The 107,855-nt window shown below is 38.9% G+C and overlaps 1 protein-coding gene and 1 long non-coding RNA gene across 9 annotated transcripts; one reads left to right on the plus strand and one right to left on the minus strand.

Moving 5' to 3' along the window:
- Nucleotides 1-5,075: 5,075 nt before the first annotated feature.
- On the minus strand, nt 5,076-106,887 carry FGD4 (FYVE, RhoGEF and PH domain containing 4). 8 transcript variants are annotated; one of them, XM_085568985.1, is made up of 17 exons: nt 106,670-106,887; nt 46,360-46,524; nt 38,132-38,303; nt 34,285-34,771; nt 28,790-28,879; nt 26,667-26,812; nt 23,570-23,726; nt 22,381-22,519; nt 21,399-21,457; nt 20,631-20,777; nt 19,195-19,367; nt 16,992-17,022; nt 16,725-16,820; nt 16,197-16,322; nt 13,396-13,536; nt 12,128-12,268; nt 5,076-11,948 (listed from the first exon to the last, which is right to left on the minus strand). In XM_085568985.1, exons 1-17 carry the CDS (start codon nt 106,875-106,877, stop codon nt 11,691-11,693), a joined length of 2,736 nt encoding a protein of 911 aa, XP_085425111.1. In that variant the 5' UTR covers nt 106,878-106,887; the 3' UTR covers nt 5,076-11,690. The 8 variants fall into 8 exon arrangements, with proteins under 8 accessions (XP_085425111.1, XP_085425112.1, XP_085425114.1 ...); XM_085568986.1 differs by lacking the exon at nt 106,670-106,887 and adding an exon at nt 93,553-106,569; XM_085568988.1 differs by lacking the exon at nt 106,670-106,887 and adding an exon at nt 87,751-93,537.
- On the plus strand, nt 60,358-62,276 carry LOC144246315 (uncharacterized). Its single transcript, XR_013339999.2, has 2 exons — nt 60,358-60,495; nt 62,075-62,276. It is a non-coding gene; the product is annotated as an uncharacterized LOC144246315 (long non-coding RNA).
- Nucleotides 106,888-107,855: the final 968 nt, after the last annotated feature.

Raw genomic sequence — 107,855 nt, forward strand, 5'->3', positions numbered from 1 at the left:
GAAGCACTGCATGTCCTCGCCCGCTAGCCTGCCCCACTATGGCTATTCTTAGAATTTTATCAGTGTAATATTTCAAGGAGAACACAGAAGAAATACCAGCTGCTGAACCAATCTGAGACAAGCCAGCTTGCCCAGCAGAGATGTTGAAAGGTCTGTCAAGGGCTGGATGCACCAATGGAGAAACACAGTGGAGATGGAGGAAGTGAATTAAGGAAGAAATGCAAGATGGAAATACTAAAGAAGATAAAAAGCTAAGAAGCATCAGAATGATGATACATTTAACATATTTTAAATTTCTGGCTAAAAATTGAGAGCCAGAAATACCTCTGCTATGAAGTTTCATGGCCTGCACCAACAGTTACCTCAGCCTTGCTGAGGACTGTGACAAAGCAATAAATATTTTAACACTCAATGATTGTCTGTAGCTTTAACTCTAAATTTCCATGGCTGACTTACATTGTACTGAGCAAGAAACTCAAAGATCTGATAAAGAAAATAGTAGTCAGACTGGTTATTGAAGTTAATAGGCATGAGGACACAGGAAGTGCCACACCAAATGTGACCTGATATCCATCTACTTCAGGACCTCATCTAAGACCTTCCAGCATCAGCCTTCTGGGGAAAATATAAAAATGCAGTAATAAGATCATTCAAAAACTGTATGTTAAATTATCCTGATAGTGCTGCAAGATCTGAAGTAGACAGTTCAATATTTCTTCCATGTTTCTGCAAACTAGGTTGCTTTATTGAATATATAGTAGGAGTTTGTCTCATCACACTAAATTCTTGGCTCCAATGACAACCTCTGGTGGTAAATTTCATTATCTAGTTATATATAATGCAAAAATTCAATTTGATATGAGTTTTGTATTTGTCATCTTCCAATTTCCATATAAGCCTCCTTGGTTTTATGTTTGACATCAGGAGTACATTTCCAGACTTTTTTCTCCATGATATGAATTCCTTTTTAGTTTTGCATCATCATTTGCTTCCATTTTTCTTAGACAGCTGAGTCTTTTTTATTGGCACACTGACAGTAATGACAAGTCACTTGCCATTTAGCCCATTAATGCCAGACAATGAAACCACAAATGAGCACCTCAGCAAAGCATTTTTCCTGACATCCTCTTTTGTCTAGAGAATTATTACTGAAATATATCAAGTATGTAATGTAGCAGTTGTGCCTCATACATTCATACTGCTTTATGCTGCAAAAACACTATTAGCAAAATATTTATATAAATTATTCCTTACTAATATCACCTTTTGGAACCACGCAGTGCAGAAATTATATGGGTCTGGCAGAGATCAGATTTTATGTGAAGTCAAATTGAATGGTGTTTCTGTATTCTCCAGAGCAACCTTGTCACAGATGTAACTGTAACAGTTTCTTACACCAGGCACCATTGGAAGATGAGATAAATAAATTCCTGAAATCCCTTGACAGAATGACACTTCGTTTGGCTACTCTACACAGATTTCCCAGTCTGAGAGATTCTAAATCTTGTTCTTTTTTTTCTTTTCCAGAAGCAACAGAAGTCAGAGTGAGAAATCCATATTTAAGGAATTCTGTTGACTTGGCAAAGCAAGCTCTCTTATGTGCTTCAGCTGGATGTAAGAAACCATAGTGCTGATAGGAATTCCTGAGTGTGGGGAACATGTTACCTGTGCTGACACCCAGCGTCTGACAAAACAAAGTTATCCTGGGGCAGGGATGCAACTTTGCTGGACATTATGAACTAAAAAACAGAGAGTTCCTTTTATTTTCTTAATCTGAATACTGGTAAATTATTTATTAAATTCCTCTGGTATTTGGGGTATAAGACAACTTCTGGTAAAACTTGCTCGTGAAACTTAAAGCAGGTTTCAAGTTGAGGGAGAGGAGAACAGAGGTCAAGAGCCACAAGGAAAGCACAACATTTGAACCTCATAAATCAGTAACAAAGCCCAAGAACTTTGGTATTTGGAAGACATTAGCTTTTCCCATGGGGCCAATAGAGATAAAAACTTAGGTTGGAGATGAAAGTAATCTCTGTATCCTTGTGGATTCCTGTACAGCAGTGCTCTCTCCTTGCTGCAACTGGGGTGGTCACTTGAAATTACAAACACAATACTGAAACAATTGCTTCAGTAAAATATTTTCAGCACCCCAATGGTTTGCAGTTCAATTTTCAGGTAAAGACTCTTTATGTTAAAAGACCGAGGTTTTGGGAATAAAGGCAATAACCTCCTATCTACTATCCAGTAAGTAACTTTAATTGCTAAACAAAATGCACACATAGCATTCAAGTGAAGCAACAAAAACAGAAAAGAAAAGATCTTATCCCAACCAAACCTTACCTCAACCAAAACTTGCTGGTGTTCAGAGGAACTGAGCTTGTATCTTCTACTTCTGGATCTAGTAAAGAAGATAATCTCCTGTAGTCTTTTTAAGGTAAAATAGTATGCCAAGAGGAGCATTTTTTATTTTTATGATACACATTTTCTTGTGCATACTGCTTATGATTGGCAAAATTTTAAGTTGGCAATGTAACAATTGAGCATATGTGGCTTACAACATCACACCCTGTCCATAAGAGTAATGATAGCAGATACTTCATGTCTCACCTGCCATGCTTTGCTTTGTGCTGCAGATTGGTCTTGAGGCATAGGGATGCAGGTCTTTCCATGTGAAACATAACCGTAGGATGTACTTCAGCAACTAAACGGCATTCAGTTCATAGGGCAAACTTAGTGCTAGTTGGAGATCAACTTCCTAAATACAACACAGATAAGGTGGCAGGCCTTTTGCAAATCTGTGTCCCAGAACCTCGGGCTGTAAGATTTAGACTTACTTTGCAAGAAATACTCAAGCAAGACACAACAGGTAAGGCAGGAAATTCTACATGCCAGGCAACACATCAAAACAGAAGTACAATGAAATCCTGTCTTCTTCCATCACAGGGTCATTAATTTAATTTCACACTGAGAGATGGATCCCCTATTCAGTAGCAGTTAGAATCTAAAACCCATTTCCCCAAAGCAGGAATTTCCCCTTACTTAGAGTTTGGAAAAGTGAGTCAGGCATACGAAGTTTAAACATTCAAACACAAACCTCCAGTCTTGTTTCCAAACACAAGCTCACAGAATCAAGGTACAAATTCAGTGTCCAGTGAACCCAAGAGAAAGTTCATTTCCACATTCTCCACGCAAGGGTGCTGTGACTGCCTGGCTCCCAGACAGGAGATGGAAGGGGCAAAAGAGAACAGGAGGCAACCAGAGGCCAAAGAGAGAGTAATCCCAGATTCTGCTCCTAAGACAACTCCACTTCTTCAGGCACATGTTATTTTAATGTTACGAAGCATAAATCAAATCCAGAAATCTGGAAACTGTAAGTTAAATACGGTAGTAAAATTAGTATGAAGATGTTTTAGGATCTGGAAATTCACCTTTAGACTGGATTCCAAGTTAAGGATCTGTTCCATAAGAAAATGCTTCAGACAGCAGTAATTTCCTTCATTTAGCAAACAAAAAAATATTCAAATTTGACAGTAGAAAGTATTAATGAATTTTCTTGGTAAGATCCTGATGGTTGGAGGCCATGTCAACTCTGGGGCAGGCAGCACATCCTGCTCATGACACAAGAGCTTTGTGTTTTGAGACAGAAACAACACCATGCAGCATAGACAAGGTGTTCCTCAAGGAACCAAACACAAGACCTGGGTCTGGTGAGCTAAATATTGCCATGGGTGCCTGGTGCACAGGGCCAAGAAGGCAGGGAGTGAGCAGCTCCCAAGCAAAATGGTCACAATCATGAGGATCCCTCTGCTTATCCATTAGGGACACCACAGGACCCTCCAGAGCAATTTATTTAGAGCAAACCAGCTCCAAATACTGTGTTTGCCAAAGGCTGGTCTGCCACTTCTCTCATGTCATGAAGCTCCTTCAATGCCAAGAACAATTTTGTGATAATGAGGCAGTGTTAGTCAGGCTCTTTGGGAAAGCCAGGGAGGCAACACCTACCACTTCCTCACCAACTTGATGGGCTCTGGACAATTAGGTGCCACTTAGAAATATCAGTGCTTATTAATCCTGCTGATTTAAAATAATTAAGTAGGACCTGTGGTGCCCCATTTCTGGTAGTTTGAGTTTTATAATTGTGTTCTCTTATTAAAGCACATTTTAAGGGTAAATGCTATTATTTTTGTCTCCATGCAGAAGGCACTGCATTGTGCTTAATGGGGAAATGAGGTTTGGAACAGAGTTAACCACAGTACAAAAAAAAAAAAAAATCAGAAAAATCAGTAAGTTAGATAAACAGAAAGGGAAGCGTTAGTCTCTGTGGTTAATCAGAGACTTATTTCAAATACTGATTTGTTTACAGTGTGTGCAAAGAGAAGAAGATGTAGAAATGAAACAAAAATTCTTGTATGCAATTCTTTCCAATCAGGAACTACCAAGTACTATGGTAACTTTTCCTCTGTTTTGTGTTTCTGTGTTTTCTGCAACACTGTGGCCATCTGCAGAAGAATACCAAGAATAAATCAGATACAATCAAAACGGGTTTAATGTGTGCAGACGATGGAAATCAGAGGCAACTGCAACCAGTTTTGGTCTGTTATGGTCTGCTAAAAGACACATCCAGCTAATTACCTGATCATTTTTTGCTTTGTAGCACCACTTCAGTTCATGAGATCATGTTGATCATTTAGTATTGAGTAATATTAAGAAAGATTTGGGGCTCTGCTGAACAATTTCCTTTATTTCTGCACTTTTCTATGGGGATGGCACTACAGAAATCCATAAAGCACTCATATAACATACCAGTCACATTGCCATTACAAAAATTTGGATTAAACTGTGCATACATTGTTTATCTTTTCCACCTAGGATGCCATAGCATTAAATACACACTTTATAAACTCAGAATACATATTTCACCAACTTCGCAGTACTTGTGAGTAACCAGCATTACAGCAAATTAGACACCAGTCCTCTAAAACTGGTCCTCACCATCACACAAAACAAGAAATACAGCTTAAAGATTTTATCATTAAAATTGGTAGGTGGACAAAAAAAAGAGTCAACCAGCAATACTTATTTAATGATGCTTTTATTTTACAGGATACAAATTTCTGTTCTTTTTACGTACTCAACATGAATTAAAGTGCTTAATTTTTACAATTCTCAACTCACCTTAGGATCAAATATACATATATTACAGAAAATATGTACAATATCTTAAACTTTATTACATTCATATATTTCTTAATCATAAAAATGATGACTTAGATTTGCACAACTTACAACGGCATTTGTATTTCACCTTTTTAATATTATTCACTTTATTGCAAAACCAAAACAAATTTACAATTCTTCCAATTACTATTTTTTTAAGAAATCTTTTTGTAATTAAAATCAGAAATGCTTCCATAATGAAGGGATATTAACATGTATAGCCTGTAATTCTGATGTCAAACATTACAGCTGGTACAGCTCCCATTAAAATTACTGTATTAATTTGCCTTAAGGGTTGCAGAATAGAAAAGACGCTGATAGAAAAAAATAATATTTCTATTGGAAACTGTTCTCTACATGCAACAAATTTGGCTTAAAAATACCAGGGCACATAGATGCAAAAATGCTTTGATATAGCTCCCTCTTTTCTGAATGTTTCCACCATAAATGGTTAATGACTCTATGACTCTAGAGTCTTAATGACTCTACTATCTATAAACAGAAGTAGGTTGGTATTATGCAGTGGCTGAAAACATGTTTTATTCAAAGAAATTTGCTTGAGGATTTTGAAAAAAAAAAACACATTCTACATTCACTTGTGCTAGGAAGAGGAAGGGGTGAAACAAAATGCCATAGTTTATTCTGGGAAGAAATTTAATCACAGGGTTTCAAAGGAAGCTGATTGAAATCCTCACTGGAATTAGCATGTTCATGGGGGCTTCTGTGTTTGTTTTTATAGGCTGAAATAGTAAACATGCCACAACAGCAGATCTACCTCCATCTTTTTCTGGAAAGCATACTCAACACAGTTATTATACATTCTATTTTGAATGCAGCACAGTGTATTTTTTTTTTCATTGTAAAATACTGCTTGAAAACAAGTAATCTGAATAATAGTCTCAAATATATAAATACACATATATACATATACACACATACATATGCAGATGTGTATATACACACACATATGTAATCATTAAATAATGTTATCATTTGTTAAAGGAAAAGGATTTAGGAAACAATCTGGCTAGCAGATTAAAACTCCTATCTGAGGAACATCCTACAGTCCCATGGGTCAGAACCAGCTAGCTAAATTGCTCACACCAAAAGGGTCACGCACTAGAGCAAAAAACATTTACCCCATGTATTTAATTTCAGATTTCAAATAACAGTACACCACAGAGACTAAGAATGACGCTCATTTCACCAATAGATTTACCTAAAGGGTAGTCAGTTCTGCCACAAAATTGCTTCTCTCTAGTCATTTACTTCTGGATTTATATTTCCAGTTTACATTCACCCCTACATCCATTACCTCCATCGGAAGTTCACCTGAGCTCTGTGACTCCAGGTGAGACCTGGTATCTTATCAGCTCCCTAACTGGTGGAAGTTTCATCTTCCTCAAGAGTCCTTATATAATGTAAGGCAGATTCTATGTGAATATAAATCATTGAAGGTATAATAGCTCCAGCAGGCCCATGCTCGTTTATACCAGCTTTATGGAGAAAGACCTTTTGTTATTGCTTAGGATTATTTCTACATGGAATGTTTATTTCTTTCCAGAAAGGCTTTCTTGAGTATAAGAAATAACTACCCTCTTTTAAATCTTTCCTTGAAATGAAAAGCTGATTTTTTTTATACTAGCTATGTGGTGAGGAACCCAAACAACCTGTCAAGTGTTTCCACATCTTTCCCACTTGTTTTAATATATGTGTTCTTTTTCCTTCCAAATCCACTTGGAAGTCTGAGGAGCATACTTATATAAACTCACCTAAATTTTACTTAGGTGGTAGTGTATTTACTCTATATTTAATCAGTGCCTTGCCTTCATCTATAACTTAAAAACATGAGTAATAAAGATCTTCTTTTCTATGAAAGACAGAATCTTTGAGGATATTTATAAAGCACTTTGAGATGGTTTTGCATAAAAAGGTGCTACTTTATATACATGCAATTACAGTGGTTTAATATTCTACTCCAAATAGAGAATGTTTTGTACTGTCAATAACTATTTTGCACATATAAGTTAAATACATTTTGAAATAAACAAAACTACTTGGCATAAAGGGATTTGAAAATACTACATAATACAGGTTTTATAGCAGCTCTTCAACCAAGCAAGAGTACCTGATACCAAAAAAGAATTTTTAGAGGGTCTGGAGGAATGGTGCAGACATGCAGATATCATGACACACTATTTTCCCCTTGTAGGGAGAAAAAATAAGTAATTAGAAAAAATATATTGCTATGATCCAAAAATATGAATGATAAATTTATGTCTTGTTCTGGTTGAACACAGATAAAACTGCAAAAATAACTTTTGGTCTGCTTTAAATCGCACAAAAGAGTGATCCCTTTCAAAGTGAGAAACAAGCATTACTTGAACACAAGAGTTTGCAAAACTTAAATAATTCAGAAGAGCCATTCACATGCCTTCATGCATTAGGAATGAGTGCTTAGTTACAGTTTATTCCTTGCACACAGAGCTTTATGCTCACAAATTTAATGCATTTTTTCTTTTCCTTGAAGAATTTAAGAATGTGTTTCAAATGGGAATAGCTTCTACCTTGTTAGAATGATGGTTTTAATTTCACTGCTTTCGTCATAGATCTTAAGCCACAGCAGCTACAACTTTGGATTTGTTCCTCTGCAGCCATAATTTACAATTTAAAGTTAAACTTTGGGATGCTGTTAGGAGAGCTTGTCTGTGGAGAATGAAGACAACAGGGTGGTTAAATTTAGAAGCAATTTCTCCATCTCCTGATGTCCTTTAATATTTGTAATACGTACTTTCCCCACAAAATACACACAGAACCATGTATTTGGGTGCCAAGGCATTCTGACTCAGAAGAGAACAATTCTGACCAAGCAATTGATTATGAGAATATGAAAGGGGTTTCACTAGGGTAAATAAAATATCCTGTGTTATATAAAATTTAATGTTGAGAGCAAACGTGAAGCAGTGTGATCCAAACAACTCCCAGTGCTAGCTTAATTTCAAACTGCTTCAAGTACAAGGCTTCATCTGGGAGATGCTGCCATTCAAGTAGCTCCAACTGCTCAATACCACTATAACAATAAGGCAGCACAGAAACTGCTACTTCTAATCACTCAGCTGGAATGGACTTCCTACCTGGCTTAAAATGAGATTTGCAGGAGGAAACAGAATGCACTACACAGCACCAAGCTGGGTAGGATGCTGGCCTGCTGGAGGGCAGGAAGGCTCTGCAGTGAGATCCAGACAGGCTGGATCAATGGGTCAAGCCAGCTCTAAGAGGTTCAACAAGGCCAAGTGCTGGGTCCTGCACCTGGGTCACAACAACCCCTGCAGCACTACAGGCTTGGGAAAGAAAGGCTGGAGAGCTGCCTGGTGGAAAAGGACCTGGGGGTGCTGGTTTGGCAGCAGCTGAACAAGAGCCAGCATGTGCCCAGGAGGGCAAGAAGGCCAAGAGTGTCCTGGCCTGTACCAGCAGGACCAGGGCAGGGATTGTCCCCTGTATGCACAGGCAAGGCTGTGCCTCAAACCCCATGTCCAATTCTGGGACATGAAAGATAGGATAAGAAGCACATGGAAGTGCTGGACTGGGTCCAGAGAAAGGCAAAGAGCTGGTGAAGGGTCTGGAGCACAAGTCCTGTGAGAGGTGGCTAAGGGAGCTGGGGGTGTTCAGCCTGGAGAAAAGAAGGCTTAGAAGGGACCTTATCACTCCCTACAACTCCCTGAAAGGAGATGATGACAAGGAGGGGATTGGTCTCTTCTCCCAAGAAACAAGCAATAGCACAAGAGGAAATGTCCTCAAGTTGCACCAGTGGAGTTTTAGATTGGATTTTAGAAAATATTTTGTCACCAACACAGAGCATTGGAACAGGCTGCCTAGGGGAAGGGTTGAGTCGCCATCCCTGAAGGTATTTAAAAGGTGTGTAGATGTGGCACTTAGGGACATGGTTTAGTGGTGGACTTGGCAGTGCTGGGAAATGGTTGGGCTCATTGATCTTAGAGGGCTTTTCCAACCTAATTGACTCTACATTCATATCATCATATTTTCACTATAGCTCAGTCCTTCCTATCTGAGAACTCCTTTAAAGCAACTTCCTTTACACTCAACACCTTGACCATGGGAAACTGTTTTTATACATTGGGATGTGGGAAGACAACTCCCCATATCCCACAATTGCACTTGAGGCTCTTGTAGAAGATACCCACTTCTTGGGAGATGGCTGTGAAGGAAAGATAGCCACCAAGAGATCTGCTTGCTTACCTGAATGCTCCCCATCCCTTGCCAAGGTATATGTAAGATTACATGTATTAACACTAGGGAGATTTTGTATTACCTTGGCAAAAATCTGATGGTATTCACCAATGTGAATCAAAACAGGCTTGATCTGCCCATTGCTAAAGGTAAACACAGCTGCCAGTAGAAATAACTTAAAATCTCTAAGAGAATTACAGAAGAGCTTGCACATTGGGTAAAAGCAATACTAGGGTTATTTCCAGGACAATCTGGACACAGGGAGCACCCAAGGAAGAGAATTCAGAACGGATATGCACCAAGTCACCTGGAGAGTTAGTACTCTACCATTCCGTGTCCTGATCATTATTAACACTGGTGTAAAGCTGTGGAATCTAAAGGATATGGTAGATCCTGGATCCCTGCAGGTGAGAGCAAAATCCATCCCACTAACATTAAGTTACATGACATTCTTGTGAAGGAACGATGGTCACTGCACGCTCATCACGCTCATGTGTGCTTGATGCTACAAACAGATATTAATCCCTTGCTAAATGCAAAATAAGTTGGGGTTTTTTTTCCCTACAGTGTTTCAGAAAGAGTAAAGCAGGAGTAGGAGTTCAGTGGCTACTCTGGCAAACTCGTGATAAAAACCCAAAAATTTAAATCTGTTACGTTGCTGACAAAATTTAATCTGAACTCTTCAGCTTGACATGATTTAGAATACAGATTGCAGATTTATTGAGAAGTAAGACTTCCGAATATTCTTATGACAAGCTGATAGTAGAAGTTACGTATTTTCCTTCCTTAATGGTTTCAAAAAGAAAAGACAGTGATGATTTTAATTGATAGTCAATCACTACCTCTGAGTTTGCCATATTTCATTCAAGGATATTACAGTAAAAATGTTATGGAGATCATTTGCCTCTATGTATAAAAACTCTAATAAGAATGGAAGTTCATAAGGACTTAATGTTGTAAAGCCAGCGAGTTCTTATACTCAGAAGCAGAAAACAAGTAATGTTAGTTCATAAAACTTGAGATTTGCAAGCTCAGACTTCATACTAAATTTTTATAAACCAGGTTCCACTTTAAAACAAGAATCCTTGGAGATTGTTGTCATAAATAAGCATTACAATACCTAATCTTCTACACAAATTAAAAAACTTAAGTTCAAAATGGTTTTTTTGCTCCAATAACCATAATAGCAAAAATACACGTTCCCAGAAGGTTACTAGAATCTGTTGCTTTTCTCAAACCACATACTGCATATGAGCAACAAACTACTGCACTCTTAAAAGCTAACAGTGATAGGACACTGAAGAAAAGAGACTACTTGTTTAAACACAACTGGAATTCATTTGTCCATTGCATGCCACTTACATTGCTGCTAATTTTTTGATGCATAAAAATATCAAAATCATTAAGTGTCAGCTATTAAAACAAATCACTGAACAGTATTTTTCAATTTAGGACTGTGTTTAATTTCAAATAGAAAACATGCTTTTTTAAAAATAAATTATTCACTAATAAGAACCCAGTATCATGAAATCAAAGCAATAATCAAGTATTGTACATTTTTAATACTATACATATATTATATATAGTTTTCTCATATTTAAGGTATTTATTTCTACATTGAAAATCATTAGATTGTTTCCTTGATAAATTGAAATCTTAAAAGCCAATATACCTGTGAAAGCAATTTGCATTACTTTAATTAAAAAGATACAAGTGAATACAACATATATACAGAACTGTGGAAATCAATCTATAAACTACATACATTAAACTAATCTGTCCCTGCATATTTAAGTACAGATCTATTTTGGCAATGTGGAGGTATATCTTTTATCCTGTTGCAAGTCCTAACATGTAAGGAGGAAGCTTCAAATATTTGCATTCTTAATGAAAGTAGCAAGTGTTAACTGAAGAGCAACTGGATTTAAAAAAAATTGCATTAAAACAAATGAGCAGTACAGTAAAGTTAGTATTTTTAATAGCATTCACATTTTTTAAAAAGGTCTCTGAAATGGACCTGTACATCACTTTTATTGACAAAACATAAATATAAGAAAAAGATCCCTAAAAAGACCAGAATTCTTTCCCAAACATAAAGTGCCAAGATATGTATGGTAGTAAAAAGTTTCTTTTTTTCTTTTTTTTTTTCCTTGATTTAAAGGTTAACACAAAGGTTAACCACAATTTCAAATGAAATCTTCAAAAATGCCATGTGTTCTTAAGCTTCAGCATTCAGATTTTTTAGAAGATTCAGGTTGCTCTTCTAAATTCACTTGCAGTTCATTTTGACATTCTGGCGTCTCACCTTTGACAGCTAAATGGATAACTTTCAGCCACTTCTGTTTCAGTTCCTCATTGTCTGCAGCAAAACTGTGCACAGACTTGGACTGGGTCAGTTTGAAGCTATGGGGGAGGTCAGCACTTTTTGGAGTGTCATCCACTGTGTAGCCCAGAAGAGGAATTGTAGCCAGAGCTTTCACATCCTAAGAAGGAGAAGTTCTTTATTAAGAACAGACAACTAATCTACCCATTACTTCTCATTTACTGGACAGTTTGGTGAAAACACTTGAATCTTTCCTCCATTCCCAAGCTATTTGTTGTCTCTTCCTCAAATACCAGTGACAATAATTACTAAACTCTTTCCAATTTCCCCTGTACCTACCTGTGGAGCACCATACATGTAGAGCACAAGAGCCTCCTGTTTGGGTATGACACACCATGCCTTCTGCCAGGGCTTGGACTTCTCCATGTACTGAAGAAAGCTACATATGACACTATTTCCAGAGACTTCTGCAGATTCAATCTAGGAGATAGTAGAAAGCATAAAAAGGAAATTAAACTTTCCTTCAATAAAGACCAAAACCAGAAAAATCAGGAAATTTATCACCATTCACATCAACTCTTGGATAGTATTTGCAAAAAGGCTTCAGGAAATACCCAAGAAAGATCAAGAAGGTCTGGATTTATGGAGAATATGGAGAATATATGTATATGTAGAATATATGTATAATAAACACATACAATCACAACACATATTCCCTTATCATGTGTAATCTGCTCCTTTTTTCATCAGTAACTTTGGATTATAGACTCCTATATCACTCCAATTTTTATTTTATCCACCACAGCAGCCTTTCTCTGTATTTGAGCATCTACAACATCTGATTTCCAAAACAACACCATGTTAGGCACTGAAATGCCACTAACTATCCAACATGACAACTTATCTACTTTGACAGTCAAAATATTATGACATAATCAAGTTCAAACACATTTCTAAGAATAATATAAGCATTCAAGCACTAATCCCAGAGAAAAGATTAGATTAATTGCTTAAAATGCTACTCAAGCTAAATAGTGAACTTGAGATAATAAGAAAGAACACAAAATTATTCTGTGTTAAAATTTCCATTGACCTTGACTTTTCAGATGCCAAAAGCTGAGGGCAACCTGGCAACTTAAAGGTCCATTTCCTACATTAATCAAAACATTATCTTGCTACTCAGACTCTGAAGGAAAAGCAAAATTCTCCCCCATTGTCCTCATTTCCATCCCCAGTTCTTTCAGTCCGGGTATACATTTTCAAAAACCAACTGGTAGCAGTGGGGTTTGTTAAAATGAAAGCTTAAGTGCAGAAGAAGAAAACTGAAAACTTATAAGGGAAGGTTAAATTTTGTCAAAGGAGCTGATGTAACTGAAAGAAGCAAACAAGTTCTAAGTTTTACAATTCCCTTAAAAATTGCAAAGTTGCAAGAACAAAGCTATTTTGCAAAGGTGTGTGCTGGAAACCAAAATCTATGGAATGAGATGAAATTGCTCCACATACTTTTTAGCTCTCAAAGAGAAAATAAATTCTACAAGAATGCTACCATTTTTCACCTACTGATGAACCAAAATGATTGCAGATATATAGTATTTTGAATGACATACCTCCAAGATGCCCTTCCTCTTCTTTTCTTCGCTGTCTGTACAACCAATTATAACATGATAGCAATCCTTGCAGACTTTGTTCAATTTATTCCCATCATATTCGAGATGTGCTTTGTAATCAGAACATTTCCAGCAAACCACCTTAGAAAAGTAAAATACATATAATATTTAAGTATTTCTAGAAGTTTACTAAACTATAAATAAAAATTAGTATTATGCTATTTTGTAGTATATATTTTATTATACAGAACAAGAAAGATGTGTTTATAATATCTCAATAATAACTTACTTGAAACGAATGGCTTTCCAAATTTGTGCCACTACTTCTTAACTAGAAGTGTTTCTTCCTATTTACCTGGTGGAAATTTTGTACTTTGCATAAAATCACATTCAGTTTTTAATTATATCTGTAGTTTCAAGTTAGGTGTAGAATCAGAATATAGCACAAGCCATGCTGGCAGTTTCTTTGTATGACAATCTGAAAAGGTACATTTACCACCTTGTTTTCTATGTAACAAGAATGAGGTTATGTGAATGAATAAAACCTACAAATTAAGATGAACTTTTAATGATAAAAGTCTAATAAAATCAGAAATGGCTACTTCTTTAACTTGCTAAGAAATACTAGCATGTTTAAATGCATATATACCTATACATATAAAATGTACAATTTTAAAATCAAATAATAAATGCACAGAATAAATAAGCCAATATCCACTGATTTTTCATTATTTTTCTTTTCAGTATATATGTAACTGAAATGCAAGAGAGATATCAGAGTTGTTTCATCGGAAATGTTTTTCCACAGAATTCTTCTTCCACATGAAAAAAGATGCCCTGAATAAAAAATATGAGTGAAGTAATTCAAGAAAGAAAAGTAAATAAATGGACTTGAACCATTAACACATCTGAACAAAACTTTGTTATGGACCATGGCTTTGCAGTGCTAATCTACATCACCACCTTCAGCTTGTAGGTCTAAACAATACTAGTTAAGTATTCCAAATTAGTAACTTCTGGAAAACCACCATTGCTAGCCCAAATTAATTCCCATGAAAAAAATATTTTGAAATTAAAGCACAAGGAGATGTGACAGAACTATAATAGAGGGAAGTATTTAGGAGTCTAAACAAAAAGGGACATTAAAAGGGAGGGTGTGCTTTTAACATTAACAGAATTTTAAGATGGAAAGATCTGGCAAAAAACCCTCTATGACAACTGTAAAACCAATAATTCAGAGCTTCTGAAAATGTCTCTAGTGTCCTGCAAAGCACAAAAGCAGTGTTATGATGCAGCAAGCCTTCATACCACCTAAAAACATTAGAAAGAAATCAGACAAGACACCCTGTACCATAAATATTAAATCTGAGCTTGTACTACCATCTGGTGGAGACAGGCAGAGCTGCTGGGTGGCAAGAGAAGAAAGCACAGTATGTTTGCTATTCTGTTAACTTCTGGAAACTCACAAATCATACTACCATTGTCTAATGATTGCTTTCAAGCTGGATATATTACTGTAGCATCCTGCATGGAAAGCAGCAGCCATACACTCTCCCCACCCTCACATTCTTTCCTTCCCTGATGCTTTGCACATGTTCACACACCAGCTGGGAGCAGCTCCAAGTTAACTTAATGAAGAACTGCAGGGTTTTACAGTGTTTTGATGGAGTCAGCCAGTGCTGCCTGAAATAATGCTGGATTATACCATCTTAATATGGTCTTGAAACTCTTCATGTTAGTAGGGTCTCCCAAAACTATCAATATACTGTGTGCAGGGCCTTGGGACATTGTACACAAATGTAAGCTGCTCCTAATGACCTCCAAATTCACCATGCCAGCTAAAGCAGGCAGAGGGTCCTTGGTGGCATGCAGAGCTACTTCTTTCAGCTACAAGTGCAGCAGCAGACTCCACAGCACTGGAACAGGCTGCCCAGGGAAGCTGTGGATGCCCCATTCCTGGAGGGGTTCAAGGCCAGGCTGGATGCGACTCTGAGCAGCCTGGTCTGGTGGAAGGTCCCTGCCCACAGCAGTGAGGTTGGGACTGGATGATGTTTAAAGTCCCTTCCAGCCCAAGCCATTCTAAAATTCTGTGAATGCAAGGAGCCATGAGAAATCAAGCAGGTGCCTGGACCTCGGGGTCTGTGGATCGAGGTGACCCCAAGAATGTAAAAGTCTTTGTTTCCCAGCTCACGCAGCCAAAGAAGGAGTCTGAATGTGTAGGTCAGTTTCTCAAGTTTGTTTATTTTTCCTTATCTGTAACATTCTTTCTCTGACCTGCTGAGCTCTGTCTAGCAAGTCAGCCATGGTATCCTGTCTACCTTTTAGGGCGGTGTCTACATTTTATACTAAAAACTATGTGTACTATGTTTACAATAATGTGCCAATATCTATCATTTATGTTAGACAGTGTGTCTCTACCTTAAACCAATAGAAAAGTGTCACCAGCACAGCAAGACATGGAGGGCAAGAAGAAGGAGAAGGTCAGGACATGCCCAAATCCCTCCATCTCGGTCCCTTGAACCCCATTCTAAAAAACCCCAAAATTCTACTTTTCACCCTGTGTTAATTCAACAATCACACTACTCAAACCCTTATGGTTTGTAATTCCTCATACAAAGTTGGCAGCTTTTTCCATGGGCTAAAATCGAAGCCACGGTGTTTATGACTTTGTGCCAAGGTCTCCAAGCCCCTTGCCAGGGTCTCAAGACAGCCAGGGCAGCCAGAGGGATGTGCTGGGTTCCAACACCTGGAGACCCTGCCAGGCCTGCTGAGCAGCTGCAGGCAGGGGGGTTTGCACTTACGTGTCCACACGCTCGGCAGTGGTGCCTCCTCCTCGTCAGTGCATTGAAGGGCTCCTTGCACTTCATGCACATGGTGACCTCGTTGTCCCGGATCCACCTCGGCGCTCTCTTCCCAAGCTCAGCGTTCTAAAGGAGGGCCAGGAGGAGAATAAAAGAAATTTAAACATTAACAAAAAACTGCACAGACTTGAAATAGGGAAAAATAGTTATTCTCATCCTCTGGAAAGGAAATTACAAAACATAGCTCAAGATGCATCTTGAAATCTATAAAAGGAATAACAATGAGCCCAGTCAAAAATCATGGTGCATCACTGAAAGGGTTCTCTGTTACACTTTTTAAGAAAGAAAGAGGCTTGTTTACAAGATTTGGCATTATGAAGAAAAACAATTACCAATAAGATGACTGCTTTGTGATTACTCTGCTTTAAGAATGATGAACTTGAAAACAAAGATTCTGCCAAACTTTTTCCACTTATTGAAGAACACAATGGGTATTAAGAAGGTTACAAAGCAATAAGAGCAGCTTACAGAGACTTCAACAGGCATGTCTTCATATTCTTTAGCAATAGCATTTCTGAAAGTTTCATTCCTCTGCTGAAAAGCTTCAATAGTACTCTGAAGTGCCTAAAGAAACAGTGGAGAAATTCCTCAGACATGGTAAAATTTAAAACAGACTCTGCATTCTGACCAGTTATGGATCAGCAGAGAGAAGATAGAGACAGACAACATGAATATTACTTTTCTGATTGCTTCAGTGACAAAATGTTTGGAAAATAAAAATGTAGACGAATTTACCTTTATCCATTCTTCTTTATCCTGTTCAGAACTAAAAGAAATATTTGACACATTAGTTTGAGACTAATTTAGGAAACATTATCCCACTATCAACAACTTCTTGCAAAAGCCAAGTAACTGCAGCAATTCTCAAGAATTTAAACAATACTAATTGTTAACTGTCCAAATTAAAAAATAAAAATGAACAAACAAACAAAAAAACCCAACCAAAAAAACCCCAAAACAAACCACACCAGGAGACAAAAGTTAGAAACATGAGAATTAACACTTCAGTGTATCTGGCCTCCTCCTTGGATAATAGGAAAAAACCCTGCTGCACCAGGTAATACCAGTCATATAAAAAATAATTTTTCTATGGATTGCTCTGAAGGATGCAAAAGAGAACCTTTACAACATATCAGAACAGCTCCCCACCTGTTGTTTTGCAGTATTAGCAGAACTTTTAAGCTGGCAGAATTCTGAACTACTATTTGCCCTTCCCACCTACCATCTGCATATGAGGAAGAAGAAATCTGGCCAAGCAGCCAAAATCATTCTTCCTACCTGCTTACAGTAAAAACAAAAAGCTGAGCTATTAGGCATAGTACCTGACCAGCCACCTTCCAAAGAAATAACCTACCAGCTGTTTAAAAACAGTAATTGAAAATGTACTCCAATAGTACTTTGAAAAATAAATATAATCCCCCTACTAAAAAACATGCCAATAATAAATTAAAAATTATTAGTATTAATACAAGCTCATAAATTAAGGACATTAAGGCATAGGGTATATACACTGCTCATACATAAATAAAGATTTTTCTAATATAATTGAGTAAGAGCTTCATGGCACTTATTCCTTCACAGTTTTGTATAGCCTTAATGTATTCTAACAATGATCACAAAGCAAAAGATAAAAATCTGTGCTTCTCTCACCTAAAATAAACTAATGGAATGAACATTCTCATACTGGTAATGTAGGAAAGCTAACAAAGCAAACTTTGCTGTAACAATTTTCTTCCAATTAAAACATGCTTCAGAAATGGTATAGCAAGATGCAACCTTTCACCGCTGAAACAGGTATATGGCATAACAATTTACAAAATATTTAGCAAGATATCACATAGCAATTTACAGTAGGTATGACTGATAGCCAAAAACCTGTCCCAGAAATTTTGCAGATCTTAGTGGGAAGAGTTTTTTGTGTCGTTTTCCAAAGTACATATTTAATTTGAAATTAAATGAAAGTGTAGGTAAATACCTATATGCTGTAATCTTTGCACATACTGTGCTGTAACTCTCATTAAATATTACAGGTTTTCCATAAAGGAAAGTAGCTTGCAAGTTCATTGACTAGCAAGCTATGGTTTGTCCCCAGATACATGGTGCCAACACAAAACTGTTCCCACCATGGACATTCTCCTGTTTATTTAATCCTGGCCTCGCTGCAATGAAACCCTGACTGCTAAGATCAGGATTTTTAAGCAAGCCTAAAAGGAGAGGAGGAGCATCTCACTTTGAGTCTAGACAGGGCTGATTTAGCCTAAACAAAAGGGTAAGGGGAAGGCAACTGAGCAAAAGGAGGATACAAGGACTAATAAATTGCAAAGCAGAAGAAGTGGCAGTCAGAAGACTGCACCTGGAGGAAAAGGACACAAGAACTAAAAGGAGAGTTTGCCTTCCAGGAGGAGGTTGGTACTTAGGACTGGAAGAAAACAAGTAGATGGGAAATGGGCCTGAGGAACAGAGGAAAGCAGATGCCCACCTACTGCTGCAGAAAACTCTGTTCTGTGGAGATGAATCCACTGGGAGGGACACCTTTGCTTGTTGGACCTGCCTTAGGGTGAACAGACTTGGTACCAAGGCAGCTCAGATCCCAGAGGCATCAGTGATTAACACACCCAGTGTCCTAAAACACTTCAGTCTAAAACACTTCCAGTCTAGTGACCATATAGGCTGCCTTGGCACTGCTCTTGAATCCCCAGCCAGCCCATTCACAGCTATTGTGGGCATTTCTGCAAAGTTAGCCAATGTGCTATGCATCCTAGACACATCTACTCAGAAAGATTCTAGGACTGACAGTTCATGATTTTTTGGCAGCCTAGGCTATTTTCAATACACCAATATTAAGATGAAATCTGCTGCCTCATTCTTTAAATCTGTTAATCCACTCTTCTGTATGTATATATTTGATCTCAAGAAACTGGCTAAAAAGACTGCTTACCTGGCCTGCAACTCCAGTGTCCTCTCTTTTCCAGACACTTGGAAAGTGTGTGGATATTCTTCATTATGGGTTTCTATAATCTTCATGCCATCTATGCCAACTCTGGTTCGAACTGAGAACTTGGATCCTACCAGGCTGAATTTGGGGACGCAGTAGAGCAACATATTGTTAAACTGGGGGGAAAAATAAACACGTGGTTTTGCACTATGAAAAACACAGGTAAAGCCATAGTTTGTCCACTGAGAGCTGGACAATATTACAAAGCCAGACTTGGTGCATGGAAAAGTAGGTTCTTTCCTGATCAGCTGATACATGAGAAGACCAAAGCCCTAATGCAAGACAACTTCTCTTTCTTATTTCTTTAGGAATAGGATTCAAGGACAGCTTCAGTGAATGTAAGAATAGTTGTTCTGCATATGCAGCATTCTTCACAGTATTTATTACCAAACTATACTCAGACCAGATATTTTATGCCAATATAAAGCTTTTCTGACTAAAACCTTACACCCCAGTTCTGCAAAACCTACTGTAAACTGTAGAAGGATTTTTCCCTTCAGTGTATATATATTTATCCTGTACCAAAATAATTTTGTTTTGTGCAAGTTGTAACTAATGTTATTTGAATGAATATATATATATATATATATATATATATATTTGTCTTTTTTCCTTTTTCCAAGACAAAAAAACATTTCTTAAAGTTTTTATTCCCTGAAATCCTCCATATCACAGGAGGCAAAAATAGCACATGAGCAGGACAAAGATCTATTCCTTTATTAAAGTAGAACTTTAAATAGTGTTTAAATGTCTAAAGCCCCAGCCTGGAAGCACAGTTATTAAATCAGATATAAAGTATTCAGTTTTCTCACTCCCCCTACCCCCCCTAATTTTTCTCAAAATTAATTATTAAAAAGAAAAACTCACTTCAGTTGAATCCTATTTCATAGAAATCCTGACTAGAATATTGCCTAGTGTGTATCACAGACACAGCACATTTGAGCTTGTCACCTCTCATATGAAGGGAACATAATTTGAGTCAGCTGTCTGGCCCCAGCCAAAGTCTTACTATTCTATGATTTCTCCTTTGGTTTGAAGCACAGGTAAGGAGGAACTGTGCCTCAACATCCTGTCACTACCTCTTATTAACCAGAAGAGGGGCCATGCCAGAGAACCCTGAGCAAAAATGTATTGGCAATTTTCAATGCATAGAAAGCAACAAACTCCACCAAACCTTTTCCAAGAGAATTGTAAGGGAGCATGGCTGTACTTTTCTAATTCATCTGAGAGGATGACCTGCCACAATAAAGAGCTCCCACAGACCCAGGAGACACACTTACTGGGACCTCAAAACTCAATCTATCAGGGCAAAGATCCTAAAGTTTTACATTTCAGTTTAATGAGAATTTCAAAGTTCTCATCAGCAGCAGCCACCTTACCAGGAAAAGATAGCGCTCTTGGGCAGATGTGTTGCGAGCAGCCAGTTTAAGGATCTGTCCTTCTTTTATCAGCTCATTTGAAGGGTTCACAATGTCTTCCTCTTCTCCCAGCATCTCATATATCTCCAACAACTTCTTTAGATTCTCCTTTATGGTGAAAATAGTTATAAAACTTGCTAGTTGAAAGCACACATCTTTATGCAGTTTAAATTAAATGATGGGAGCTGGCATAAATCTGGAGACTGTTTTAGCTTTGGAAAAAGTATTTACACCCAGCATGTGTGGTCTGACTGATTAATTTAGTAGATAAAGCTAGAAGTACTTTTAGAAATGTTATATCCTTGGTAATTTTAAAAATGCAGTTGTTTATACAGTCTGCATTATTTCTTGCCCAAAACATCTCACATTTCAATTAAGATCCTATCATCCCAGTCCAATCAGGCAGAGAAACAGTAAGTGCTCTTTACAAACATTGCCCTGCACTCACAGAAACAGATGAAACCAGGTTAAGAGTTCAGTGCAGTATCAGTGATTTGAGCCAGGAGAACTAAGTCTGTCCCATTTTCCACTTGAGAGAATTTGTTGCAATGAGAGATTTTGTCTATAATTTCCAGGAGCTGTATAAATACATTAAGAAGGAACAATCACTTTGACCCAAGAAACCAATTCTTGCTATTTTAGGGAAGATTTGCAATTCACTCTCCTAGCTTGACCAAATACTGAAATGCAATATATTAAAAAATGATCAGGAAAACAAGGATCATTTACCATCTTTCTTATTGCACTATTTGAGTGACTTGCTGCAGTGGATATAATTTCCAGGGATTCTAGACAGAAGAAAAAGAAAATAAGTAAAACAAAAGAGCTGCACTTTTACTTATGTACTACATAGGGGGAAAAAAGGGGGAGGCACAGTGGTAATTCTACAAAAATATTTGTTGTTTTAATGTAAATTACAAAGCACAAGAAATTTCTTCAGTTAGCAATAAAAAGAAAACAAGGTAGAGTGGAAGGCTTAAAAAAGTCAGGTACCAAATAGAAATTATATGGAAAGACCAGAAGATAATTATTGCAGATTACTGTAGCATTTCAGCACTTAGAATCACATTTTTCTGTGACAAGAACAGTCATGGTAATTTCCTTCCTTTTCTCAAAGTACTTCAGAAAGTCAAACTATATTTTTTCAGTTGAAACAGCTCAACTTATAAGTGTTTACAGTAATGGTATTAAAAATGAAATATTTAAAAGAATTATCTGGGAAGTGATTTTGAACACTCTATGCAAATACCTTGAACTGTTCTCATGTAAATACAGAGAGGAAGAAATTTTAAAGCGGTCTGTGCTTTTTCCCTGCACAAGCTTAAAAATAGAATGAGCCTAACTCCACTTTTTAACAAATAGCAGTCACACATTCCAAATGTGCATAAAGCAAGCCAAAATGCCAACAAAAACAAATTAAAAAGCCACCACAAGCCTTGATCATCTGCAAAGAAAACAAATCAAAACCTGTGTGCTATTCCATAACCAAAGTAAAACTTATGTGCTCCAGGAGAATACTAAAGGCTTTATGTTTTTTACATTAACTTCAAGAAAATTTTTTTTCAATGAATGCTATGATTCCACTAAAGAAATTCTATCATTCTTTTAATGGGTAATTCTTCACTTGATCTTTCCTGAAAATATCTTTAATTTACAGTATCCTCTTACTAATTTCTTATTATAACTCCTTTAATGGCCTGAAGATATTTACTTTCAGCATCTTTCCAGTCTAGGGAATCCTGAGGCAATTTCCTTAGGTAGTCCTTTAGAAGCATCTCGTAGCGTGGAATGCGTTGGACTGGTTCTAGCATGTGATGTTGCAATGTCAAATTTCCACACACTTTTTCCTTCTAAAAAATTGTAAACATATTTCAATGAAGCAGGCAAAAATGTCATTACAATACCGTAAATAAAAGTTATGGTTGATGAAACATAAACAATGTATTTTGAGACATGCATGATAGATCTTCTGAAAGAATACAGGACTATTTTATTAAACCAGATAATCAGGAAATCTTCTCAAAAAATAACTGTAAAAACTTTTCTAAGTATTTGACAGTCTTACCAAAAAGTCTTACCAAAAGAAAATATTTTAAACTCCAGTGTATTTTAATATAGGCTTGTAGTAACAGGAAAGAGAAATGCTTCTAAATTAATAAGGATAGCTCATGACCACATATTATAAACAATCACTTTAATGGGCTACAAAGGTACATTTTACCTATCTGAGGAGGGAATGCTTTCTTTGAGTTTCATTTACAATGTCTACTCTATCATAAGATGCATATTCATTTCCATAATATTAGATGCAATTAGATTATAAAAACAAAAATTACATTAAGCCCTACATTGTTTTCTTCCCTGGCTTACAACCAAAAGACCCTACAGAGCAGTAAAATTTAAACAGAAACATTCCATCCTATTTCTAAGTGCTCAGACTGCAGCAGGACACACATCTGCCAATTCCCAGAGACACCCCCAGGGAGCACCAGAGGGTGTGAAAGGAGCCTTTGGAAAAGCTCTTCAGCTGCCTGTGCTCAGCACTACTAATATTGTGTTGAACAAACACAATATTGCTGGATGCAGTGCGGGCATCTAGAGTTGCCTTTTTGCTTTATCCTAAAATGGTATTTACAACAAAATGCACGATTTATAATCTTCAGATGTTTTAGCCTTTACAATTTGCTCCTCTATTTTGCAGGAGAAAAATCTGGATTTTTGTGGGTGGGTTGTGCACATATGCAGGAAGGCGAAGGGAAAAACACAGTGTGAAGTGGATAAAAACAACAATCTTAATTCTAAGGAATTTGGTATTTAATTTCCTCTTTGAGCCTTTTTTCATCCACAAACCTATGTATTTTTATGTATTACTTGAGGTTCTACATTATTCTCCCCATTACCTGAATGTCTTGAATAATGAATTTGAACTGAGGAGACCGTTCAGTCCACGTTTTCACCAGTTCCATTGCATTATCGAAATTCTTCACATACTCGCCGTACATCTTGAGGAAAGGAGCCAACTTCTGCAGAATATCTCCAATCCTAGGCGTGGTAGTCCTGCAAAGTAAGAGGGTGGAATCTCAGAGCAAAATGGAAAGAAAAAAAGTCACACAAGGTTATAAAAGGTTTCAAGTGTTTAACAGAGAATCCTTCTGTTTGGGATCGCCTCATATGAAGTTCCAATACAAGCATTAAATCTGAATTCACATAGAAAGAGTGTTTGTATGCCCTTTGATGATGTATAAGCACCACAGGTCATGTAGAGTACTAAAATAAGAACATCTAGAAAGAGTGTTTCTATCCCCTTTGATGATATATAAGCACCACAGGTCATGTAGAGGACTAAAATAAATAAAGCTAGAAATTGAAGACATGAAAGATTTTATTTACAAAACATGGCCTAACTGGAAAATATTTAACCTGTGGTTTGGTTTGAGGGCTAAACCCATTCTGTACAGCTACCACTCTGTGCCTTGTATAAACATAGATATTTTGGTTTTAATTACTTTTTATCTAAGGAAACCTATGGAGGAAAGATAATCCCTTGGATTCCAGTCTTTTGTGAGAACTTTGCCACATTTTTCCCAATTCCTGATGGCATTTTCAGATAAAACAGAATAGTAAAGTTTTACTATTGGAGAGGCTGAGAGAAGGTGCACTCCCAAAGCACATAAAAAATGTGGAGCAGCACACAGACATCTCCAAGAACTACTATAGGAAGCACATTTCATGTCTCATTTTCAGGGACAGACTCAGAAACTCAGTATCTCGGTATGGATTTCTAAAAGTCTGAAATCAATGTTGTCATAGTAGTCTAAAGTGAAAAATTCTACAGCCTGCTCCAGCTCACCACTTCTCTGAAAGAAAAGCTGTATAGAACATACAAGTTCTCCTTGAACACTGATTATTGCAGGACTGTCAAAAGCTGTTCCAGCTCCAGCTGCCTCTGGAGGGCAGAGAGTTCCTGAGTAACACCTGGCAGAGGACTGGGCTGCTGCTGGGGCTGGCAATGAGGGGACAAGACAGGGTGGGAAGTTGGTCTCTGAAATCATGCAGAGTTCTTATGTTATTCCCAAGTATCTTTGGGTTATCCTTGGGTACAGAAGACTCAGGATATTGTATCTAATTTTTTTGTTTGATAGTCTAGTGGAAGGTATCCCTGCCCATGGAAGGGGAGTTGGAATTAGATGATCTTTAAGGTCTGTTCCAAGCCAAACCATTCAATGATTCTATAGCATGGGATCACTGTTATGCTCTGTTACACACTTTTCATGGGAAAAATATTGCAAGAATGTTGTTTCCAGTGTTTTCAAGCCATATGTTGTAAGAAATATTCAGCTCCAGCTGTTGCTCAACTCATTCAAAATGCAGCTACCATAGAATTTCACTTTCACTTGGTAAGTTTAGATTCACATTGCCTTTTCTTAAAAAAAAAAAAAAAGAATTTACTTTTGATCTGCTTTCCCAGTTATAAAATCAGATATTTTTACTCTAAGTTTTCAATTTAAAACACAACTCAAGGAATGGGTCAGCAATTTTTATCCAGCTTTTTTACAGGAAGATAAAGAATAACAGAAGAACATAAAGCTACCCCTAGATCATACTTAATTTCTTGTGTCTAATGAGAGGAACTGCTGAGAAGACTGTATCTGGCAGAAGCTATTATGCCAGACAATTTCAGAAACCAGTGATGGGGAGAGAAAATTACCCCAGATTTTACTTTCAGCAATGATCAGAAAAAGCTGTCTTCAACTGCACCCTTTTTGCTAACTCCTCCCAAAAGCACAATGCTTCAAGGACATTTAAACAGGCTGTCTCAGGTACAGCACAAAGGTCGTTTTCACACAACATGGAAAAGATAATATCCTTGTGATGCAATTGATTAGCTCTGCACCCGGAGTCAAAGCTTATTTGCAAAAGCACTTTTCAACCTTTGAAGCTATATTATTATAAACACAATAGAAGTGAGCAGTTTAGCATTTTGCAAATATGTAAAGTAAGGCAACCCATATTTCTGTGCTTCATAAAGTATCTAGAGCAGAATTTTAAGATTACACTGTGAATCTCATTTCAAATTACACAGCACTGACATAATGTGGTGTGAGCTGTTTTTTAAACATCCAAACTCTTCTCATGAACATGCACTCTAGTGTAATCCAGGCACTCATATTTCCTATCAGAATTTTTCAACTTCTGTTAAAAGAAATGGGTAGTTTTTACTTACTCAAGTCATTCTGCGGGGAACTTCTTATATTTCACATTGCTTACATTTTAATTACTTCCTTGCATTATAGACTACACAGAGGTACCACATGTTTGTGCATGGTAAGTATTCTATTTTAAGGAATCATCATTTAAAAGGAAATCATCTTACAGAGTCAGAAGACGTACAGCTGCTGTTTAAAGCACCTCTATGGTCTAAGATTTTCATCTATATCACAAAAAACATTTTTCCCTATTACACAGTATATTTACATCTGTTCTATCTTTGCTGGCTCCAAATAGAGGTCAAGAAAAGCTGAGGGGGAAATGGCCCTGGAATATATCTGACATGGATTTTAGTTGCAAACAGAAAACTAAAACATGGAAGAAAAAGAACATACTGCCCCACCTTATTAAAAAAGGCAGTAACAACAGAGTTTAATGTACTTCAGCATTATCATAAACCACATACATGTTATTTACCTCAACTTTGTATTCTATACAATAAATTCACCAGGCAGCATATAATTTGAGTCTGAACCCTTAATTTAGCAAGATCATGAGTAATCTCACTGGCTTCAGTGAGATCCATGTCCTTTATTTTGAGCAAATGATGCAAATCCTCTGCTGAGTCAGATCCTGAGGAAGAGTGGAAGAGCAGATGAGCAGATGTTCTTACTCACAGTAGTTCCTGGGCCTGTAGAGCTTAATTTGAAGATACTTTCCCTACATCAACCTGCAAGAGAGTTTCTACAGACACAGTGTTAGGAATGTAACCAGTGAATTGCTTCTTACCATTCTTGCATTCTTTTTTCAAGCTCCGGAAGTAAGAATTTACTGTGGAAGGCATTTATTGATGAAATGTTAGAAAATATTTTATTAATCACTTCAGGTGGAAATGAACCTCTGTTGGCTTCCTCAAGGAGTCTGGAATAGAATACCTGCAATACAGAAAAGGAACCACAAACTTATCAGCCGATTATATTTAAGCAATGGAAGACCACATATCCACCCCTCCTGCTCCAGCTGAGGCAAGATTAATATTTCAATAATATAGATAGTAGTGATGAACTCATTGCCTTTCCCTCACTGGAAGTGAAAGGCTTCTCCTCCCCTTACACCCCACTTTTGTTCTTGTGAGCCAGGAGAGCACTGCAGACAGGGCTGACATAAGGAGAGCCAAGCTGAAGCAGTGCCATTTTGGATCAGCTCCAGACATCCTGTCTGTTTTAACAGCTAGACCATCTCAGCTTTCCCAGTCTTCTAGCAGTATTTTCCACTCTTCCGATCTTTGCAATTAGCATGATGTCTGATCACCATTAGCCCCACCACTTTCCTTGAATGCTGTATCCCCATATCCTTTCGAAATCAAAGTAAATAGCAGACTATGAGTAGTCCCCACATATTTAAAATATAGAAGAGACCCAGTTCTGAGTGGACTATAGTCTCTTTTAAAAATCAATATATTCTTTCTCCTTCAGTGGGCTCAACCTGACTAGATGCAGCTACAAAATGTGCATCTGTTAATATGCACATCACCAAAAAAAAAGTGCTTTTGGAGAGCTGTTGTCCTTCTGCCACCCTCTCCCATTCTTGAACAGATTGCATGTCCCTAGAAAGAGCTCCAAAAGTCTGGGTAAGGACTTGCAAAAGAAGAAAAGAGTCTGAAGACAGAAACTTTGATCACCCCAACTGAGACAGCAGCAGTGTCTTAAAAGGAAAAAAACCATATACTAACACGTACACTCTAAAACATGCCCAGTTTGCTGCATTGCCAATAGGACAGTTAGTTACTTTGAAGACCATAAAGATTACACAACTTTTTAACCAAGTTCAGAAATATAACAGTCCCTTCCCAGTCTTCTGCTTTCCTCTCATTAGCAGCAGTTGAGCAGCTGTGTTCAAAACTCATTTTTCAAAATTCTCTTCAGTTAATATTTGAAAAACAGACTAGCCGCAATGCACTTATGAAGCCACCAAGGAAAATAATTGTACATTACCCATCAGAAAAATCTATGAAGGAGGTAAATATATATATTTTTTTATTTTTAAACTTCTCTAAATAGCTTTTTTTTTCTGCAATATTTTGGCTTTTAAAAGTCACCATATATCCATCACAATGTGGGTCTGCTGTGCAAATCCACTTCCATGAGAACAGTTACTTAGATCCTCAAGCAGCCTGACCAATTAGTCTCAGTTGAGACTTACTTTTCATCAACTGTTTGTACAAAACTTCTGCACTGGACCTGAGAAATTTAAACTGTAGAGTCCGAGAAAAATATCCTATAGTAAGGCAATGCAAAGCTAGGGGCATCCAGGTAAAGTGTGTATGTGTTATGTGGAAAGAAAACAAGACTTAGGAAGGAAAATTCTCAAGTACAAACTTTTACAGAAGAGATATCAGCTAGATTGTACAAAGCATGAGAGCCCAACCCTTTCCTTGCAGGAACACTAATTTCTGTTTCTAAGTACATAATGGGAAAATAGAAGATATACTTTTTGGAATGGGCAACTTCTAGGGTTTTTGGGACTAAAGAAAAATTCTGATTGGGTGGATCAAATTAGAAGGATTTAATACTTTTCTAATGAGTGAGTGATTGCAACATTCACTCCAATTCACTGGAAGCCAAGACGTGGCTAACCATCCTCCTTGTTAGCTACCAGCATGACTGCTTATAGTGACATCTCCACACAGAACATATTGCATTAATAGTCACAAAATTCTAATACTTATTAAGAATATAGCACTCTTAAAATAGAAGCATAGGCAAAACCGTGTGGCAAATGAAAATAACTGACTGGAAAACCAACAAATTGTGAAAAACATGACACATCTCATGTAATTTATACCCACACATATATAGCCATTTGAATGAATTGAAGGCAACAAAATAAAAGCAAATTTGAGAAAAATGTACCCCATCTAGGAGGTCAAGTCGGCTAACATAGGCCTTTTCTGTTTGCAGAAGTTCATTGGCAATTTTGTGACGTTTCTGCTCGTCTGTCTCCTGGAGGAAAATAAGAGCAGCTCTTAGGATACTGATAAACACATAATTTAATAACAATAATAAAAAAATTTTGAAAATACTCCAAAAACTGAAATACAAGTTTAACATTTAGCAATAAACACCAACTTTGAAAAACACATAATTTCCCGCAGTTTAATCAACACATACAAAAGTCAGAGAATGCTAAGAATTAACTGAATTGCAGAGCAAAATCAAAGCCTAAAAGATTTTGTATTTTCCAGTCTGTATAGGGATTTTTGCCAAAGCACCAACTCCCTACTCAACAGATCAGCTCAGATCCTGGTAACTGAGTACCAGTGACCTTTCAGAGCTGGAAGAACTGATTTGCAGACTAAGAGGGAACAGATGGGAGCACTCAGTGTTCACCCTCGCCCCATTTCAGAAATTATTTGAACTGCATGTTCTTTGCACAACAAAATTATTGAAAAATGTGCTACAAAATGTTTTATGTTCACCAATACATTCATTGTTGAATAATTGTTGACTGCAATTAGAGGACCCCTTCATTAAGTCTTTATGGAAGTAATTTTGGCATATTAAGGGCAGTTTTCATTTTAAAATCTTTTTTTTCCACAAAATGTATTTCTAATTCTTCTGCTGAACAGAAAATTCAGTCAATTTTCAGTATTAAACTAAACATGTTAGAATATGTTGCTGGGTAGAATTACTCCAAAACAATGAAAGGACAGCCTTCTACAATGTCAAAACATTAGGGAAATGCCTTAGGCTTGCAAGTGTCAGGCTCAACAAACTGACACTTCCATTACAAGATTCTTTATCCAGATCTAGTGATAGTCTGTTCACATCTAATGACATCAGAATCTTCCTGAAATAAATGGCAGTATTATCACAGTGCTTATGGGAAACTGGTGATTGCCAGACAAACCATGAAAATTCTTCATTAAAAAAAAAATAAAGAGGAGAGCTTGAGAGAGTAGCTTCTGATTTCAAACTGCACACTGCTTCCCACAAGAGTATGATAAACATTTGCAAGCACCTTTACAAAAATTGTGTGAATATCAAACATTAAAGTACAATCTTATATATAAGGGAGTTCAGTTCATTTCCCCCCGATTTTGGTATTCAATAAGTATTCCAAATTTCAACATATTTCAGTTTTAATCTGCAGTGTTCACAGTTGCACTGCTACATGGCAAACCTCCCCCCTAAAAACAGGCTTCCAATAGTGACTTCAAAGCTGTTCATTAAATCTGTTTAAATCAGCATAGCAACCACAGTAACCTGCAGAACACTGTTTTAAGTGCTGTCAAGAGACATTGCAGGGAGCTGGAGAATTAGCTATTACAGGTACAGCTTGCTGCTAATGCAGCCATTTACAAAAGATCTCACATGTGGACTTAAAGCACAAAACCACGGAGGTTACTGGTTCTTCAGTAATTTTATTTTTTTTTCTCAGCCCAGAACCCCATTTTTTCCCTGAAGCACTGCTATAAAAGCAATCTGTATTTTTTAGAAGACTTCTTGAACTAATTAAGAGAGGGAAAATCATGCATAACAAACACACACAAAAAAAACCCACATAAAATGAGCTGAGCCCAGATTTCCAATCCTCTCAGTATCAACCTTACACATCATCTTAATTCTTGAACCTGCCTCTCCTTTCTACATCAATTGCATGACCTGACAGAGAGATCTTCTATGTGGGGGAAAAATGCACATCACGGATAAGTTCTATTTTAACCACTGCGGCATGCTCTTATTCCAGCAAAAGAACACCCACCTACAAGGTCAGATAAGTGCAAAAATAACAGAAAACTCTACTAATGCTTTTCTTTCAGCATGTCCTCAGTGGGGAAGCAGAGGTTGTTGTTGAGGGGAGGGGAAGCTAACTTCAGGGAACAATTATTTCAAGGAACATTTTAAACTTCTGTGACAATCCATAACACATGGCAACTCAACCTATAAAACCAAGCAGAAATGGTTAGTGTGCTATATAGAGAACATGTACATTACACAGGTACTTTATTTCATCTGTGGACCAAAATATCAGCAGTGTGAGAGACCAAGAGTTGCATCAGCAGGGACTGCAAACCTGAATCTCTATTCCAATGCTTACAGTAAATGTGTCAGCTGGGTCTAGTTCTTTACTACAAATCTGCTCATCCTTAGAATAATTATAAGAAATTAAAGAAGATGCTTAAGAAATTAAAATAATTCATTTTGAACTCACTCTGAAATTAAGAAGAGGTTTGAAAAATGCTGGTGAAAGTACGAAATTTTTTATTTTCCAAACCAAACAGGAGCCATCTCCTGTCAAGAAAACTCTACCTGCCAACATGACAGTGATGTATATGATTCACCCTTACTCAGGCATAGCCCTTGCCCCAAGAGCTTTGAAGGAATATATTAAACAACACAGACAGGCTGAGAGAAGTAAAGTATGAACAAATATAATTTAAATTACACTCTGCTTGTTTCTTGCACAGCAACCAAGAAAGGAGGACTGGCATCCCTAAAGAAGTGACTGTTCACAAGAAGATTTATACATTTATATTGGTTGCTGAAGGTACACAGCTTTGATCCCGTTACTGTTCCTAAAGAAGACCAAAAATGTAGAATCGAGAAGCTGGTAGAACCTCTCAAGACTTTCAACAGTAAAACATTTCTTGGCAGACTTAACTTTGCAAAACCAAAAATTTTCCCCTGGTTAAACTGAAACATCACACTACAATTATAAATCCAGTATCTACACCAGGTTTTTTACATCTGAAACATCAGTGCCCCCAACATTATCATTAAAAGAAGACATCATATAAGGACTATTAAAAATGCTCAGTGGATTCTTCCCCATCTGTGGCGTACAGGCAGTCTATATCCCTATTTCCTACCAGTCTCACAACAAACACTGACACATTTGTCCTCTTCAGTTAGCTGTGGCAGCAGATTCCCCACAAGATGTTATTCAGGAAATTAATTGAGATGTTCTTGTACTAGTCAGCCTCCGCAGTTTAGACAAACCACTTTTTATGACAGGAGGTGTTTCTGTTGAAAGGGAAGAAACTTTTCACTTTTGTCCTTTTGGTTTTTATGATTGTGTTTCATTACCTTCAAACTAATTCAGTAAATAAGAGAAATAAAGTATACTCTGATTGTTTGGGAAAATTGTTTCAGATCTCTGCCAAATTTAATAAGTTTTGCTCAACTTTTTCCAGAACCTGCAATAATCTGTCTTTAGTCAGATCTACAGTGACTGGAGGGAGAGGGAGGGGAGTAATTGTATGAGCAACACTATTTCAAAACAAGCCTTCTTTTCCAAGTCCAAAATGTAATTTCTGCACCAGTTTTGCACCAGTTGCCAATTTAATTCACCCCTTCCAGCTGTGGATTTAGGATTACTTATACTGTACATGCACACATTTACAAAGAGAGAGAGCACCACTTTCTGCTCTTTCCTGAACTAAGAAACATGGCACACAAGAGACAAGATACTTTGCATCAGCATCAGAATAAATATATCAGACTCTAAGTTTGACTATGACTCACATGCATCTGCTCCTTTTGCTTTTGTTCAATTGTATTTACATTTTTAATCAAAAGGGCAGGAGAGCGTTGCTATCCTGTGCAGTGCAACTTCAACTGGACTGCATCCCAGTTTCAATATTCTGTAATGACTAAGTAGGCATTTAGCAAAATCACAGATTGTCTAATGCTCTTATTTCTTACCTGTGTGTGCTTGAACACAGAAACAGCTTAAAGCTCTACCAGAACTCTCCTGTCACTCATCATCCTTCTCCTAATCCAGACAGCATGGCAGCAGCTACTTAGACCACCACAGGGCTGATTTCCACCTCCAGGTTGCATTAATCCAAACTAAATCAGTGTTTGATTCTGTAAAGGGTGGCAGACACACTTCTTAACCTCACTAGACTAAAGGGGAAGTCTTTGCTGCACAAGGTATCTCAGGAAGGGCTGTTGTGACCCAGCTCAGTTTTACAGATTCAGTTCTGCACCAGTGCAAGCTTAAAAGTCATCCTGCATGGGTATGTCTTGGTTTTGTACTTTTCAAGCACCAGTGAACAATATACACCTAGTTACAGTCACATTACACCTCACAAGCTTAGTGCAAATACAAGACAGATCACACATGCTGGTCCCAGCAGCTCAAAGACAGATTTTAATGAGATTGCTGCCATTAGCACTTGCCCAGTTCCTTCCTGAACTTTAAAACAGAACTGCTTCCCTTTTCAGCTTTTTTCCTGGAAATGCTGCCAGCACCTTACTGCGTGATTTGGATTCAAGCTTAACATCATTGCCCACTGGGAGTTCAGCACTTTATAGGCATAGAGAAGGGAAACGGGCATTACCCAACAGGAGACAAACATTACAACAGGTGTGGCAGGCCAAAAGTGCCTTGGACTGTGCCCAGGCTTATGCTTAGCGGGGGATCATAACATTCATTTATTACTGGAAAAAAAAAACTAAACTAAAAAAAGGAAGAAAACCCACACAACCCATCACTTTCTTATCACTGTCCATGATATTTCCCACCTTTCCCACTCACAGAATTTACCTCCAGGCATATATGTATGTGACCCCGAACTATCCAAAGGGCTGCAGTCAACTGCTGCAGGTGTACACCCGACCAGCAGTGAGGAGCTCTTCCAGCATCAGCTGTTTGGCTCTGTGGTGAAGAGGAAGGCTAGGCAAGCTCCTCCTGCCAAACGGGGGATGGCTGGACCAGAACTGTTAATCACATTTACTGCTTTGGTACAAGGAGGCAAACTGTATAAGTCAATTTTCTCAAGTGAAAAATATGCACCATTTTTCAGCAATTAATTTCCCAAGACAGATTTCCTTCCACCCACATACTACACTTAAGCCTTTAAAACTTTCCTTACAAGGGAGCTCAAATTCATCATGGTATAAGTTCTTGCTAAAAAGTCATATATTTAGTATACCCTGAACATTAGATCTATCTGATCACTAGCAGACTGCCATTGCCTTTCCAGCTTTGACTTGACAACTACATCCAAGTTAAGGATTCACACAACACTTCTGCCTGAAGCTCTGTCTTTACAGTTTACTGCACATGGCATTTTATTTCATATACACCACTAACATGTGTCCCTTGTAGGCTGGCACAGCTGAAGCATGGTGCTAAACAGGCACACAGATTTGAGTTTCACTTTTTTTAAACCTCAGATAACTAATAGGGAAGAAGCCAAGTGGACGTGAAGAAGAGCAAAGGAGAGGAGAGGGTGGGAAAAGGCAAGCAAAATTCTTTCCCATCTTTTTTCAGAGGGAAAATAACGAAAATATCTTCAATTCTGACCTGCTCCTGGAAGCCTACTTTTGTAAATAAAAACCTAGAGAAAATACAAAAAGTAGTGATACATCAGGAATGAAACCATTTCTCTCTTTACCTTTGTTTCTACAGGTTGATCTTGTTTACAGCATTCCTCAGCTGGCTCTTCCTTGACATCAGTATCAATTCCTAGAGTTTCATTTTCGGGTGGGAGCAGCATGTCACTGCTCGGAGTCCTGTGGCAGCTGTTGAGCATCTGCTCCTCACAGGCAGCCACACTTTGCAAGGACTCCCTGCGAGAGCTTTCCCCTTCCCCATTTATCAAGCTGCTGTCCATGGCATCATCCGGGACGGGGGTGGACACGGCCGAGCCGCGCTCCGGCCACCTCCGCTCCTCCTCTTCCCGCTGCTCTTGCACTACCACGCCGTTGGCCATGGGCAGCTGTGCAACCTGAGTTCTGTCAGTGGTACTGTTTCCCTGTTTCTGCAGTGAGTGCTGGGAGGGGAGTTTTGGCTGAGGTGATGGTGTGGACCCATATCTTCCTTGAGATTTAGTAATGTGGAGAACAGAGGAATCTTTCTTGAAATCGCCAGGATTCAGTGAGCTAAAAACACCAAGCAAACAAAACATCGATGAGAGAAGAGTTAAATATGGACTTATAGAAAATCCTGGTATGGGAAATAGGAGAGTTGCACCATATGACCAATTCCTCCCAAAAAATCTTTTCTTTTCCTGTATTAAGATTAGGAAGTTTGAGACCTGAAATGCATTAAAACACTTACAAACAAACTTCTCTTACTAGAAACCCAGAGCTCTGTCCATTTTGAGCCATTACCTCCCTATGTGTCTTGAATCCCATGGTAATGGGAGATTTAACTTGGATATTAGGGAAAAAAATTCTCCACTGAAAGGGTCATCAGGCACTGGAACAGGGTGCACAGGAAAGATTTTGAGCCACCATCCCTGGAGGTATTTAAAAGATGCAAAGATGCGGTTCTTGAGGATGTGGCTTAGTGGTAGATTTGGCAGTGCTGGGTTAACAGCTGGATTCAGTCATCTTTTGCAACATAAAATTTCTGTTCTTAGCTCCATGAAATAGAGCAGGAAACCAAGAAACTGATAGAGGAAGCAACTTGCCCAAAGTGTCCCAGAAGATTATTGGGAGAAGTGGAGCAAGACTCGTGGTTTTCCAAGTCCTAGTCCACTGCTTAAACAAGCAGCCCATTCCCTAACAGCTCTTTAATTATTAAAGTTAGTCAAACAATCAATCAAGAACATTTAGCATCCCTTTCCTTAGTTCAGAATATGACATGAGGACCTTTACATTTTTATCTAATTTCTTTCCCAGTTTCCTTAATTAGCAATGTCCTTTTTTCATGCTGCATCTTTTATGAAGATCTTTTTCCTCCAAAATTTGTCTCTGCTTTAAAAACATTATCTCTTGTTCCTGACTATCCTCTAACTATTCCTGGTATGGACTTCCATCTTCTGGAAGGATAAAAACTGCTTACAAACTGTACTTTTACTCCTTATTTATAGGATTCTTTACACAAATGTTGCAAATATATTCTGCACTTTTGTGCACACAGATCAAAAATAACTTACACTAATTTTATCTTCTTCCATCAAATAACAAAAAAAGTTTTAATCACTTTTTCTTTAGACATGTAAAAACTATGTTTTTTTACTAAAAAAGTTAACTCCAGGATAAAATTAAAATATACATTTTTTAATTGCCTGCACAAAGAGGTTTAAATAACTTTCTGACATGCCTACATGCTTGTGGGCTGTCCAGACTAATGAAAATAAGTTATTATAGTTGACAATAACAGTTTGCAGTTCATTAACATGCTACGTAGCCATTTCAAGATCCTTAATTAAATTGAAGTTCAGCTTCATAGAAAACACTTTTTGTGAGTTGAGCTCATTCAAAAAATCAGGAATTACTTCCACTGCCAAAGCAGGATAATCCAGAATTCCAGCATTCTAATCATGAACATTTCCCATATGCAGAGATCATAGACTTGGGTAGTATTTAGTTATTGGACAGATACTACTACTGGTGTACCTAATAAATGATGCTGCCCAAAACCAACTCAGCTTCCCATAGTCCACAAAATGTCCCTATTTGTAAATGGCAATCAACAATAAAGTTTTCTTTCTAGTTTCCTTTGATTACATAATATGGAAGAAGCTCCAGCACAACACAGATCTAGGAGGAAGAAATGTAGGGCTCAGTGGTACAGAGCACAATGAACCTGAAGAATTTTCTTTCAGAAAATATAATTTTTTTTTTTTTTCCCTACAGATACTGCACTGTTTAAAAGCCAGGTGATGCTTTGGGGGAAGACTAGGAAACAGTGACAGCAGGATTAGAGACTGGTGCTAAAAGAATTCACAGGACCTCCAGTGCTGCAGCAATTTCTTTTTCCCATCTCTGAGCACCTGTTATCACCAAGTGCAATTAAGTCCCTGCCTAATGACAGACGTTTTTTGCAGATGAAGCTCTGACATTATTTCTATTCCAATGGACAAACATACTTTTGTAATCCTCAGCTGCTTCTATATAAAGGATTACATTTCACCCATCTTGAGGGGAAATTCAATGAAAGCCCTTTTACACTGGCTCCACAGCAGGTACTGTGTTATGCATCATGCATTCACTCCCACAGGGGCCAGCCCTTCTGAGATCCAAGCACTTTCATATCCCAAGGGAACATGAAAAAACCACATCCAAAACTTGCAATGCACAACTGTCACTGGACTGTTTTTTGAGCTGTTTCTAGAGCTGTTTCCTCTGTCACAGGCTTTCTGGAAAGTCGCTCTCTTTGTACACAGAAGATACATTTGAGACTTCTGTTTCAGAGCTTATAATGCAACTACGTAGAGATGCATTATGTGTATCTAATTAAAGACACCCAAGAAACACCATTTTGTGAAAGAAGTGTTCACTGTGGTTCTTTTTTCCCAAAGTTCCAAATGTTTCCCATAAACCACTGAACTGAAACTCAATGACACTGAGCTTTTCCACCAAAAGCACCAAGTACTACAAAGCAAACAATTTAGGGAATGTATGCCATGCCACTACAAATAATTTGTAGAGTTCACCCTTTTCACATGAATGATTGAAAAAGACAGTATGAAATTAAAAACAGCATTTCAGGTTTTTCTATTTGCTCAAAAAAATGTTTTTTTTCTTCTTCAAGAAAAAAAGTATTTAATATTAGCTTCAATATTAAACATTTCAAATTGCTGACATTTTTCAGGTTGTTTTTAAAATGCTGCAAATTTCTTTCTTACTTTTAAAGGAAAATTAGGACTAATGCCTAATGAAAAAGCACACCTTGTGAATCCAAATATACAACTGGCTCCCACTATTTCAAAACACATGGAATTTTGCCATCAAGTCCTTTAGCAGGACCCTACCATAGTACTAATGTTCTTCCTCACAGTGATGCCTCAGGTTTTTGCTTTTATATTTTTTCAGATTCTGCATTGCTTTGGTGTGTAGTTCTGAGCTTCATATTAGGGGATAATAAGCTCTCTTCACAGAGCAGGGAGACAAAAAAATTTGTTCTCTAGCTGGAGACCAAGGACAAATGATCCAAATTTCAGGCCCAAGAGAATAAACAACAATGGACTGAAGAGAGGAAAACAAGGATGGGACTTCATAACCTGCAATTGGACAATTAACTCCAATATGCTGATGGACCAGAACTCATAAAAGTGAGAGACCAGTTGTCCATTTTGTGACAATTTTGGGTCCATTTTGGGTGTAGCCCTGGCTGGGCTCTTGTGCTGCCCAAGGTGTATCCATTGAGGCCTCCTAATAAACACCTACTTAATTCTTTAACCCATCTAGCCTCTGTTCTAGGTCAGCTTTCACAAGGCATCAACAGCTTCAAGTTCAACAATCCCCACACAACAAACAGAGTTACAAACCAATTCAAATTCTATTACATACCTGCCTCCCTCAAAACGGTTGATGAGATCTGACACTTTACTGGACTTTTCCTTTGTGACACTAGAAACAGCAGCAGGCGTCTCTTCCTCCATTCTTGGTTTCTGATTTGTTAAAGCTTTATGCCTAGGGGTTTGGTATGTTGCCTTCTGCAGATGAATTGGCTTTGGAGGCACTGCAAAGAACAACAACAATAAAAATCAATCACTTGTATTTCTTTGAGCTTCTAGAATACAGAATCATAAAATGGTTTATCTTAAAGATCACCTAGTTCCAAACCTCCTGCCATGGGCAGGGACACTTTCTGCAACACCAGGTTACTCTCACAAATGAGATTTTTGCATAAAGAACTCGTTGCAGCAATGAAAAAGATACACTCTTGGCTTTAATGAACCTTAAAGCTGCTTTACAAATACAGGTACTTTATATAATTCTTCATGCACTGTTTGGTTTAGGGATCCTGTTATATTTTTTGACTAAAAGATGAACCATATGCTACTTTAGCAAGCTGGAAAATTAGGGAGTTATCTTGTTTTCTTTCTGTGTGTTTGTTTTCATAGTGTACTGTAGGAAATACATATGAGAAGTTTATGGTTGCAGGTTTTGTATTAAAAAAGGATTAAGCACAAAGGAAAGAGCAATATTGTGGAGCTCAAGAAAGAGATTTAAATTGCTGCCCCAAAACTCTGGTGCTCTCATTCTTTACCTTATCCCTTGAGACCTCAATAAAAATCATCAGTAAAAAAGGTATTTGCCTTTAGCTTTAAAATTCCCTTACTCACTGAACCTTTGTCTAATTATACTGCTGAAAACCTTCCCTCCTGAAAATGTTTTTTTTATTCTTGCTTTTTCCCCATCCTTACCATATGTCCTTCTAATTAGACTGTTAATGATCAGCCACTGCTTAATACAGCAGTGACTGGAACACAAAAGACAAGGTGACACATAAAGCAATTAAAGTCACAGCACTAAAATCTTTAAATTAACTTCAAGCAACCATACAACATTTGTGAGTAACAAAAGCACATCACAGACTGGGCCCAAATGCATTCCACATTGGAGCGATGAATGTCCAGCTCATCAAAAGGAGAGACTTGATGCAAAAGGACCTTAATTCCCCAAGAGCACCTGCTCATTCCCACACACATCCCAAAACACACTGTGGGGGCAGTGGAAGCATTTGTATGAAATTGGAAACAATTATTGAAAGGCAGGCATAAATTGACAGACAATACCCTGCCAGTGGAATCAGTGGCCCAGGGGTTCAGGCACTGCTCCAGAGGCACCACATTGCAGTGGGGCACAGGCACTGCCTCTCCAGCAACTATGAAGACCTGCCAGTGAGCAAGGGAAGGGAAGGAGGACTTAAACTGGCTTTTTTTACCACTCTTGTGGTAGGGACAAAAGCTCTAGTACAGAATACACAATAGATGGATGTGGAAGAGCCATGTTCTTTGCATTGCTGACACTAGAATATCTTCTTAACTTACCCTGGAAAACCTATGCACCAGAGGAATGATCTTAAATCCCATCAACTGACATTTAAAATGTATGTTGAAAAAATTCTTTCAAATATACTAACCATAGACGGTGATAAACTTGAAGAAACACTTGATTAAGGGCAATTTTTCTTTTCTTCCCTTTATTTAATTCATAGATAACACAGGAGGTAATATTTGTCTGTTTCCAACAATGTAATTGCAGTTAAGTGGGATTGCAGTGATCGCTGCAGTCTGAAAAGTACCATTAGAGACTCTATGCAGAAATGAAGTCGCCATAAAAAGATTTAGAGTTCAACCATATCAACTGCAAAGACTGACAGATGAAATAATCAGAGGGAGAAGGAAGACAATTACTGAAAGTCAGATGCTTTTACTGTGCATATGTGCACCTTCAGTCCTCAAAAGCAAGTTTGGGGAAGGATGCAGTACAGAAAGATGACTCAGAATTCTGCTCTTTTGAAATAGTTATTTGCAACCCTGAAACAAGCGGATTATTAAATTGTGTAACTGCTTCAGCTGCAGCGACTGCAGTCCCTCCTGAGAAGCCCTGTGCAGCTGCTGGGCTGCAGCTGCAGTGCAGTGGAATGGCTTTCCCCAAATTCCCTCTTCCCAGGGAGCTCAGGCAAGGGCTGGCAGAATTAGGCCAGTGAGCATCCGATAATTGTCCAAGCACTGAATGGCTCACTGTGCTGACAAAGGCCATGGGACAGCTGAAAAAAGGAGACACAAGCAGGCTGGGGAAAAGCAGGACACATCATTGATCATAAGCACTGCCATCCCCTCGGGGAGGAGGCGGACAGCAAAGGGGACAAGGCGGTGTGGATTTGCTGACCAGCACCACAGTAATTTGTAGGAACATTTCTTGCTCTGGCAATGGACTCTGTGCAACCCCCAGCCCTGTGAGCTTTTATGGAATGGACTTGTACATCTCCTCAATTCTTCTGTACATCTCATGAAATGTTAATATCCTCACAAGGATATATTAAAACTACTAAACTCGAGGGAATTCATGTCTACTAGTAAAGCAGAAGGAATTAGTTTAGTAGCTATTTTTATACTGGATCCACTAGGACAAAAATCAAATTCGAGGACATTTTGTGGAAGTGGAAGTCACAAACTTTTGCAGCTGAAAAACCACAGCTAAGCAGCATTTATGTATGGCAAGCAATGAGGAACATTTTGTGAAATTGGACAATCCCCATATACTGAAAATCACTGTAATATCTTCAGAAGAGAACCACAAGCCAAACAGCCAATTCACTTAGGCAAAATATTTTATTCCTTACTCCCTATCAGCACTTAGTACACAGCATTTCCCCTACCAGCTACTGCTGTAGCTACTCTATGGTTCAGAAATAGTGCAGTGGAGAAAGAATAGTCACAAGATCAATGGAAAAAAAAAAAAAAAAAAGAATCAGTAGTATAAAAAAAACCAACCCACAACCCTCAAACCTTCCTGTAAGGTCAGCCTTGTTAACAGGGATTACGGAAAGCAAATTCCATTAATTCTCTCCTCAATGTACTTCTGTAGTGTTTTGTTTTAATCAGATTATTTTTCAATGTGTGCAGAGCAAGGATCCTAAGGGGAAAAAAAAAGAGAAAAGACTGCCCTATTGTAGTAACCTGCATAATACAAAGCTCTGTTTGAGTCTATAAATACTCTTGCCTCTGTGCTGTAGAATTTTGAGCTCATTAGGAGATATGAACAGCTTATTCTGCCCAAAGAAAACCCTTACATGTACTGAGGTAGCAGATACTGTACACCACTAGCCAAAATCAAGATTTATGCTGCAGTGCCTATTTGTGCATTTAACTTTGCATATATACATAAGGAAATGTCAGGTAATGCTATATAAATGGCTCAAAAGGTACAACCACCTTTGCAGACTGCAAAGCATATCAGCAAAGGTCATTTATCTTGTCTTAGAAAGTATAATGTGTTCAATGATTAAAAATGCTGCTATGCCTTGACTCAATGAAAATGAAGTTAGAAGTTCCTGTGGTAAGCAACTACAGCTCTCCTGGCTGAGTCATCCATCATCACCTCCCTGCATGCTCCATTGCCTTTGGGAATATAAAATGAGCACTACTGAAGAGATGCCAAAGATTTATACTCTTAAGAGCAATATGAAATAACCAGTAACCTAAACACAGGAGAAAGAGAGCAAAAAATCATCTTCTCTTTGAGATGTGCATTTCCATGTTTTTAGTTCACACCACAAGAATCTTTCAATAGTATATCAAGAGAGAAGATCAATAATAACCAGGTGTGGTTTGTTCTCTTATTTCTCTTCTTCACAGAGATAATTTGGGGATTTGTCAGTTTTGTTGATAAAAGAGACATTGTAGCAGGTTTCTTCAAGGACCACCAAGACTGGAGAAGCCTACCTAGGAAGAGCTGTCAGTTTTAGTTCAATTCACCTTTAACTGTACAAGTTTCATTTGCCAGGGAGGTGCAGTCTATATCTCAGACCTTAAAGAGGTCTCTCAGTTTTTTAAACCCAGGCCACTGAAAACTTTTAACACAGATTACATAATAACTGAGAAAGGAAGACAGGGTTAATGCTACACAGCAGATAGGTAGGTAAAATTGACTGCCAAAGTTTAAATGTTGAATCTGTTTCATCCTTATAATTTCACAGTAGTACAAACCAAGCCATCTTTTGGAGTGGAAATTCACCTCCAACCCAAACAAAAATGCCTCTTCAGCCTCAGCAGGAGATTCATAAGTACTCCTAGGCTCTCATTAGAAAAATTTAAATGAGCAACTGATGCACAGTCTTGAACTGACAAGACACTTCACTGCTTTGAAGAAGTGTTGGCATTTCCACATATTTTGCATCCTACAATAAAACTGCCTGGTACAGACAGCAGTTTCAGTGCCCAGTATTTAGCAATTTGACATCATAAAATAACTGATGCAAGAGGATCAAAGAGCAAGGAATAGAAGAAACTAGGGGGAAAAAAGGCCAATGTTCTCATGTCAATCTACATGAACCCTGCTATTGCAAGGTTCAGATCACCACCTAAATATTTTTGTAGCATAAATTTCAAATTATTTAACAATTTGCTTTCTCTCTTGTGCATTCATATGTGGTAGCATATTATTCTATTTCCACTGACTGCCTCCAAAGCACCACATCTCACAGCTGGTACAGACACACAGACTGTGACTGCTTTGCTCCATGGCCCCGATCCCTTTGCTCAACTCCCTCATCATCTTTCAGCCCTTTTCAGGCTTCGTTCCAACTTTGTTCCAATGATTTTCCTGAATCAAACACTCCTCCAGACAGAAATCTGACACATGAATTGCTGAGTTGTTGATGGAAGGAATTATTTGGGAACAAAAATTGATGGAAAGAATAATTGGAGAACAAAAACACTGACAGTGTATCAGACAGGTTTTTTTACTCCTTGAAATGCCAGGGGGGAAGAATTAAAATGAAAATAAAGAATTTTATATTGGATTGCATGTAGGAATTTATTCGCTTGACCCAGCTACCCTGAGTGAACTATTCCAAATACTTAAACTACTTCTCAGAGACCAAGTATAGATAAAAGTACAGGGTTCACTTAAAGTGCAAGATTTTGAACATTTTTCCTCAATATTAAAGTTTTATTTACCTTAATAAAGCAAATTTCTACTGAAAATGGCTGTACCACACTTGCAACACAACCTCAGAATCATGTTTATAGCTCTCATTTTAATTATTTTGGTAGGTTAGATGAAGGTCATTTTGTAATTAGTTTCTCCACAACCAAATACATTGGCATTACAATTCAGGTCTGTCATCTTGCTTCCTTTCACTATGAAAGGCCACTTAGTATTTGCATGACTGATTGATTGGTTTCCATCATATGGAAAAATGTTTCCTGCTGCTATAGACCAAAAACATTTCTGTAACTCCACATAAAAGCTCTTTTAAAAAATAGTGGCCACTTTTAAACCAATAAACCAGAGCAGCCTAGTTTGCCTAGAACATTCAAGTCTCCCAAATGCCTCTCATTAATTGTGGTTTCTTTTGCTTCAATTCAATAAAAAGCCAAACAAAAGATATACTATGAAAATTCCATCTGATGCACATATTTAATATTAATAAATGGAGAGCAACCCATGAACAAAGGAGATACAAAATACTACTTACAACAGTATTATTGAATTTCATCCACACAGCTGCATTTCTTAAGACTACCACACTATTCCTGGCTGTGGCACATTTTGGAGTACATAATATTGACAAACAAAAGGAAACATGGCTAGGAAAAAGCAACAACAGCTGTGTAACTTGAATGAATGGGATCCAATAATATACAACTCCTAATTTATCTAATAGCTAAAATTTTATAATAAGTGTGTTGGCTTGTTTTTGAAAGGCTTAATCTTTTTATTGATAGCACATTTCTATTTATCCATTAATTACTTCTAAAATATTTTTCTTAGGAAGAACACATTATCTCTTTGCTGTAGAGAATTCAGTCTAGAGATCTAGGAAATGGTGCAGAAAGGTTCCTCAGATAAGTAATGTTTACACATGACTGGCAAAACCATCTTTGTTTAGTTAATACTGGCAAATGCTCTGTAAAAACAAATTACACAAAAAAATACAGTTTTGTTTTGCTCTCATTCTCCTGAAGTAAACAAAACTTTCTTGACACCTCAAAAATTTCTTCACACCCTTAACTCCAAGATGAAATCAGGATTGATGCAAAATTCTTGAAGGTGCATTTTCCCATTGAGTGATAGAGGGATTTTTGACTCCACTACATGATGACTCTAGTGTGATTCTAATTTCTGTACTTGATTTAGATGTGCTCTACTACTGGGTTTGTGTGACCAGATTTTGGTATCTGGGGGGACTACAGGAGTGGCTTCTGTGAAAAGCTGCCAGAAGCTTCCTCCACATCCAACAGAGTCAATACCAGCTGGCTCCAGGATGGACCCACCACTGGCCAGGACTGAGCCATCAGAGAAGGGAGTAACACCTCAATGATAATACAGTTGAGAGGCGAAAAGAAGTTTTTGTACAGATGTGATTGTGCTCAGAGAAGACAGAAGTGACGATATGTGAGAGGAACAACTCTGCAGACACCAAAGTCAGTGCAGAAGGAGGGGCAGGAGGTGCTCCAGGTGCTGGAGCTGGGAATCCCCCACAGCCCATGGCGCAGCCCATGGTGAGGCAGCTGAGCCCCAGCAGCCCATGGAGGTCCATGGGGATGCACAGATACACCTGCAGCTCGTGGAGGAGACCTGTGGTGGAGCATGTGGATGCCTGAGAGGAAGCTGTGACCCCATGGGAAGCCCACACTGGAGCAGGCTTCAGGCAGGACCTGCAGAGAGAGCAGCCCACTCTGGAGCAGGTTTGCTGGCTGGGTTTGTGACCCTGTGTAGGACCCATGCCGGAGCAGGCTGTGCCTGAAGGACTGAACCTTCCACTCATGCTGGAGCAGCTCATGAAGAACTGTAGCATACAGAAGGACACACGCTGGAGAAGCTCATGGAGAACTTTCTCCCATGGGAGGCACCCTGAGCTGGAGCAGGGGAAGGACCCCTCTGCCTGAGCAGTGGCAGAAACAATCTGTGCTGAGCTGACCGTAAACCCCCCCCTCCCCATTCCCATCTCCCTCTGACACTGGGGAAAGGACTCAGAGCCTGAAAATGAGGTTGGGGTGCAGGGAAGATGTTTTTAAGATTTGTTTCACTTACCATTATCCTGTTCTGATTTTGGTTAATAATAAAATCAACACTTTTCCCATGACAGTAATCAGTTTGTGATCTCCCCATGTCCTTATGTCAACTCAGGAGCCTTTTGTTATATTTTCTCTCCCCTGTCCATTTGAAGAGGGGAGTGAGAGAACAGCTTTTGGTGAGTACAGCTTTTGGCAGCACTCAGCCAGGGTCAGCCCTCCACATCTACTTTTCTGTAAGTAATTGTCATTTCTGTCTTATCAGCAAGGTGTCTCAGAATTCAATACACTGAGCAGCATTGTGATTTATGTCTTCTAAACTCACTCTTTTTTTAACTTTTAAAATAATCAAAGCTCCTCTTGCATGCCACCACTAAAAGGTATCAGTCCAGATTTGATCCGAATTCAAGACTTCTGGAATGTAGTGACTCTTAGCTGTGATTAGCCACAGCAGAATCCACAATATTACTGAGAAGACCACATAAAAAGATGGTTTGAGTAAATATAAATAGTGATTTTATATATGTATGATTATACATAGATATTTATATACACACTTTATATGCATATATATAAAGTGTATAATATACAGGTTGATCTATTTAACTTTTAAAAGTAAAGATATTTATGAACACAAAGAGACAAAGGAGATTTAATTGTAGTCTTTGTACATTACTGTCAGCTTTTGGTGCACAAACATGAAATTCCCATCCTTCCACATACTCCTGCAGGAAGGCTCCTCTCAATCTCTGCTAGGACTCCAATGACCCTGAATATCTTCCCACTACCCCTGCCTTGAAGTCAGACTGTCAAACACTCCAGTTAAAAATAGTGTCCAAACCTCCCAGCTCAAATACAGCAATACTTTTAAAAAATAAGTAAGAAACTACGCAATCACAAGGCATTTAAGAGAACATTTGTATTTCACTAGCAAGCTTATGCTCCATGGTTTCTCTCTTTCAAATACGATTCTCAAGGTGCTCTGTTGCTCTCAGAAGTCTGAGAGAATGACTTCCCTAACAAAAAAAATTTGAGAGTACTTACCTTGTGGCTTTGGACTTGCAGCTGAACGTGGGGACTGTTTGAGTGCCACACTTCCATTTATTCCCTGAGCCGCGTCATAGCGTACATTCTGCTCCACAAGCCTGGCTGTGGCACCCCCTGCACAAGCTCTAGACAATATTAAGGGCTTTGGACAGATGCTGCTGCCTGGAAAATAAATACACACAAAATTAAGAAACAGGATTGAGTACAATGGCTACAAGAACATTTATTAGAGTGCTAACAATTCTCTACAGAGAATATTAAAATACTTAAGAGTGTCTCATCCTAAAAACACTCTTTGCCTTTCACTGAAATTTGTTATGTTGTTTAAACCTTGAAGGATTGGATATGAAGAATATTCTTCCACCATGACTAGCCTAAGCTTTTCTATAGGAACATGACAATATCCAACAGACGTTTTTCCCATTTGAATTGTTGCTTGTTCAAATAGTCAGCATCTTTGTTCACCTATTCTATTTCTGTATTTAAAGTGTGTACAAAATGCTATATATTCAAAACATTTATTTCATTACTGATGGAAGGATCCAACAGTCAGCTAAATTAATTGCACTTTTTTTTTTTTGTAGGAAAGAGCCCTATTATAAGTATTGGGGGAAAAAAGAGCACAGCACAAAGCCAGCTGACTCATTCTGAGCAGAATGGAATTTATTCTCCTTCATAGGGTCATTATGGTGTTATTGATAAGAAATGTGAAAGAAAATATAAAGTAAAACATATGAAAACAACAGAAACTATAATAAAAGCACTTATTAGAATGTGATTGCAGAAGCCAAAACCATGCTCTCTAGTTTTGGGGCTTAAAAGGAATTGTTTCTCTAAACACAATCAAAAACCTGAAAGAGTAGTATGAAGGACTTTAAGATGTCACTTAGATCAATATTCATTTACCTCTGAATCAAAAAAACTCCACAACATTTTTGTGGGAGGAGCAAGGAAAAGGAGGAAAGCCCATTTATCATTTGCTGCCGTGTTGTCATAATTATTTTCATTTAAAAAAATATTAGGGTAGAGGTTCTATACCTCTATTTACTGTTGTTGTTTGTCACCCTTTCCATTTGCTTGCCTTTGCTGGGTTTTTCTTTGCATGTTTCCATAAAAAGCAAATCCAAACCCCACTCAATTCTTTCATAAGGTGATCTTCCTATATCTTCTAAACAACTGGTCTGCAGAGTTTGTACCTTCTGGTCTGATCCAACTCCCTCTCCCACTGCAAAGTCCACCATCCCTAGCTACAGCCAAGCCTGCTCTTAGAACAAGCAATGGAAATAGATGCTACAACTAATGCTCTGTGCTGCTTAATGATTCTTCAGCATTTTCTGGATTCCAACAATACTACCAAGAATTTATTCTTTATTTCCTTGAAGCCTATTCCTCCTGTTGAACACTGAGGCAGCCTTACACCCAGAGTACGCCTCTACCAACACAGATTCCTGCAGAGGTCCACGGTGAGATCAACAATCCGTGCTACCAAAGCCCCAGTACACGGTGATAACAGATGCACAACACCCAGCAGCACAGCATCTTTCCCTCTTCTAGTTCATCCAAGTAGCAAGAGATCTCAGGAACATAAAGGTGGCTGTTCCAGAGTGATGAGAATAATCTAACAAGCCCCCCGCTCTACAGAAGTGTCTCGGATGCCTGTGATTGCAGGCAGAGATTGCTTGACTCTGTTTCCTTTGGTGTCACTCCCATCCACAAAAAGTTGTGTTGTACTACAGCAGTGAGAGCTCTGTCCTACAGCATTCCCCAAAGCCCAGCAAGGTACTTTAAGTGCCATATCTGTCTCTCCTGGAGGTGGGAGCAGTGAAAGCTCTTAGAAAGACCAAGCTGATGGTACAGAGAGTTGCAACAGCAAGTTTTTCTTGTCTCCACCTAAGAGCTGACAGGCTGGATTTCCCTTTCCTACAGAATCCTATACAAATACTGCTACAAATGTAGCAGTTTGCACTCTAAATGGGCAATTCTAAATTCAGAAACAAATTTAAGAAGAGTAACGCCTGTGGGATCAGTAGGTCACACAAATTGGGAAGGCAATTGCACACAATTTATAAATCTATATTCAGATCATTATAAGTTTGCAGTGAGGGTCAAAGTGCGAAGGCTTAGACTTTTCTGAAAACTAATTGGTTTGCAGATTTGTCAGCCAGCATGCTGCAAAATCCACAGCTCCCAGAGTGCAGCTCAGTAAGGGCCATTGCTGTGTCAACTCCTCAGGCCAAGGCTAAAAATCTTTATCAAAATGGCATCTTATTTATTAAAACGATTTCCTAAGACAATGAAGTTCTGCTGTGGCCAGAATAGGAACTTATTTTGCACACACAGCTTTATCAAGGCATTCACACCTGTTGAAGGTTATCGCTCACCATCACATCACGCCCAGCCAAATACAGAACTGCTGCTGAGAATAGAGCTGCTCTGTGGTCAGCCACCATCCCCCTCCTTGTCACCTTCTGCTCCAGCTTCTGCTTCTGGCTACTCCTTCCCCTGGGCCAGCACCAGCCCTTGTTGCAGGGCACTGTGAGATGAGCAGCAGAAATGTGGTAGGTGGAAGCTGGAGTGCATTTTGGATGGGTTTGACCTCACAGCTGTCCCAGCACTGCTGCTTGCACAAGGGAACAGCTGGGAATATGACTGGAAGGGGACAGGACAGCTCCTCTCAGCAGCAGCAGCCCTTCCTTAGACCTGCCTGATGAGACCATTTCAGCACAACCCCAGTTCCTCAAGCAGCTATTCAGGTTTTCATTCTACTTGGTTTACACAGGCGCATACACAGCCTTAATACAAAGTCCAGCAAAACCAGCAACAGCTGAAAACAAATCTTTAGTGCAAAAATATTGTGTGGCCTTAAGAATCAATTTTGTTGTCAACATCACACGGTGCCCACTAGATTGGCAAATATTAGTTGCATTCAGTGGGCAAAAGCCATTTTGTAAAGCTCCTCCACTGTAAGACAGAATATTAACACAAGCAACAGAAAAGAGTGCTTCTCTAGAATGGGATTTTTGCAACAGCTTACAGGAAACAAAAGCTCCAATAGGTGTTCTGATTCAAGATGTGCTCTGGCTTCCAACAGCTCAGCACATGGGGTGTGGGGAAAGAGAACTTCAAATTTGTTATTGTTGTACAAGCCATGAAACAAATTCTCCTTCCTCTCTCGGAGCCATGCTTGCTCGAGATGGACATTCTGCAGACATTTAACCCATATTTCAAACTAGTGATTTTGATAACCATGTCACATCCTCAAGCCACGTAAAGCTGGAATGGTAAAAGGTAACAGAAATCTAGCCACAAAACTAGCAGTCAAATTCTCTGGGCAAAGTGCATCCTTTAACATCCTTGGAAATCTGAGCCCTAGTTTCTAGGCAATGAACAATACCACCTTCCAGGTGATGCAGACAATAAAACTGTGGCAGAAACACAACTTGTGGTGAAAATTCCTGTATCTAGTGTATTGCATTCAAGTGTATTGTAACACAATAATACATTGTGTTATAACAAAAGCCCAAAACATGCAATATTCAGCCCAAATACTTGCTCCACAATCAGCAGCATGCATTTCAGTAAGGCTGCTCAATTCCTGAGGTCTAAGTAAGCAGTACACAGTCTGCCTTTCAAAATACAATTGTTGTCCTGTAAATACAACATAAAATCCCATTAGATATGCAAAAATGCAGACATGTTGCAAAACCCTGCACCTTTCACTGGGTTGAAGTAGAACCCCATCATGATTATTTTTAACCTGATTAAAGAAACACTTGTACACTTCTGCTATCCTATGAATTATTAAAAATTGTAATAATTATAATTATAATAAAAATTATAAGAAATTTTACCTGAAGTCAGAAATGTCATGCACAACAAAATGCTACCAGCCACTTGCTGTGCTGACTGGTACGTGATTAATACCCCCCTCTTATAATCAGGAATAATTACCTACACTGAAGAGGCGAGAAAGGTGGGGAAAGATTTAAGAGGAGTAAGGGAGAAAGAGGTAATAATAGCTAATAGAAAAGAGAAGGAAACAGTGCAAATTTGATAAGCACTTAATTACTTTGCTTATCATCTGCAAGGAAATGAGAAGCTAGAATGCTTGCAAACACGTATCTGCAAGTATGTTTGAATCTAGGAGATGCATTATATTTTTTTTCAGGGTGTTTTAATTAGAAGTAACTTGGATTCATGAACATTTAGACAAAAAAAACCCAAAACAGCCAGCTTGAAGTGCCAGTAAGATTAAAAAATGGCTTATTTATATTCATGAAGATTACACTCACGTCTTAGCATTTGATATGTCCTCCATCAGCAGTTCCATAAGCCAATCTCAACACCATTAACTCTTCTGTTGTATTTCTTTTTATTCTCTCAAGCACATAGTGCTTTTCTACTGCTTCAGCACTGTCTCATTTTTACTGCCACTGCGATCCCACTCTTGTTCATACATTCTGAATGAAAGAAATGCAGTGTTTCTGGATGTAAACAAAACCTATGGGGGAAGTATTAGTCTCGTACGACAAGAGGCAAAATTAAAGGATCAAAATTACTTCTCTTAAATTACATAGCTATGCATGCCCCTTGTGTTAAGTCCCAAGAGCAGCTACCTCAGTGGCTGTGGTCTTGCTGTTCTACTGCTGGGTCTTTTCATGTAACACCAGTGCAAAGCCTCACACTTCCTGCCAGCCCTGGACAGAAATGGGTGTTCAGCAAACAGAGCCTGCCAAGCACTGGCTCAGGCACAGCAACCAAAGCAGACATTCTCCTGACCAGCTCAGAGGAGCGCCAAGTGACACTGCCACTACAGAGACCAACCCACCAAACACCAAAGGAGCTGTGGCAAGGGCAGAGCAAGAGTGAGCAGCAGCTTCCTGATCACAAACAAGGAGGCAGAAAGCAGCATCTTGGCTACAGCACCACATGCTGAGGTTGAGCCAGACATCCAGTATGTGAGGTCATAGATTTTGCACACAGTTGTGTCCAAACCTGCCCTCAAACCTAAGTCTCAAGTAACCTGGTACTTCCCCTTCACAGATTTATCCTTTCTGTGAGGGGAGCAGACATGTGCCTGAGAGGCATTATACTGCTGAAGCATAGCCAATGTCAATAACAACTGGACTAAGCTCAAATTATCTGAGAATTAGGAGTGTGAAGGAGGAGAGTAGGAATTCTGGAAGTCAACATTTCTCTCATGGAAAAAAAATAATCTTTATTCCTCTAATTTCTATTAAAAGCTATCATTCCAAGTTAATTACACAGTGGTGCTTTGATACATCCTCACATCTCCCACTGCAGTGGTGATAGAATTGTGAATGCTTCCAGCTGCAGAATAGTGCAGAAACTCCACACTGATATTCTGTTCTGTGCAGATGAGCTATAAAGGTTAAACATCAGGCCAGCCTTTACTGTGGTGAGCCACTGCTGAAATACTATAAATAGCTGACAACCAAATATTGCAAAAAGAGAAAAAAAATAGCTTTTGCTGAAGTCGGGAGGGCTGTCTCATCAAATAAATTAGTTTTCTTTCTGCAAGAAGGTGCTGGCCAGAAAAATAAAGAGCCAATAACATACAGTTTAGAATTATCTTTGAAAAATGGAATCTTGGCAAAGCATAGGGGACAGATCGGGTTCTTTTAAAGGATTAGTTCAGATACCTATGCTGACAAAATGCAAAAATGTAGAGTTTTTTTTCTTGCAGAGCTATTCCCCAGACACGGGTAAAAATATTCTAGGCTTAACAGAAGAAGGTAGACCATTTTCAGTGAGTAAAAAAATATGTAAACCATATAAAACTATTATTTCTCACTGCATACAAACATTAATAGAACCAGTATTACCTGCATTTCATAGCATTTTATGCATGTAGTAAAGAAATCTTCAAGTGAATATGGTAGATATAAATTGGAGATTGCAAAAAGTATATAAATACTGCTCTTTTAGTTTAATGACCCCTGTGAATGCACGCAGAACATGTGATGGTGCAGTTAAACAGGAAACCTTACTGAATTTCAAACTGTCAGATCAAACACTTGCCATATGATACTTGCCAAGAACCAGAAAATATTTAACTTCTTGGTAGATATGGTACCTTACTTAGTAACAGAGAGCAAAGGTTTCCAGACTGTGGTATGCACAACAGTTGTGAACCACTGGTGGCAAATACACAGAGCAATACAGAAGGAAAACCGAAAGAAACTTCAGCAAGTTTAACTGTGCACAACACCCAAATTATTTTAGAGTAAGAAATTACTTCTGAAATAGTCTCATTTTTAATAAATTGAGGTGGGTTATACAGACCATCAGTGACCGAACTCAATACCAAATGTTCCCAAATCTGGTTGGTCTAAGGTGAGACATTACTGCATTGATTTGATTTGCAAGTATTTATGAGGTTTGGGCATTCCATGCTGCTTTTCCCATGTTTTGCCAAGCATTACAATTGTTTTGGTTGGAAGAAATCATGTACCTTTCTGATGGTAACTTTTATTTCTAGACTGAAACAGAGCTTTCAGTAATTTCTACTTAAAAAATGGAGTTGCTATGGATGCCACCACTTTTAAGTAGGATACATATTTAAGGCAAAAAATTCAAGATTATAAAGTCCAAGCTTTAACAAGAAGCACCAAAATATTAACTAAATAAGAATTATCAGTAATCCCCTGATCTCAGTCTTGGCATACAGTGAATCACACAAAGCAAGGAACTGAATGGTGAATTCCAGTCACTACAAATGTCCTGCCAATGCTGGCTACAGGAGGCAGACTCAGTGTGCTTCACTCTGTTGTCCTGTCTGGCTGCAATCTTTGTTCTTTTGGCTCTGATAATCTTTTCCTTGCAGGCAAATCTGTGCATCTGCTGTGACTCTTAGTAAAATGAGTTGACAATTAATGGGATTATCTTTCTATAAAAAGCAGCATTGTACAGAACTTCAAATGATTGTAGTTTGAAAGTAGAAACTTATGACTGAGGTCCTCGCCAAACCACACCATTTCTTCACTGAGGTTTTTATTACTCACCTACACTTGTACACACTGTGACAATAGTTTTGCTGATGGTGGAATAGTTCATCAGCTATTTAATGAATAATGAGGGTTTCGTAAATATACAGAGAAAAGAAATGTTCAAACCACATCTCCAGAAACACATGACTGAAGGGAGAGCTCTGAGTGCGAGCAGTTCTGTTCACAGAAATTGCTCCTCTTCCACATACTTAGTTCCTCTATTGCAATATGTTCCCTCAAAGCCTTGTTTTCACTTTAGTATTTAAACACATATTATCAAGCACAAAGTCTAGAGAGAAAATATGCAATAGTATTCTTTTACTTGTAGAGACATTTCATGGCTTGTGTTTCATGAAATAATTTCAAAATCTTCCATCAGATTTGGACAATATTTTTTTCTTTGCTTTTATTACAACTACAAGATTTACATGTGAATACAGCTCCTGACCCTACATGTACCATGAACTTCATGTAGCTAAGAACCATAGGATCCAAAGCCACAAAAAAAAAAAAAAAAAAAAAAAAAAAAAAAAAAAAAAAAAATGGGTACAATGAGAAGCATCACTCCAGGAATAGGCAGGGCAAGTTGACCCTGTAGCCCAAGTCAGCTGCCCTGCTGTTACTGTCTCATTTCTGTGCCAGGTAACTTCAGGTAATTCCTCCCTCCTTGCCAGCACTGCCTTTTGCCAGTGCCATAACTCACAATGGCAACTTTCAGCTCGAGAGCTGCTTCTCACATCACTGCATTTCACAAAGTTGCAGTAGCATCCCAACTACATCTGTCAACCTCTTCCCCCATTGTGGTAATGGGAGCACTGGTGAGTTCTGTATTGGAGGGGCACTTCCTCCCCTCCCTGTCCCATGCTCTCTTTACAGCTTCCCTCATGTTTGATGAAGGAAGGGCTTGAGCAAGTTTTGTGTAGCTTTCTTGAGTTCCTACTGCATTAATAGTAATTTTGATTATGAACCCTACCACAAGAAAAGACTGACAAGTTACGCCTCCTCCACATTTTCCCAGAATTATTTTTTCATTTTAGTTTTCTCCACAGAGATGCATGAGGTGAGCAATGTCCCCTCAACTATTATTTTATGCAAGAATGAAAATTTTCACTAAGTTTTTAATTGTCACCAGCATATTCTGCATAGATGGCAATCATCATTTACTAAGTGCCCCAAGCTCCTATTTACTAAACAAGACACCCCACTTGTAAAAACTGATTTACTGATCACAGAAGAATCACTTTTCAGGGTAAGGATTATTGCACTGAGTCTGGTAGTTTTTTCACTTTATTTGTTGAGTTTTAGGATTATTTCTTTTCTTCTTTCTTTTATCATATATCAGATAGACAGTATGACACCATGTTGGGCAACCCAATTTAACTTCATATTAAGGAAAGCACCTGCAATACTGGGGTCAACTGAGGGGAGAATGCAGCTGACTATTTCCTAAAAATCACTGGAATAATTCAAGAGGATTAATTAGCATATACTTACCAAGCAAGTGCAGGGATTACTCAGACAATGACAGAAAGACCTCCCCTTCTATAATTCATAAGCCATTATAAAATAACAGTGTGCTTAGAGAAATTTGAGCTACCTACAAATTTCATCATTTTGCATGTATTCATTGCTTCTGAACTTCTCTAACAAGTCACTGACACTTCAGTCTTGTTCTCTGTCTGCCCAGTTATCTGAGAAGTTATTTCATCTCCACTCAGAGCTATTTTGGAAACTATCCATATGCTTTGAGACATGAAATCAGCTATTTCTGTAGATAAAAGCACTAAAAGAAAGCATTTTTAGAAACAGGATGCTAAACAACCAAAAGCAAAAAGGCCCCACAGAACCAAAGGGGAAAAAAAATAAATTATCTAATTACAGAAGGTTGAAACTGTAACTGATGTGTTATTTCAGAAGATCTGGGCAGAAGCTGTAAAATACATAAATAATAATAATTTAAAGAAATAAATACATAATATAGTATATCCAAAATGCAGAAGAGCCAAAGATGCAGAAAGAAGTCAATTACTCAATACAAGTCAATAAAATGATCACTGATAGATGGAAACTGTTTCCCTGATCCAGCTGCTGAGGCAGTCCATGTGTCCTGCCAGCATTTGACGACCCAAGCAGCAGCCAGCTGTCATGGACACAAATTGCTCCATCCATTCCCCTCCCTCCTCCTGGCTGCCCGCTCCCACCACTTTCTGTGCACCCATCTAGCCTCAGGATGCGGTCTGGGAAAGTTAAACCATCAGAAATGTAACCCTGCCCAAAAAATAAAGCAGCCAGTTACATGCATTCATGCACCTCAGATGCACTGGAGCCTGGGCAAAGATGCACATTTATTGATAGGGAAAGGAAGACAAGAGTCACTTTCAAGAAGCAAGTAGCCACTAAATAATACTGATTTTATTGAATCATATCTCAGCGTGGTTGGAGAAAACATTAGGGACAGAAAGGAGAAAAAACAAATAAAAATAAACATTATCTAAAAACGGATGGCTTGAAATATGCTCTATTTATAGAACAGGCAGCAGGGTATTAACTGCACAACAGCATTACAACGGGCTACCAGGCACTGCTTCCTGTTACATGAAAGGTTACAAGTAAATGTAAACTCATGAACTTTATGATAAAGAGGAAGGTGGGGATGGAGAGAAGACCCAGTGGTGCAGCTGCTCCATGGCCTCTGCCTCCCTCCCCAAGCCCGGCTCTCTCAGCTCCCCAGGAGCTCCAGCCTCCCTGCCAAGTCATTAACAACCATCAGCTCCGAAACAAGCAGCTCCCTGGGAATGCTCACTGCACCAAACCAGAAATATAAAGAACCCAAAGCTGGACACTTCACAAGAATTCAAGTGCTTCCTGCTTTTGACCTGGTTGAGGAAAAAAAAGTGAAGAATAGCCACAAAAAGCCTCGTTTAAGCGCATTTAGAGCCTTCCTGTGTAATCATTCAGGAAGAACCTTCCTTGTCCAGTCTCTTGAAAGCCTACCACAATTATGCCAGCTTTTACATTGCTCCTTTCCGTAAGGAACAAGAAACCAATCACCATTTCACATTAACCAACTGGCTCATAATCATCCTTATGTAAGGAAGCCAAATACAAGTTGCCTGGAATCCAAATGGGGGAAAAAATCCCTTAGCCCTTAATTGCCAGAGATGACCACTCTTTTTATTTTCCACAGAATTCACACCAGGTTAACAGACCTGGACGTGAATGCATTTGCCTCTTGAATATTATACAGATTGAAACAGCTTTATGCTTCATGCCCTGAACAGGCTGAGAGATTAAAAATCAAAAGTATTCTATTGTTGAGTTCTCTCTCCTCTCTTTTCTAGACCTCCATTTAAAACTTAAATGTTAAAAAAAAATAAAAACAGCAACTGTATGATGAATTTTGAATGTAATTTCTTAAAACTTATAAAAAGCTGTAGAATTCAAATATCTTGTTTCTATGCAAAGTTGAAAATTTATCATACTGCTCCAAAAAGCTTTTTATTCCTATGAATATTTATCTTTGAGCATGCAAATGGATAGAAAATGCTATTTAAAAAAATTAGTAATGTAATGTAAAAAATACATTAAGTATAACTAGATTTCAAGAAGAGAATTAATTTTGAAATGGCTGAAGTTTTGTCCAAAACACCTCAAGAATGCGCAACCTTTCACTTTGCAAATATTTCAAAATGCAAATGTTTGAAGGCCCCAGGACAGACCAAAAAAAGGCTGTTCCCACCCAAACTGCAGCTAGACCAGAGTGGGACAGTCTCCACCAAGATGAGAAATCCCATCCTTTCCATCCCTCCACATCCCTGTAATTCCCACTGCTCACTTCTTACCTGCCCCAGGGTTTTTCTCCAGGTCAGTGTGACCCCGCACAGCTCCCGGGAGAGTGGACACAGCTTTTAGCACCAGAGTTTTGTACAGGGGGATCAAGCTCAGCTGGCTCTGGGTGAGCCCAAGAGCCCCAGGAAGGGACCTGGCAGCCTCCTGGCAGCAAATGCCCACTGGATCACTTGAGCTGCTGCAAAACTGCAGCCCAACATAATGTTGCTGACTCCTATGTAATATTTAGCACTCTCCTTAGAGCCTCAGCTCTTGGCATCAGAAAAAAGAGTATTGTAATAGTCACTAAAAAAAGTGGATGGCTTGCATGATGGGGAATAAAGTTTTCCAAAACAGAGAGCAAATAAACTCTACGAAATTGCTCGTAAAAATAACATTTGTTTAAGGTTAAGCATTTAATTTCTTTTCTAATACAAGGTTTGGCAATACTCCAAGCCCTCTCTACCTCACATGACGTAAACCAGCTGTTGCCTTTCCTTCTTTTTGTTTTCTTTTTTATAGTGACTGGTCATGACTGCAGGGGTTTTTTCACAGGCAAGCAAGAGCAATCATCATGTATTAAATATCTTATGGCAATGTAAAGGAAATACTGTGTTTCCTAACTACCTGTCCTTCTCAACATCAAGCATTGCCTGTAAAACTGTAAGGAATACACAGGCACTAAAGTTCCAAACTCTTAACACTAAAGAAATTTAATCCTTTGTTTTATAATAATTATAAACCCAGGGCAGAAGGGGAGAGATAGAGAAGAATTACATAAATATTTTGAATTTTTAGTAAAGACTCAACAAATACACTGGGTTTACAAGCATTGGTGTAAACCAACAGACATTCTGTTTATACAGCATGTAAAAGATTAACATAAGACTCAAAGAAAAGCATAATGATGGCATTAATGAAAAAAACTCACTCCAGCATCAACTCCCCATTGACTTCTGAGTCATGGCATCAATGACCCTTTGAAAAGGTATTGTTGAAATCTGTTTTTTCCCTTATAGCGAATGCTACTACTAAAAGAATATAAATCTATAAAGTTCGAGTCTTCATAAACATCAACGCTCCAGGGAAGGTATATTGTACATATTTGTTGTGGCCTTTAGTGCTTGCAAAAACTGCTTTGTCTAGGTACCTGCAGACACTCTACTGCCCAAACTGCCCATGCTGATAACAATGAATGAACCACTATGTGAATTTATACTTTCTGTAGGTAGTGTCCCTCCTTTTGCCTTCTCAGTCCCAGCAGTCAGCACTGGAAGGATTTCTTCGTGTTTCAATGCTTCACCAAGAGACTCGCTGCTTCTCTGACACTGTTTAGGGGAATCCATTTTATTTAAAATGCACACAGACTGGAATTATTTGTTTTCTCTGTGCACTGGCTATATCCATGGGTCTCCTACACCTCATAGTATAATTTATGTCACCTTAAAGCATGTGCAAATGTATTTGTGCATCACATAGTTAATCTCAAAAAAAACCCCAAATATCACAGCTTCACCACTCTATTTGACCTTCAGACTGCCACTGTGACATGTTAGAATTCTGTAGGCCTAGGCTTCTGCAGACTGAAAGTAAGCCAAAGGGAAAGAGGAAATAGTGGTTATAACACCACATTATACTTCCTGAAAGATCCGTAAGGGCTCCCGTCACATTTACAGGAAAAGGATACACATTCGGAAACAGCTCTTAAGAGACAGATCAGAGAATGATCACAGAAAGAAAGTTTCCTACATCCACATGTAAATTCTTCTCAGGATACAACAAAATGGTATTTAAGGAGTGGGAGAAAAGGTGTGATTCCCCTCCTTTTTGTTGATTATTAAATGCTAAAGGGAAAAGGGCAGTTTTCAGCTTGTTCATAAAGCAGATAAGGAGCCAATAGATTTTTTTTAAAACAAGTATTCTTTGTACCCCCCCTAAAAAATCAGATGCCCACAAGTACTGAAATCAGGAGAACTGGGTAGAGCTTCTTGCATACATCTACTCCAAGCTTCTGTAGCAAATATCAAACTCACTCTGCCAGTAACTTCCTTCCCCCTCTTTAGCCTCAGAAGGCTTTCCAGAGAGGGAGACTGGCATGCTAAACCCAAACCTTCCACACATCATCTTCACCCATCTCTCTGCGAAAAACCTAATTCAGAATATTTGCTATTTTATATTATGTGTTAGGGTTTGATATGCCTTTTGACTGAATTTATCCCAAGCTCAATTTTTCTCAGAACTGAAAAATGCACTCAGAAGTAAAGCAGTATCTTCAATAGTATTCTTTAAAACTAATTTACAAGCATACAATGGAAAAATCCAAGCCTTTCACTGGATGGTGCAATAAAAGGCTGATTTTTTTTTATTATTATTCCGGAAGCCAATTCTGTACCTTATGTGTAGCATAAGCATCAGTTAAATGGATTATTGCAATATTATACATGAAAAGCTGGGTATAAGTCACAAGCGTACACCTACTTCCTAAAACAATGATATAAATCTCATGCAGGATATAAATCTCAGAGTCAATGCTTTCTCACAGATATGTCCTATAGAAGCCCTACAGCTATGAACAGAGCTCAGTGAATCTGGCAAACAAACCAGGAACTGAAACCACTTAAAAACATCGGAAAACTGATTTGCTTTTAAGAAAGTCCTGAGCTGGTGAAAGCAGCAGCAAAACAAGCCAAAATTATCGGGGTTGTTGGTGTGGCAGATGTATCAGGCAATCAGTTCAGGCAACTTCAAGCTCATTTACTGCAAATAGGAGAAAGAAGCCACCAGAGCATTCCAGTTGTATTGCATCACAAGGCAGCTGATGTTCACCAGTTTATTTGCCTCAGACTAGAAACTTTAACTCTTGGTGTCTCTGGACACAAACACACCCCAAGTCTTGCAAAGATTAAAGTTTGCCAGAAGCATCTCAATCAGCCTTACCTGGTTCAGAAGACATTGTTTGCAAATGTAATCCAGTACCACTGCACGAGGAACTGATTTTGCAATGGTAATAACACTATGAGAGGCTCACATTTATCCCATTTACAAGCCCTACAAGTTGCCAGAAAGAACTTCTCCCCAGATGCTCGGTTTGTTTACATGCTGGGTCCCACTCACACGATGCTCCTCCTCTCAGAGGGCAAGCCTCTGCTGAGAGGAGAGGCGTCAGCAATGCAAACCAGTCTGCTTAGAGAAAACAGTGAAGTCTGTTCATGAGGAAAGAGGAAAAACAAAGAAATCAGCTTATGTAACGTGCAAACTGCTGGAGAAAGAAGGAGGAGGAGAAGGAGGGACTACTGTAAGTTATTTCATCTAATACCTCAGCCACTATGAAAGTTTTGTCATTATTCATTGTGTTGAAATTAAAGCATCAAGGTTAAGGACAAGTTAGTATATTTTTCTGTTTGGTGCTTTGTTCTTCCTTTATATTGCATGGTGCTTATTTCAACTCATCTTCTGCATTTCCTAATCTCTCTTTAAATTTATGCCTAGAATTAAGTATATAGGACACACAGGATACCACTGACCAAAGAATCTACATTAAGGAATTGTTATGCAAACATTTGTTTATTTGGCATTGATTAAAAATGATTAGAATAATTTTAAATCAATTTTTAAATTACCTAAACTACATATCATGCTCCAGGGCACAATACAAAGATATTAGAGTGAATTATTAACCGAGGAAATACAGTTTCAAAAAGCAAAAGGATTAACTGGAAAGGCAAATTACGCAGAGTAACTTTCTTTTATGGTTCAGAGCTCCCACACCATGTGATCTCCAGCTGGAACACATTCATCTCAGCAGGAGAAAAAAACTGGGATTTAAATCCTGTCAATTCTGATAATATGAATCAGAATATAGCAGCCAGCTGAGGTAATTTTCAACCTCTGCACTGGTCCAAACCGCAGCTCCCTGCAGCCCCTTCCATTCTCCAGCTGCTCACAATCCCCACACTCGCACCACCGCAGAGCTGCTTGGAGGGGTGAGCACCAAGGGTTACAGGGAACACACTTGCAAAACAATCCATGAGAATCTGTTTGTCACTGAGGGGACAGCCCTCTGAGCAGCTAATTGTTTCCTTTCTAGTACAGATGTTGTACAGCAGAGGGATATTGCCAAAACAGTGAGAAAACAACTTTCCTCCAGTTACTTCAACATTTTGGTGCCTTATTCATCTTGAGATGAGCAGATGCAAGCCCCACACATATGGATTTGAAACCTAAATGGAATACATTTTTAGCACCTTGGCCAAGATTTACCAGTTTTCTCTCTGTTTTGAGTATTTAAACTGCTGAGCTAGGAAGTTGCATTTCCTCATCCCTGATCCTACTAGCAAGTAATCCCAAGGCTTCTTAAAGACACATACAAATTTTATTCACCTGGGTCATCAGTGTACCATTAAAATAAAAAATAGCATTAGCTTAGTTTCATAATCTGACCAAGAAAACTCCAATGAAAAAGTTATATTTGTATTTTGAAAGTTCACCTCCAGGAGTTCAAAGCTTGCCCCTGTTGCTTGGGCTTGCACATGAAGTGCCTTTATAACAGAACACCTTATTGCTCCACAAAAGCCTTGGTTGAGAAGATAAATTTTCTGCTCAGTTTCTCACATTTGGAACAAATCACTTTTCCCAGGAGTCTGGGTTGTCCATCTGCTGCTGGTGAGTGAGGGCTTTGCCAGCCTTTCTTCAGCCAGGTCTACTCTCCCCAACCCTGGGAAATCACTGATCATGCCTGTCATACAAGTACATGCTAGATTTTAAATTCAGATTGGGTCAGCAATATTGGTTTCAATATTGACACAAACAATGTAGTAGGTTAGAAAACTATAAGACAAATGGCTGCAAAAGAAGTAATTATTTTATATTAACAGCTACATAAATTGTTACTGACCGCTGCAAGCAAAGAGAATGAAGGGGTCACACAAGGAAAAGCAGGAGCCAGACAAGGAGAGTCACTGCAGCTCTGCTAGCACTGGGAAAGAAGAAATTTTGCAAACATGAAGGAAACCAAGGATCCTATTTCACTTCTAGAAGTAGCAGCATTTGAACAGGTATAAAGAAGTCACCACTGCCCATTTTGGAATTATGTATTTAACGCCTCAAATTTTTTTAAAAAGTAATATATTAATTGTTCCATATCTATTTGATTAGCTAGCAGGTAAGGGGATTTGGAAGAGCTTAAACTGCTAGAAGGGGAATATCTCATTAACTTACTACCCTGGTTTCACAAGTGTTCTACGCCCAACTTTGCTTTCTCTAAATGCAGAAACATGTACATTGCACAATGTAAGTATTAGTTGCACACTCATCAACAAAAGGTGCAGCTGTGTCTTTCCTGTCACCACAACATGCCTATGAACTTTAAAGAAAAGTTAATTTAAAAATAAGGTTATTTTTATTCTTTTTCTCTAAAAGGCAGATAAAGAGGGACAGAGAATAACTAGTTAAATAAAACAAACATTCTCATTAATGTATCATAAAAGTCATACTACTAAGATAAGAAGTTGTCATCATTTAGTATATCCAGTATAACTACACAGACTAAACACAGCATGCCTTTAGTCCTTGCACAGCAGACTAGTTCTATGAAACTGTGTTACCCCAAATCAAAATTATTGGCTCATATGACTTCCTCACTCCAATAATTGAAAGTTTTCACAAACATCTCACAATAAATATATAGCACTTACTTTTTTTCCACCTCCAAGCACTTGGAACACAACTAAAGGAATACCAGCTAAACTGTGTACATAACTCCTTTGAATATTCTTAATGTGATGACGTTGAGAAGGAAATCACATTACTGTTAAGAAACCTGGAAAGCTGAACTAAGTCCTAAAGAGCTATATGAGCAGTGTGTCACTGTGACACACAACCCCCAAAACCAAATTGCTCATGTGACAGTGAATCACAGTCCAGCACTCAAGTGTGGTTGTCTCCTGCTCCTCTCCTCCTTCCTGCAGACTCACTTCAGGCACAAATTATTCGAAAAGGTTTGCTGCAGACCACGCATCAGAACGTGGTGCACAGTTTGTGTAAGCCAGTGATGGAGAGGGATTTTTGTCCCAGCCAAAGAATCAGTAACCCACCTGCACCCTGACACAGAACTCAAAAGGAGAACTTCTGAATTTCAATATGGAAACACCTCCCAACTTTCTTTTTCCATGTGAGAGATCTACAGACATCTCAGTGAGTCCAAGAGAGGAGGGCCCCTTTCACAGGGTTCCCATAAAGCAGTTCTGGTTGACTCACACTGATCTCTCTCTTCTCCATGACACCCCAGTACTTGAAAATCACAGGATTTTGGGCATGGGCAGAAACGAAAGCATATTTTGTCCTCATCCCCAAAGAGTTCCTGAGGTGCTGTTAAAAGCCCCATAACGAGCTGGGCATTTTCTGCAGAAGGATTTGACTTGTGTCCTAGCTATTCTTAGGGAAATGGGATCGGCTACAGGATACCACACAGCCGTGTCCCAAAGTGACCCTCACTTATGTCAGACCTTCCACATACTGTCCTTTTTATGACTCATGGCATAGGCTAAAACCAGTAACAAGTGATTTTGTGCAGAAGCCTGGATGGCTTAAACAAATACATAAAAAAAACCCCAAATCACACAACTAATCTAAAACTGCTGTCTTGTTAAAGTGCACCCTTCAAGTAGCATGTAGGGAAAGAAGAAACAGCCATATCACAACTCGAGATTTGCAGGCATATAATGAATCAAAGGATGGGGGGAAATTTTATATTAAGGAAGTGAGCTACAGAGATTAGTGATCCTCAGGAAAACGAAGAGGTAAAGTCCACACAAGTGGGCTAGGCAAGGAGGATGTTTAGGAATGGGTATTCAAGACTACTGCAACAAAGAAGAGCAATAGCTTTAAAAAGATGGGCAGCTGGGCAGCTAACCCTCAACAAGGTGAGAAACACTAAGGGATACTGGATCTGCAGCCCAACAGAAACACATTTGTTCAAAGGACACTTTCCCCTTTAAATTCTGAAAATCAGGAACATCTATCACTCTCCACCCTAGCTCTCCTGGTTCACATGCAAGGAGATTGTGACTTCATCACATTGCAGGAAAAGCAGTCTCAACATAGATGTGATGAACAATTACCATGTCATCATCAGAAAGTAAATAGCAGTATCTTTCCATCCTTTTTTTCTTTCCTTTCAGCTCAGTTGTATTATGTGTCCCAAAGGGAGAGCCTGTGGTTGTGCTCAAAGGACACACAACAGAAATTCTTAGAGGAAAAAAACTTTTTGTCCTATGCTTGCACAGCATTTGTCACTGTAGCATCTTGTTGTCTGTAACTTAGTGGAGAAGAGTAATGCAAGCAGCTACAAAACTCTCCAAACAAATAATTGAATGATTGCAATTAAATCAGAGAGTAGTATCAAAGGTCACTGACTGCCTTTTGTTCCATTAGAGTTTACAAAAGGACCTATGGTAACCCTATGTTTTACACTAACCATATAAAGCTGGGTTTCTATAGCTTAAATAACCTTCTATACTTGAAAAAATAACCCAGAAATCCAAGAATCTGTGGCTTATTTGTCAATTAGTCTTCTTTAGTAAAGAAAGATCAGCAATTGTTAAAGGAGTTCTGCTTTTAGACATGAAAAGTGGTCAAAGGCTATTGTCTCCATCAATTGGGTGTGATTTGCCAAGTCTTCTGTTAGAAAAAAAATAGTTTAACAGTTTTTATTTCTAAAACCTCCTTTCTAAATGCACAAACAATAAATATATATCCTGCCAAATCATGTTATGATTTAGGGAAGCAGACTCATTTTCCAGGTAATATAGCTTTTGGTCCCACACAAAGCACACGTGCATCCCACAAGGAAAGGCCATGACCCAATCCAGGAAGACCACCACAGAACTTAGGAACTGTCCTTAGATTCAGCAGTGCAGTGAAAGGCTGAATTCTTAACTTTAAAGTTACGCCTTCCATATTAAAAATCCAAACAACAGACTCACAAAATAAGCAGATCAGATTGCAGGGACCGTGATTTCACTTCCATATAAACATCAAATCAGGGCAGTGCTAGATACTAAAAATAAAATACAAATTATTCTTGGTTTGAGTTAATAAAACTTACATGGAGGGTTCACAACAAAAAGCAGAGTGGAATGCATCAATACACTTCTGGGCTAGATAAGACTACATAAAATATGACCAGGGGGAAAATGATTGAAAAACCAGTCAAATATTCTTTATCTGAAAAGAAGCAGTAGGAAATGTTTGGGTAATCCACTGCAGAAGGCATCAAACACACAAGACCCATGGCTTACAGCATCAGTTTATGGATCACCCATATAATTTGTGCAACTGTATTTTACAGTTGCAGTAAGCCATATTCACCATAATTTGTTTAGTCTTTCCCTGAATCCCATTTACATTTCTTAAACAGAATGTGTGACAGTACAGGCATTTTTAACCTGTTCCACCTTAGCTCTGACTCCATGCTTTCTGAGGAGGAAAAACTTGAAAGCACAAGACATTCTCTCTTTCACCTTCCTCCATCCTCCTAGCCACACTATGAAAAGTATCAGATGAGCTTTCTCCAGAAGCTGTCAGTTCCTAAAAATCACAAAAGCATAGAATGATTTGGATGGAGACCATTCAGTCCCACCCTCCTGCGTGGGCAAGGACCACCAGATCAGTTTCAGGACAAAAAAAACTGTCATCTGTCACAGTTCTTTCCTTCGGCCTCAAATATATCTACAGCTGTAGTCTTCTTACTTTGTCCTGTTAGGGCAAATATAATCTAGTATTTACAGGACAGTCAGCAAATCAGACCCTTCTTTGCAGGGTTTTTTCTGCCCTGCCATTAATACACAGAGCTTTTTTTTTTTCCCAGTCCATCCAGCCTTGTGTGCCTCAACTGTCCAGAGAAAAGTGATCATAAGGAATTCAACACACCAGTTTGATTCAAAAAAGGGAAGGTAAAAATACAGACAGCGGTGACCAATAAGAGAATGTACAAGTGTATTTCAGCTTTTGGAGCAGTAAGGGTCAAAGATCAGAGAGAGCTGTGACTGGTCTTATATAGTGAAGTTGTGCTGATAGTTAAATATAGCCTTTGAGACCACATCCATACTAATGAAACTGTAATTTCCTTTAAATTATTCTCATCCACACACCAGACCTCCTCAGCCAGGCAGCAAAGACTTTTCATCATTTATTTCAACACAAAAAGAATCAATAAGCTTCCCCCCCCCAGTTCCTTTACTGCTATCTCTGAACTCTAAAAACCCAGATCAGAGAAGATGCCAGCTATAAAACAGACACAGCCAGGTTTCACTGTTGTCTTTCTTATGGAAGGAAACTCTAAAACTCCACTCTATTTTGTGATAAACAGGATTAAAGCAGTGCAAAGAAAATCTTAATCCATGAAAACATGATGAACAGACTAGAGTATCACAGAGCCCTAAGTAGATCACATTGGATTGAGAGGCTTTTCCCTCTCATCATGACTCTATCCTGGACATTGTTTTGCACTGAAAATGTTTAGTATCAGATTGAGGGAATATCACACTTCTGACAAGCTGAGGACACTCAATGGAAGACACAAAGATACAGAAAAAAAAAAAAAACAAAAAAAACCCACCACAGCTGCTAACTGAAGTTTTGGTCCTGTGTTAAGCAGCAACTAAAAATGCATTCTACAGTTTTCAGAATTTTTCAACAGTGGGAAAATTTTGGAATATTTGGAGTCTTCAGGCAAACCAGAGAAACACCAGGAATAAGACCAGTAAAATCAATGACAAACCTGGAAAATTTAATTCAGAAAGATTGTATTTTAAAATCAATTAAATCAGCTTTATAAACACATACACATACACAAATGTTTCATCTCGTATGACCTAACCAGGCCCAGCTTGCAGAGCAAGTAGGCAAAATTTGTGGGCAAGGCTCTTCATCTACACTCTTCCGGACTGAGATTTTAAAATGAGCATTTTCCCAAAATAACAGGATGCTAGCAGACAACAGAGGAGTGCAGCAGTGCTGACTTCACTGAGGGCAAACAGTGCTTACACTGCTAACTGTGAGTATTGCATCGTATTAGATTTTAACTGTTGTGTTTCAGTTCTCAGGCAAAGCTCTAATTCCATCACTGAGCCTTTGAATTTATTTTGACTTCTAGCAGCTATCTTCAAGAGTGTTTGTAGCAGCTTCCACAGTTGAAACAGACTTACAGAAATCTTGACAAGCCAAGGGACTAAAACACTTGCCAGTTACATTCTAGTGGGTGGCCAAGTCATAACAGCAACATAAGGCTCCAAGCAATGGCGTGAACAAGAGCTACTGAAGAGAACAGACATCAAAATTAGTCTTGGAAACTGCTGTGACACATAGAGCTGCCAGAGAACTATTCCAGCTGTAGAGAAAAGTGGCACAGGATCTTTAAAGAAAGGCAACAGGTAATCTCACATAACCTGTGAAGCCTATCGATGTTTTAGAAAGCTGAACAATACTCAGCGACACTGAACAAGTAAAATGAGCATAAATTATTTCTTCTCTGTCTCAATCTCAATGTAACTGCTACAAGTGTGGTATGGGAAGCCATAAAAGTATTTTGAATCACAAAAAGCCATGTCATGCTTTCACTCATCTTCCTGAGCATCAGGAAATCCACATCCACAAATCAACACTGACCTAGTGACCTTAAGAAAGGGAAGAGAATAAAAAAATAATTATTAGCTTTAGTAGAAAATAGGAGAACACAAATGATGCCAGTACTGAGAAAGAGATAAGATGAAGAAAAATTCCAGGTAAGAAGTTCAGGTTCTGCCCTGCAGGAATGACTCATTAAAGAATCAAGTTGTTCTTTGAAGTATTATTACAGTCTTTTGAGTTAATTTTCCCTCTACTATTCAAACAGCGGCTGTGTTCAATACCTCTCCAGGAAATACACCACACCACCCATAGCACTACTTCATGACTTCAAAACAAAACCCTTGGCTGTAGAAAAGTCTTCAATTCAGGTCTTCTGCAGTCTCAATCCTCAGTTCATGAGCCTTTGCCAAAGAGGTTTGCCTAAATCTTTGTTTCAATCTTAGCTAAAAAATTTTAAAATTATACTCAGAACTATAAACCACACCAACACCTAATTGAGCAGGTAAACATGGATTTTGTTTTGGTTTTTTGGTAAGTGTTATTGCAAGTAAAAGTGGAACAGACAAGTTATAACAGTGTTTAATAGCAGGTTTAGCTGCACCTACACCCTTTTCATAAAGGTAAAGGGCATTTGTGGTAGTCAAACAAATACAATCTAAAGAAGGCAGAAGCCAGAAAAATGTCTACAGACAGGCAAGAAGAACTACACAAAAACTTACCATGAAGGTTCCTCCAAAGATCAGCAGCTGGAAAGCACTTCTACTTGAAAAAACACTTCTGCTAGCCATCTGTCAGGACTAGAAGACTATTCTCCCCTCAATTCAAAATCTGGCTGCCCTGGGTTACCATTCATCTGAAGCACTGAAGACTGGCTTGAGCCCAGAAAGCATCATCCTGATAGCAGAATTCATGTCTCAAAGTGCCTGCTCGAGTTTTCTGCTGACAGGGATCTCATGACACAATGACTTCAATCTTTCTTGTTCAGTTTCTGAAGCATAGTGTAACACTGACTTTTCATCATTTAGCAGAGTTTAAAGTTCTCTTTAAAGTTTGCTTCCCATAGCCATAAGAGTCTGTGATTTGCAGTGTGCAAGTAGAAAACCTGCTGATCATCTAAATGGCAGGTAAATTATAAGGCTACCTGTGACTGAGGGTGGCAGTGGGGAAATCCCACACTAAAACCCCCTCAATGATCAAATGGCTCCTTCCAGTCCTGAGCAATTGGATGAACTGGGGGAAAAAATCCCCTCCAAGATGTTCTGTTGCTGGCATGAAGTCATTTCTTCCCATCCTGTTTTCCTCCAACTTTGAATAACAATTACTAGGGAGGAATATTTTCTGAAACTATTTGCAGAATACCCGAGTCTTCAGGTTCTTCAATTAGACACCTCAACAAGGCAGAACCGCAAGGAAGGACAGAAACACTTTTGTACAAAATGCAAGCCCCTCTAGAAAAGACTAAAAAAAACTACCACAATTCACAAAAATAATTCATCTGTCAGTCTCTCCTATTTAGTTACTCACCATCTCACTGCAGAGGTTTAGGTTAGTGAACAGCTTTAGAACAAATTCAACTAATTGGATGTTTTCTAAAATCTGGTACAGTGCTTTACAGCATCGTGGGAAAAAGAAGTGTTAATGCCTGAATTTTGACCCCACTCACAGAAAGCATAAAAAGGCTCCAGCAATTTTAAGTGACTAATGCCCAGCAAACAGACCAACAGCAGCAGTGCCTGTGTCAGCAGGTTTATCCTCCCACATCCAGAGGCTGCAGAACTCCATTATTCCATGGGACTTGCAAAGAGAACAGTTTGTAAACAGGCACCAGGGCTTTCCAAAACAGCTGGCCTTTCAGAGGGAGCTGCAGACTTTAACCTTGAATCAGCCATGCTGCTGTAAGGAGACAGTCAGGAGCCTGAGCTTTTTTTGGTTTTGTTTTAATGTTCATGATACACGAGTAAATGGCAAAACCAAAGTGTATTGAAAGTGAAGCATGTTTAAAACCTCCACCAAGCAGCAGCCTGAACACAATGTATAAATAAACCCAAGTCATGTCAAGCAGCATTCCACAGTCATGTGTCAAGTGAAAAGCAGAAAGACTTGTCTGTTTGAAGAAAACAATTGTGATCGTTTATGCACAAGCCACTTTCCTATATATTAACTCAGGATTTTACCATTTAATGACAAGTTTCCTGAAAGCTGAGTGAGCACAGACACTATAAATGAGATTATTATGAGCTCATTATATACCAGGTTCCATTTCTAGGCACTATTTAGTTGAGTGCTCATTCAAAATGCCCTTTTATTGTGAGATGATGTACCTAAGTTTAGCTTACCCACTTAAAATTACCCAAACCAAATCACTACTCAGTATGACCCATCATCTCTGCTGGCCCCCAAAGCCTGTATTTTAGACTAAATCTCCTTCAAGAGATCATGTAGCAGATTACATTGACAATCATTTATTTGCATTAAGCATAAACATCAGAGCCACTTGCAATAATCTACCTACAACTAAAAAAAAAAAAAAAAAAAGCCTTTAAAAAAAAAAAATCACTAGTTTCCACCAGACATTTAACAGTTCCTCTCTTACATGGAAATGGGATGTCTACTATGAAAGGCCAGATGCTCAAATGGATTAAAGTGTCTAGCCTTTAAATCCTTCATCCACAAATCAACACTGACCTAGTGACCTAAAGTAAAACTTAATAATAAAAAAGGCATCCAGACACATATAGACCAATCAAGACAGAAATTTAAAACAAAATTGTTTGCCTAAGAGTGTTTGGGACATTTACATGATGCTCATGAGAATATAAGCACTGGAGAATGCAGAATGTGCCGTCCCCTATTTATCCTTGACACAGGTTTAGCAGAGACAGTAGGAAAACAGGCTCCTCAGCACAGACCCGGTTAGCAATCAGGAGAAATCACCTCCAGAAAGAGTACACAAGGCATTACCTTCCTGCCCTTAGGATAGTTGCTGTCTGTGAAGACTTGCCAGCGAGATAGTAATTCACACACAGTGACAGTGAATCCTGTGGGCAGCAGCTGCCTTCCTCAAAACAGAGTAGGGAAGAGAAACACAACCCACAGCAGCATAACCTTGGGAGTGTTGCCCTTCACTCCAGGCAGGTCCAGGATAACACCTGAAGGGTGAAAGTCTAATCTCTTTCCAAGCACAAAAGCCAATCTGCCCTTTCCTCCTGACAATGCAATTACAGACTTGGCACTTGCACGTGTGAACAAGTCCACTGCAGCCCATTAAGAGCGAGTTTTGCATAAATCACCAACTTCAAAGGCAAAGCAATATTTAAATTCTGGGGAAGGAAGGGAATTTTTAAAAAGGTTTTTTTTTTTTTCTAAATTACAAGTTGATACAGCTTTTATTAAGGGTGGTCACCCAATTCTGCCAGCATGAGAGTGTTACATGAAAGTCAGAAAGGACTTCAGGCACATATACCAACCTCCCAAAAGCACAAGAGAGGCTCATTTACCACAAACAGTTAAAGTACTCAAAGAAATAAAGACCCTCTCAACCTCCCACACACACTTTTGTTAGGCACCAAGACTTGAAAAGCATCTTGTATGTTAAAAATTTATCTTAGTCAAATATGTTGCAATCGGGACTTATTAACTCTGTCAGTAACTTTCCGTCCAGACTCCAATGCCCTGACATTATCAGTGCATAAAAGCAGAGGAAAGAGTGGTTGAATTAGAACTGACACAGTTTTAATTAAAAGACTCTAGTAATGTTCTCCCCTGCACCAAATAAAAATGGCAGTTCTGGCAAGAGGCATGCAGCATAAGACCTTTATTTGAAAAGGGAAAACCCATATGTGACTAAAAACATCTGCTGAAGCAACATTTTGCATTTTTGGAGTGCTAAATTTTAACGTCCCTCATTTAAGTCAGCAATTTGAGTTGCACTAAAATGTTCACCATGCATATATCATGGAAAAAAAATAATACTCCTAGCTCCTGCAACACAGCAATAAAGTATCTTATAGGACTAGAAAATCTTACAAGGATATACCTTTAATTTTATTTTCCCCTTCATTTTAAATCCTGTCATCAAAACAGTCACAATATATGAAGAGAATCCCAAAAACTCATGTCATGTCTTTATACAACTAAGGTCTATAAGAGAAATAGTCCAAAATGTTTGGTCAGATGGCGAGTTAGAAAGAGCGAGAGAGGGTGGGTGGGAACGAGGAGTGGAAAACCTGCTCCTGCATTCTGCCTCCCTTACGCTGCTTCCTCTGGGCAAACTGCATAAAATACCCTAAACATCCATTGTATCACAGCTCTGCTCGAACATTTCCCCCTCGTCTCACCCTTCATGCCAGTATGAAAAGCAAACACGTATCACATCCAAAAAGAAATCAAACAAAAAGCAACCAGCGTGAAAAGACACGTAAATCAAACAGATCTGGCAGCAAACAGCATTTCATAAAGACGAGAGATACCGATTGCTCCATTTGTGTCAGTTCGGCCAGTTATTGTTCTGACTTACTACTTTAACTACCCCAGATTAAACTGCTTGAACTGCAACAGACAAACGAAGATCCTTAAAATACAATCCCCCCCCATACACTCCTAACAATAAAGCATTATTACTGTGGTGCTACCATCCTCAAATCTTAAAGCCACTACCTCAATTAAAAATGACCTACGTACAAAATGAATTTAGCACCGACCTTGCAAAAAGCTCTCTCCTCTTGTCTAGAAATCATTAACAGTTTTGGTAAAATCCTTTTACGTGCTCCTCCAGCTAGCTAATTCCAGCCTTCCATTAACGCACTCCATTGCAGATAATTGCCGACAGCACACGCTCCCCTGCTTTTTGCTGGTTCCCAACCCAGCGAGGATAATCACATTCCAGCAGGGAGCGAACAGATGGCAGCCTCCATGGTAACCAGCCCTCCGCAGCTCGCGGCAGCGCGGGGTCCGGCCGGGCCCGGGGCGCCGAGCGCTCTTTGTGCGCAGCCCGCCCGAGCTCCGGGCCGCGCTGGGCGGGCCGCCAGGTGCCCTGCCTCCGCCACACCTCGACAAAAGCTGCCCAGATTAACCTTGGCACTGCCTGCTCCCGCCGAGGTGGAGGTGAAGCTAAGCGGGCGTTCTATTTGCTGGCAAAGCAGGGAAATTAGCTGGGATCTGCTTTCCCGAACCCTAACAATATTTTCTGAAGGCAGGCTTATTTCCCCTGAATGGGTTTGATTTCAGCACGATTGGAAACGTTTGCTGCCTGATCTCTATCTCCCGGACTTTGAAATCGCTCCCCTCAAGATACTATAACCTATTGCTCAACAAGAACTGCACGGACCCTCTGCTCTGGTCCAGGGCTTCTGTCAGGCTTATCTGCTCTGCCGGCATCAATGCTGCTTCGGCAGCAGGCAAAACTGCCCTGTTTCTGCTGCACTCCAGCAGAGGCGTGTCTGGAAAAGGCTTTTTTCCATATCAAAGGTGTGCCTGAAACCTCTGCTCCCACCGGGCCAGACCCTGCACAGCTCCACACCTACAGCGAAGGTGTGTGCACCGGCGCAGAGAATTCCCACTGATGATGTCTGCAGGGAAAAGAAAAGTGGCTTTTCACATCCAACCCATAATGATCTTCTCTGCAAAATAAAAGGGCTTTGAAAGAACATTTAAGGTTTTAAGTACTGATGACTTGTACAGTCTCAAAATATTTAAGGTTTGAAACACTGAATGTACAATAGCCTTGACTCACACATACTTTCTCTGCCTCACTCCCAAAAACACTCAGTGCTTATGACTAATGACCCAAAAAAAAAAAAAAAAAAAAAAAAAAAAAGGGCTTGAAGCTGCACCAAATTTGGACCTCAAGTTCTTGCATGCTAACTTAGGTCTAGCAAACAATTCGTTTGAAGAAGGAAAAATGGTTTCCTTTCTCCTTTAATCTTCTAGCTAGTCCTGCAGAAGAGCTTTCGTTCCTCTAAAAGATTAAAAACCCTGAGCTGGACCCCACCATCACAAAAACATGTCTTCTTCTGCACATGGTTGCAGATACGGAGCTCTATGATTTTCTCTCTCCTCCCACCCAAATTTTCATTTTTCCTCATCCTTACTGCACAAGGATATTTATTTTGTTTCACAGCAAGCACAATGAAATTTACTGGTACATTACCATTGGAAGCCTTTCAGATCCCCACTGACAGCACGAGTATCTGTAATCAACACAGAAGTCCCAACCACATAAAGCTGACAAGGACCCAGGTTTCAGAAGGAACTCACAGAACTCACAAGGTTATTGTGGATACTGGTGAAAGGTGTGGGACAAAACCCAGGTCTGCCAACTTGCTCTCCAGCACTAGCCAACCATTCTGACTCATGCTGCTAATTTCAATCCATTTTCTTCCTCTAAATAAGCAATATTTACATCATCAAAAAATTCTTAAGCTTATATGAACACCAAACCTAATTATCCATCAGCAACAGCAGTAAAACAAAGTAAGGAAAAAAACCCGTGTCCTATTTAACTTGCCAATTGTTAATAATAAAAGTTTTCAGTATTAAAGAATCATGAAAGGCAGCAACACCATTTCCTTTTTGCCTCTTAAAAATAAAGACAGTGGCTCAGAAATCAGGTTTGATGTACTTAGAGATTTTTATGCATTTATGTATTTCTGGGGTTAAAAAATGGAGCAATTACAATTCTTAGCATAATTACTTCAAAATTATAGGGATTCAAGTTCAGTTTCAGTCTTTTTTCCATCATGAAAGGGACACCTCCTACAAAACAGTTTTCTAGATTTATGTTAATTCCAACTTTGTATTTAAAAATTAAGTTGCTTACTGAAATATTATAAGCCATCTTGGTATTGAAAAACCTGTTCCATACACCATAAAAACCCTTAGACCATCTGTTCTTGAACAAGAACTAGCTGTACTCATTATAGGAGGAATGCTAGCAGAATGAAGGGCAACAGCAGTCAGAATCCGTTTCAGCTTCTTATTTGGAATTTCTTTAATTATTAGGTCTGATTTTACAAAGACACAATAAAAAAAATCAACTACATGGAGCAGCCATCACGCAAAGCAAGGGACAATGGGACACACTACAATCTTTGATAGAAGCAATAGGTAACATATATGGACTAACACTGAAGAAAGTATCCTCTATTCATATGACAAAAGTTTTATTCAAGCTCCTTGAAAGGGACAGAGGAAAACAGCACATCCCAAATGATTCTGAGGAGGGGTGGACAAAGAAAAGAAAATTTAGTCATCTCTCCTTCTTGCTTGGCTCAAAGACAGAAGTCTAGAAATAAACTGGTTTTAGCTGGAAGACGTGAATGGAAAATAAAAAACATATTGACATCCAGTGTACTGAATTGATTCCATTGAAAGGATTGTCTTTCACAACAATGACACCATGTGCTTCAGCTTTTCCAGTCCCAGCTGCTATCTGACAGCCCAAGATTTTGCCATTTTATTCACGTTGATGAAATCTGAAACTAAGCCTTAGAAATTTTTTTTTTTTAATTGCATAAGGGTGGGTGGGTGTGTCTCTTTGGTAATGACCACTTAAAAATCTATTCACCCAAAACAAGTTCTGTGAGTTTAGAATGAGGCATACAGACAACAGTTGGTTGCCATTGTCTGCATAAGATTTGAAAGCTTTAACTAAAACCAACCACAGGATCTAAGTAAGTGACATTGCAGGCCTCACACACAGATGGTTTCAAGTTGTTGCCCATTTGTTATATCATTTTTTAGAGTTCTACTGAAGCAAGCTTATAATTCCTGACAGTTGCAACATTTACTGCCAGGCAAAGTAAAACAATAGAACATAGATCAGCTCTGTTATAGCATCACCTTTGTTTCTACAGAGAAATCAGCTTCAATATAAATATACGCTCACAGAACTTTTCAGTTGGAAAAGACCTCCAAGATCATGGAGTTCAGCTGTTAACCCAGCATCACTGTACTCTCCACTGAGACATGGATCACATCCACATGTTTTCTGAACACTTCCAGGGATGGTGATTCCAGCACATCCTTGAGCAGCCTGTTCCAATGCTTGATAACCCCGTCAATGAAGAAATTTTTCCTAAAATCCAATCTAAACCATCCCGGTGCAAACTGAAGGACAATGAGTTGTTACCTGGGAGAAGAACCTGACCCCCACCTTGCTATAACCTCCTTTCAGGGAGTTGTATACAGCAATAATGTCCCCCCAGAGCCTCCTTTTCTGCTGCCTAAACCCCCCCCCCCCAGCTGCTCCTCACAGGATTTGTGTTCCAGACCCTTCCCCAGCTCCACTGCCCTTCTCTGGATACGCTCCAGCACCTCCATGTTTTTCTCATAGTGAGAGGCCCAGAACTGAACACAGAATTCGAGGTGCAGCCCCACCACTGATAAGCACAGGGGCACAAAATGGTCATGTGTTCCTTTTATCATCAGTACTGAAGCACCTCAAGGGAAACAGGATGTCCACATTTTTAAGAGTATAATAAAATACATCTATTCTCTCAAGCAAGCCTAAAGGCTCTGAAGATGCAAAAGGAAACCTCAGGCCTGGTGCGCTGCGCTCCGTTACTTCCCCAGCAATTTCAGGCTGCACATGCCCCTCAGTGCCACAGGAAACAAGACTATGGAATTTATTTTTCTTTCACAGGGTGCCCTGAGAGGACATGTGTGCTGGGTGTGGAAAAAAGGGCAGCTGTTTTGCTTTTGTTCTGACAGGCAGTGTTTGATTCACACGATGTCAGTGTTCTGGGTGGTAAAGCTTTCCCTTCCAAACTGCTGCTGTTTACAGAAGCATTTACAGCAGAGATGAGCTATCTCCTTCTCCCCACCTCAGTGACACTGTCTCCATCCCCTGCAGCCATCCTTCCTCCAGTGTTACAACAGCCCTTCCTGTGGATGCCTATTTTTGGCAACTATCACTTAAAGGACAACAAAGAAACACGGACAGAAGTTGTACTAGGCCATCTTATTTATCTGTTTGGTCCACAAGCCTGGAAGTTATCCTTCCTTCTTAGACAATTCTCCAGAATAACTTTCAAGTTACAGAAATATAAGAAACAAGACTTCTACTGTTTTGTCTCCAAAGATAGTTATTTTCAGATCTGGCAGAGTACCAGCCCAATACACTGAAACACATTCTGTAAACTATAACTGCTTTCATTTCCAAGCAGTTTATGGCACCCCTCCCACTGAGCTGTATCAGTACTGCCTTCAAGTTAGTAATGCCTGTAGCAAGGATATTGTTTCTTCCTGAAGCCAATATTAAAGCATATCTAGAGTTATTCAGGCACAATGATAAATATAATTTTCAACTGTTATGGAATATAAATGATGAAAAATCAAATTTCAAGAAAATCCAGCCATTGAAAAGCTCTAGATTTCAGCCCCTTCCTCCAGTAAAGAAAATCTTCTTGCTAACTGCTGATAATAGACACAGCTAATTAGCAGAATTTCACATTGTAAATGCTGAATTATTTTTATGTCAACAGCAAAATGTAGCACACAGAAGAATTGTTAAGGAGAATGTATAATTGCACAGGCTCCCTCAAGAGCACACTGCAGTTCAGGCCTTGCACCTCTGAGGCATAAAACAGCTCATATTGGTGCTACCTACCCAGGAGCAAGAGGGCTGGCTCTTTTTTGCAAGTTGTGCATGAATGGAAAGAAGTGGAAAGCCAACATCAAAAGGCTTGCCTCACAACAGCAGAATAAGCTGTCACACTAATGCATTAAATTAAAAAATAATAAGCAAGAAGTATGACAAAAGTAGAGCAGATTTCAGCTAAAAACTCAGTTTGTCTAGGTAGGACAATTCAGTTCGCTGTCTGGAAGCACCCAACAATAGGGCACAGCAACCAGCAGACGTGCCTGATTATTTCTGCAATCTCACAGAGTGTTTCCATAGAAAAGCAGCAGCCTTCTAGGTTTGACATTCAGCGTCTGACAGCTGAGCCAGCCAAAGCTCAGACTCACAAGGCTCAAAGAGAGATCACAGACAGCTCTTTGGATGTGGTTCTGAGCAATGAAAGAGTAAATCCAGCTCTGAGGAAGAGCCCAACCCCAGGGCTTCTCTTCTGTGCTTTTTATTTACCAGTTAAGTTCCCAGTGAAAGCAGAACAGACATCAGAGCAGCATATGGGTGGGAACTGTGGCCACAGGGCTTTCCTTTCTCCTTAGGCTTCACTAAAGAGATTCTGAAAAGTCTGTACAGGAACTGAAGGACTGCTCTTGGACAGAGCTAGCAAACAAAGATAGAACTGGCAAAACAAAGAGGAAGAGGAATAGCTTGTACATTCCCTCCTCTATAAATTATCCTACAGTAAGGACCAAAACCAGTAGGAGAGTAAGGAAATGTAGAGAAACCAATGCAACCACAATAAAGTAACTCACGACATTATGGGTATTCAGTGAGCTTGTCTCCTCCATGCAGATACAGGAAGCTCTCATACTTCCTCAAACTTGGAAACAAAAAACCAGAACTTGAAGTTAGTCTTTGCAGAGGTAATCTGAGGTACAGGAGGAGCAGTGGTATTTCAGCAGTACTAAATATTACATCATGCTTTAGCCCACTGCATGTGGATAACTTATTAGTGGCAAAGAATGCAGAAAATATTCCTGAAATGCATTTAGCAGATCCACTCATATAATACACATTGATTTGATTTAAATTCCTTTCCAAACTCATCAGACACCACTTTGCCAGAGGTTTCTAAGGTCTAGAGACACAGGTGCCAGATTCAAGCCAAACAAGCATTTTTCTGGGCAGTCTGTAAGAGTTCTCAGAACACCACATTCATTTTACAATACATCTTGCCTTTCTCTACCCAGAAGCTCCTTCCACCACCAACAAAACCTAAAACTTCCACCCACCTTTCATGCTAGCTCACACAAGAGAGTTATCTTTTTTACAACCCAAATTTACCAGGCCGCTTAGGCCAACAGTAGCTACATGTTCCACTGGAGCCACCCAAAATACTCCTGGGTTTATTTTTGTTTATATTTCAATGGCTCGGAGATTTCTTTGCAGTCAACCTCCTCCCATAAGTTTGGGGGAAAAAAGGAAGGAAAAAGAGACTTTGGCATAAACTGTCTTGGTCACAGTTGGGGCTTCCAGGTGGATTCCTGACAAATATATGGTACTAGAGACATACAGCAGGTTGTCTCTATTTCAGACCATTTTCTTTAAAAGTAATCAGCCTAGTACAGCCTATTGCTGTACAGTATTGCTGGCATTTCGTAATGCAGCAAAGACGGATCTTGCAAGGATTTTATTATTTTGCTATAAGGAAACACAAGAGAATATTAGCATATGAGTCACTACTGTACCTTGAAAGGTCTAGAATTTTCATAGTTTGCCTCTAATTGCACTTACAATTAGATACTTATACATAAGGATAAAGGAAAAATCCAGGATAAATCAAGACACACCTACAAAGAAAGACTCCACAATCTGAGAAATGGACAAGACTGACATATGTGCACAAAACAGAGCTACTAAAATGATCTTTTTCACGTAAAAATTTTTTTGGAGACAGTTTTGAAGTTCTGATTGTCTTTGCACTGGTGAGAAAAATAGTCCAAAGAATGCAGTACCAGCAGGGGTGAATAATTAACTTCATTTCAATGTTCCTTAATTAATACAATATGGTGCAAATGTGTATATCTAGTGTATATATGCACTACAATGAAAAATTTTCTATCCAGTCTGCCTGTATTTACATTTTAAACAGCCAGGATATATTTGATATTTTGACATCTAGAAATATATCTATAAATACATGTTGATATATTTAAACAGCACTCTAGTAAACTTATTAGCTACACTTAGCTTTCAGGAAAATAAAACCTTTGGCAATGTGCTGCAAGGTGATGATGTGGGGGGCCATAGTGACACTCACCCCTTATATTCTGTCCATAATTTCAAAGATCATCACTATTCTCATACAGAAAAATAGGAAGGAAAGGTCAAGAAAATGTCAGAAACCAAGTTCAAATTAGAAAACAAGTCCATGGTGTGCAATGAGGAAGGTCACAAGCCTGTGTTTCTCTTTGTAGGGGTAACTGCCTTGGATCAACACATTCTTGTTCTGCTTCTGCTGCTGCTCTCCCAAGCCATGAGAATTAGGTTTAGTGCAACTGCCTTTGGACATTGGCAGATGGCTTGGTCCTCAACAGCAGCAAGAAACAAGCTTTCTTTTTGATAGCAGCAGAAAAACTACATCTAGACCACAGATTCTCTCCTGCACAGAATAGTTTGGTCCCAGGCTACTAGAGAAGTTACTGGCCTCCTGCTGAGTTCTAATTCTTCAAGAGAGATCTGATACAAGTATCAGCTACAGGCCAAGATGAGAAAAACTGTGTATATTTTGATTTTCACGTATTTCTGAGACTCTCCCAGAGGACATCTATTTATTTCAAAACCAGTAAACTATTAAAGAAAAAAAACCCCACAAAAACAAAAGACATCTACTCACAGCTACCCATGCCTTATAAAGGAATGCCAGTGCCACAAGCAGAAATCCTTACATTCCAGTGATTCTGTGCAAGTAAACCTACTTATTTGGGAGGCAATCTTTAAAGCAGACACAGAATGACCATTATCAAGTCATTCTATGAAAAAGGAAGTTCTGAATTTCATAATTTAGTGACATAGCTCAGGAAGTAAGCAACAAGAAGTATTTCAACACATACTAACAGCAGATTGTGTGAGTGGGCACCTATGTCAAAGGAAATGTGTCTTTAAAATACCTCTTTAAAAAGAAAAAAAAAAACAATTACATATCAGGAATCGTTTGTCTTTCTTATTTTCTTTTCTATATTATGGAAGCTATATTCTAATCTCACCTTTAATGTCTTTTGGGAATGCTTACTTAAGAAAATAATAAGCAGCTCTGGCAATGCAGAATGTCTGTTACTCTGTAGAAGAGCAGTCCTGTATTTTAGTTTGTTAAGAACCAGAAACACATTAATAAATTGAGAGAAAGGATTTCTACAAGTTACTTTCACTTGTAGCCTCACTATTCTTTTTAAAGTAATAAACTGTCTAGTAGTAAGTGATTATTTTCCTGTAGCAGGAAACTTGTGAACAAGACAGGTCTAGTAATTTGCTCCTCATGCTTTTGGTCATTATACCAAATTTCAGCAGGAGGCCTCCAACCCTTCTGCTGCAACACATTTGTACCATGCAAAACTCAGCAGAAACCAAGCACACTCTGACTGCAAAAAGCTCCTGACTCCTTTCTGCATTGCCTGTTATATTATTGAAATGGTATTAGAGAATTTTCAGGCAAAATAGAAAGACTTGACCATTTCCACCAAGCCTCAACTAAAAAAATAAAACCAACCAACCAAAAAACAACAACAACAAAAAACTTCTTAAGATAAAAACCCATAGCATCAGGCATAGATGATGCCAGCAGCTTTCTAGACAGCTGGACATTCACCTGTCACAGCACCCATTCCCATGCAGCTTCTTTAGAAGTCCATTCCTCAATTTGATGATTTATTTAAGCAGGAGGAGCTAAGAGTTCTAACAAAAAGGGGAGTCTCTGTCTACTCTACTATTGCTTCATGAAGTGTGAGAACTAACAGAAAAATTATATTAAATGATCAATAAGAGTTCTATAAATACACAAACTGAAGACATAACAGGAGACCACATGGTCCAACACCCAGCCCTGAAGCATAATTGGCATGTCTAACACATCCTGGGAAGCTAAATATGAGAAAACTACATCGTCAGAAGTAAGAACCATATCCCTCTTAGCTTAATAGAAGAGAAAGAAGAATACAGTACTTTTAAATGGTTCTTCAGTTGAAAGCTGTCTGATGCTACCAGTGTACATCAACCACTCTCATTTTCTCCTAACTACCAGCAGGGCAAAGATCCTCAGCATTCCCATGAAAAAATGGAGCTTAAGCATCATCATCTCTCAATATTGTCCCCTATTTCACCCAGAAACCCTTCTGACCCTTTCATTCAAGCTCTGAATCTATAATTTGAAAGCTCAGTATGAATTATAATGATCCTTTTGGTCATATTACTTCTAGCAACCTCCTGCAACTGTAACAGCAGAAACATTAAATTTTCACACTCTTTTGTCTCAAAATTACAGGTTATAGAAGGAAGAGATAGCTGAACAGAAATTAATGAAAGAAAAATTATGGTTTTCAGAGTTTGTGGTTTGCAGAGTTACCTTTGATTTCAGCACTATAACCATTAGGAGTGAATGCTGTCATCAACAGGAAAAAACAGCTGCATCAGACAGGCTGCAAAGAGCACTTGCTCATCTGGACTCCAGTCACTTGGAATTCAGTAGCATTATATCATATAGTACATTGTCATTTATTTAAAATTATTTTATTTAAGCTTCCATTAAGCTTTTTATAACAAATTAAGGCTATATTGTAAGACTAGGATTTATTTTTTTTTTTGAGGGGGTAGTTTTCTGCTCTTGAAATACTCTATTTCTATTGCTTCAGTAAATTGCAATTTAATATTTGATTTTAAGGTAATCCCACAGTATCATGGGACACAATACAGCAAAATCTGTAGTCTAACAGGTTTCAGATTCAGCTGTTAATCAGTCCCTCTATTCAAAAAACTTTATAAGTTGTGACCTTCATACCTGGAAGCTACAAAATGAAGACAACGTGTCCCAGAAATGATTTTCAGTTCAGTCCTACATGATCCAAAACAACCAATCCCCAAAATGCATCCAGTCCCCAACTCAGAAGGAATAACTTTCAAATTTAAGAAATGCATTTGTCACAGCAAAGACATCTACATATGTGATTTATCAGAAGTGATGCTAAAAATGGATATACACACAGCACAGCAGCAGTGGATGATTGCCAAGCTGACCTCGAGTGCATTCCTCTGAACACAACATACATCCTGTACCTCTGCCACCTCCCTCTAAAGCAGCAGCTGGCTGCTAGAAACACTTACGCTTCCTATTCAGTGGAGAGACTGTTCAATATTCGATTTGAAAAGGGAAAATTCATCCATTTTGTTTTCACAAAGAGATTGAAAAACACAAATGATATAGCTGAAAGAGAGTCTAGTCACAATTATTTAGACTATGAGGATACTGTGAGCCACAAGAAGCCTTACTGTCTTCCTCAGTGATCTCTCTGGTGAGCTGAGGGATTATGATGTTTAGATTTGGAAGCAAAAAGATTTGAGAAGTTATTTTGGAATATACAGGAAGCCTATGTATTAAGTGCAGTACACAATGGTAAACTTTTGCTTTTTACTTGCTCCTCTCTGACAGCAAGGATCTCTGCTGGATGCTGATTTAGGAAGGCAACCAACCCCTAACCCAAAATAAGCAAAATTGTTATGTGTGTTCAGAGGAATGTTTCCCTGTTCACACTATGGTCTGTCCTGATTCCAGGAATATAAGAGAACAATAGCTATGTTTGATTATATTTTTAAAAAATTATTTTTAAATAAACAACCAAAATTAATGAGTACTTTGGGGTTAGACTTTGTTGCTCATACACTACATCACACCAAAGAGACAAAGCTTCAGAAATTCTGGAAACAGTAGCTTAGCAGAATTTTACCCTCATCTACTCAAGATCCAGTTTCAGCAGAGCAGCCAATAGAAAAAAAAAGTGTTAACTCCTTGAAATGGGAAAATTTGATAACAAAACTGAAATTCTGCCAGTACAATCCATAATTTGGCTCAGATTTGTAAGCAAGAAAGCAAAAGAGGAGCTTCTAGAGAACAATGACATGCACATAAGCACGGAAGATTTTTAGTATCAGAGAAGGTGAGAATACTGGGGGATGGGGTGCTGGTGGTGAGGCTGTTTGGCTGGTTGGTTTGAAGTCTATAAACAAGCCAGGTCCTGCAGAGTTATTATTAATCATGATCAAATCACATCAGGTTGTCAACATCTGATTGCCCTTACACTTGTACATTCTGTACATGTCCCTCTGAATTAAAATGGTAAAATATTAATCAGCACTGGCAGCACACAAGATATTTTCATGCAGCAAGAGTCAAATAAAGTGGAAATTACTCACAGAGCTAAACAAGAACAAAAGCTCTAAGTTTTCTTTGTGCCAAAATCTTCATGTTATCCATATTATTATTTAGCCAGTGCACACTGGAATTTTTTTTCTCAATTTTCTTTTAAATAAAGAACTGCTTAGATGAGCAATGCCATCAAATAAGAAAAATAAAACCATAAAAATAAAGCACACCTACTCACAAAAAAAGATACACACTTTAATTTGGGTCCCTCTCCCTTCACTGCAGATTGTCCAGCATTTTGCCAAGTCCGTGGCCACATGCACCCATGACTCTGACTCACCATTTTACACTGCAAACACTGCTACTTATTCTTTAGTTGCTTCCTAATCTTTTTTATGGTTTAGGGCATGCTCATTATGACTCTGAAATGAGTTGGGCACAGAAAGACATGCTCTGTGGTATACACTTACACCTTTAAAATCTAAAAGTAACAGAAGTGTTTACGAACCACAAAAAACACCAAATAAGCAAACAAAACCCCAACCAAACAACAGCTCGGAAGTTTTGCCTTCTCCAAGGATTTCTTTGACCTCTTCTGTATAGGGCTTGAACATCTTCATTGCCTTGCATCATGTCCAAGACAGTGGTCAGAGTATTTTGTTAAGCCTTTCTATCAACTACCATGACTAACATGAGACTGAGGGGAGGGAGTGAAGGTGGGGGTGGAAATGATGACTTTTTACCTCTTCCAGAACTGAAACTATTTATATGAATAATGACATTCTCATAAGACTTTCAAAGCAGATGCATGAAGCTGGGAAATTAATTCAAAATCAAGGAAATAAATACCCAGCATGTATTTGCTGTCCTACCTTGAGGAATACTTTTTTGCAATATTTGGATTCTGGAGCTCATTATCACCTTATCTGTTGTTTATTTTATGTACCTGATCTCTTAGAAGGAAAAATGAAAAATGAGTATTCAAGAATAAATTCTGTCTTAAGCCCATAGTTCTTTCAGGACAGAAGCTCACAGTAACTTAAAAATTTAGGATGATGCCTGAAGATTCAATATGATATATCATATGATATGCTCAATGAGAATATAACTTAAGTTCTTGCAGGTATGGAGATGCAAGAGGAAGCAGGAATCATGACCAAAATATTATTTCTTTTGCTACCCAAGACAAAGCAGATTGTGCATATTTTTCTCCTTTAGGAGGCAAAACAACTACTTTATTTGCCTTACAAAGAACAGCAACCAACAACAAAGGTTATTTCAGCAGGCCCATGCTTTGGGCCATTTATATTTCCAGTAAAACAGCCAGGAATCTAAACTCTTAGAGGAACATTTGCAGATCACAACAGGCAAAAAAGTGTTATCAGACCCCCTCTGAGTCAAGATGCACTACTTGCTGCCTCAACTCATGCAGGAGTTTAGTTTTGAAAGAATCATAGAAAGGTTTGAGTTGGAAGAAACCTTAAGAACCACCTAGTTCCAGCCCCCTCTATGGGCAGAGACACCTTCCACCACACCAAGTTGCTCAGAGCCCCAACCAACCTGGCCTTGAACACTTCCAGGGATGGGGAATCCACAGTTTCTCTGTGAAACCTTTTTCAGCGTCCCTCCACATTCACAGTAAAGAATCTCCTCTTAATATCCACCTCAGCTGGAGGCAATACTCCAGATGTAGTCTGACCACTAACAAGCTCACTTTCCATGACCGAACACAGTTGGTGCACAAAGGCACATTATTGTCTCATGAGCTCCCCATATCTCCACTGCTCTCCAAGCACCAGCTTCTGCTATTGCACAGAGATTTTTCCATCAGGGACTGTAAAACTTTTTTTTTTTTTTTGACCATAACTAATTGCATGGAATTCCTCTCAATACATTTTTCCAGTCTGTAAAAGTCCTTCTGAAAAGCACCCCTACCCTACCCATATCAGCTGCTCCCTCTCCATGTCATATCATCCCCAAACTTGCTGAAGATGCTCTGCTTTCCCTTGTCCAGGTAGTTCACAGCACTATGGAACAGTACTGATGTCAGGGTTAACCCAGGAAAAAGGAATTTCTATTCTTTCCCTGTCTGCCATTTGGCTGGCCTATCAATTGACCAGTGTCTTCTAAAGGACTATTAAAAGTGCTTTGGGAGCCAAAGCAACCTCCAGAATCACTGTCTGACCATGTTTCCATACCCAAAGGACAACATTCCCTAAATCTAAGTACAACAGCATAAGGTGGCTCCTCCTCTTAACTCAAATACCAGTTTACCTCCAGGCAAGTTTCTTTACTTAGAGCAAAATTCAAAGTACAAGAATCTCATCAGTAACTCATCAGACAGTGTTAGTCACTATATGTCTCCATCTGCTATGTTTCAAGTGTTTTAAGTTCTTCCCTGCCCTGAACTATTTGTGTACATGACAGAAAAAAGCATAAACAAAGACAGAGACAAGAAGAACTTTGCAAAGATGTTCTGGTGGGTTTCTTTCCCAAGGGTCCTTTGAAGAGCTTTTGAGTTCAGTAAGTTCATAGAACAGAAAGAATGTTTACATTTTTGGTGTATGAAGGCATGGCACAACTATTTGTATAAAAATAAATTGATATAATAAATGTCAGAGTAACCTGTTAGGTTTGGGTCCTTTGGCTTTTATTCAGAGAGGGGTAGGGATTAGGAAAATATAATATCAATAACAATTTATCATTATTCACAGATAATTTCCATAGATGAAGTGCAGCACCACCTTGGACCTTAGCTAAAGTCATATGCAAACTGGTGACACATATGGTGCCCTAGGGAATTTAGAAACTAACAATAAGCACAGTTGATAAAATATCCCTTAAAACAATGCAGTTCATACCACGGAAAAAAACTAATTTGAACTCTTTTTCAGTCATCTAGAATTTTTATTTTTGGCTGACCATTAAATCTTGCACAATTTATTTAGGATGGAGAGGAACAGCTTAAAGGATTACTCTGGGGCAAGAGAGATTAAGTTTAGATGAGAGGTTAAGTTTAGACAAGAGATCATCGATTATCAAGACACCATGGAAAGCACGTAAATTTAGTTTAAAAAATTTAAAAAACCTTTCCACTCAAAAAGGTGGCTTCACCTCCTATGAGATAAACGAGCTCCATTAGAAACTATGATATGTTACTCCTTTTCAAAGAAAAAAATTCACTCTCACCACTGTGTCCTTCTTACTTTCCAGTGCAAAACCAACTTAGAGCTATCTGCATTTGTCACAGAGATGCTTTGAAAGAAAAGAAAAAAATAAACAAAATCAAAACCTAACATGCAGAAAACTATTACCAAAGAAATATGGGAAATATGGTAATCCAAACAATGATAGAATTACAATGATATCCTGCATGCAGAACTTAAAGCATAAAAAATTCCTGTGGTAAGCTAAAGTGTCAAGAAATCTAAGTTCAAAATCTTTGTCTCTACAATGAATTTTTTCCTCAACATATTCCTCAATTCTCTGTGCAGACTTCTGTGTGCATAACCCCAGTATCAATAATACCACTGACTATGAACACAGGAGGAGGAAACAATCATTAATTACTTGAGGCTGTGCAGATATTTATAAGGCAAGAAAAATGAACATGCAGTTCTTGACAGCACCCAGGGTGCTTTTAAGCAGTTGCATGTGAGAGGAAAAAAAAAAAGTGCCTCAGGAATCAAAATAAAAATCAGACTTTGTTCTAATATGGGATAGAGGAAACTGCTTTCTCATTAGAGGACAAATAAATAAATATCACCACTGCCTGACACAAAAGGCAAGAGGAAAACAACAGGAAAACTTGCCATCTGGGCAAAGCAGTAATCAGCCGCCAAGGATCATTTTAGGGCTGCAGCTGCTTGTCTTTGCCAAGTTTAAAGAGTTAGCTGTTCTAAAAGTATATTTGAGAAACGCCGCTAGGGAGTTTAGATACTGACCTTGTATGGAAAAATTCCACTGAGAAGACAGCAAATTTCCAGGATCCCGGGAATTTTGTTAAAAGTAATCTCATGATTTCCCAGGTTCAGCATCAAAAGAGCCATTCCAAAAATGCAACCAATGTTGCTTTTTTCCCCACTCACATCCCTACACACAGAGCTGCCAGTCTCCCATGTGCCTGTCTGGATTTAGTTCTGTACATCCCACTCCAAAGGGAACAAGTTCTAGACAGAGACTGTTGCTACTACTATATCACTAATCTATTTTTACTGCCTGATGCACAGAGCTTCTGGGAAGACAGCAGGTATAACATTTCTTTCGGTATTTTAAGATTATTCATGTACAGGGCTCTCAGCAATACTATTTGTTGATATTTTACAGAAGCACTGTTAATAAGCTCACAAGTATTTTAGGACTTAAAAGGGCTAAATCTAGTAAAAAAACCCAACCTAACAAAAAAAAAAACCAAGAAAAAAGCAGCAAGGTTTTCCTCATGTAACAGTGTGCTTGAAACTAAGCTACTTTTTTCAGATTAAGTATTTTTAAGAGGAAAAAAATCTGTCTGTATGGCACAGAATTGATATCAAGAGACATGAAGGATGACCATTGTGGTCTTTCTGAGAGTTTAACAGAAGCCACCTCAAACAGGTGATGAAGGAAGAAGTGATGTAAAGGTGCATAAACCAACAAAAAAAAAAAGTGATTCATTATATAACATCTGCACTTAGGTTTCAAATATATTACATAGAGTATCAGCTGGAAAAAGCATAGAAAAGACAGGTGCAGGAAGAAACCCAAATCCATAAGCACAGTGTCACATCCTTTAACACCCCCACAATCAGCTGACATTTATTTTAACCACTCAAGACAACCAGGAAACATTTATTCCAGATTACAAACCTTTTGCCAGAAATTCTGCTACCCTTTCTCTTGAATCAAAAGCAACCAAATGACCTAAAATTCATCCCTTTTGAGGGAAAAAGCAGATGCAATTATTTCCTCTGTAGTAACAAGGGTGAGTAGTACCCAATGTGTGTGGGGAGCTACTCTGCACTGAAAGTGATAATTTGCCAAAAGATTAGATGGCTATCATCAGGTATTGTTACACAGTTTTAAACACCAGTGTAGTGAACATGACAAAAAGTAGAAGCCACTGGAAACAACAAACATTATACTAAACAAAGGGCAGAATTCTACTGAACCCGACAGTTCATTGTTTTGTAGTGTTCCCCTCCATCATTATCCCGATAGCAGCAATTCAATCACAGTTATTGTATTTCACTGCTGTTTCAGAGCAATCAGCATGGATGCTACTTTCAGTGACAGATAAATCTCTAAGGCAGTATAAACTTCCTGATGAAAAAGTAGCCAGCCAACCATTTACTGTCCTATTTACAGAACAAACTGGTCCATGAAACAGGAACCTCAATATCCTACTTCAGTCTCAAAAGTCTTATCAAGGGACACAGAAGGAGAGAGAAAATCTAAAGACAGGACAGGACATCAAAGAAGCTTTCCATAAGTACAGAGTGGCTTGACTACGTTCAAGAGAAATTTAAATTTAAAAAATTTAAAGTAACATTTACACTGCAAAAGTCAGTTAAAAAGTGACTTCTTAACAAAATATGTGTTTCTTAGCCCATCCTTTCCGCTGTACTAATACGTATATAACAATGATATTTAAATAAGTTCAAGCATCAAGATGTGTAAAAGTGCAAAGAAAGCTTATCAGGTTTACAATTATCTGTCAGATACTCACTGTGTCTTCTGGAGGTATGAAGATAAAAATATATATCTGGACAGACGTTTTAAAAATAAAGCCAACTGCAGACACTGCCACTGGCTCACCAGTTTCATTTTGACTATTTGAGAGACATAAAATACTAATGAGGAACGTTTACGTTTTCTTTTAAAGTTTTTATTTAAAAACGGACACAAGTTTCACAAAAAAATCCAAGCTATTCTCTGACATATCTGGGTGATCATAAGCAACCTTCACTACATAAGGACTGTATTTCATTAGATTCTCACTGCAGTTACAGTGCTGTGTATCACAGCCTTTATGTTCCACAGATCTTACAGTAATAGTGAAGTCTGATTAAAAAAAAAACAAAACAGAATTATCATGAGCTATTTCTAGGCAATGCCAGGATCCTAAAGACAAAAATTCACAGGAAGATCACATATCAAGGCAGTAGATTAAAGCTCACAGGCCTAGGACTTGAACTGTGGCAGATAATATTTTAAATAAAAGGATATCCAAAGCCAGGAGAGAATAGAAATTTTTGAGCCAGAAAGTGCCCTGAGCCCTGTCTAGCCAGGTCAGATCATTGAGGCAATCAGATGGAAAGAAGAAATAAAAAAGAGCTCATGACAGAACCAACTTTGCAAACAACTTTCCAGAACCTAAATTCTCTGGGAGAAGCTGAGAGACATCAGCTGCACAGGATCAGCTGGCTGCCCTCACACCTCCTTCATCAGCCTCCCCTACTGAGGAAGGGCTCAGCCACACCTGAGGCTGAGCATGGAAACTGAGATACGGAGTCTAAAACCCAGACAAACTTGTCATATAGCCTCACCATGTGTAAATCACAGTTCTCTGACTGTAGTTGGCTGGGTTTGTCTTGGTTACTTTAGACATACAAGAAGCAGTTTAGGAAGATGGGAAGGTTGATTTTTTTCAAATGTGTGACAGACAACACTTCAGCTAGAAACAGTAAGTGCAGCCGTCATCCGTGCTTTTGCTTTTTTGGACTTACAAAACCAAAACTGGACTCTCCTACCCCAGCCTGGCTTCTGCCAAATTTACAGAACTGAAATGAGCAACATTAACATACTTTCTTCTAAGCAAACATTTTCCATTGAAAATGGTATTTCATACACAGATCATCAGTTCTTCACGCTGTGTTGCCAGAACTCCTACAATGAAACAAATGCCTTGTTTAAAGAATAATTTTCTTTCCTCCTTGCTTCAAACCACATACAGCTCCATCCAAAGAGGAGGACTTCATGGTTCCAGCAGGACAGCAGAGAGGAAATGTCTAAATAAGGCTTTTCATCTGTCAAAAAGTACAGGTAGACCAGTGTAGCTCATTCTTTAGTAATATAAGATTTATGCTTTGAGGTTATGCTTTCCCAAACAAGACCCTATCTACACTTCAAGTATAGTGAGCAGATTTACCAAAAAGAGAACAAGTGGAAAAAGAAGTCTGAACAGCAGCATTCAATTTTGTTGGTGTTCAGAATACTCAAAAGCTTGGCTTCCTACCCTTTTTACTCTCCCCAGATCCACCAGTATAAAAGACACAGCCTTTCCTATGGCTCTGGCCTGGCTGAAATTGTAACCCTCTATCTTTGAGCACAGAAGTCGTATTTGAAGTGGGCTCCACATTCAGGTCCCACCACACTGAGTTTAGTGCAGAAAATGTAAAAGACTGAACACCACTACATAAATTGCTAAAGAGAGGTCAACAAGTAATTTCAATATACCACCAGATAAAACCCACTCATGTTTATGTGGCCATCTTGCAAACACCATGGCAAAGAAGTTTTTACATGATGGCAATCTAAAACACACCACCAGCACCAGTGGTCTGCCACTGACCTGACCATCCTGCAACTCCTAAGTTAGAGCAGTCCTGACAGAAGTCACTTCCAAAAAGACTTCTCATTTACAACAGTAATAGGATATTAAGTGTTCATTGCTCCCAATATTAATTGAGAAATAAACTATTTTCAACGCATTTTTAAAGTATTTTTAGAGAAGAAAATTAGAATCATTTTTAAAGAAGAAAATAAGTCAATCCATATAGGCCAACGCAGGCTTCCAAGTGATAGATTTGGGAATCGTGAACATTGTGTGTCCAGGAGTCAGCAGAAGGAAGGAATGTTTTACTTTATACAAAGCAGCTGAGTGCTGTGAGATTATCAGGATCTTACCCAGCATGTTTACAGAGTGCTGTAAGAGCTTCTGAGAACAGCCTTGATCACTACCAAATCATGTTAATAACCATAAAAAAGCATGACAAATGGAAGAAGCAGAATTTGGAGGGGTTGTACATGTTTTTTCCGTGCATGGCAACATACCTACACTGAACAAAATTGGTTAAAACAATGTGCTAACACTTCATGGGAGAATTCCCAAAAGTTCTCCCTTTCATTTACCTTGCTCTAAAAGAAATAAGAGGTAGCTTTCCCTTTTCATGGGAAAATGAGCAGCTCTCCATCTTTGGTACTTTCTTCCATAATTCTGGAACTAAATAGCATATCAGAGACCTCAGTGACACATTCTTCATCTAAAGCCAGATTTAGAATAGCCTTGAAAGAAATGCCATGCAAAGACTCATTTTCTAATAGAGCTCCCTTTCTCCATCTTTGATCCTCTCAAACTCATTCTGACAGCTACAATATAGAAGAGGTCACCACCACAAGCTGACTGTTCTGATCACCTCCAAGAAGCCGGCACTGTAGGAAAGATGCAGGAAAACAATTCATGGGAACAGCACAAATAACAGAGTGAATAAAATGGAAATTCAAGGGCAGTGACACGCTTGGCTACTGCATAGCCATGTCATACAGTTAATGGAATTACGTGGCAACAGTCTTTCCCAGAGAAGTAAATCACTGAAACATTTCTGAGGCATGTCTGCCAAACACCTCATATTTCATTTATTATCCTTTCACAGCAGAAAGTTGTTCACAGGCTAAATTTCCCTCATTCGAGCTATGCATAAAACCTTTAGACTAGTCTATTTAACAAAAATGAAAGTCACATTTAAAACATAGGGAAATTTTTCTTAAAAGGCCTTATTGGAGCTTGTAATTGCACACATACATTATGCACCCATACACCTTGCAGTCCCAAGCACCTTTCATTTTTCCTGAACTATTTCCAGCACTTTTTGGAAATGAAGTTATTTATTTTTAAAGAAAGCATGTTCATTATTCCATGATGAGCAGAGTGGCTGCTGCAGCAGGTCAATAAGGCACTGCAGGAAGGGCAGCATTGCTCTGCTCCCCTTTCAAAGACAGATCACAAGCACTGCCTTCATTAACAAGTATTGACTACCATCTCTAATTACTGCATTCTAGACCTCGCACTTTCACTGCAGCACAAACCTCAGCTGTCCACAGAAGCCATTTGTCCAGCTTACATTTAGCTTTTACAGACAATTTCACATGCTGAAAAGGGGCAGAAACCATTGTTTTATACATAGGCATGTTGGGTTTCCAAAACCAGTTAAAATATCTAGAAATATACTTACTGATATTAATCCACCAAATTAGATACATGAATCTGTTGGTTTACCTGTCTAAAGTTAGAAATAAAAATCTAGTATTTAGACTTGTAAATTATTGAAGTGGTTTTCAGAAATACTCAATCTCCATAGCTCAGAAAAACAGGATATTTAGCTGTTACATATGCATGTAAAATCCTGGCTGAGGAATGGAAAACTCCAAACTTGCTCTCCCAACTCTTTGATTAACCCCACTGAGTAATACCTTTGCTTTTCCTATGCATAATTTAGAAACAGACAGTCAATCCCAATTAACTGCAGGCAAGAATTTAATTCTGAATCACATTGTTGGCAGACTAGAATACTGCTTTTCTATCCCACTCCCCCCTTTCTTTTTGTCCTTCAGTGTTTCTCAGTAAATAAATCCTTGATTACTTTTTCACTTAAATATTGGCTGCATTAAATATTTGCCTTAAGGAAAGTTCTATGGAAAATTATGACATGCATACCCTACCCTATTTTTCTGAAAGATTCTTGTCTACATACAGGAATTTATTTACTTACCAGTGAAGAGATCTATGAGCATTTGGTAAGAAATTAGGGATTCACATTTTCTCCTCAGGTCAAAAGAGATTCTTTCTACACCAGGCTGACTTTGTGCTATATCCTCAGAGCCTCCACCCAAGGTGGCTGCACAACCTACACATTGAAGGGCTCGCTGTCTCTTTCACTTCCTTTTGTGGTTTTCAAGGCCAAAACGAGAGGGAGAGCTTTTATTTTTTCCACCAGAATATTGCACTCTTCAGTTATTTTATGAATATGCGAAAATATTTTTAAAGTGAGAGCTTTATTCTTACTTTTTGCTCTTATTTGTGGATGCAGAGAAAGATGGCAAGACCCCACACAAGCTCAGAATGCCTCTACTTCATGCTTACTGTTCTCTCTGCATGCATAACCTCCTCCAGAAAGCAGAAACTTCAGTGAACAGCAAAACTCTACCCAGACAAATGGAAAGTACAGTACTGTGGCTGCCAGAGGAATATATTGCTAGACTTATCGTTCCCTGCAGAGCAGTATCATTGCCTGCTGAGCATTCCCCATCCTTCCCACAGGAACGAGTGAGCTGACATCAACAGAAAGAGGGATTTTTGTCACCCATACCCAATACTTGACAGTTTATCTGTAAAACAAGACATCCACATCAAAAATACTTATGAGATAGTCATAAACACTTCCAGCTGTTTGGTAGAAGGAAGAAGTAAATTTTTTTCTTTTTTTTAAGATGTGGGACACAAAGAATGCTCAGCTTATAGCAATTGCAGTTTTGTAAGTACAGTAATAAGCTCATATAAAACAGTTTTGAAATAGTCTTGCAGCTGAAACATTCTGTATTCATTCCACACTGGGTCAGTGTTCTGAAGGATGTCTCTTCACAGCACTGCTCTCAAAGCAATCTCAGTATCACCACAGCAGGCCAAAAGCAATAATCTGATAAGTAGTTCCTGTTTCTCAAATTTAATAGTCTGGTGTAAAGACATCCTAAAATACAGAAACATCACCTGCAATCTTCTCCTCCATAGTCCTTTCCAGTGGTTTATACAGCAATATGAAGCTTTAATAATTATTTGCCCAATAAGGTAGAGACATCAATCAAATAAAATATAGTAGCTGGCTCCTCTTTTTGAAGGGAAATGGAATTCTGATCCTTTAAAGTTTCTTTTGCAGAGAAGACAATTCTGAAGGTAAAACTATACTTATCACACAGACTAAGATAAATAGGTCCAAAATATTTTATCAAAGGAAATACTTTCAAAACCTTTGAAGGCTGAGGATTTGCTCCTAAGATGAAAAACACATATACAAATGAGAACATTACAAATGAAAATCTTATGGATTTGAAAAAATAGGTTGTAAAGAGCCTCACTCCATTCAAAACTGTATTACTTGCTACACAGGGCTGCTTGAAAAAAAAATAAAAATGTAAAAAAATTTACTAAATTTGGGACACAGTATAGTACAGGATCCAGCGTTTGGGTTTACAATTTGATAAAACAGTCCTATAAATAATTTGGTTTTGTTTAGATGGAAGCACACCTGATAAATATATCTGCTTCACATGTCTGAAAAATTATAGCAAATAATTTGTATATCATTTCTTATCATGCTTCTCAGTCACAAAGAAGAGGGATAGGAAAGAAAATTAGAAAATTGTTGAGGCAAATTTTGCCAACCATCAGCAGAGTCACTAAGGGATTCAAAGAGGCATTCCAGAAGCCCTTAGAGCAGTTTCTGAAGGTGAAGTGTTAAGTTGCACAGACACAGGGAAAATGAGAAGTGCATTTGCTCTATGGGGTTGGGGTTTTTTTGCTTTTTTTTTTTGCTTTCTTTTTAAAGAGCATCTATTGCCATGGAAGCAGAAAGCTAAAGTGAGTTTTAGAAAGGTTTCACTACCCAGCATAAGTAACCACACTACAGATATGAAAAGCATAGTGTAGGAATTACAACAAAACCACTAAAATGTTAAGGATGTTTTACCTTGTATCCATTTCCATAGGGAATTTACCCTCAATTCTAAATATTTATCATTGATCTCCAGCTCACAAGTAGCCACTCTCAAGGAAAGAAATATGCAGGTAAACTGCTCTGTTTTCATACTAGTCTTTGAAATAAGGATAGAAACCTATCATGCTAAGCTATTGCTAATTGTAACCATTTTGCAATTAATCACAGATTAATTTGTGGCAGAAAAACCTTTTGAATAAAGTCTGTGGGGAAGAAACTTGTGTTCTATGTGGTCATATTTCTTTCACCTGATCATAAAAAAGACCAGGTCTGATTTGATGTAAATATGCAGCAGATAGGTCAGAAATCTCCTCCCTTTCATATGACATGGCCAATTTACTCAGCACAACCATTTCTATTGAATTACAGCAATATTGGGGACGGCATGTTTGCAAAAAATTCCCAGTTAAACTAAACCTTAGAAAAACCAAACCTGATTTACTGGCTGTACGTAGGTCAGTACTCAAGACTTCCAAAAAGTTCAAAAAAGTTCAGTGTATGAACATCCATAAAATCATAGAATGGTTTGGGTTGAAAAGGACCTTAAAGATCATCTGATTCCAACTCCTTACCCTGGGCAGGTACAATTTCCACCAGACCAGGTTGTTCAGAGCCCCATCCAACCTGGCCTTGAACACAACTTCTCCAGGAAACCTGTGTGCCAGTGTCTCACCACCTCATGAGTAAAAAATGTGTTCTTAACATATAATCAAAATATCTTCCTTTTTTAGATCAAAATTGCTCCCCTTGTCCTGTCACTATCAATTTGTGTATTAAATTCTCTTGCATGAGCTGTAAGTTAGCCGGCTGTTTTGTTAAAAACTATGCTGGAATGAGGAGCTCCATCTGAAGATACATATAAAAGAAGATAGAGGAAACCATATATTACTAATACTGTTATCACTTTGCCTTTTTTTTCCCCTGAATATGAACAGCTCAGAACTTCTAAAGAGTTTAATATTATACCTGTAAACACTGCTAAATCAAACATTGTCTGTAGCCTGAGCCCATAACTGCCAGTCCCAGAAGGAAAGCCAGACCAGCTTTGCTGAGCCACAGCCAGCTGGAAATTCAGCAGTAGCCCCTGCTGCCAGAGCACAGCCCTGCTGCAGCCCCAGCTCCAGCCCAAGGGATGGCAGCAGGATGGAGAACTCTGGTAGTCCAACCTCTAAATCCTGCCATCGCCACTGCTGCATGCTCACAGCTGCTGTGGTGCAGCCTTCCCTTCCTGGCTCCAGCACAGAAGCAATTTATTATGCTTTTCTTAGTAAAGGCACCAGTGAGATGCCTTGAGGGAACTAAGATTTTAAATTCAATTACAAAGTAAAAAAAAAAAATTACTGCATTTGCTTTGCCTGCTTGTTTTGAGCCTAATAAGTGCAGGATCCCTTTTTAAATCTGTGTACAAACATGGAGTTAAATATTCATGTGTCAAGACTTGCCTACATGTTGTTTTATTGATATTTGTCAATAAAGAGCAATAGGCAGCTGCTCATATCTTAAGTTTACATAGCTTTTGTGTACTAAGACTGAATTTTCACATTTTTAACACAGGGCACAATTCTGTGGGTAAACCAACAGGTTTTCAAAGATTCTGAAGTAGAATAAAGTTATTAAATATAAATTGCCCTATTAACTTTATATTAGAATTACCTTAAGAGAAGTAGAATAAAATCCTGCTTTAGATTTCAAAACTCAGATTCTTGTCATAGATATAATGTTGTTAAAGTTACCTTCCTTGTAATCTCTGAGGAGCAGAAAAATACAGGTGTGCTTTTATCTTATTTTTTTAATTCGAACACCTGAATTAGAATTAATAGAAATAATGCATACCTGCTTCCTTTTTAATATCAAATAAACGAATCAGAGAAGATATGCAGTCATTGCCCAAAATCCACTAATCAGGAAACAAACAATATTCATTTTTTCAGAAAGTTAGTTTGCCTGTATATTCCTAAATGTATCTGCTAAGTCCTAAGTAGGGAACAGAATAGTATTTAAAAATAACAAACAAACAAAAAAAAAAAACAACCCACCCCACAAACCCAAAATCCCACACTGCCAAATTAATAAGCAGAAAAGAGTAAAAGCGTTGATTTTCTACACTCACTAAATAATTACTTACACAATCATAATTTAAACTGCAGATTGCTCAAAGTTATAGCATCCACATATAGAAAAAAAAAAGGAAGGGGGAGAAGCACCAAGAAAAAAAATATAAAGAGAAAATCCTTAGGAATAGGGTCCTTTCAGCACCATGCAGTCCTCTCCATAATTACTGAATAGCTCCTGTTTTTCTAATCCCTTGTATACTATACCTGAAAAAAAATCCTTATCAGAAAGCTGATCCTGCTTCTATACCCTGTGCCACAGCAAATACTGTATTTTAACTTCAAACAACCTGCTCTTCTGCACATAGCAAAACAACAACAACAAAATGAAATCCAACAGCAGGATTTAAGACCCCTCAGCTCTGTTTACTTCAGTTTACAGCTCTGCTAGCCTTACCTACATTTAGTGTTGCCTGTCAGCTCACTGACTATAATAAGCATGTAGTCCTTGTCAGTCTCAGGAAGGATAATATATTCTCACTTCTCATATTTAAAAAGCATTTTCCCTTCCTGAAACTGAAGCTAACATTTGACAGCAAGCAGCTACTTTCTTTGACTTCCTGAAGGAGGAAAAGTACTTGGAGAAATTCCTCCCTTTCCATCCCAAATGATAGATTATGGGGCACAAAGAACCACCTGAGAATGAATGTATGAGGATCAGAGAGGGGCAAGAATGGTTCTTTTCTTCCATAAGTACTTTTGTAAAAGCAAATGGAGCTCTGTGGAAAATGATGATTGCTAAATATATGTACTCTCATGGTGTCCACAGAGAACAATTAATCTACTTCTGCTCAGGTTTCTAATCTCCTTCCCTGCAGTGAGAGGAAGGAAAGAGTGAAAGATTTATTTTTTTTTTTCTGTTAAGACAGCAACGGTGTGAGCAATAGCACTGTACACTACAGGGCAGCAGACGGAATGGAATTCTTTTTCCTGCAGAAAACTCTCTCCAAAAAAACACTCAGAGAATTCTGTAATTTTTTTTCCTAATCTATCAACTACCTGCACCTCTAGGCAAAAATAAACAATGGGAAAGGCTGATGCTGGAAAGGAGCACTTTTGACATTTTATGGGTGTCAGCACAGGAACTGGAGTTTTTGCTTGCATTGCTCTAGAGTCACCTCTCTGCAAGTGAGGGTTTGGATTCTATAACTTCACCTATTTAAGTATTCCTAATATCACACCTAAACAAATGAACTGGAAAATTAACTGTTGTGCCCTGGAGCTGCTCCCCATTGCAGATACTTCAGCAGCATTACCAACCCACATTTGTAGACACCAACCATTTTCTGTGTCCAATTTAAAATCTCTTTGTTATTTGAGAGGACTTACATTAATATTTTCTCAGAAAACCATAGTGAAAAGAATGAGTTTTTAGAGGAGTCTGAAATATCTGGATCAAAGTAGTTTTAGAAGACTGTGAAGGCTTGCTGATGTCTCCTATACCAGAATCCTGGTCCATTGTCATATACTGCGTGCTATTTCAGATAAATGCTGGTCACAGATGCTTTGAGCCCAGCAGAACACAAGAAATCAATAAAGAGCTTGGCAGATGCCTTTAATCAACAACTGTTTAGCCCTGTGAGGGAAAAAAGTAATGTGACAGTTTGAGACGCACACAACACCCCGAAAACACTCCTGTTTTCTGAATGATGTAAGCCTTTAAATCAACAAATCATAAGACATGCACAGTGAAACTACTTGATCCCTTTTTAATTTAGAACCTACCACTGTCCCATCTCAACATTTTCTGTAAGGTACAAGAGGCACAAAATTCAATTAAGTTTAATTTTAATCAGGATCCAGTCCCATACAAGACCTAAATGGCACTTGGAACCTAGCAAAGAGGGCACAATATTCACAGTGATAAGGTACATGATATATACGATTTTAAAATACCCTGATATTATTCAGGTTTGAAAATGGTAAGGCTACTTTTCTCCAGCAGCTCAACTGCATTTGGTGACAACAGCCCCAAAAATCCCATAAAAATCTAGGGAACTTTACAGTTGGCATTGGCAACCTGGGAAAAGCAACCATAATTGTGTCAAAAGGTAAGTTGTTAAAAGCAGGAAGTAATAATTCTCTACAGCTAGGATGAACAGACACTTGTTTGTTTAAACTCCATGAAAATCCTTTGAAGAGGTAACTCACTTGGGTTTTGAAGTTCCTTTAAATTCCTTATTAACACACACAATGTTAATATTGTTCTCATTTCTATGAACAAAAAGCTTTTCATATATCCCATGCACAAGCAGCCCTTTTACAGAAAAGAAATAAAATGAACAGTTAAAGGGGCAATTCTGCACACTGAAGTCGAAGACCAAGGGCAGCCCACACCAGCATGAACCAGGTCTCCTGCTGGCTATCCACAGCAGTTGGGTATTCCTCTCACCCCTGACTGCATGTCAGGAATGTTGTTCTAAGGACACCCTCTATGCTTGATCCAGGACAAGGAAAGGAGGTAGGGGATTTTAGAAGCATATGCACCACCCACCTCTTGGGCTGTTGTGTTTTGACCCCTCCACAAACACAAAAGCCACGGCAATCACCCTCTGCTGCCTCACCTACCTTGGCAGCCTTAAAGAGCACCTTAACAGCCAGCTCAGGCACCTGCCTGCCCTTGACTTGCAGGTCTGGTGAGCCTTTTTGCCCCCTGGATCAGCTATAGATTAATAAATTACGAAGAACATTGTTTCCTGCATTATCATGCATAACTCAAGAGCACAAGGAGGTAATTACAGAGCAACAGTCGGCTCAGATTACCCAGAACGTGGTCAGCTTAAGCTGCTGCACTACAACCACTCTACCTCCTAAAATGAACAATCATTTTTAGTAGTAGATTGATGCAACTTGCTCTCAGTTTAAAGTACATCCTAATAAAATTCACATTGCTCTATATTTAGAATTAAAATAAACCAAAACACAAATGCTGAATAATTTTATGCATTGATAGCAGTTCTTATTTTATTGTACATACCGCAAAAAAAAAACAAACAAGTGTTTTTCAACACCTTCCCTAGAACAACATTTTCACACAAAAATTTCCAAGCTTTTGTTGTGAAGACATAAAAGCCTTCTTTTAAAGTTTCAAGAATTAAGAATCTTCAGGCTTTTGAAAGCCATCCCCAGGTGCATCATCTCACATTACTTTCTTGAATGCTCTAGTACCACTAATCCATAGGAAAATAATTGAAGTACAAAAGGATTCTACCCTCACAGATTAAATGCAACCACTTAATAAGGAGAGTTACTGTCAGACTGAATAAATATGAATGAACAGTATGTTTGTATTAAGACAGGGACATTTTAGCAAGAGCCAGTTGAAGAAAAGGCTGATAGCAGTGTAATTGCAAAAAACTGAGAAAAAATTCTGTCAAAAACAATTGACTTCTCCTGTATCAGTGACTTTGCTTTGATTCTTAACTCACCAATTCTGAAGAGACACCTAATTAGCCAGTAAGTTGAATTTTCTGACTCAGTTACTGATGTTAATATAAATAATGCATATATACTAGTATTCAATTGAGGAAGTGAAGTATCACAGACAAGATAGCGAATGATGGTAAGTGATGGCAAAGAGGAAAAACATTCTAATAATTCACTGCAACAAGTTGTCATCAAGCCCTTGTGATACAAGACAAAATACTTAAAAAGCAATCTGTCTTCAAATATTATTTGCTTTAAAAATTTTGGAGATCGGGGAATTTGCAGAGTTTAGAGGTTTTTAAGTCTGCTGTAGACACTAACTTTGATTTTTGATTTAGAATACCTGTTTCATAGCAGAAGAGAAACTAGGAGCAAGTCATGTGGCATATGACACACTTCTGAGCTTAAGCAACCAAATGTCTCAGCCTAATAGGAAGATGAAGCCTTAAGTAAATAAATAAAAGTTATCCTATCCCATCTATCCAGCTGGAGCTTAAGGGCTGGACAGTCCACAAAATGAACAGCAACTGATCAGGTCAGGATGCTTAGCCAGAAGCAGAGGCAGTGCAGGGAGTTTGGCACTCTCCCCTAGCTCTTCCACCTTGAGAAGCCACCAGGAACAGGCAGAGGATCTGCCCTCAAGTCTTCCAGGCTGAGGCCTCTCATGCTTCACAGAAACAGACAACACACGGAAGATGCAGTTAGAAACTTCTCTGTTGACTTCTGCTTCTCAAGTGCCACAAAGTCCCCAGTGGTGACCAGCAGAGCCAAAAGCCTGGCACAGAAACATCTCATGCTCAGCTAATAAAAAGCCAAACCCTTAAAAGGGCCAGAAGAAATTCAGCTACTGAACCAGTGACTTTTAATCATTGTTCACCATTGGCTCTCTCTCAGCCTCATCTAATTCTGGCCAGCACGTATGTGGGAAGGAATGTACCTGGAGTTACCCATGAGAAGAAGGCTGCACCTCTAAGCTACATTACCACCTGTGCTGCAAGACATTTGTTCAGAAGTCATTAACAGATCACAGAACTTCCCATGTCACACTACAGTTCCACCACATTTTTCTTCTTTCCAGGCTATTTAATTTGTTTCACATTAACATCTGACATACTTAGCATTAATACTTGATAATGAATGCTATTTCATTGCTCTGTCCTACCTTCCACTCGGTGTCTTTTGCCTCTAATTTTAACACATTTTCTGCTCCATTTTACTGAGTTTCAGTGCAATCAGAGGCATCAAATTGCTCTGAAGCTCATTAGATAGAAATTTCTTTACATGGCTAGTTTTGCAGACTACTGTAGCAGTAATTTTCCTTGTCTCCTGTTTTTATTCAATTGTCCATATGTTCTGATATCACCTTACTGCTGTGTATCTGCACCTTGGGACCACACCTGATTTCTACATGTCTTGCCAGCATTTCAACAGAAGCCCATCCTCCCCTACATTAACTTCAAAGGTTTTTTCTTCTGCTAAAGGCTTATCTCTGTTAAAATGCTATTTCCAAGGCAGCTAGGTGAAGAAACCATTAGAAATTTCTCTTTCCATTTCCTCCTTTATGCTCAGGTTATTTACACAACCTGGTTCTCTGGGGATACACTCCCTAAGCAGCATTCTCTCTCCCTTTGTCAGGAGTTTGTTGACAACGGCGTGACTATATCGAGCTGTCCTCTGCTATGCATTTGATTAAAATGTTTTGACCATTAATAGCTGGAGGCAAAGTTTATTCACAGATTTAACACAGATGAAAAGGATCGTTCTGATCATCTGAGTGTAAATAATCATCCCAGATTGCCTTATATTTAGGAAAACTAATATACACAGCATCCCATTCTGGAACAGAAAGCCGTTTTTCCCCCCTCATAGAAATAGAGTTTCAGTTACAAAATCCAGTAATTTGATTAAAATATTGAATTGACAGAAATGTTTTGAAGAAAGTCTACCTAATACTAAAAGAACTAGAGGAAAAAGCCCACAACTGCCTCATTTTAAAATTTCCTTGTATCATATTTTTCCTTTCCCTTTGACAAATCCTTCATCCTGGGAAGACAACTTATCTATCAAATGCATAACACTACTTAAGACACAACAGTGCAAAAAACAGCAATTGGAGGGCTTTATCACAGATCTCACTGTACCCAAGACACACTGACAAACACTGCCAAATACTGCCCAGTTATAAACAGGATTTTTACTGGAATGCTGGGAGATGAGATAGTCTCTCACTGGGACTTAAGAAGCGGGGGAAAAGTCTGATAACTGCAGTTTCAAGTAGCACGGGTGTTGACAGAAAAGAAGAACAAAATAATAGCCAAGGGCAAATTACTAGGGTTTTTTGTTATTAAGAGATTCCTTTGTTGATATTTGATTTTACTTATTACCCAAGGGTAATGCATTCCCTGAACTAACTCTCCTCTTCCAATCCAGAAATCTCCCAACCACATTTATTAATCTACAAAATAAATTATCTTTATGATCCTGTACAAGCAACTAATTTGTACTGGGTGTGCAAATTATTACTTTCCCAGTTTCAGCAATGCCTAAAAGCATTTCAGCAATGGTACTTACCAGAAGTTCAGTGATTTTGGCCTCTCAGGCTATATTGAAAAGAAGCTTCTAGAGAAAGGAGCAGGAAAGTTTCAGCAAACCCATGTCACTTGTGACACTCCCTTAAAATCTTCTGTGTATTGTCACTTGAAAGTCAATCAGTGAATACAAATTTTAATTTATTTCAGGAAATCAACATCCAGATCACCAGGAAGTCAGTATTAGAGGACAAATAAAAATTATTGGGAAAAGTAGACGTTGTCAGACAAGAGTTAAACAGAAACATCAAACCAACCCAAAATACACATAGACATGACTGGACAGTGTATGAACTAAACAGTACACTCTTACTGGCTTTAAGGGGATGATTTTGATCCTAAATGTTTGGAGGAGAGGTGGGGAAAGAAATGGTAAAAGCAAAGCTCCATTTCTTGGCCCTTCCCCACCTTTGCTTCAGAGGCAGAGGTGATTCATTTGGATCACAGAAACAAGAAGCTCTCTAATGAGAGGGAAATGTAGTTTCATGGAAGTTCTGTATAAAGCAATTTGTTATGTTTTACTTTCCCTCATTTTTGAAGAGAGAGGAATGTTTGGAAGCAGTTTCCTCACATTCACCTTCCTCTCTCAACATTTTTTACCAACTCCTTGATAAAGTTCAATTTTAGAAAACTGTCAAAAAGCCTCAAATCCCCTGGAAGGCTTGTAAAGCAACTATTTTTACTTTGTCAGTGGTCTCTAATGTACCTAGAGATGCAAATCACTGCTAAGATTAGCCCTAATGATTGCTTAGGTTTTCCTTGAACACATTGTACAGCAAATTTTCAATCAGTGTAGACCAGTCAACAAAAAGCAGTGGATTATACAAAGCCAGGAGCAAGAAGAATCAAAATCCAGTGTTCATTACTGTATTTTCAAAGGTAAAACAACAACAATGAGAATCTGTCAGGCAGTGCACAGTTATCCCTCTAGCATTTAAAAAATAAACAACAAAGACATTTTTCAAAGACTAGAGCAGCATGCTATTAGAGTCTCATTTAGTTATCTCCTACTGCAAGGTGGAAACCCAAAAGATTACTGAAGATTCTATAACATAATCCCACCATATCATACCCATTTTTAGGCAGAGCTACAACAGCAGCATCAGGGAACTATTTCTTTTTTCCTGTCAGTGTTAGAAGACACCTTGCTGCAGTGAATGCTGTCCTGAATGCAAATTACCTCAGCTCCCCACAAGGCACTCTGCAATGTCTGAGACTGCCAACAGACAGCACAGAGCCAGCAGATGTACATGTAGCCAGTGGTCAGAGGGAAACTTTCCAGAAAGGGTGAAAATTTGCACTGCAGTGTGCAAAGCTAGGAAAGCGGTGCATGATTTGAATAGCACCAAAGGTAATCTAGTTTCTGTGCAGCAAGGCCAGAGGTGACTGTGCTGATGACAGGAGTAAGCTATTTCTTGCTGTGAAAGTGAGTTACAGCACCCCTGTGTTCTGAGTGATGGCTTCACACCTTGATTAAGCCGACCAGGTGGTGATGGAACCTCCTAGGACAGCTCGGTCCTCTGCAGAATCCAATGGTGCCACACTCACACCTTGCAGAGCTCTTGGCTTGTGAAAGTGCTGAACAAGCGAGCTGTGAAACACCTGCTTCTTGGTGGGAGGCTAATTTTGAGTTAACATGCACACATACATTTCAAGTAAAGATTCACTCAAGTCACACAGACTCTGAATTCTACTTCAGCAGGAAAATAAAAAAAAGACACCAAATCCCCAACACTTATTCCCTTCAAAAAGAGATTGTTAATCATGTTACTCCACACAACACCCTTCTCTAAACTGTCTCCAGATACCTGGTTTGGCATTTTCCAACAATTTCAAAGTATCTCTGAAGATTCAAGTACTCTTTTGTCTAAGCTTTTAAATTAATGTCAACTTCCAATGAGAGATAAATTTTGCTTTGTCCTGTAGGCGGTTAAATACACCAAGCTTTTTCAAACGTACAGGTTAATAAAATATATTTGCCATTTTGCACATGACAATGAAGGTGAATTCCTCTTTCCCAATGTAAATGCAGACATAAAGCCTCAGGGGAAAAAATCCCAACACCAATAAAAAAATGTTGGTTTCATGCACAAATCCAAAGTCATTACACATTAAAGCTAAAATAAAGGATCCTGTGAACAGTATTGTGTGGCAGTCTGCTCTTCTCTGTGCATATTCATTATTAAATTAAGCAGGCCTCTCGCCCAGAAGTCATGGAATGACTGTTCCCAAGCAAAATACCCCATCCTACTATTTGACATGTCATAATTCCCAACATCGTAACAACCATATGACAAAGATTGCAAGCTTTATTTCACCCACTTTGCCCCTACACACCCATAAAACACCCAAGGTGCCGTGAAACCAAAAGCATGAGGACAGCACATTGCACTTGCTGTCACATTGCAGAGTTCAAACCTGGAAATGCGTGCGTGTTACCTTGCTGATAAAGGACAACTTCCTGAAGTTCAGATTTTACAACAGTACTTCTTCAGGGCGGCCAAGGCACCCCAGGTAACCAGTCTGACTGTGCCTTTCAACATTATGCAGCTGCCTTCTGAAGTGTAACATGTCAAACAAGTCTAGCACAGGTTGTTGCTGAAGGGGGAAAAGGGGGAGGCGCTGGGGAGGGGCAGGTGCAAGACACGGTCTGTGAGAGGGAGAACACTGCTTCCCTGCCGTCCTAAGAACTGCTGGTACAAAACTCTTAGATATAAAAATATGTGTTATAATAGTCTAACACGTAACAATATAACAAACGTGGATATTAATAAAAAGAACAACTCGAGTACATTTCGTGCTGGCAGTACGCGCTCCGGAGGCGCGGGGAGCTTTCTCCGAATGATCCCGGAGTTCGCCCCGCGGCCGCAAGCCCCGCACGGCAGAATTGCTGGGCGAAGCTCCCCGGCTCCGGCAGCGGAGCAGCACCTTCCGTCCGCGCCCGCCCAGCGCAGGAGCCCAGGCAGACCCCGGCGCACCCCGCGGCCGAGTTACCTGCGGGCGGGCTCCGGGCGGCGGCTCCCGCCCCGCCGGCGCCGGGCTTCCTGCGGACCGCCAGCCTCCTGAAGGGCGCGCCCTCCGCTCCGCTCGTCCTCGGCGCGGCGGAGAAACGGAGAAAGGCGGACTGGGGGAGAGGCCGGGGGGTCCACAGAGCCCCCCGCGCTGCCCCGAGGGCCGCGCCGCCCTCCCCGCCCGCCTGCATCGCTTGGCCCTCACCTGCCGCCGCTCCCCGCCCCGCCTTGCCTTGCCTTCCCTTCCCCGGCCGGCACCTGGCCGGCACCGCCTCCCGCAGCCCTGCCCTCGCTACCTGCCCGCCGGACCCGGGCGCCGTGACTTTATCCCAGCCGGCTGCCCACGGCGCAAGTTCCCCCCCGGGCACCACACCCGCTGTGCTTCCTCCCGGAGCCTCGCCGGGAGACCCCAGCCCCGTTCCCCTTCCCGTTCCTGCAGGAGAGCTCTGACCCCGCTCCCCTCCGCAATGCCTGCCCCGCCAGGGGAAGCCCAGCTCCTGGCAGACACTGCACCTGACTCGCTGCGCATTAAACACAGCGCATCAAACTAGGCTTCAAACTGCCCCTAGCGCGATCCCCCGCGTCCCACGAGAGCATTCTCAAAGGCATCTCGGAGTCCCAGCACTTAAAAGCGAGTTTTGATGCCAGGGATGGAGCTGCAATACTTTAATCAATAATAATTCCATCCAGGCCAAAGCTCTTGCCTCTTTGCCAAAGTCTCTAAATTTTCATCAATGAGAAAGGCAATCAGTAGGCTATGCTGCTTTGAGATTACAATCACTTCCACAGCAACAGTGTCTGAAAGCACCTGTTCACCTGGTTAACCAAAACAGTGTTCAGAGGAAAAACATCTCCACCTGTGCCATCCTCTTGCCTCTTTGCCAAAGTCTCTAAATTTTCATCAATGAGAAAGGCAATCAGTAGGCTATGCTGCTTTGAGATTACAATCACTTCCACAGCAACAGTGTCTAAAAGCACTGTCTGAAAGCACCTGTTCACCTGGTTAACCAAAACAGTGTTCAGAGGAAGAACATCTCCACCTGTGCCATCGTGAGAGCTTTGAAGTCTGTCAGGGAGCCTGATGTGGTGCAGTTTGGGGCAAACCAGTTGAGAAACAGTGCTCCCACTACACAGGGTTTTCCTCACCTTTGGAAACCAAAGGTTTTAGG

This window comes from Lonchura striata, chromosome 1A (assembly GCF_050655825.1).
Source record: "Lonchura striata isolate lonStrDom1 chromosome 1A, ASM5065582v1, whole genome shotgun sequence".
NCBI classification, from domain to species: Eukaryota; Metazoa; Chordata; class Aves; order Passeriformes; family Estrildidae; genus Lonchura; species Lonchura striata.

Excerpts from the sequence above, each read along its gene's own strand:
- FGD4 (XM_085568985.1), bottom strand. The coding sequence starts at position 106,877 with ATGCAGGCGGGCGGGGAGGGCGGCGCGGCCCTCGGGGCAGCGCGGGGG. Across the intron at positions 46,525-106,669 it reads CGCCCGGAGCCCGCCCGCAG|GCAGCAGCATCTGTCCAAAG; the intron begins GTAACTCGGCCG and ends TTTATTTTCCAG. Across the intron at positions 11,949-12,127 it reads ACATGTATGGTGCTCCACAG|GATGTGAAAGCTCTGGCTAC; the intron begins GTAGGTACAGGG and ends TCTCCTTCTTAG.